The sequence below is a fragment of the Scyliorhinus canicula genome, chromosome 6, assembly GCF_902713615.1.
Source record: "Scyliorhinus canicula chromosome 6, sScyCan1.1, whole genome shotgun sequence".
NCBI classification, from domain to species: domain Eukaryota; kingdom Metazoa; phylum Chordata; class Chondrichthyes; order Carcharhiniformes; family Scyliorhinidae; genus Scyliorhinus; species Scyliorhinus canicula.
The window spans coordinates 75,783,860-75,928,038 of NC_052151.1; the positions used below are offsets into that span (position 1 = coordinate 75,783,860).

The 144,179-nt window shown below is 44.1% G+C and overlaps 1 protein-coding gene across 3 annotated transcripts; it reads left to right on the top strand.

The window, feature by feature from the left end:
* Positions 1-385: 385 nt before the first annotated feature.
* On the top strand, positions 386-118,725 carry fbxl4 (F-box and leucine-rich repeat protein 4). 3 transcript variants are annotated; one of them, XM_038799540.1, is made up of 8 exons: positions 386-523; positions 9,526-10,121; positions 13,572-13,899; positions 71,516-71,760; positions 73,882-74,095; positions 98,132-98,203; positions 101,593-101,905; positions 113,336-118,725. In XM_038799540.1, the coding sequence occupies exons 2-8, from the start codon at positions 9,619-9,621 to the stop codon at positions 113,497-113,499; spliced, it is 1,839 nt and encodes a 612-aa protein (XP_038655468.1). In that variant the 5' UTR covers positions 386-523; positions 9,526-9,618; the 3' UTR covers positions 113,500-118,725. The 3 variants fall into 3 exon arrangements, with proteins under 3 accessions (XP_038655468.1, XP_038655470.1, XP_038655469.1); XM_038799542.1 differs by lacking the exon at positions 113,336-118,725 and adding an exon at positions 106,685-107,066; XM_038799541.1 differs by lacking the exon at positions 386-523 and adding an exon at positions 636-1,088.
* Positions 118,726-144,179: the final 25,454 nt, after the last annotated feature.

Here is a 144,179-nt window from a genome sequence, read left to right on the forward strand (position 1 = left end):
TTCACAGGCCATTTTCTCAGGTTCGATTCCCGACTTGGTTCACTGTCTGTGCGGAGTCTGCACGTTCTCCCTGTGTCTGTGTGGGTTCCCTCCGGGTGCTCTGGTTTCGTCCCAGAAGTCCCGAAAGACGTGCTGTTAGGTAATTTAGACATTCTGAATTCTCTCTCTGTGTACCCGAACATGGGCCAGAATATGGCGACTAGAGGCATTTCACAATAACTTTATTGCAGTGTTAATGTGAGGCTATTTGTGACAACAATAAAGATTATTACTATTAAAAGGAGTGGGGCGAACAGAATCACTAACTTCTGGCTGCTGCTGCAGTTACAATTTGAGAATACTGCAATTCCCAGCAAGCATTGCGATTATACTAGCAGCTCCCGGATGTAGATGACATGTTTACATTGCGGAGGGAGCAGAGAGGCAAAAAAAAACAGCAAGTCCTGTGACTGAATAAAACATGCTTAATAAACACCATCTGCTCTGAACGCAGTTACAAGCGTCTGTAGATGCTGAACGACAGGTACAAGTAATGTGCATTTATTGTGGGCGGGGAAATATATGTTGTGTCTGTAGCGCACCCCAAAGGCCCCCAAGCCTGGCTGCTTAATTGAGAGGGTGTCTGTGAGCCGAAGTCCCGGTGTTGAGGGAGCAGACAGACACGGCGGTGTCTGCAGCTGGAGTTTGGAACTCCGCCTTCCAGTTCGAGAATGTTTGTAACAATAACCGAGGATCAGAGAGCAAGGCCGACATTCCACAGACGGAATATCCTCACTGTCTCCGCACTCCAAAGCGGAACCCCCCAGGTCCCAATGACTGGCCACCAGCTTCTGTCACCATGATCAATACAAGGGGCTTTATTTTTTTAAAAGGTCACCGCCACTGGCTTTTAAAAAGACCTACCGGTTTTCAAGGACACCCACTGATGTGTGCCAATTAAAGTAAACAAAAAGTGATCTGTTTTAAGGTCCTTTACAAACATCTTCAACAACCCCGTGTACATGAATACGCTTGCATCGGTGCGGAAGTGGCGTTAGGTTATCATCAATGCAAAAGTGGCAGGAAACTGGACAGAACCCTTATGGGAGGTAACTCCAGATTAGATTTCAACGAATGAGCGTTAACAAGTGTACGTTACTAGGGTTCTCTGGAAGAGCCATTGGGGCTCCAAATGGGGCTTTCCAGTATTTTTTATTATCTTACATTACATGTACTGAAGTTTATTGTTATTTCAACCATTCTGCATCGATCTTGTCTATTGTAATTACAAGGATGCTGTCAGACATTTAGATTATTAAGACTATATTATATTTAAAGTTTGGTCAATAATTACACTCGATCCACAAGATGTCTGTCAGTTGTGGCTCAGTTGGTAGCATTCTTACCTCCTTGAGTTATAAATTTGTTAATTGAAGTTCCACACCAGGACTTAAGCACAATATAAAGGCCACCACTCAGTTGAGGAAGTGCTGTACGGTTGGATAGACTGTCTTTCAGATGAGATGTTAAGCTGAGGCTCCACCTGCCTACTAAAAGTAAAAGATCCCATAACCGTATTTCGAAGAAAAGCAGGCTAGTTATCCCCACCGCCCTGGCAAATATTTGTCCTCGTGTTCACAGCTTAATTGGGTATGTTGCTTTTTTTGGGTGCCTGCTGTGTGTAATTTGGCTGCATTTCAACAGTGACTACACTTCAACAAAGTAAACCTTTGCTGTAAAGTACCTTGGGACATCCTGAGATTGTAAAAAGTGCTATATAGGCACCTGGGTTGGATTTTTTGCCGGCAGAATCCTCTGTTTCACTGGCAGCACGCTGACGCCTGCGGATTTCCTGATGGCGTGTGGGTGCCCACAATGGGAAAGCCCATTGGCCGGCTGGCTGCACGGAGAATCTTGCTGCCGGCACAACTGAGTGGCTTGCTAGGCCATCCCAGAGGGCAGTTAAGCGTCAACCACATTGCTGTGGGTCTGGAGTCTCATGTAGGCCAGACCAAGTAAAGATGTCAAGTTTCATAGAACATGCAGTGCAGAAGGTGGCCATTCGGCCCATCGAGTCTGCCCCAACCCACTTAAGCCCTCACTTCCACCCTATCTCTGTAACCCAATAACACCTCCTAACCTTTTTGGTCACTCAGGGCAATTTATCATGGCCAATCCACCTAGCCTGTCTTTGGACTGCGGGAGGAAACCGGAGCTGCTGGAGGAAACCCATGCAGACACGGGGAGAACATTCAGACTCCGCACAGACAGTGACCCAGTGGCGAATCGAACCTGGGACCCTGGCGCTGTGAAGCCACAGTGCTATCTACTTGTGCTACTGTGCTGCCCTAAAGGGACATTAGTGAACCAGGTGGATCTTTATGACGATCGGCAATGGTTTCACGACCATCATTAGACTTTTAATCCCAGATATTGTATTGAGTTTAAATTCCACTATCTGCCATGGTGTGATTTGAACCTGGGTCTCCAGATTATCATCCTGGGTCTCTGGATTACTAATCCAGCGACAATACCACTGCACCACCCTCTTACACTGAGCCTTGTAAGGAGACACTAATTCAGATGGTTAAAGAAGTAGGTTCTTAGGAGTGTCTTAAACAAGTGCCTTAATGGAAGAAAGTGAAGTTGAGGCAGAAAGGTTCGGGAAGGAATTCCCAGTGCCCAGGGACTGAAATGGGCTGGGGACTCTCACTATGCCATCTATCGCACACTATGCCAATCGCCTTCTTGGTCATCACATACAGTTTCATAGGAGCTCAAGGACACGCTGAAGACATGAGCTTAAAGACAAGTCTTGGTAAATTGACTTCCTTTTGACATGAATGTTCAAGAGAAACACGGAAGCACAGTGGGTAGCACTGTTGCTTCACAGCACCAGGGTCCCAGGTTCGATACCCAGCTTAGGTCACTGTCTGTGCGGAGTCTGCACGTTCTCCCTGTGTCTGCATGGGTTTCCTCCGGATGCTCCAGTTTCCTCCCACAAGTCTCGAAAGACGTGCAGGTTAGGTAATTTTGGACATTCTGAATTCTCCCTCTGTGTACCCGAACAGGGGCCGGAATATGGTGACTAGTAACTTCATTGCAGTGTTAATGTAAGCCTACTTGTGACAATAATAAAGATTACCACACCAGAAATCGGGACGAGGATCCCGCCCCCTGCCTTTTTCTAAATTTCAAGTTCGGGGTAGATAGGATTGCCAGTCTGTCAGTGCGTGTTTCAAGTTTTAGAACATGGGTGTTTGCTGATTTATTTGATGACTGGTATATGTTGTACTGTTTCCATTTGTATAATTTCGTAGTCTGTGTTGATTTGTTTTTTCTCCGTTTGCATCGACTAACCTTCTAATAATTAAATGGTCGTCTCTCTTCAGAGGACGTGGTTGAGATGTATTCCTGTCCAATAATTGGTCTGACCCAATGTAGCATCCATTTTTTGGACATTTGCGTGACCCGTGATTATTGATTATTGCTTACTTAACTTGTATAGTAACTTTAACATAGGATGTCTCAAGGTAGCTTCACAGGAGCATTATAAATAAACTGGGGCAGGTTTAGCTCAGTTGGCTGGACAGCTGGTTTGTGATGCATAGCAAGGCTAACAGCACGCGTTCAATTCCCTTACCAGCTGAGGGTTATTCAGGAAGGCCCTGCCTTCTCAAACCTGTCGCCTAAGGTGTGGTGATCCTCCAGTTAAATCACCGCCAGTCAGCCAGTTATTCAGGAAGGCCCTGCCTTCTCAACCTAGCTCGTCGTCTGAGGTGTGGTGATCCTCAAATTAAGTCACTGCCAGTCCCCAAAGAGGAAAAAGCCTATGGTGATTGGGGACTAGGACGACTTTACTTACTTATAAATTAAGTATGACACCAGAAGACAAAACAAGTTATTAGGACAGATGACCATAAGTTTGAGTTAAGATTTCAAGGGCCCTGGCAACTGAAGGCACAGCCGCCAGTAATTGAGTGATTAAAGTCAGGAATGCTCAAGAGTTGGGTGCGCACAGAAATTTCTGAGGATTGCAGAGCTGGAGGAGATTACAGAAATAGGGAGGAGTAAGGCCATGGGGGAATTTCAAAGCAAGGATAAGAATTTTTAAATCCACAATGGAGTACACACTGTTTGGGTACACAGAGGGAGAATTCAGAATATCCAATTCACCTGTAATGTAATGTCGTCACAGTTTCCTTTATTCTGGGTACTAATGCGCTGGTTTAACACAGTGGGTTAAACAGCTGGCTTTTAATGAAGAACAAGGCCAGCAGCGCAGGTTCAATTCCCATACCAGCCTCCCCGAACAGGCGCTGGAGTGTGGCGACTATGGGCTTTTAACAGTAACTTCATTGAAGCCTACTTGTGACAATAAGCGATTATTATTATTACTCTGTCTGGATCCCTCTGGATTCTAATCAAATTTCCTCTCAACCCCCTTTTCCCTTCGGAGAACGGATCCAACGTTTCCAAGCTAGCTGCATAACACCACCTCCTCATCTCTGGGGTCATTCTTTGAAATCTTTTCTGCACCCACTCTGAAGATTCAATATCCTTCCTTAAGCAAGATGCCCTGGATTGGACATAATAATAAAAATAAAGTTGCCGTAGTCCCAGATGACCGTAGGCTGCTTTGTCCTTTGAGGGGGTGAGCTGACTGGTGGCGAATTAACCTAAGGATCACCACATCTCGGGCGTGGGTAGGGTTGAGTAGTCATGCGGGCCTTCATGAATAACCTCAGCCGCTATGGGAATTGAACCTGCGCTGTTGGCCTCGCACTGCATTGTGAACCAGCTGTCCAGCCAACTGAGCTTCATAATACTGCAGTTAAGGCCAAAATTAGTTTTATAAAGGTTCGTCATAGCTTCTTTGAAATTAAACAGTTTGCTTGACTCTGCAAAATATACTTTGCCTTCTGTTTTATTTGTGTGTGTTATTTTAAGCTTTCTATTTTTATCTTGGCAACACTGTCCAGGCATTATTGGCCTTCGCGAATTGCCCGAGTGTTATTAGCGGGCAATAAACCCTCGGTAGGCTTACATTAACAAGTAAGCTTACATTAACACTGCAATGAAGTTACTGTGAAAATCCCCTAGTCGCCACACACTGTGCCTGTTCGGGCACACTGAGGGAGAATTCAGAATGTCTAATTCACCGAACAGGCACTTCTTTCGGGACTTGTGGGAGGAAACTGGAGCACCCGGAGGAAACCCACACAGATATGGGGAGAACATGCAGACTCCCCACAGACAGTGACATAAGCGGAATTGAACCTGGGTCCCTGGAGCTGTGAAGAAACAGTGCTAACGCCCATAAAGTCAACCACACTACTATTGAAGTTGCATGTCAGACAGACTAGGTGCAGATGGCACAGTGGTTTGCACAGGTGCTTCACAGCACCAGTGACCCTGGTTCGATTCAGACTTTGGGTGACTGTGGAGTTTGCACAATCTCCCTGCCTGCGTGGGTTTCCTCTGGGCGCTCTGGTTTCCTCCCACAGTCCAAAAGATGTGCAAGTTAAGTGGATTGGCCATGTAAAATTATTTTTTTTAAATAATTTTTTTATCACAAGTAGGCTTACCTTAACACTGCAATGAAGTTACTGTGAAAAGCCCCTCGTCGCCACACTCCGGCTCATGTTCAGGTACAGTGAGAATGAGAATTTAGAATGTACAATTCACCTAACAGCACATCTTTCGGGACTTGTAGGAGGAAACTGGAGCACCCGGAGGAAACCCATGCAGACACAGGGAGAATGCGCAGACTCCATACAGGCAGTGACCCAGCCGGGAATTGAACCCGGGACCCTGGAGCTGTGAAGCAACTGTGCTAACACTGGGCTACTGTGCTGCCCCTTGGTGTCCGTTGGTGTCCCTTGCCCCATGGTGTCCCTTGCCGCCTGGTGTACAAAGGTTAGGTGAGGTTACAGGGCTCGGACGTGGGAGTGGGCCTATGTAGGGTGCTCCTTCGGAGGGTCGGTGCACACCCGATGGGCCACATAGTCTTCTGCACTGTAGGGCTTCTATGATTTTATGACTCCTTATTTGAAGGGCATTGTTGAACCAATTGGGTTTGGACCACAATTTATCGTTATTTCCCTTATTTCCCTGGTGTGATCCTACACATTACCAGGTTTATTCAATGTACTTTCATGGAATGTTGTTGTGAGATTCAAACTCTCAACTTCTAGGTTGCTTGACTAATACCAGGTTACTATACCTTTGATAAGTATTGTCAAACTTATTTTGAAAAGAAAATACTGAAAATGCACTAATGCTAACCGATTAAAAAGCAAAAGTACCCTTGCAAACAGGTAGTTTGAGTTAGGTGTTCATGCAAGAAATCACTGAAGTAAGAAAAAAGAGAAGTAAGAGAAAACTGGAAGTTTTGGGTATTCTAAAAGACATTAAAGTGGACAAGTCCCCAGGACCGGATGGGATCTATCCCAGGTTACTGAGGGAAGCGAGGGTCGAAATAGCTGGGGCCTTAACAGATATCTTTGCAGCATCCTTGAGCACGGGTGAGGTCCCGGAGGACTGGAGAATAATTGCTAATGTTGTCCCTTTGTTTAAGAAGGGTAGCAGGGATAATCCAGGGAATTATAGACCTGTGAGCTTGACGTCAGTGGTAGGCAAACTGTTGGAGAAGATACTGAGGGATAGGATATTCACATCTGGAAGAAAATAGACTTATCAGTAATAGGCAGCATGGTTTTGTGCAGGGAAGGTCATGTCTTACAAACCTAATAGAATTCTTTGAGGAAGTGACAAAGTTAATTGATGAGGGAAGGGCTGTAGATGTCGTATACATGGACTTTAGTAAGGTGTTTGATAAGGTTTCCCATGGCAGGTTGATGGAAAAAGTGAAGTCGTATGGGGTTCAGGGTGTACTCGCTAGATGGATAAAGAACTGGCTGGGCAACAGGAGACAGAGAGTAGTGGTGGAAGGGAGTGTCTCAAAATGGAGAAGGGTGACCAGTGGTGTTCCACAGGGATCCGTGCTCGGACCACTGTTGTTTGTGATCTACATAAATGACCTGGAGGAAGGTATAGGTGGTCTGATTAGCAAGTTTGCAGATGATACTAAGATTGGTGGAGTTGCAGATAGCGAGGAGGACTGTCAGAGAATACAACAAAATATAGATAGATTGGAGAGTTGGGCAGAGAAATGGCAGATGGAGTTCAATCCAGGCAAATGTGAGGTGATGCATTTTGGAAGATCAAATTCAAGAGCGGACTATATGGTCAAGGGTCCTGGGGAAAATTGATGTGCAGAGAGATCTGGGAGTTCAGGTCCATTGTACCCTGAAGGTGGCAACGCAGGTTGATAGAGTGGTCAAGAAGGCATACAGCATGCTTGCCTTCATCGGACGGGGTATTGAGTACAAGAGTTGGCAGGTCATGTTACAGTTGTATAGGACTTTGGTTCGGCCACATTTGGAATACTGCGTGCAGTTCTGGTCGCCACATTACCAGAAGGATGTGGATGCCTTGGAGAGGGTGAAGAGGAGGTTCACCAGGATGTTGCCTGGTATGGAGGGTGCTAGCTATGAAGAAAGGTTGAGTAGATTAGGATTGTTTTCGTTGGAAAGACGGAGGTTGAGGGGGGACCTGATTGAGGTCTACAAAATTATGAGAGGTATCGACAGGGTGGATAGCAACAAGCTTTTCCCAAGAGTGGGGGTGTCAGTTACAAGGGGTCACGATTTCAAGGTGAGAGGGGGAAAGTTTAAGGGAGATGTGCGTGGAAAGTTTTTTACGCAGAGGGTGGTGGGTGCCTGGAATGCTTTACCAGCGGAGGTGGTAGAGGCGGGCACAATAGCATCATTTAAGAAGCATCTAGACAGGTATATGAATGGGCGGGAACAGAGGGAAGTAGACCTTGGAAAATAGGAGACAGGTTTAGATAAAGGATCTGGATCGGCGCAGGCTGGGAGGGCCGAAGGGCCTGTTCCTGTGCTGTAATTTTCTTTGTTCTTTGTTCTTGTTTTTAAATTTCTTCGCATTTAATTTTAAACATTTACTGTGCCAAAATCAAATCAAAGGTTATCCTTGTTTTAATTTTAGAACCTGATAAGATCATTGCTTAACTGATGTAGGCCTTTTTGAGATATTATTAACATTTTATGTGGGGTTAAAAGGGATATTGTTGAGACGAGGGCTTGTTGTGGTTGCTTAACATTGAGTTTCACATGGAAGGATAAGGAGACATAACAATCACTTTCTAATTTGCTGCACAAGAGGTGATATTAAGGATGTATATCAATTCAAGACATAATCCTTGAAAAGAGTATTGGAATACTGATTAATGCTCTTTCCCCAAATCATGACTGAAAGCAATATTCCCCCATTTTAAAAGCTCCCGTCTCTAGCAGTGATGAATTCTGATCTATGCAAAACATGACCATGTTGACCATTACATTTTGTACCCCATAATTAATCACAGCGACAGTAATTCCTAACTTCATGGCTTCCTTGTGCCCAGTTTGTATATTTTGTGTATCGGTAAACACAAATTAAGCTTAAAAATACCCGGTGCATTATTTTTACCTGCAATCTGAAAAATCATTGCAAAGCTATATGTTTTCTTAATCAATATAAATGGAATAGGAAGCAGGAAGTTAAATTGACTCTTTTGATTGGTTAAGAAATGTTCTGAGTATACTTTTCTCTCCATGTGATCCAAGAAATTTAACATTCTTCATAATTGTGCAAAGATTAGCAGGTTGTTCAGTATTTAACTGGCCAGTTTTGCACTCAGCACTTGCAGAACATTTTATTGGTTTGAATTTATTGCAATATTTTTGTGCAATTCAGTGGCTTCTGGAGTGTGCTGTAAATATAACATGTTTATTTATGTACCAACATGTGGCCAGAGATTTTAAATTTCACTTAGTTGTGGTTAATGTTGCTAATAGTCCATGTGACCCCCCGTGTCATGTTGCATTGCAAGAATTAAGTAATTACTAAAACAGATGTTCAGAAGACTTCGGGAGAAGTAAAACCAAGCATCGTCGCTACACTTTACCTTAAACCTGCTCCTTTGATTGTTGTTGATTTTATGATATTTTTGTGGAAATAATGCTCCTTGTTATCTCCTTGCTCTGAGCAGCAGTACTGCAGCTTTCAGACTGATATCAACTCTTATTGCTCTTGAAAATATCAAGAAGAAAACATTCGCTGGCTCGTGGAAGATTTTGCATTTGTGATTACAAAAGTGAATTTGAGTGAAAGTTTGAAGTTCACCACAAAACTAGAACAAGTTTGAGCACATTTTGCCGATTGCAAACAAAATGAAAACGCTATCCCTAGACTGTTACTAAACAGCATTGATGGATCAAGTTTCTGGGATATTATTTTTCTATCATGCTGTTTGCAAAATATGTAAGAGAAAATGCATGGTCAGCGGCTCGGGTGAAAAATGAGTTACCGCATTGTGATGTTCTGAGTGTTAAAGTTAATTGAAGATTTATTTTGTCAATTTTTCTTAATATTCTAATGAAACTATCATGACGCCCTTTTTCTGCTTCTTGCACACAGGGCTAAGTTGCATGAATGTGAATGAAGAATTAAAACACCGTGCCAAGGGGAAACAAGGTATTGGCCCTGCAGGGCGCATTCAAACTAACCTCAATGTATCCCATGTTAACATTTTTGAGCATGTTTTACTACATCTGCCTCCGGCGCAGAGCCAGATCTGGTACAAGAGGAGAAATAATGAACAGTCGACGAGCTATTGAGTCGAACAACCGCATCCTACCTCTCAGCGTTGAAGTGGTGCAGTATGCCAAAGAAGTGGTGGATTTCAGTTCTCAGTATGGCAGCGAGAACAGTTTGTCCTACACTATGTGGAACTTGTCTGGGCTGCCAAATGTTTACCCAAGTTCTGGCGATTTCACACAGACCGCTGTGTTTCGGACCTATGGGAGATGGTGGGAAAAGTGCCCAAGTTCTCCTCTGCGATTCAGAAGGACTCCTCGCAGTTTTCATAGCCAGGAATACGTTGAGCTGGTATTTGAGGAGGCTGTGTATCCAACAGCTATTGATGTACTGGAAACATATCACCCTGGGGCAATTGTTAGAATCTTGGCTTGCTCAGCAAATCCTTATTCCCAGACTCCTCCATCAGAAATTAGGTAAACGTGCTTTCAGAATTTGTGACAACTTGTTGATTTATTTAAACAATTGCATGGTTTGGTGGTGTGTAATATTTTCCCACAGCTCCTTTTTTAGGAAAGCCAGAACATTTAGGAGGACCCGACAAAAGTAGAGTCTGCTTTACTGAAACGATGGTCGGTGTTTACAGTGTCATGTGACAACTCTGGTAACAACGGTTATGTGTGAAGGTATCGTACTTTATATGTCGGTCTCAAAATCAAATCCTCACTTCCAGCTCTTTTCCAGTAGTTCTGTACAAACATATGCATTCTTTGAACTTTAAAATTTTTAAAAAATTTTGTTTGCCCATCCCATTCCATTTCAGTGAATTGAATAATGAGATTGTTCCCAATATCACATTATTGGAATGGATTTGGTAGACTGAACGTGATCACTGTGGAAATTAAATGTTCACAAAAATCCCATGGATAGGTACAAATATCGGAATGATATTCAGTCTTACTACTAAACTGTGCACAGATGCTTGTGGTCTGAGCATCATGGAAACCCAAAGTAATAAAAACAAAATGCTGGATAAACTCAGCATATAATCGTAGAATCCGTACAGTGAACAAGTAGGCCATTCAGTTCATTGGGTCTGCACCGACCCTCTGAAAGAGCACCCTACCTAGGTCCATGACCCCACCTAACCTCTGGACACTTAAGAGGTAATTTAGCATGGCCAATCCACCTGACCTGTACATCTTTGGATTGTGGGAGGAAACCCACTCAGACATGGGGAGAATGTGCAAACTCCACAAGGAGAGACACCCAAGGCTGGAATTGAGCCAGGGTCTTTGGTGCTGTGAGGCAGCAGCACTTGCCACCGCGCTCCTCTGGACTCAGCGTTAACTGTGTTTCTTTCTCCACAGAAGCTGCCAGATCTGCTGAGTTTATTCAGCATTTTCTGTTTTTATTTCAGAATTCTAGCATTCACGGTATTTTGCTTATATTATGAAAATTTGTAGCTTACCCACGTCGTTTAATTCTTGGCTGAGAAGTTTGACGTTGCTACTATCAAGTGCAAATTTTGACTGCAGTAATATGATAGCTATTGCTATCACAACAGTGAGTTCAAACATTTCAGCTAAGAATAAGATTGTTGAAAAGCAATCTGCTCTGTAATTTTATGATTATCTACACAATAATGGCCTAAATGGTCTGAGGAGTGGCAGACATTACCGGTTTGCCACTCCATTCCTATTTCCTATTTTTAAATTTTTCCATTATTGAGCAATTTGGCATGGCCAATCCACGTACCCTGTACATCTTTGGGTTGTGGGGGTGAGACCCAGGGTGAATGTGCAAACTCCATACGACAGTGATCTGGGAATGGGGTCGAATCCGGGTCCTCGGCGTCATGAGGCAGCAGTGCTAACCACTGCGCCACCGTGCCGCCCTCTCTATTCCTAATTTCTTACTTTGCACTGGAGCAATGCATTTCCCGGCCGGACCTCAATATGAAATGAAATGAAAATCGCTTATTGTCACGAGTAGGCTTCAATGAAGTTACTATGAAAAGCCCCTAGTCGCCACATTCCGGCGCCTGTCCGGGGAGGCTGGTACGGGAATCGAACCGTGCTGCTGGCCTGCTTGGTCTGCTTTAAAAGCCAGCGGTTTAGCCTGGTGAGCTAAACCAGCCCCTGAATATCAGGACTCTTCAGAAATGCAGAGCTTACTATTCCTGGAGCCATTCTTCTTGGTGCGTATTTATCAGGGGAAACAAAGCTTCACTCCCTTTTTACAGCAGCAGCTGCCATATTCCGGTTCCAAAGCCATTTTTAGATGCTTCGGGAAGAAGGTAAGTGTTAGGGTGGCGGTGAGAGGGTGATGGGTTGGCGGCAGGTGTGGTGAGGGGATAACAAAGGCACTTGAAGACACTGGGTCAGAATAAGATCGAGCTACACTATGATGCCATTGGACATTATGAAATCGCCTGTTACCAGTTAGATGTGCTTTGTGTTAGGTTTTGATCAGTTTCCTACCCACGTGTTATGATTTTTGTTTGGTATGTGCATTTTCTGTCATACTTATACTGGTCCGAACAGGACCAACCTTTTCTGGCACCTGCTTGAGCTGCAAGACATTGAAGTGCATTATTACTTTTCAATCTTGCTTAAACTTGGCTATGACCATCATGATGCCATGTAATAAAATAGCAGCAGCAAAGGAAACTCTGCAAATAAGACTGGCACAAAAGATTCAACATGTTCCTGATATATTATCATGATAATTGTCACTGTTGTCACAAATTGAGGTGATGATCAAGAGGTACCAAACAAGGCATAATATGGGGAAGTTGAAAATATTTTGGTTAAAGTATAGTTTTTCCCATAACATATTGTTAATTTACTAACCAAGCTCTGCATCAATCACTGACTCTTTCTCTCTGTATGCCAACAAAAGAAAAGCAATTTGCAATTATTGTTCCCCAGAACTACCAGATGTCTGACAGCACTTCACAGTGAAGCACTTTTGAAATGTAGCCACTGTTGTAATGTAAGACATGCACCAGCCAAATTGCGTGCAGCAGCTCCCACCAACAGCAATGTGATGACCAAGTTTTTTTAAAGTAGTTAATAGAGGGCAAAATATTGACCAGGTCAGCGGGGTTAACTCCCCTGCTGTTCAAAATATTGCTATGGGATCTTTTACAAGCAGGCAGGCTTGTTTCACATCTTATCTTGAAGGACAACATCCTCAAACGTCAAACTTCACTTTTTGTCATCAAGTGTGACTTGAACTCCGAAACATGTGACTCAGAGGCGAGAGGGCTACCAACCAAGCCATGGCTGAGAAAGAGAGGCCAAATAAACAGTTTCTGTTGCGGAAGCCAACACACTGGAGAGTTGCAACTCTTGTTGGTCCCGTTGAGAAAGAGGTCTTGAGCCATTCCTGTTGATCAATGCTAGTGAACAGCAGTATTGTCATATTCCCTCATCCTGAAGTGTGTTTGTGTGGCCTGTAAGAGAGGATGAATCCACAAGAAATTTCCTCATTGGTGGCCCAATAACTCATTTTTTGAGAAGTTTTCCTCCCTCTGCCAACCTTTGTGCCCTGAGTGCACGGTTTCATTGATAACAGAGGTGTCTGTCTGCAGTAACAAACAATTGTGTTCTTGGGAAGATTCAGAAAATAACTTTTTAATCGAGATGCATTGCTGACAAAGTAAATACATTTTTATTCAAAACAAGTTGTTAGTTTATAAAGATTTATTGTATTTAACAACAAAAGTTGCATAGATTGTTCATTTAGGAAGTAACGAAACAGTTTGCACGCTTTTTGTGAGATTCAGTTGAAGCACATTTTGGCATAATTTTAGTTGTGTCATTAAAGTCTGGAATTTGAAAATGTTGCACGAATAAATTCTTCAGCTAATGGATTGAGGCTGACTTAGTCCTGACCCTTAATGTTTTGTGTGCCTACAGATGGGAGACGTTATGGGCAGGTGACCCTGCGAAAGTGAATATCTCACAGGCCCGCCAGTTCACACCTTGCATTAAACAACTTAATTTCATGACAAATTTGATTCGCTTGGAACTGAACAGCTCTCTCCTAGATTACTATACTGAGTTGGATGCTGTCCTGTTGCATGGTGCTAGGGACAGGCTTCTTTCCCTGCATAAACCGTCGATGTTGGATCTGGATGACGACGACAAGGATGACCATAGTTTAGAGTTCTTCACTGGGCGATTCACTGGAATGACCTTGCCTGAATACACCAAGAATGGTTACTTTGAAACGCTGCCTTATGAGGTGAGAAGTTATCTGTGATTCAGATTTATTGCAGAACCTTACCATGAGAATGAATGAATAACCTACTCAGCCTGAATCACTTTTTCTGCAAATCCATGAGCTGTAGCATTTTACCAGTGATGTGGATAGTTGCTGGTTTTAACCATCTTGATGTATAAGGGGATCAGGGGTTATGGGGAGAAGGCAGGAGAATGGGGATGAGAAAAATATCAGCCATGATTGAATGGCGGAGCAGACTTGATGGGCCTAATGGCCTAATTCTGCTCCTATATCTTATTGTCTTATGGTCTTATCTGCCTATCGCTCTGCATCTATCTTGATGGTTTAATGTGCATCTTGGCTCATTTGTCGAAACACCAGGGTGGTTTCAATTCGCAGAACAGAATTTCTATCTACTCTTATGGTGTTTCACTTTTGTTTTATTGTGTAAAGTAGAAAGTTCATCCATGGTAGTTTTAATACTAGTATGATGTGAGTATAACATTTGCAATGCCATTTGAATTGTAAGTTAATGTTTTCCGCTAAACAGTTATCTATGCATTGGAGCCTGGTAAGGGATGGAAAATCTGCGAAACCTATATTGCGTAGGCTCCTTGAGCCGAGTCACTATCTTACGTTTAAAATTCTAAATGAGAATTTACAATTGGAAGCTTTATTGTACCCAAGTCCTAAAACTGCACGCTGCTCACACAACCCCATCTAACCCCAAGTAAAATTTGCCAAACATGATATATACAATACATATATCAATATGATTTTAAGTCTGTGACATACACAGTAATTCACTCTGCATGTTACTAATGCAAAAAGCTGACACAAAATTGTATGCAAATAGAAATGAAGATTTTGTAATGAGATCAGATTGGCTATTAATAATGAGGAAAAGTCAGATACTTTTATATTTTAATATGTTTCGGGCGGGATTCTCCCAACGGGCGTCTAAGTGCTGACGGCGGAGTAAAAACCGGAGTGTTTTACTCCGGCGTCGACGCCCGTTCCCAGACCCCTATTCTCCTCCTTCCGTGGGGCTAGCAGGGGTTGTCGCGTGATTAACGGGGGGGCGGAGCCTCGGCGCGGCGTCAGAGACCCGGCGCCACGTAAAAGATGTGGCGCCTTGGGTCCCGTGCATGCGCAGTTGGGCCGGCGCCAACTAGCGCATGCACGGTGGCTGTCCTCCCCCAGGCCAACCCGCACAAAAATGGCGCATGGATCCAGGCTCGCCGGCGGAATAAAGGAGGCCCGCCGACAGAGAGGCCGGCCCGGCGATCGGTGGGTCCCGCTTGTGTACCAGGCCACTCCGGAGGGCCTCCACAAGGTTGGAACCCCCCCCACAGGCCGCTACAGGTCCTTGAAGCGCCAGGTCCCGCTGGCCCGAGAGCAGGTTAGAATGGCGCCGGCAGGACTGTCATTTTTTTCGTCGGCTGCTTGGCCCATGCGGGCCGAAGAATCGCCGCTCGCCGTTTGCGGCCATTCTCCAAGCGGCCCGGCAGGATTCGCGCGGCACTGGTTTCTGGGGGGTGGGAGAATCGTGTGCGGGGGTCGGGGCAGCGTGGCGCGATTCTCGCGGCGCCCCGGCGATTCTCCCACCCACTATTTCTGTTCACTATCCAAGTTATTTCTTGACTGAAGCAGTAGGCAAGTATCTGTGACTGGCTGATTGACGTGATGTACCTGATCCACAATCGCTTGATACTAATACTTAGATAGGATGAGTTTCCATGATGACTCTTCCACTTATCTGCAATGCCAAGAAAATGGGGTACAGGCTTGTCGAAATTCGGAGTGTAACTGTTGATGTGCCTCAACTATTATTAGGAGGGGACATCATTCGGGCATCTGTTCTTGACACCAAGCACCTCCAGATCAGGTTCAATTCAATTCAGCTACAGAATAAAGTTCTGCAGTGTAACTTGATTTCATCACACAATTTTAATAATCTCAGAGGCAGTAACGGTAGCACAGTGGATAGCATTGTGGCTTCACAGCGCCAGGGTCCCAGGTTCGATTCCCCGCTGGGTCACTGTGCGGAGTCTGCACGTTCTCCCCGTGTCTGCGTGGGTTTCCTCCGGGTGCTCCGGTTTCCTCCCACAGTCCAAAGACGTGCAGGTTAGGTGGTTTGGCCATGCTAAATTGCCCTTAGTATCTAAAACGTTTAGGAGGGGTTATTGGGCTATGGGGATAGAGTGGAAATGAGGGCTTAAGTGGGTCGGTGCAGACTCGATGGGCCGAATGGCCTCCTTCTGCGCTGTATGTTCTATGTAAGTAACCTGGAGCTGCTTTTGTGTTTCTAGTTAAAGTTTGAGATTCACAGAATCCTGCCTTCAGTAGTTTCAGTACTTTGATGTACAAAATCAAAATACTGCGGATGCTTGAAATCTGCTATGTTTGGCAACATCTCTGGAGAGAGAAACAGAGTTAGGTTTCTAGTCTGAAAAATGAATGTGACCTTTCATCAGAACTTTGACCATCCACATATCAACAAGAGTACATCAATGTTATCATCTTAACAAGAGTATCAATATTATAAAATTTTCCATTAATAGTGAGTTAGTCCACTTACGGCAGTCACTTTCCGCTACAAAGTTCCGTCCTGTTCCTGGCTCATCTATTCGCCAGGAACTGTATGATGCCATTAATTTTGGACTTCCTATAAATAGCAAAGAGGAGCAACATTCCAGCCCATTGTGAGCCGAATTTGAATTCAGGAGAAAGGATACATGCTGTTTCTTTTTCAGCTGTGTGCCTTTAAAGTTAAAGTTGCTTTGTTTTGTTTTAGCTCCGTGACTACGCATTTTGAGAATCCCTGGAGATTAATTGAAGCTTCCTTCTTTTAGAGGAATTAAATTTTACTTATATTGAATGTGAAACTCGGTTTCACTGAAACAAATTTATTTGCTGATCATTGTAAATGTATTCTTCTAAGATTGGCTGCCAACCAGATGGCTCGAACCAGATTAGAATTTTTTTTTTCATTTCAGGGAATCACTGGGTTCCATGAAATCTAAGAGAAAGCCTTGGGTGTTTAGTCAGTCAGTCAATTGTTTGTAATGAAGTATGTAAAACATTTGACTGCCTCTCAGAAAGAGAAAGACGTTGCTGCTCAAAGTGGTAGTTTCAATTTACAGCGCTGGCTGAATTCCACGACCATAAACCTGTTGGAAACTGCTGAGTGGCTATAATTTAATCAGATTTCATAGAGGGATTCCTTTGAGATATTAGGAAGCTTTTGAAAATGAGCATGCTGGGAACTGTATGTGAACTTATAATTGTGCCTGTTAATGGTAATTACCAGCTCATTCATGTTAAAATGATCCACGATATTTTAATTGAACTTGTTACAAATGTGCAATCCCGAAATTTGGACTCCTAATTTATTGTTTACTCGCACACTGTGACTATACATTTTCTACCACACATTGTGTATGTCTGGCTCTTCTTAAGATGGCTGCAGGTGGGATTTCATGACTATTCTCCTAACTGCTACCCCAGACTGTATATGACCCCCCCCCCCCCTCCCCCAGAGTGAAAACTTTTTGGTGGGGCGGGGTTGGAAGGGTTTGATTGGAGGGGGGGGGGGGGGGGGGCAGGTGTTGGTCTTCAGCAGCTGAATGGGAGTGGAGGTAGCATGTGGAGCGTGAGGTTGAGCTTGGTAGGAAATACTTAATTTAGCAGCAATTTGGTCTCGGAGATTTATTTAGTCATTCTCACCATAAGAAAAAAAATGCTAGGATCTAAAGGGGCTTCGCATTTGTCAAAACGCAGTCCATGGCAGCCATTCCTGCCTCGAAGCTCAAGACCCCGAAGCCTCATCTTGCGATCCCACTAGGTCAAGACGCACAGTTTGGGAAGTGATGTGTTATAGCATCTCTCCTTTCATGTTCTCTGTAAGATGTTGTTGGCAATGGACTGCTCTATTCCATCTTTCTTGAAAATTAATAAATTGGTTATATTGTCAGTGGCAAAGAAGCCTAAGAGCATTAATGCAGTTGGGAAATTGTGAATCGGGACAAACTGATTGAATTAAATTGATACACACCACTCAGTTGGGAATGAAGATGGAGTTTGAGTTCAATGGAAGTGGTCATAAATGATTGAGACGTGAAACACATGAAATAGAAACTTGGGAGGACGATTCTGTCAGGTGGAAAGTATGGAGGGTTTATTTCTCAAGAAGGTTGTTATGGTAATTGGGTACAGTGCAGAGGAATATTAGAATATCAAAGCCCAGCTTCCTGGGAATGAGAGTCACCTGGGCCTTGTATTTAGGTAGAAATCCTGATTATCTTTTAATCCCCCAACTCAATGCTATCTTGGAAGTCATGATGTGGAGATGCCAGTGTTGGACTGGGGTGAGCACAGTAAGAAGTCTTACAACACTAGGTTAAAGTTCAACAGGTTTGTTTCGAATCACTAGCTTTCGGAGCACTGCTCCATTCACCTGAGGAAGGAGCAGTGCTCCGAAAGCTAGTGATTCGAAACAAACCAGTTGGACTTTATCTTGGAAGTAAATCGATCCTTTTAAAGTACAATTATTTACAACTTGACACTGTCAAAACTTTCCTGGGATTTTGGTGGCCAGCAATCACTGTAAACACAGATGCGGTTCCCATTGCTTCCCAAGTACGAATGCCTTGCACCTCCTTTCCAGCAAAACAATTCGGGCCTCCCTTTCATCTTTAACAGTGACGTCACCAGTCCTGTTATCAGACAGACTCCAAACAGGTCACATGACCCCATTCATTTTACACTAAGTTAAAGATTCAGTGCCAAACATTACATGGAGAGAAAGATTGTGATTGGTGGGGGGAAGGAAATAGATGTGGAAACTAACTGAATTTATTGGAGGCAATGGACAAAGCTGAGGGTAAGTAGAGAAAAAATTCTGGGCAACTGTACCAGGCTGATAAATAAAAATAAGGGAATGAGAAAATTGGGTGAAAGGTACCTTAACTTAAAAATGTTTAATGCTGAGTATGGAGTTGAATGCAAACTCTGTTCCTGGTTCTTGCATACCAATGGTTCTTCGGGTCATATCACCAGCACTGATGGTGAAGAGTTGTTAATTTTCTTTTCTCAGTGAGACTCCTTTCCGACATTGGATTCACCATCTGCACAATCTTCTTCATGCAGGTGCCTTTTGATGATGCTGTGATAATTAATCCAGTGCTTTTAGTACTTTTTATTTTATGATGCACTCTGATATTTGAGAAAAGGTTAACCAGTTCAACTTGAGGGGGATCTTGTTACTAGTTTACACAACCTTTTTGAACGTTTGCAACCCATTTGGTTGAATATGTGTTGTTACACTTCATACCTCCTTGTTCACCCTAACACTACAGAGATGAAGAAGAAATCTATACATGCTGTTAACTGCTTTTGGAAAAGCTTTTGAAGGATTAGAGACATTTTTCAGAAAGCCTTGCTTCTGAATCCATGATCATTTTAGCGTTGTCTTTGGAAGTGAGCAGCACGGTACCACAGTGGTTAGCATTGTTGCTTCACAGCACCAGGGTCCCAGGTTCGATTCCCAGCTTGGGTCACTGTCTGTGCAGAGTCTGCACGTTCTCCCTGTGTCTGTGTGGGTCTCCTCCAGGTGCTCCGGTTTCCTCCCACAAGTCCCGAAAGGTGTGCTTGTGAGGTAATTTGGACATTCTGAATTCTCCTGTGTACCCGAACAGGCGATGGAATGTGGCGACAAGGGGATTTTCACAGTAACTTCATTGCAGTGTTAATGTAAGCTTACTTGTGACAATAATAAAGATTATTATTAAGTAGAAATAATTTAGCTTGCTTTATCTAGTGAGCAAAAGGAACAAAATAATTTCATGTTATAGGCAGTAATAGAGTAACCATATTGTTCATGCTTCTGATCATAGAGATTATTGTAGTAATATCACGTAGTAATCTATTTTTCTTAGGGTTTTTTACATTTGTTTTCTGGACGTGGGTAATGCTGGCAAGGCTGCATTTATTGCCTATGCTGGGTATCCTTTGATTGCAAAGTTGGGCGTTCGTAAGTTGTACTGGTCCCAAGTAAGGATGGTATGTTACTTGGAGATGATGGTGTTCCATTGGTACTCTAGACTTCCATTGGTATTCTAGACTTTCTAAGTGGTAGATGTCATGAGGAAAGAGGATGCTGTCAAAGTAACCTTGGTCAGTTGCTGCGTTTTCCTTTGTGTTTGTGTACATACCATAGCCATAGTGTGCAGATTGTGGAGTGGGTGCATTTTGGAACAGATTTTCCTGCCTCCTGACCATGTCGGAACAGAGGTAGGGGGAATTTAAAAGTGACAGATGGGACGCAATTCAAGACTGCTCCCATTCCATCTTGTAGGCGGCAAGTCCCCACTCAGCAATCCTTATTTCTTGCAGGGGTGGATATTTCAGACCACCCAGTGACCTTGATGACATCAGACGGGATTTTGCAGGAGATTTGGTTCATAGCTCCTCAGAGAAGTTGTGAACGAATAGGGGGGGGGGGGTCTATTCTGGAGTCTGAACTTATGACTGGTACGTTTAAAACCTATCACCAATATCTCATGTCATATTTTGGTTTTGTATGATAATTGAAGTATGTTTCAATGCAGTGATTGATGATGGAGCTTTAATTTTCAAAGATATGTGACCATTAAATTGGTGAGCATTGTGAAACTGTTCAGATACATTAGAGTACTTTCTCCAGTAACAATAGCGCTCTTCTGCATTCTACAGTATGGATAATAGGACATTGTAGTTTAATGTCCACGTCAGGACATTAAATCAACCTCTGCTGAGCCTTTGAAGCACTCTTCGAACATCCACTAGGTACACACAACCAATGAACCCTTAGTTAAATAAATTGTCAATCAAACAACCTCTTACCCCCATTGATGAAAGCCTTAGAATTATAGAGTCCCTACAAAGCCTACAATCCTCTTAACTCCTTTTGATCTTGTCAACATAAACAAATGGATTGCAAAATCACTTCAATGGAAGATGAAGTTATTACAAACTCATAAAACTGTAAAATACAATCTCGTTCGCAGCTGCATAACCACCTCTGGTTGAGAACTTGTGTGTTTGGAACTCGGCAAGCAGTGTTTCAACAAAGACTCAAAGTACATTGAAAGCTTTGAAGCTGGTTGAACAGATTGTTAACCTGTCAATCAAAGAAGGCAGCCACCTGACGACACAGATTTATTAATCGATTTATTAACAAAGACTTAGCAATCATTATAGACTTTATTGATTTTGTATCTGGTGGACAAGTGGGGGGGTGGGGGAATGGGGTGAATGGGGAACCGATGGGGGCATGAAAGGGCATAGGGTGTGGATGGGTGGGTAAAAAGGGTGCTGACGGCTAGGGGGGGGGGGCCTAACAACAATATTGAGAATTGGGCAGATGTCTCACCAGCCAGGGGTGGTACCCACTAACCTGCCTATTTTGGCATTTTACCACTCCTGGCCTGCTTCAGCAGGCAGTAGGCCCAACTCTAGCTTGTATACATATTCTTGCGTCGAAAATATGGCTGGCGGGTCCTGCTAAGGCAGAAACTCGACTGCAGATTTGGGAAAATTCTCAGTTCCCGATTTCCACTTGGAAGACGCCAATCTGGCTCATTGAGTCCTGTGGCGAGGGTGTTGATCATCGACTTGCTACTCACTTTATGAAGTAAAGCAAATGGACCATAAAAGTCTTTAATAGCTCTCGCAATTAACAACCAAGGTAAGATCCTGAAAGAATTTTCACTCGTAATTTTGTGCTGATGTATAAATTGTCAGATTAGCTTAATTGGCAGCGCTCTTCTTTCTGAATGAGACAGTTTGAGTGAAAATTCCAGTTAACTTGAATGCACAATATAGGTTGAATCTCGATGCTGCACTATGCCAGTGCCTTATAGTTGGAGTTATAGTCTTTTGGGTTGCAGCGTTAAGCCGAAGTCTCCCTGTTCAGACAGATACAGAGATTTCCTGGCACGATTTGAACAGTTGTGGAATTTGCACCACTGTAATAGGCGAACTGCCCCCCCCCCCCCCCCCCCCCCCCCCCCCCCCCCCCCCGGCATCCGGAATGAGGCCGGCTGTCTTGGCAGAGTCTTCTCTGCCTATCTAGCTACGGCCCACCTGATGGAGGGACTGCCCCCTCCATGCCGTTGGCCCAGTGGCTATGGACACGCCACTTTATTTCTTCTTAAAGCTGCTGAGAGGGCATCTCAATTTGGTTGCCCCCCTCACTCTCACCTGAAATGGTAGCTGTAGCTTCTTCTGTGCTGGGGGCTTCCATCAATCCTCCAGAGTCGGGAACCTGCCTAGTGGTGACTAACCGGCATAGGATTATGTCAGATCAGCCATGATCTCATTGAATGGTGGAGCAGACCCGATGGGACGAATGGCCTGCTTCTCCTCCATCTTAAGGTCTTACAATTATTTGGGGAAAGTTGCTATTGGGTAATTGTTAGGGTTGTGATCCCATTTGACCTGGATGTCAGGAACCTGACCCAAAAACCTGCCCTTGGTCTAATTCTGTACATACCAATTTATCCAGAAAAAAATAATTGTGCATTGCTCAGATTTAAAAAAAAACTCTAGGCCATATTTCTGTTGGCATTTTTAGGATTTTTGCCCAGTACGTGAAATTAGCATCAAATTACGTGGTATGTATATTTCCTCTTCTTTGCAGAAAATCAGTATCACTGAAGAAGAGGCATTGCTACATGGCAACACCAGAACAAGGGTGGAAAGGATCTGGGGCGCGATTCTCCGCTGCCCACGACGGGTCGGAGAATAGCGGGAGGGCCTTTTAACGGCCTCCCGCTATTCTCCCCCCCCCCCCCTCCGGCCGCTCCCCGACACGAATCGCTGCTCACCGTTTTTTACGGGGAACAGCGATTCTCCGCAGGCCGATGGGCCCAATACTGCGGAGTTTACGGCCGTTTTCACGGCCGCAATCACACCTGCTTTCAGCGTTCGTGAAAACGGCTGCAAAGTGCCCGTCCCGGACAACCATGGCGCCAAGGGTGGCATGGGCCTGCGATCGGTGGGCACCAATCGCGGGCAGCGGGTCCGATACCCGCGCACTATTTGTTCTTCCGCCTCCCCGCAGGATCAGTCCGCGGGCGGCTGAGGGGCATGAAGGCCCGCGCATGCGCGGCTTTGACGGTCGCTAAGCCCGCGATGGCGTGCTTCACGGGGCCCCGCTGCTAGCCCCACCCGGGGGAAGAATCGGGTCCCGGGAGGGGGCGCGGAGGCTGCCGTGAAACACGGCCAGTTTCACTGCAGCCTTTACAACTCGCCGCATTTGCGGAGAATCGCGCCCCTGATCTTTATTACATAATTAGCAGGTTATATATGAAACCTGCAATCCAGATCTGCTCTCATGGTTGAAGGAAGATAAGATGGGTATAGAGAGAACTAAACTTTGCCACAGAGAGAGGGAACAGGAGCCTCTGTTAGAAACCTGCCTCAGATGGAAAACTGACTTAAAGTTCAACTTTTTATAGGAGTGAGTCCTTAATTGATATGGTGATGGGCTTTCTGTCCACTACGAGCCACTGAGGTGGGAGGCGAGTTCGATGAAGTGTGTGGCTCACTCAGCATTCCCACAGTAGCCACCACTGAAGCTGCTGGTTGTCCTGAGGGAGAGACCTGCCGTTTGTCCTGAAGCCTTCCACTTCATGACAGAGCAGTAGGATATCATAGGGGACTTGGCAACTGGAACAGAGCAGATCTCTTCTTCATCGAAGCTGGACCTTGTTCTGAAGCTGGGGGGCCTTTGGGCAGTGGACTGAAACCCTCTTCCCAGAGGGTTACAGGAGGGGTGGGTGGGGGGGGGGCACCCCGTTATGCGGCAGGGGTACCTCTGTATTCATCGTCATATTCCCTGCCTCCTCTTCCTTGTCCTCTCTTACCTTTTACTCTTTCCAAGCGAACTCTTTCATACCAGGGCCTCGCCTTCCTCCAGGTCCACAACTCTTCTGGAGGGCCAGATAATGGAGGGCACAGCATCCCACCAAAATGACCTCTCTTGCAGGAGGCCAACTTGTCTGGTCACCAGCCGACCGGTCCAGGATCCAGAGCTGCATCTGTAACTAGTGCTGCTGATTGTATCATCTCTGTGCCCCTGTCTGGGCTTGCAGAGAGGGGTCAGTCAACTGATCTCTTCAAGTGATTTACAGTGTGATCCCCCCCGGGATCCATGCACACTCTTTGGGGGTTGGAGTGAAGACGCGAGGCAGCTTAGACTAGTGAAGGATGTAAGAGTCATGGCAGCTGCCAGGAAAATGAGTGTACACATGGAGGGAATCTCTTGCTGAGGTCACAGACTAATTGGATGCTGAGGGAGTGGAAGCCTCACTGGCCAGTTGCTGGGTGGTTTGATGGTCACGTGGATGCAATCAATGATTCTCTGTTTCTGGGGTCTGGGGAAATCCAGTGATGGAGGCAAAACCCAATGCCCACTGTGCCTCTGATGCTGTGTATGTCACTAAATAAATCTTTTGTCCAGGTCTGCCAAGGAGGGATTCAATGACCAGTGAGATACAGTTTGTGCAGCTGTTTTTCAGATTTCGCGAAAGTTCACAGATCTTTGGAAGGAGCCAGAAGCAAAGAGGTTCAAAGCTGCAGTGACATTTGGGGGTTATTGGTGAACAGTGCTACGAAGTGGGAGGTCTATGGCAACTACAGCACAACTGTCTTGGAAAGTCTCCTGCCACACTGGTTCTCGGTTGTCTCGGCAAGTGCATCTTTGGCGGTCAATCCTGTTCTTAAGGATTTGGCCTCCGTTGCCTTCCTTCCTGCCTTTCTTTCCACTCCCTTATCCTTCTGCTCTTTCTCAGAAGGATGTTGCCTGTTATTGCCACAGAGTCCATGAGGGACAACATGTCCCCATTGCCAGCTGGAGCCTTCCAATTGTCGTTGGTCGCCTTTCCCTGGGTTGTCTGCCACTGCAGTATCAGAGGTGTGCCAATGATATTCCAAGCTGAGCGCTCACGCTCCCTTCCACCTCTGGTTCAATATGCAAAGACCCCTGGCAAGCGCCCAATTGGCATTTGTGGCAGCACGGTATCATAGTGATTAGCCCGTGTCTGCGTGAGTTTCCTCCGGGTGCTCCGGTTTCCTCCCACAAGTGCCAAAAGACGTGCTTGTTAGGTGAATTGGGCATTCTGAATTCTCCTTCCGTGTACCCAGACGCCGGAATGTGGCGACCAGGGGCTTTTCACAGTAACTTCATTGCAGTGTAACCAGTGTCAGTAAGCCTACTTGTGACAATAAAGATTATTATTGTTATTATTTACCCACCATCCCTCAAATGGGGCCGGCTCTTTAAAAATTAGAACTCCAAACACTTAACTCCCTCAATTAGCCTGAGTTAAGAGGGAGAGTGGGAAACCTATCCTGCCCTCTCCCTAAGTTGCTCACTATTGCTGGCACCGTGTCAGTTGCTTGATGCCATCTTTAGTGGGGGCCTCAAAAGTTCAACCCAAAAGCTGCAAACGTGATCAAAATTGAGGACAGTATTTTTTTCTGAAATAAGGATCAGATTCACTTTGTTTGACTACACGAGAGCTATAAAACAATTCTTTAATATCTTGTCACAGTGATGATATCTGGAGGTTCGATACCATTGATTTGACATTCCGTGCAGAACAAATGTCACTCGTGTTCTGCACCTTAAGTTTGAGGCTCTTTTGTGCCTTTTAACCCTGTGACTGGGGGGGGGGGGGGGGGGGGGGGGGGTAGGAATCATCATTTGGATCCATTCCTTTTTCCCGCATGACATGAACGTATAGGATGATTTATTATTGTTACATTATGCGTGTTGGCTGATTTTAAACGTCTAATGATCTTTTCCGATTTATGGTGTAGTTTAATTATTCCAGTGATACTGCAGTTGCAATGTATCTCTGAAGTGCATCATACTCCATGCTTTCTACTTGTCACCACACCTTCTGTCAAAATAGTCCAATTTAGGAACATACCATTGGAAATTTCTAGGTGTTGCATTGTTGCAGACTTTGAACTCCCAAGATCATTAAGGCTTCGGGCAAGAAGAATTAATTGTGTTTTTTTGTTCTCGCTCTTTGTATATATATATTTTTTTAACAAACAATTTTATTGAGGTAGGTTTTGGCATTGTAGACAGTTACAAAGGCAAAAATGTGCAAACATCCACGTACATTCAATACTTCAGTCGTAACCTACTGCACAAGCCCGCTCCTCTCCCACCGGTACTACCCGCCAATTTATCCCTCCTACTCTACTCTACTCTACCTCCCCCTGCTGACGCTCACTCTCCCGCAAAGAAGTCAATGAATGGTTGCCACCTTCGGGCGAACCCCTGTACAGATCCCCTCAAGGCGAACGCTCTTTGTATATTTAACCATCATTTTATACAAAATAATAGTTTCCAACAAGATTTAGCACGTTAATTGGCAGTGTAAATGCGAAATGATGCACTGGCTCTTGGTGACTTTGTGAGTTTGAAGGTTGTCATGCATTTTTCTACTGTGGGTACAGCTTCTACTTTTGTCAGTCGCAAGTTATGGAGCTGGGCAGAACATTGCCCAACCAAACCCCCCCCCCAATGTATTTTTGATTTTGCTTCTGGTCTTGCATATTTGACAGACTGTAAAGGTTGTTGTTATTTTGGATACAGGTCAGTTACACCCCCAACCCCTGCCTCTGTCTAAGGTGGACAAATTTAAAGATGTACCACTTGGTGGAAGATTCTTCCGATGCTACTTTGATTAGAATGTGAATTTTCTTCCATGCAGCCTCCACCCCTGATTTTGCACACTTTGGTTTACCTATCTCCCCACTCTTCAGATGTGCATTTGCAGTAATATTGATGCAAATTGTAACATGTTCTGACATCTGGAGATGCAACACGAAGACCTCTTGTTCAGCCAGGCTTTTATGTGTAAGCTTTTGTATCCTGACCTCAGATGTGTATTCTTAAGTGTGCAATAAGAGTACAAAATTACTATTTCTGCTTGTAGATAATGCAAGGTTGAAAATCCACAGTGGAAATCACCAAATTGCTTCTCAGGGAATGTTTCTGGATGGCTCAAGGGGGTAGTCTGGCTCACACCTGATGTTGATTACTTATGACTTAGAGTCGCAGGTTTTATGTGAACGTTTCTTGTCACCGCACGACAACATTTTATTCATGACCTCAGTAACATTTGAGATTTTCATTTGGGAGTTGCTCAGCCTTTTCAAATACAACAGCACGGTCAATTGCAAAGGCGAAGTACAATTACAGGATAAAAAACATTCTTTTTGTAAAGCTTTATAAAGCAGTCTCTCTAACCTGCACTTCTTTTGTCATTGAATATTTAAGTGGATATTCCATTGTGGTAGAATAGTAGTTGAAATTGGTGCACTTGTGTGAACATGTCGCTACTGTATATGCTTGAATAATAATTTATCTTTTCTAAGAGTCACCTCTTGACTTTTGGCAAAATAAATCCTTAACTTTTCATATGCTTTGTGTAAAAGGCAATTCCTCACTTTCCAAGGACAGTCCATTCCGTCTCAGCCCAATGCCCTGCTTTGTGTTCAGAGTAACACAGCAGAAACCAGGATTTAAAACAGTGGTTCTCTGAGCTTCTGCATCGGCGTTGGATCATATAGAGTGCAGTGGGGAACTTTAGCAAATGTTTACTTTCTCATTGAAATGACAGAGATAAGAATGAAATAAACTGCAGTCAGAGTTGAACGAAGCTCCGTAAACTGTCTCACTAAAGGAAAAGAGAAAGGATTATTAAAAACTTAGCTTTTAGGCTTCCTTCTTGCTCCAGCCCACTTACTTGAGCAGCTGAAACTGACGGGCTGGAAACGCAGCTTGGTTCTCTGCTGGCTGTGTGAGGCAAGAGCATCAGCAGTTTAAAGTAAGCCCCTGAAAAATTAACCCCAGTAAAGGTCGATCCCTTAAGTATTTGCCTGTAAAAAGGTCTCTGAAATTTAATTTCTAAATTAGTATACATGACACTGCGTTTAGTATTGACTCTTAATATCATTTTGTTCCGCTTGCTCTATACACCTTTTTAAATTTGTATATTTTCAGTGCACCTGCAATCTGGTTGTATTCTCGGTAAATACAGCCTGCCTTTATCAGGGCAAGAGGATGCCCTGCGGAGGAAATTTCTGAATGCTGAATACATTTTGCATGTTAAACCCTTTATTCAGAATTTAACTTGGGGGGCGGAGGTGTGGGGTGAGGGACGGGGGCGGTGGTTGAAACAAGTTTCAGATTCCTTTCTCCTCCCCCACAAACTTCAGGATTATAACTGGAAAGAAAGGCTTGTCAGATCTTGTGGACTTTTCCTTTCCACACTGTCACAATCACAGTTGATGTTACAATTGGACGAGAAGATTCCGGAATGGGACCTTGGCTGAAAAGACCATAACTTTTACTTAATAAAATGTGGAGGAACAGAGTCTCAGAACTGCAAATTACTTTCAACAACAAGAAAAAGAACATTTATTAAAGATTATAATACAATGCTCCTTTTTGCTTCCCCCTTAACTTGACTATTACACACTGATTTTAAGATTGACATGGATTGCAAAGTACATCTTAAGCTACAGCGGTCTCATGAACGCACACAAGATGACTATTCAAATACACCCACTCTGCTCTGAACCCAAGTTAGTCTCTGCGGATTTCCTCTCAGAATCCCCCAGATGATTGCCGCGTGAGAGTTCTAATCCTTCAACTCTTTGCACAAATTCTAAATTGTCTCAGTCCAGTTCTCAGAGTCTGAATGGTCTTTGGCAAACTATTCACTTGCCTTCTTCCAGCCACTATGTCTTGTGCAGAATCACCGGCGAGTATTTTTAAATCAGTGTCTCTGGTCATTGACTTTAAAAGATCATTATGTAATTTCAGTATTTCTGTTGACGATTCATAACTTTTCATTTTGCAGGTACTTCAGTTGTTTTCTTATTGTCCGTTGCTGACTTTGATGGACCGGTATTATTACTTGGATCAGTTATTTGCTCAACTGCATCAGTAGTCAACAATTAGTTTTTACTCACAGGAACAATGTTTGAATTGGTGCATTCCATTCCAGCCACCACCACTTTCCTTTCCCCAATCTTGCTTTGAAGTTCACAAATTTCATTGCTCTTCCCATGACTGAGTTCTAACAGTTTGTTAGTTACGCTTTTTAATTCTGAATTCAACCAATTATTCTGATTTATCAAAACCTCTTTTTTTCTTGTTCAAGGCATTTTCCACAATACTTCATAAACACGTCTGATGCTTGAAGTTCACCAAATTTAACTGAAGATCAACATTTGCTAAGTTTGCTTTTTCAAGTTTGCCCTTCAGATGGTTCAAATTCTCAGTCAAGTGTTCCACTTCTCCTTGACTGATTCTCTCTTGTTCTCATCAGTTCCCTTTTTCATTTGCAAACTCCTCCTATCATACGTGAAAGTTGATTTTCTGTGTCAATCAGGTTTTCCTTCAATTGTTTTTCTGCAAAAAGTGCCCCATCTTTCTCCACAGTAGTTTTCAAAAGTTTAAGATCATCATGATCAACTGCCTGTTGCACCAAAATTGTCATTACATTACTGTTTCCACATGCCAAATCATTACCGAGGATGAAATCTATTCATCCAGTTGATAATTTAGGAATAATTACCATTGTACCAGCTCTATTTACAAAATTACTTCTTAAATTAACTTTGCACATAGAAACAGATTCACCCCTTTTATTAATTACTTTTACTAGTACTTTTTCCTTTTATACAATTTGTATTCGAGGAAATATCATCAGCCATCATCAATGATTGACCTGCTTGTGTATCTCTATAAAGAATTTAATTTATTTACCAATTTGCTTGGACGAGTGGGGCAAGCTTCTCCCTCTGAAATAAAACATCAGAACCTACAATAGCCTGACTTCTTTGACCAACACTTAAATAATTCTCTGAACTATTTTGAAATAGATCCCCCTTTGTCATTGATTCTTAAGGAGCACGCTTCACTTGTACCACTTCTACAGTTTTAACACCCAATTCCTTTTCAAGTGCTTCCTTTCCTATTACTGCAACTGGTCTTCCATTTAATTTCCAACAATCTGCCCTAATGTGTTCCACTTTGTTACAAGTAAAACACTTAGGCCGCCGAATATCCCTTCCATTCTCAGCACCTTCCCTTTTTGATCTGAAGTTAAATTTCCTAACCAGTAATTTCCTGACCAATCCCAACTGTTTAATATTTCCTGACCATTTGTTTCCTTTCTCCTTCCCACCTTCTATCCTTCTCCATGGATGATGGAAAAAAGGTTTGGTTCTGTGGGGTGGCACAATGGCTAGCACTGTTGCCTCACAGTGCCAGGGACTTGGGTTCAATTCCAACCTTGGGTGACTATGTGGAGTTTTCGCTTTCTCCCAGTGTTTGTGTGTGTTTTCTCCAGGTGCTTTGGTTTCTTCCCAGAGTCCACAATTGTGCAGGTTGAGTGGATTGGCCATTCTAAATTGCCCCTTTAGTGTCCAAAGGTAAGGTGGGCTTATGGGGCTACAGGGATAGGGCGGGGGTGTGGGCCTAGATAGCGTGTTCTTTTGGAGGGTCAGTGCAGACTTAATCCTTCTGCACTGTAGGGATTCTCCGAATTCTATGACCAGTTCATAATCTCAGCTAGCTGTGTCTGCTATCTAGAAGTGTTAACCTTTTGTTCCTCAACATTAGTCCTAATAATCAAAGGAAGTAAATCTTTAAATTCCTCTAAAAGAATCACCTCTCTAAGGACTTCATATGTTTTCGCTATCTTTAAACCCCGTTTCCAACAGTCAAAATTATTTTACTTCACCCTCTCAAATTCAATACGAGTTTGTTCAGGCTGTTTCCTTCCATCAAAATTTCTGCCTGTTGGCCTCGGGAACTAACTCGTGTGCACTAAGGATACCTTTCTTTGCTACGTCATAACCTACAGATACCTTTTCCAACAAAGATTCATGCATCTTTTTTTTTAAGATGGCGCCGGAGCGAGGCGACTCTCTGCAAGCTCGCCCCAACAGGTCTTACATTGTATATCTTGTATTCCCTATTATGTATTTTCTTGTATTTTCTTGTATTTTGTTTAATTCCCTTTTCTTCCATGTACTGAATGATCTGTTGAGCTGCTTGCAGAAAAATACTTTTCACTGTACCTCGGTACACGTGACAATAAACAAATCCAATCTAACCTCCAGTCTACTTTGTAAAAGTAATGTCCAAATTTCTTTTGGCCATTTGATCTGTTAGCTATTTTTTCAAAAAGAAACAAAGGATGCTTCCGTATCCTTTTCCTCAAACCTTGGAAGAGCTTGTACAAATTTAAACATTTCCCCACTAGGTTCATACCTAGAACGGCATCCTTCCTTAATCTGCTCTAGTGGGCAGCATGGTAGCACAGTGGTTAGCACAGTTACTTCACAGCTCCAGGGTCCCAGGTTCGATTCCCGGCTTGGGACACTGTCTGTGTGGAGTCTGCATGTTCTACCCGTGTCTGCGTGAGTTTACTCTGGGTACTCCGGTTTCCTCCCACAGTCCAAAGATGTGCAGGTTAGGTGGATTGGCTATGCAAAATTGCCCTTCATGTCCAAAAATGGTTAGCTGGAGGTTATGGGGATATGGTGGAGGTGTGGGGATAGGGTGAAGGTATGGGCTTAGGTAGGGTGCTCTTTCCAAGGGTCGGTGCAGACTTGATGGGCCGAATGGCCTCCATCTGCACTGTAAATTCTATGATTCTCTCACGTCTCTGCTTTAATTTGCTGCATTTTAAGTTGAAACGCTCTCTCCCTTTCTTCCATTCATCCCTTTTCCAATTCCCTTTGTAAAGCTCTCTTTTTTTCCTCCATTTCAAATGTCTTCATTTGTATTTCTCTTTTTAATTTAATTTTAGCCAATACAATTTTTTTTAAAATTCATTTATGGGATGAAGGCTGGTTAGGCCAGCATTTATTGTCCATCCCTAATTGCCCTTCAGAAGGTCGTGGTGAGTTACCTTCTTGTCGCTGCAGTCCCTGAGGTGTAGGTACACCCATTGTGCTGTTAGGAAACAAGTTCTTGGATTTTGCCTCAGCGTCAGGGTGGTGAGTGACTTGGAGGGGAACGTCCAGTTGGTAGAATTCCCAGGCATCTCCTGCTCTTCTGGATGGTATATATTGAAGTATTGACTAATTCTGCTAAGTCACCATTTGTTAACTTTTAATTGCTGTGGCACGGTGGCACAGTGAGGTTAGCACTGCTTCCTCACAGCACCAGGGACCCAGGTTCAATTCCGGCCTCGGGTGACTGTGTGGAGTTTGCATAGGTTTCCTCCAGGTGCTTTGGTTTTCTCTCTCAGTACAAAAATGTACAGGTTAGATGAATTGACCATGCTAAATTGCCCCTTTGTATCTAAAAGGTTAGGTCGGGTTACGGGTACAGGGTGGAGGCGTGGGTTTAAGTAGGGTGCTATTTCCAAGGGTTGGTGCAAACTCGATGGGCCTTCTGCACTGTAAATTCTATACTTTTTGGTAGTGGTCCTAGGTTTGGAAGGTGCTGTCTAAGGAACCTTGGTGAGTTACTGCATTGTATCTTGATGGTACACAAGGCTGCCATTGTTCATCAGCGATGGAGAGTTTGAATGTTTGTGGAAGAGGAGCAATCAAGCAGGTTGCATTGTTCTGGATAATGTTGAGCTTCTTGAGTGTTGTTGGAGCCTCATTCATCCTGGCAAGTGGAGTGTATTCCATTACACTCCTGACTTGTGCCTTGGAGGTAGCGCACAGGCTTTGGGAGGTCAGGAGGTGAGTTACTCGCCATAGGATTCCAAGTGTTTGATCTTCCCAGGTAGCCACAGTATTAATGTGGCTAGTCCAGTTCAGTTTCTGATCAATGCTAACCCCGAGGTTGTTGATTGATGGGGTTTCAGCCTTGGTAATGACATTAAATATCAAGGGGCGGTGGGTAGATCCTCTCTTGTGGGAGATGGTCATTTCCTGGCACTTGTGTGGCATGAATGTAAGCTGTCACTTGCCAGCCCAAGCCTGGATATAGTTCAGGTCTTCCTGCATTTGGATATGAACTGCTACATTATCTGAGGAGTTGCGAATGGTGCTCAACATTGTGCAGTCATCCGCAAACATTTCCACCTGACCTTATGATGGAATGGAGGTCTGTGATGAAGCAGCTGAAGATGGTTGGGCCTAGGACACTACCCTGAGGAACCTCTGTAGTGATCTCCTGGAGCTGAGATGATTGACCTCTAACCACCAAAACCTTCTTCCTTTGTGCCAGGTATGATTCCAACCAGCAGAGAGTTTCCCCCTGATTCCCATTGACTCTGGTTTAGCTAGGGCACTTTGATGCTGTAGTGGGCCAAATGTCGCCTTGATGTCAGGGGCAGTCATTCTCACCTCACCTCTGACATTCCGCTTTTGTCCATGTTTGAACCAAAGCTCACTTTTTGCCACACTCTTTGGAGAACTTGGTCTTGCAATTTTAATGTTTTGCTGTGCTTTCAATAATGTCAGCTTTCCTTCTTCCTGCAGGTATCCCAACTCCAATTTATTTGCCAATTCAGCTAACAGACCCTTGGTATCATTCTGTAATCCAGTCAGAGTTGCATCTTCCATCATTAGGAAAGTCTTAGCAATTTCCAGTGCTGTTTTGGATTCTAACCTGTACAGCATACCCCCGCACTAACTCCAATTATTTTGTCCAGTACCTCAGTACCCCACTTAACTTTTTAAGAATTCACAGATCCCACCATTTAACAAATCCTAGACCGTGGTTCACTATTAAACATCCCATAACTTGCTTTCTACTTTTCAGTATATCCCATCGAATTTCTGCTAATCAGCATGTTTTGAAATCCTGCAATCACTTTTTATAACAATCCCAGTTGATGCTATACCTGGAAGGAAAATTTCAGACTAGAACCCTGGCTCGGCTCAAAACACCATGAGCAGGATTCTCTGAGCCTGCGCCGGGTTGGAGAATCGCCGGGGGCGTGGGAAATTGTCGCCACGCCGCTCTGACGCCAGGCTGCCGAATCTCCGCCGACTGGAGAATTGGTGCCAATCACACCCACGCGGTCGCCATGGCGCCGGTCGGAGGCCACTGAAATAGGCCCCCGTGGCAATTCTCCACAGGTGACTGGCCAAACTCCCGCCAAGTTCCGCCGGCATGGTTCTAACCTGGTACCACCCGGCGGTCGCTCGGACCCGCGGCCGCTGTAGACGTCCTGGTGGAGGGCCGGGGGGATCTGACCCCAGGGGTGGGGGCGGGGGATGCCTCCACGGGGTCTAGGCCCGCGATCAGGGGCATCCAATCGGCGGGTGGCCGCGATCTGGATTGGGCCTACCTCCTTCCGCATGGCCCGCTGTAAAGTTCTCGACATGTTGCTCCGTGCCGGCGTGAAGACGGCAACCACGCGGATGTGCCGACGCGGAGACAGCAGTCGCGTGCATGCACGGACCCCTGCTGACCATGCAAGACCACCTTTCGGCGCTGGGGCAGCGCGCAGCTCTCCGGCGCTGTGTTAGCCCCCTGAATAGCGGTGAATTGCTGGCCCAGGAGGCCCATTGACGCTGGCATACATCACTCCGGTATTTACGCCGGCGTCAACACTTGGCCGGGATTTAGGAGAATCCCGGCCCATAACTTTTATTTTTTGTTCTTAAAATGTGGAGAAACTGAGTCACAGGACCACTAATTAATTTTAATAACAAGAAAAAACATTTATTAAACATTGAAAAATTAGATTATAATTTTATACTTCTTTGCTTCTTCCTTAGCATAACAATTATATACCGGTTTTAAGATCATCACTGATTATGCAGTACATCTAGAGCTACAATAGTCTCATGAATACACAAGTCCCTTTTAAGCACGCAAGAAAACTGTGATCAAATACACTCCACTCTGAATCCAAGTTAATGTCTGTGAATTTATTCTTTCAGCCTCCCCCCCACCCCGAGATGATTGTCATGTGCATCCCAAAAAAGCATGCTTTAAAATCTTAGTTCACAATAATGCTTTCCATTAGTGGTTTGCATTCCGAAATCCAGTCCTGGCTTTACAAATGACTCTTTTAAACAAAGCTTTTGCGCCTCTTTTAAGAAACCTGATCAGGTTTTACACCAACTCCTTTCGGATTTCTTTATATTGACTGCCGTACAAACTGTTCACAATTGCTTTAACTTGATTCCCAGGCTCTCGTAGAATGGTAACAAACGTTTGATTTACCTCTTAAATCTGCTGTCCCACTTTTAAATCTGGTTACTTCAATTGTCTCTTTAACTCGGAACATTTTGTTTGCACTTAAATTCTTCTAAACAATGCCTTGGTCTCGGTTCTCTTAACTTCCGTTTGTCTGAATCATTCTGTGCCAATTCCCTGGATACCTGGTCTGTGACTTGTTCCTTATGAAGCCTGCATCTTTTCATATCCCTTGTCCTGTCCAGCCTTTCTTCTGGCAGAGTTGAGAGATGTTCACTCCCCAGTGTGCTGTCTCCAACTGCAATGTATCCAGCTAAAACTAAAACTTAAAAGCTTTTCTGCTCTTACACGGTCCTCCAGTTGCTCAGCAATGGCCACATATTATACCTTTTATTTGTCCTTCATACTGTCACCTTCTATAAACTTAATAGAATCACAGTTGAAATTCAAACCAATGCCCTCACATACAAACACCTTTGCCCATCATGAATTTAACTTTAGATTTTACCCTTCCAGTCATGGAAACATTAAATTAAACCCACTTAAACTATACTTTACTTGTAATGTTTACCGATACAAATATTAGTCCCTTAAAATTACCTTTGTTTTCCTAACAAGAACCCCCTCCCCAGTGCTAAATGTGAAAATAAGAATGTTTTGAAATTACATTATTAGTTAGTAAGACTAATAAGGTTGTTGTGAATTAATGTTTGTTTTTAAACTGGAGTTAATGTCATTATTTTTGTTATGTCCACTTTACCTCAGTACAATATCGCTGTGGGTAGAATGTATGCCATTTAAAAGTAAGTAGGGTTAAATATGTTTAAACGACCATATAATTCTATCCCTTTGTATGTAGTTTGCAGTACACTACTTTTGTGATTTGCCATAGTTACTGTATTGTTAAACTTTTATCCATCAGCATGGGGTAGGAAATGCTGCCATAAATTAGATGGAAGAACATAAGGAAAAGTATAGTAGACAAAATATACATAAAATATGAGATTAGAGAGAATAAAAGTGCTGCAATTTTGTCGTGAACGAGTGCTTGTTTATGAAGAGGAAGTACTGTAGTCTGCAAATGAGCTGGGACAGTATTTACCTCCATTGTGACACCCAAAAATTACTTGATGGATTTATTCCTTTTACAAAGATCTAATATGGTGTTTCTCAAACAAGAGAGGAAATGGCCAATGCTTTACTTTTTAAAATATAAAGACCATAAGGATGCCTGGTCTTTGTTTACACAGTGAATGGAAATATTTCAAGCTTAAAAACTTCCTTCCAAAGTGCAGTGAAAATATGTCACGTAACAGATCAAAGGCAGAGGGCACTGTGTTCCTTCAGAGATCCTGCCTATGAACTTGCAGCATATCATCGTTCCTGCAAAAGGTAATTATTCATTTCTCCCTTCATCTAGAGCAATTGAATGAGCCAATTTGTGGTTAAAGGCAACTGTCACCACACAATCTTCACATTTTGTTCTACGTAGCTAAGGTCAGGCAAATAAAATTTCTTATTTAAGTAATCCATTTCATACTTTAATAACTATAATTCGAAGAAACCCTAACCTTGACCTCTCCAGTTTGAATGGTGCTGTTTTTCCTGTTCAACAGTCTGTGTGCACAAACCTTTTGAGGTGGGTGCAGGGGAAGAGATGGAAGAATTGCTGGACAAACAAGACTGAACTTCTTTATTTCTTCGCCATGATAATTCAAGTGGTACAATTGAATCAGTGAGGTCTAGACAATGTAAATTTCCTTGCCACGGCTGTCTTATCACCTGTCTAGCATTCAGTATAGCTTTCTTCACTTTCTTCCCCTGATTATATTCTGTCTCGTGCTTTGGAATGTTTTGACGCCTTTTAGTTTTTGGTCTCTTTTCTTTGGTTACCGCTTCCTGTTTGCTCCGTTCGTACGAATATGAAATTTAGTATTGCGTTGTAAACTGAACGTAACGTGCACACGAAAGAAAAAATAATCAGAGTTTACGTAAAATTACCTTGAGGTAAGCGGATTGTGATTTGAAACCAATGCAGATAAATTGCAAATACAGCCCAAATTGTTTTGCACATGGTTGTATTTTATACACCCCAAGTATTCTTGCAGCAGCTGGTTAGTAGCATCAATTATTGTCTTGCTTTTTATATTCTGTACTTAATTAAACCCTGTTTCCAAGTGAATTTTCCACCTGCATTTCATAGCGGTTATTAGCAGTGCGGCGATAAACAGTTCATTAGTCTCGAGTGCCAAACTAAACTGAAAGTCGGGAGGACCAATATTGAATTATTTGAGTTATTTTACAAAATACCTGCTTCTGGTTGTTGCTTTTTGAATAAGGCTCATGGATGCAAGATTTAAATGTAAGAGATCTTAGAGCCGGGCATGTTTAATTATGCTTGATACGCTGGGTGAAAGCAAAGGAGTGTCGGGATATGGAAACGGGATGGATAAATGTGAAGTATGTGCCCATGAGAAGGATAAATGACAGCATGGACTGGCTGAGACAACTAGCCTGTTTCCTGGTTGTAACTTGTATTTTCTATTTCTATGTAGTAAATGCTGAACATCCATTCTGTTCTTATATTTGTTAAACCTCCATCTGTAGATAACAGTGCGCTGCATGCATAGCAATATCCACAGACACAGGGAGGTATAGATTTGATTTTGTTTTGATGGTTAAAGTACCTTTTGAGCAAGAGAAATGTGGTACAGTATTAATGGTGACCTTGATTCTTGATATTTTAGATGATTTAAAACGTCTGTCTATCCCAAATGTCATGGACAAAATGTATGTGTCTCTTACTGCTCATAATCAGTGTGTTTTGTATGGCAAGAAGTCTTCTCTTGCTGTTGGCATGTGTGTTCCAATTAATTTATTCATCAGCAAACTTCTGTGAGTTTAAAAATGTTTATTCTCACGCACCCCAAATTAATGCAAGTCACACACTCTGTCTCATGCACACGCGCGCGCGCGCATACACACAGTAGATGTAGACAATGAAAGTGCGCTTTTAGAGATTATGGTTAATTCAGTCCTTGATTTGTGCATTCTAAGGCGAACAATTCCCACGTGTCAGTGGGGATGTTGCATTTATTTAGGGAGGCTTTCAGAGTGACCTTGTAGCGTTTCCTCTTTTACCCTGTGCCTCTGCCGCTCTCCTCGCGCTCCTTTACCCTGTGCCTCTGCCGCTCTCCTCGCGCTCCTTTACCCTGTGCCTCTGCCGCTCTCCTCGCGCTCCTTTACCCTGTGTCTCTGCCGCTCTCCTCGCGCTCTTTTACCTTGTGCTTCTGCCACTCTCCTTGCGCTCCTTTACCCTGTGTCTCTGCCGCTCTCCTCGCGCTCTTTTACCTTGTGCTTCTGCCACTCTCCTTGCGCTCCTTTACCCTGTGTGTCTGCCACTCTCCTTGCGCTCCTTTACCCTGTGTCTCTGCCGCTCTCCTTGCGCTCCTTTACCCTGTGCCTCTGCCACTCTCCTCGCGCTCCTTTACCCTGTGTCTCTGCCACTCTCCTCGCGCTCCTTTACCCTGTGTCTCTGCCACTCTCCTCGCGCTCCTTTACCCTGTGTCTCTGCCACTCTCCTTGCGCTCCTTTACCCTGTGTCTCTGCCGCTCTCCTTGCGCTCCTTTACCCTGTGTCTCTGCCGCGCTCCTTGCGCTCCTTTACCCTGTGCCTCTGCCGCTCTCCTCGCGCTCCTTTACCCTGTGTCTCTGCCACTCTCCTCGTGCTCCTTTACCCTGTGCCTCTGCCACTCTCCTTGCGCTCTTTTACCCTGTGTCTCTGCCGCTCTCCTCGCGCTCCTTTACCCTGTGTCTCTGCCGCTCTCCTCGCGCTCCTTTACCCTGTGTCTCTGCCACTCTCCTTGTGCTCCTTTACCCTGTGTCTCTGCCGCTCTCCTCGCGCTCCTTTACCTTGTGTCTCTGCCGCTCTCCTCGCGCTCCTTTACCCTGTGTCTCTGCCGCTCTTTTACCTTGTGGAAATGTGTGCCACCCAGTAGAAACGGAAAATCCAAGGCGCAATATTTTTTTTTAAGTTAGTAGAGGTACGGAAGGAAAGAAGACTAAAAAATTCCATTGACACAATGACGTACTAGTCCACAAATAACCAGATTTAGCAAATTCAATTTTAAATTTAACATGGTGACATACATGAGAGGTATTCATTAGTTTTTAATATTCTGCAGTCTTTTAACAGAATTTGAATTGGTAACATTGATTTAACAAAGATCTTTTGTTTCAATTTGACAAGCTCAAAATAGAAAGAGCTAAGAAGGTTTGCGTATTGAATCGATGGAAAATGTGGAAACGGCAATTTTAATCTTTTAACATATTGAGTGTCCTCTTACATAAAGCTGCTATAAATAGTGAAGAAAGTAGCTAAATAATTTCTTCGCATAAACAAACATAATCAGGTAAAGGGTCTCTGAATTTGCAGAGAGTTAGCTCTTGTAAACTGGAGGGTGAAGGTCAGAGAGTCACAGCGCAGGACTTCCATGGAGCCTTCTTCCCGGACTCAGGCCCGGGTAGGACCTGACAGATCGAATTTCTGGTGACTGGGCGTGAACCATACAGGCGAGCAAACCAAACTCAGCAGGGCAAGTTGAACTGCTGAGCGGGAAAATGGCCAACATTGTGCGGTGAGGCATGATGGGAAAATATGCCAATGACTAACATTAAACAAGCAGCAGAGCAAACCGCAGCTCTTTGCAAAGTGGATTTCCATGAGAATCAGGGACAATAGCATCTCAGAAAGCACCCTGGTTTTGGAACACGGGAGGACAGGCTCGGATGACGTCTGGTATAACGTCCTTGTTTGTGGAACATGAAGGCTCAGTAACGTCTTGGTGTTGGCAGGATTGTTTAGCTTAAACCTACAAAATGTGTACCTCCGAGATGACCAACGACAGCATTGGATAACTGTCGTACGTGCAGACCTGACTTTCAAGGCCCATCAGCTCGTGGCCATCAGAGTGAACCTGGCCAAGCTCTCTCTAAATCCGGAAGTATATTTTGATTCAAGCCATGAGTCTCAAAGGTTATGTAACTGTTTAAATACACACAGCTGAAGTCTTAGAGAAATAATAAAAGCTGTATTTAAACATAAATTAACCTGACTGAGAGTATTCAAATCTTTCTGCATTCGCAGAGGCACAGTAGAACTCAGTGCTGAGTTCAAAAATAACCCATCTTGGCTGGTCCAAGGGCCTAAACCCACAGTTTGGAAGTCGTGAATTGATGGCATAAATGTAACCAGTCTTGAAGGCTGGTTAAGGCAGACACTGTGAGAACGTGCAGACTCCGCACAGACAGTGACCCAAGCGGGAATCGAGCCTGGGACCCTGGACAACAGTGTTACCAACTGTGCTACCATGCCACCCTAAAGTTTTTAAAATACACAGCTGAAGCTTATTTTTGTCATGTTTAATGAATAGTCAGTGAGTTCTGACTGATTTTATTGACAGGCCATCTGGTGTAGGTTAGGAAGAACTATTACTATCCGGTTGTGTAGCTTCAGTAGAGTTCTTTGTTGCTATTTCCCGAAGGGTTTTTATTAAGTAATTGTGAATGTTTGGCTCAGTTTCAAATTGATCTCTGCAGGATGTTCTGAGCACAAAGTGTTGCGCGTTTCTTTTACTCTATATTTTCTGAGGCTCTGTTCCAGTTATGGCAATCAATGAGTTTGCCCTTCTTTCTGTGTTATCTATGTCTTAATGCTTAGAGTTGCTAGGTATCAAATGATACCACCACAAGTTTCAACCGGCTATCGATCAAAGAGCCAAACAACAGTTAGTTAGTTCAAGGTCAGGGGTACTTTATTTACACACAATTAGTCATGCAACATAAACACTACTAGTTAACTACATCTATCGACTAAGACAGCCTGTACTTAACTTCGGGCACCCGGCTTAGATCAGAAAACAGTGGCCGCTGTTGGCTTCTGGATCTATCGGGTTCAAAGGAGTAACTGCTGCTCAGCTAGGCTCGTCCGTCTGGTAGCGAGCGTTGAACTTGGACTTGTTTCTGGTGTTGCTGCACTTGGCGATGGCCGTGACCAGGGTACCAAGACCAAGAGAGCAAACATACAGCGAACTCTTCTTCTCATACTTGGGGGGGGGGGGGGGGGGTATTCGTGCTCTTTTGGGCGGTCCTTTGATTTGGGCCTTACTAATTGGGTGGTCCCTGATCACTTTGTTCGATTCCTTAGCCAATAAGTGGGCGGGGATCTGGATGGCTGGGCGTGTACCAAGCGGTCACTGACCCCTTTGTTTGCGTTACCCTTGAACATGGAGTGGCGCCAAAATGTCTGTGACTGTCCCGGTTGCTTGAGTACCAGTCCTTTGCTTTGGTGAAGATGGGCCATCAAATGCTAATCGGCCCCATTAAAATGCAGATTGGACGGAGTTTCTATACCGTCTGGACTTCTTGCTGACAAATATGCATTTCAGGCTCTGAGCCCGCCTGAGTCTTGGCTTGTCCATTTTACCTGCTAGGCTTTGCGAGTTTCTCTGTACCTAGTTGGAAGTGCCCATCCCAGATGGCTACAAATGATAGGTTAATTGACAGTTTAAAGCAGCTATTAAAGGATTAACTGTGATGTGGGGTTGGAATAGAAGTTTGTTTTTGTAAGAGATTAAGCACTTGAGGGATAAAAGCTTTGATTGGGTGGCTTGAATGGAGGTTTTTACACCATCAAGTTTGTATGAGTGAGAGCTATATTAGATTGTTCTGAGTACACAGATAGATTGATTGCCAGTTTAAAGTCACTATTAAAATATTAGCTGTGATGTGGGGTCGGAATAGAAGTTTATTTTTATAAGATATTAACCACTGGAGGTTTAAAAGTTTCAAATGGGTTTCTTGAATGGAGGTTTTCACACTATCAAGATTATATGAGTGAGAGTTACATCAGGTTGTTAGATGTTTAGTTATTTTCATCTTCACGTAGCTCCTGAGGTCTGGATGAGTGGCTATGGCGGTGGTATGAGGGGCGTGGCGGGGGGGCGGTTGAGGTGGAATGGGAAACCTGGGTACGTGGGCGGGAGGCTGAGGGGTAAGGGCTAGAAGGCCTAAAAGCATCTAATGAACCGAACCAGGCCATTCTAAACAGCCTGCCTCAGCACCCGCCTCTCCCTCAGTGGCCACCTGGGATCTGCTTCTGGGGTTAGCATGCACAACTCATCCCAACCTGCCTCCCCAGAACAAAAAAGTAGCCTAATGGGACTGTTTAATCTGAAATGTGTCTTCTGAGTTGGGAAATTTCCTGACCCGTGCCAGCCGCCTCGGTCTCAGAAATTCAACCCTGAGTGTCCCTGTAAATTAAATGAATATTGAAGGGGGAAATCTAAATCTGGAAACTGGCATTGTGAAGAGGGAGTGGAATCCCAGGCAGGAGAATTAATGTTGAGGTAGTTTTTGGGGAAGTATTGGCATTTATTTCACCCACATTTGTTTCGATTAAAAATCTTTGAATTGTGATATAATAAACTGGTTCACAATTTTTAAAGGAAATTGTCTCTCACAATGCAAACAAAAACAAATTGGGAAGAGGCAATATTTGGAAGGATGCACTGTCTGAAATGTCCCATGAAGGTAACCTCACAAGAATCTTTATTATCTGAATTATTATTTGGGGATCTGAGCTAAGAATACAAAACTTTTCACAAACTCCAAAGAAATGGCCTTGTGTTTTTAACATGTTGAATGTCTGAGAATTATCAGCTGCAGCTGAATGACTGAATCAGTGGCATTAACTGGCCCCCAAATCCTCTCACTGGCTCTTAACATAACTCTGAATAACTTAGTATAATTCTGAATAACATACTAACTCTTTCAGCTTACTTGCTGTTGGAAAGACAAGAGGTGACACAGCTTTGGATTCCAGGGGTCTATGCAAATGAATTTCCGCTGTTAATTTCATTTGATGAATCAGGTCAGGCTTGGCCTATGTCTATTAATTTCCTACTGGGGGTGGGGAATAGGTTCTACCAGTTCATTGCTCATGGGCTGGGTGGTTCCTGGGCTAGAGTAAACTTAATTTACCCATCAGGATGTGTGTGGCTGTCGCAATTAGGAGGGCTTGATAGGCCGAAGCCACAGCTTGGAGAGAACAAAGGGGCCCGGTTAGCTCAGTTGGTTCACTAGCATGTAGTTCAGATTAACGCCATTAGTGCTGGTTTTGTTCCTGTTTGAGCTGGAGTTAGCTTGGGACCTGCCTCTTCTCCACCTTGCCCCTGACAGAGGAAGGCAATGGAAAACCACCAGAGACAAAAACTGCCAACAGCATGAGCAGATAGTGAGCCAAGGACCTGCCTTTGGGCAGATCACAAATGAATGAATGAACAAGCTCTGATCTTCTATAGACCTATATCAGATCTTGCTACTGACAATAGAACGGTAAGATTTTAGCACCAAGTTCAGTCAAAAACCACAGCAGTGTTTCCACAGGCACCGATGGAAATTGTCAATTAGCCATTCCAGGCCATTTGCAGTAACGAGTACGATTACCATAATACACATCAAGACACCAGTAAAATGAGCAGTGACAATTCACAATGTCTCAAAACCAGTTTTGGGCTCAAGTAATTCTGTCTTATCAAACATTCTGCACAGAATGAAATGCTTTGGAATGTAAAGAACTGGTTATAAAAGCAAATACACAGCAACCACTTGTGTACAAACAACAGTACCATGGCTAACTCTTCAATCTGTTTTTGGTGATGGTGGAGCACTGTTGGTTTGAAGAGCTCCATCATTTCCAAACAGGGACATGGTTTTAAAGTGGCAACAAAAATGCCATTAAAACAGGTACATTTGGGCTTCATTTCTCTTTTTACTGCTGATTTGAAGATGGCACCTCGAGCACTGCAGTGCTCAGCACTGACCTCCCAAGTGTCAGATTGGATTGTGTGCTGCGGTCTGAGTGGGATTTGAACCAATGACTTCTGACTTCAGAACAATTGTGCCAAAACTGCAGCTCCCCACCCTGACTTGGTTGCTACTGTGGGATTAAGCACCAAGTCTTCAAAACAAGTTCTTAAAATAATTTACTGCATTGTTGCAATACAATCACAACACTTAAGCCATGCCAGTGCAGAAAATTCTGGCTTGGCAGGATATTTCCTTTTAATTTTGAACTTGTTTAGGCTTTTCTGATATTAATCAACCTAAATATTTTAATTTCCTAAAATATACAGTGGTGTCACTGTGATAACCTTAGTTTGCCAAGAGTATCCATGGTAATAAGTGGCTCCCTCATTTTAATTAAATTCTTTGGCCTGTGGCCTCAGCTGCTAATGAGCTCGGGAGCTGTGTACACCTGACACATGGACATTATGGTCGAGTAAGTTCCATTATTTTAAAAGCACTCATTGATTTTGCAATCATTGTAGAATTCTGCTATGTTTCTAAAAAGAAAAGCAGTTGGATTTTTATTGTGCTTAATAGTTGAACTAATTGGTAGAACAATATTTTTCACCTTAAACTGTGATTTTGAAAAAAAAGAAGAAACAAAAAAGGGGGGAACCCCCGTGTCAAGCAAGGGCGTTGGAAGGGGAGGGACGGGAGGGGTTAGGGAAAGGGGGATGGGATGGGGAAAGGGGGAGGGGTTAAGGAAAGGGGAGGGGTTAGGGAAAGGGGTGGAGAGGTTAAGGAAAGGGGTGGAGGGGTTAGGGGTAGGGGTTAGGGAAAGGGGGGAGGGTTAGGAAAAGGGGGATAGGTTAGGGAAAGGGGGATAGGTTAGGGAAAGGGGGATAGGTTAGGGAAAGGGGGGAGGGGTTAGGGAAAGGGTGGGGGGGTTAGGGAAAGGGGGGTTAGGGATATAAGTGGGAGGGGTTAGGGAAAGGGGGAGGGATTAGGGAAAGGGGAGGGGTTGGGGAAAGAGGGGAGGGGTTAGGGAAAGGGAATGGGGTTGGGGGAGGGGTTAGGGAAAGGGGGAGGGGTTAGGGAAAGGGGTGGAGGGGTTAACGAAAGGGGTGGAGGGGTTAACGAAAGGGGTGGAAGGGTTAGGGGAAGGGTTAGGGGTTAGGGAAAGGGGGGGAGGGGAAGGGATAGGGGTTAGGGAAAGGGGGGAGGGTTAGGGAAAGGAGGATAGGTTAGGGAAAGGGGAGGGGTTAGGGAAAGGGGAGGGGTTAGGGAAAGGGGGAGGGGTTAGGGAAAGGGTGGGGGGGTTAGAGAAAGGGGGGTTAGGGATATAAGTGGGAGGGGTTAGGGGAAGGAGAGGGATTAGGGAAAGGGGAGGGGTTGGGGAAAGGGGGGAGGGGTTAGGGAAAGGGGGATGGGGTTAGGGAAAGGGGGATGGGGTTAGGGAAAGGGAATGGGGTTAGGGAAAGGGGCATGGGGTTAGGGAAAGGGAATGGGGTTAGGGAAAGGGGAGAGGGGGTTAGGGAAGGGGGAGGGGTATGAGAAAGGGGGAGGGGTTAGGGACAGGGGATAGGGAAAGGGGGGAGGGGTATGGGAAAGGGGGGAGGGGTTAGGGAAAGGGGGAGGGGTTAGGGAAAGGGGGGGCGGGAAGGACAAGCCAAACTAGACGGCAGCGATGTGTAAATACAGTAAAGTAGGACCAAAGCCTTTTTGCGTTACACTGTACAATAAATAAACACAAACGTCAATGTACATAATGTTGCACAACCCTCTTTGCTAAAGCCCCATTACAATGAACCTGCATGTAGTTGCCGGTCATAATAAATTTGTACTTCGTATATTTTAACTCTAAAATTTTGGTTTCAGGCAAAAAGGAAGCTTGCCTGTGGGGGTCTTTTTACTATTCTGGAAGCAGTAGCTTGTCAAAGTACCAATAGAGAAATTCTGAGACTGTAGAAAACAATTTTGAGAAGATGTTTTCTGAAGTCGGGAATGAGAACGCATTTTCATAGCTTGGGGTTGTTGCCTCCTCATCGCCACCTCTCTCGATCCGTCCATCGCCTCTGCGATGTCCAACTACTTGTCCAACATCCAGTTTTGGATGAGCTGCAGTTTCCTACTTTGGCCAGACTGAAGCCATCGTCTCCACCCCGAACCTACGCAAACCCCTTACCCCGGCCACTAATTTCATCCCCTTAACCCCATCACCATCTCGGTTTTGTTTCGTTTGGCTGAAACTGACTTCAAATTCTTTTCAACCTAAAGCCGAGTTTGCAATTGACTCCCACTTCTTAGTAGATCTTGCCTCAACCCATCCTCTTCAGACAGTTCTGCCAGTGCTCTGCTGGTCAGCCTCCTACGCTTTGTAACTTTCAGCTAATTCCAAACTATTTTGTCCTTCTATCCTGCACCAAGTCCTCCTCCCCAATCGCTTCTGTCCTTGCTGAAAGATATTGGCCCTACTTCTCTTCCTCCAGCAACCCCCACACCCAGGGGAAAGTTATCCTAAACTTCCCTATCTCTGTTGCTGAGGAGGAATTTCATCTCTGTGGGTGGTTGGTGTTTGAGATTCGCTTTCTTCCCCCACCCCTCACAAGGTGCTTCTGGCACCTTGGAACCCGCTGTTGCCTCCACCTTTCTCGGGTCCCATCCCTGCTGTCACTTTTTTCTCGCAGTCCTGCCAGCCATACTGTGGGCTGCATAGATCCTGTGCTGTAGAATTCTCTCCCTTAAACCCTTGCATACTCTCTAACCTTCCTTTTTTTAAAGACCCTCCTTAAAACACATTTCACTGACCAACCTTTCAGTCACCAACATTACTTTCTTTGGTACTGCATAGATTTTGTTACATTTGGCTGTGAAAAACATAAAGATACTGTGGCCTGAATTTTCATAAAGGTGGAGAGGGATCGGTGGCTTGTCCAAAATGGCACCTGAGCACTAATTCAGGGTGGGATGTAGTTTGCGCATCCATGGCTGACAACGGCACCTCCACACATTAAAAGTGCAGCTGCATTCAAAGAGTGTTCACTGCTGGGATAGCCAAAGCACAACTCGTGTGTGGCCTTTGATTTATGGGATTAACTCAGATTGCAGTTTTTAAAAATGCAAATGCTCCACTGGAGTTTCGAAGCAGCGGTCAGTATCTTCAGCACTGATGGTAGAAGTACAGAAGTCTACGGATTGCTATTTCTGTGATACCCCAGCAGACAAACCTGTTGCACAACATGTGCACTGAATCTGACATTGCTTGCTTGTGGATTTCACCTATTTCATAGGTAAGAAATTAACCACCTTTTTAAAAATCCCCCTATTTCTGCTTTTGGTGAGTGTTGATTGACATGATGCACACCTTGTTTTATTGTGACTTCCATCCTGCTCTAATAGTGCACAAAGATTTGAGCCTGGGGGAAACATTGGGGGCGATTCTCCGAGCCCCGTGCCGGTCCGGAGAATCAGAGCAACCACGCCATGGCGCCGAGGTGCGGAGAATCGGCACTATTTGCGCTGGCACGTTTGGCGTGGCGCTAGTCGCGGGCCGCTGGAATCGGTGGGGCCGTCGATTCTCCGGCCCGGATGGGCCGAGCGGCGGCTCCGACACAACAGAGTCCCGCCGGCGCCATTCACCCCTGGTTGCTGCCGGCGCGAACTCTGCAGGAACGCTCGGGGGGCGGCCTGGCCGGGGGGGGGGGGGGGGGGGTGGGTGGAGGGGGCTCCTTTACCGGGGAGGGGGTGGGGGGGGGGAGCGGGGGGGGTCTCCGATGAGGTCGGGGTCCACCAATCGGCGTGAACTGTGGGGGCCAGAATAGGTCGTGCCCGGGCACTGTTCGCGCCATCGTGAAACGCGACGGCATTCACAGCGACACTTGGCCTCCATATCGGAGAATCGCTCCCATTGTCTAAACACCTATGTGGAAGGGCTGTTCAGGCAGAGCGGGAACGCTTGTTTTTTATATTTACTGATGTTAAGATATGTGGGACAAGTTATATATTCTGCTTAGTCAGTATTGTACTTTTTTGTCATTTTATGGAATATTGATGGTGCTGGATATTTTACATCATCACAATATTATAGCCCAGTATATACAGCTTGCCGCGCCACCCGGAAGTTTGGATCTCAAATTTATCTGCCTCTTCAATAACAAATTCTGTAATTAATTTAATATAATCCACTATATAAATCACTAACCAGTTTATAAAATATGTGAAGTAAATGCATAACCAATGACCCAAGTGTATAAGTCTGGAGCACACAGTATTGCATAAATACAAGGGTATGTCAGAGGCCAGCAGTGAAATCTGATAAATATCTCTACAAATGAGGCTGACCAGATAACTCATGAGTGACAAATTTGCAAGTGAGTTATGATCATTCTCCTGAGTGAAGATATTTATCAGATGGCACTGTTAATTGGGGCTGTATTTGGTCGATACTGAATGTCTTTAAAATAGCATTTTTTTAAACTATTTTATGGCAAATGTGATGATGTGAAAAATACCCCTATCTTTCTTTCAATGTCTAGTGCAGACATCTATATTACATTGTCAATTCTGCTTAACATGTAGTGAAGATTAATCAGAATCAGTGATAGATCCGAATCCCACTTACATTTTGGTGCAAGTATTTATAAATGCAGTTTTGAAATTCTGGGCAAAGGAGATTGGGTTCTGTGGAGAGATGGGGCTGTAGTGGTGGGTGGGGTGAGTGTGTGGTACAGTGGGGCAGGTCATGTGTGTGGCTGAATATGTAGTATCCGGTGACACTGATCTCAATGCTTAAAAGATTCAAAGGTGTATTGTATGTGGCATGTACTCTGGTTTGATCCATTGTGCATCTCCTTGCTATGTATATTTTTATTACTGTGCCATGGATTTCCCCTGCCGACTTGCATCTACTGAAGTTACTGAGCTCAAATGCTAAAATCCTGTTTGCTTGCAGTGAAACAAAACTGGCACCATATTACTGAAACCATACTTCATTTATACTCTTTTAAATGCTATAATGAGAAGCAGTTGTTATGCATGTTAAAGCTGTGAGATGAGCGGCACAGTGGCTCAGTGGTTAGCAATGCTGCTTCACTGTGCCGAGCACCCGGGTTCGATCCCGGCCCTGGATCACTGCACGTGTGGAGTTTGCACATATTTCCAATCTGTGTGGGTCTCACCCCTACAGCTCAAATAATATGTACAGGTAGGTGGATTGACCACGCTCAATTCCTCCTTAATTGGGTAAAAAAGAATTGGGCACTTTAACTTTTTTAAAAAAGTTAAATCTGTGATTTGTTTTTCAAATAGCGTTTACATTTCAGAACTTATCTGCAAAGTGCACAGCACTTGTTTAGAATTTGGATTTATGAATAAGAAACAGGGTTCACAATAAAAGCTGGGTTGATTTTGCTGTAGTTTATTCATTAATTACGTTAGCGACAATTCAACAAAGAAAAAATACTGGGAAAAGCACTTTTGAATAATTTTGCAACATTGAATTTTAAGACTCCACTGAAATGGTATTGCAAGTTTAAATAGCAGAGACATAATTCAGCTTAATTCTTCTGTTCTATAAGAAGCCATGTTTGAAAATGTTACCATGATGATTATTAAACCGTATTTGCAAAGGTTTTAAAAATCCATATTGGTGTGATTACCCTTCTGCATAATTTGTGGCACTCCAGCATAGTATTTATTTTTCAGTGGGATGAGGAAAAGAGCTTGACAAGTCGAACTGTCAGGTTGTGTTATAGGCTTCTGCATATTTTTAGTGCCCCCTTGAGGTTTGCCCTTTGCCTAGGTCTAATACAAGCTGTTAGCGCTAACAGATCACCCCAGTGTGAAAAGGCTTAGCCTCTGGGAGCTCAGTTTGACACTTTAGTGACTCGCAGAACGTCACTTCTCAGTGTCACTGATGTGTGAAACTGCAACACTGTTAAAGTGATGAAATGTAGCTAAATTCAGAATGCATTATAGGAAAGGGAGTTACTGAAATGGAAAGAGAATCTGTCAGTGAGACTGGAGTGGCTTTATCCATATGAGAGTGGACTTCGTGCTCATGTAATGGGTTTTGGTCCACTACTTTAATTGAACAGGGTCACTATTTATACAATCTTCGTATCTTGCTGCTTCATTTTAAAGTAAGTGGATTATTTGAAACACCAGTGAATAGATTAAGCGATTCTATCCTCTATAAACCTCGACTTATACCTGTTACCAGGAATGAGGCTCAGGGTACTTTTGGATATCGAGCAACATATACAATAAAGCAATTGCGTGTAAAGCTTGTGATGTTATTAGGCTGTTTTCCTTCCTGTTCTTACCTTTAATTACAGGTGTGAGAGAAGTGGGAAAATGCCATCTATGGCAAGCAATGGGAATTTTCACATTTTAAATAAATTTCATCGTCTCTGCCCCACTGTGAAAACTGATGCTCTCGACCCCACAGATGTTTTGATTCCTGTAAATGACTGCCAGTGGCTCATAATGCAGATATTCAGATTTTCTGCCTAGCAAAGTTAATATGGAGATACACAAGTTTAAAGAGCTGAAGAAACAGGAGCAGGAGTAGACCACATGGCCCATTGAGCCTGTTCCACCATTCAGTACAATCATGGGGGATCTTGGGCTTCAAGTCCATTTTCCTACCTGCTCCCCAAATCCCTTGGTTCCCCGAGAGGCCACACATTTGTCCATCCCAGCCTTAGATACGTTCAACGATTAAGTATCCGCATTCCTCTGAGGTAGATCATTTCAAGGATTCACAACCCTTTGAATGAGGAAATTTCCCCTTCAACTAACTCCTAAATGATTGGCCCCTTATTCTGAGACTGTGCCCCGTCCACCCACTCCATAAATACCTATCAAAGTGGGAACTGCTGTTTTACAGGATAGTGCCAATGCAAGGTGATGTTATTGGGGCTTCAAAGGCCTATGGAGTTTAGACTGTTAGGAAGCTGGATTTTCGCTGAGTCAGGAGACTTTACAAACCTTTACAAATGGCAGCTGGAACTCTAATCTAGGATTTCTTACCCCACTCCAGGGGCGCATTTCTCCTTCTCTCCCCCCCCCCCCCACGCCGGGTGGGAGAATCACGGGGGCGCCAGGCGAGTCCCCCCACGCCGCCCCGGCACCCACACGCGATTCACCCCCCCCCCCAAAACGGCGTGCCGGGATTTACGGCAGGCCGCTCGGAGAATCGCCGCTCACCGTTTGTAACGGGCGAGCGCCGATTCTCCGGCCCGGATGGGCTGAGCGGCCAGCCCAATCCGACGTGTTCATGCCGGCACCAACCACACCTGGTCACTGCCGGCGTGAACAGTGCGCGAATGCTGCGGGGGGCGGCCTGTGGGGGGGGGGGTCTGGCCCACAATCGGTGCCCACCAATCGGGGGGCCGGCGTTTCTGAAGGACACACTCCTTTCCTCCGCCGCCCCGCAAGATCACTCCTCCATTTCTTGCGGGGCGCCCGCGGGGAGGACGGCAACCGCGCATATGCGGGTGACGTCAGTTACGTGGCATTGGCCGCGTAATTTACGTGGCGCCACTTTTACCCGGCGCCAAGGCCTGGCGTGCGTAAATGACGCGGCGCCACTCCTAGCCCCCCTGGGGGTGGGAGAATAGGGGGCGAGGAGCGGCCTCCGACGCCGGAATGAAACACTCCGGTTTTCACTTCGGCGTCGGCACTTAGTCTCCCGTTGGGAGAATCCTGCCCCAGATGGTTCTGATTTCTTTACCAGCACTTTTATTAAGAGTGCATGCTGGTTCAGGTTGCGAATCTGCACTCTGCATTTCTTACCTGGCCTGTTCAAATGAGCGGGTAAGCATTTTCCGAGTTCTCCGCAATTCTCATGGAATCTGGCCAGCTTTTTTCAGAATGATGATTCATGGCAGTTCAGAGGTTCCATGAGCCATAATTTGCATGAGGGAACCCTTTTGATAGGGCGACACAATGGTTAGCACTTCTGCCTCAGTACCAATCACCTGGGTTCAATTCTGACCTCGGGTGACTGTCTGGGTGGAGGTTGCCCTCGGTGGAGGTTGCACTTCCTCCCTGTGTCTGCATGGGTTTCCTCCGGGTGCTTCGGTTTCCTGCCACAGTCCAAAGATGTGCAGGTTACTTTTATTGGCCATGCTAAATTGCCCCTTAGTGTCCAAAGGTTAGGTTGGGTTACGAGGTAATGGGGATGGGCAGGGGATTGGGCCTAGGGAGGGTGCTCTTTTGGAGGGTTGGTGCAGACTCGATGGGCCAAATGGCCTCTTTCTGCATTGTAGAGATTCTGTGATTGTGTAACTTCAAGAGGTCCTCTTCGTGGCCCCCATCCACCCACCCCTGATGGCCCCTCATGCCTCCATGCCAATGTATGCCCCCACCCCTTGTAATCTCTCATACCCCTTACCAGGCAGTGGCACTTCCATGTCCATTCCACCACTATACACTGCATAGAACCACATTAATAGCAGAAACTTCAAGCACTTGAAGCCTTTTGATCTTATGTAAATAAACATTGTACACTTGACAGCACAGATCACAGAGCCAGAGCATTGAATCAAGAAATGGTTTCCCTGGGATCAGGGGCGGGATTCTCCAATCCTGCGGCAGAGTGTCCATGCCGTCGTAAACGCCGTCGCGTTTTACGACGGTGTGAACGGGCCGCTCCCACGTCTAATTCTGTCCCCTACAGTGGGCCAGCACGGCGCTGGAGCGGTTTGTGCCGCTCCAGCTGCAGATCCCGGTACGAACTGTGCGCTGCCGGATCCACACATGCACAGTTGCCCCAGCGCCAACGAGGACATGCGCAGTGGTCTCCTTCAACGCGCCGGCCCCGATGCAACATGGAGCAGGGCTACAGGGGCCGGCGCGTAGAAAAGAAGGCCCCCAGCCACAGAGGCCGATCGGTGGGTCACGATCGTGGGATAGGCCGCATTGGAGGGCCCCCCCCCCATAGGTTGCCACCCGACCCTTACATACTGAGGTCCAGCTATTTTTTTCTGAAATGCGAAGTTATCAATCAGTGAATTTTGTAAGCTTTTCTTTACACCTCCTGTTGTCACTATAGGTTCCATTGGTTCTAACAGTGTACAGTGGGTGAATAGACATGGTTATGCCATAGCTTTGGCATGGGGGCGTGAAGGAGCATACTTGGCATGGGGGCATGATTCGCCCTGGACGTGTTGAAACTTACAGGATACTGCAAGGCCTGGATAGAGTGGACGTGGAGAGGATGTTTCCACTTGTCGTAGAAACTGGAAACAAGAGGACCCAATCTCAGAATAAAGGGACGATCCTTTAAAACAGAGAAAAGGAGGAATTTCTTCAGCCAGAGGGTGGTGAATCTGTGGAACTCATTGCCGCAGGAAGGCTATGGAGGCCAAATCACTGAGTGCCTTTAAGTCAGAGATAGATAGGTTCATGATTAATAGGGGGATCAGGGATTATGCGGAGAAGGCAGGAGAATGGGGATGAGGAAGAATATCGGCCATGATTGAATGGCGGAGCAGACGTGATGCCACCGCCCCCCCCCCCCCCCCCAACCCAACCCCAGGGGAGGAAAATCCCACCTTTGAGAATTTTTTCCGGAGGCAGGTGGGCCGAGCTTGGAATTTCCCAACTGCCGCTACCCGACTTGAGAGTGAAAATCCAGCCCAAAGTGAGGGAAAGAGGATGGAACGTCCGCTGTCACGAGCTGGAGACATGTCATAAATGAAATAAAAGCAAAATACTGCAGACTTTGGAGATCTGAAATTAAAACGGTGCCGGTAAAACCCAGCTGGTCTGGCAGCAGCCGTGGAGAGAGAAACAGAATTAATGTTACCATCCAATATAACTTCTTCGGAACATCCTTACAGAGACCCTTGATTTCAATAAAGTGAGTGTGAAGAGGGCCCGGGATGATGGTATGTTTGCAGTTGAGGAGCAGTGCACACACAGCCACTGTTCTGCCATCAGGTTCGTAATTCCTTGAGACTTTTTTTTTAACCATAAATCTGTAATCCGAATGTGAGAAGAACACAGACAGGAGTGTCTTTGTTGAACATTTAAAAACAATCAGCAACTTTTCATAAATGGCCAGGTGAGCACGGTGGTGGAGTGGTTCGATCCTGGCCCTGGGACACTGTCCGTGAGGGGTTTGCACATTCTCCCTGTGTTTGCGTGGGTTCCGCCCCCACAACACAAAGATTTGCAGGGTAGGTGGATTGGCCATGCTAAATTACCCCTTTATGGGAAAAAATGAATTGGGTGCCCTAAATTTAAAAAAAAAAATTAATGGCCAGGGTACTCTGAACACTTTTTAAACTTGCTTCACACCGCACTGGAGCTGCGTTCCACTCAGTGCCAAGCCCATTCAATATTAAATACCCTCCCAAAGCAGAGGATGGGGTCAGGTTGGGAGCGGTGGTTCAAAACCTTTGGGTTGAGTGGATTGAACAGACAGTGGTGGAAGTATATACTGCCCATTGTATCAATATGTAGATTGGGATTGATAGAAGTGACTACCATTGTACTTTAAATCTTTCAGCTTGTTTTTTATTTATTTGAAAGCAAAAATGCCTGTCGTTGAGATACTTTAGAACACCGCATGTAATGATGCAATCGGATCACCTTCACCCAAGGGAAGGATAAAATCCTGATGGGAAGAGTTGTGGGGCAGCTCTTTGTCTCTGTTGGTGTTTATTCTCAAATCAAGTTTTAGACTTGGATTTTACGTTAATGTTGCGGTTGTATTATTTTGGACTACTTTGCTAATTATTTCCAAGCCTTTCCTGCTTTTTGGCCCCCTGGATCTGCACGATGAATGATCAAGTTAAATTTTGCAATCTTCGTTATTTAAAGGAAATCGAATCGGGGGTTTCACCTTTTTCTACTCGACACCAATTTGCTTTTATCTTTGTAAGTGTGAACGAAAAGTCATTACTGTAGCGCAGTAACAAAGCTTCACAGCTTTAGATCTTATTCAGCAGCAGCTGGGCTCTGATTCCAGAAGGTCTAGTTCACAGAAATCCATATGTGTTCACCTCTCTGCTGTTGACAGTATTGTTTGTCATTGGAATCCCTGACCCCTGTGGTGATATTCCTTCCACTCGCAAGATGGCACTCAGTATTCCATGCACCTGAAAGTCCCAAAATTAAACAAAAGAGAGTTGATTTTGTAAGAGTTCCAGTTACTGTGGGCTGTTATTGTACTTTCGATATTGCTGGGTAAACCTCACTGCACATCAGATTCACACTAGCCCGGAGAGCTCTGCACACACGGTTAGCTTATCATGTTCTGATACAGTTTGACAAGGACACTCGCTTCTCTCTCAATATTAAGAAGATTTTTTGACTAAGAGTAATATATTCTCCCCAGAGGTCCAGTCGATTTTCCCTGGCCAGTTTTTCAACTTGGCTTTGCATCAGACTAAAGTTAAGGGACTAACTTAGTACCCGAGGGCAAACCCATGTGATGTCTGGCTGCTCACTGAAGGATATCTCTCACCCCCTGCTTTTGTGTGCTCTGTGGAGTTGTCGGGTCACTGCCCAAGTTCCATGTTTTATGACCACTTTTATGTTGATACTCATCCACTGCCGCTCAACATCTTAGTGCAAATGGTAGTGTAACGACAATCTGAGACAGGCAGCATAACAAGCAGTCCACTGTTCTGAGGCAATTGCACATCAGACTCTTGAAGTGGTCACAAACCAGGAGAGCAGAGCTGAATCAACTTTTATTAAAATTAGTTCAACTGCAGATGCATCACTGTCTGCAACTATGTTCCCAGAATCTTCTCTACTTCACTGCTTTGGGGCTCTCTTGAGCTGGTGAAAAGTGGAATATAAATGCAAATCTTTCTATTTTTCTGTCTGATAATTTAAAATATTATTAATAAATTGACAAATTATATGAAGTCATTGGTTGACTGATTTTTGCCTGTGTGTGTGTGTTTAGTTTTGCTGATGGGATTATCCTGTTGGAGAGTGCAGACAACAATGGCTGTGTGACAAATCGGGTGGCCTGGGTCTTTAACACAATGATAGGATCGTTTTCAGGTTGCAAGCCAAACCACCCAATTAGCAGACATTCCGGTTGCTCTTTACCAGAACAAACCAGTTAAGAGCCCAGCTCCAGACTTCCCTCTGGATTTTTTATCCTCACCGCCCACAGGAATGGAGAGGAGAGCTGGTAAGGCTGTTTCTTGGGTGTCATACTCTTACCTGGCGATCCTGCGACAGGATCAGAGGGGCTGCGGTGAGCTGAACTCTCCCAATGAAGGTACGAAGAGGACAACTTCTCCAACCTAGCAAGTAGCCTCGGATGGCAGCATCAGGAGCGTTTGTCCATGCAGCCTGGAAATCGAGCAACATGAGAATCCAGGACCTCGAGGGTAGAAATGATGAGTGATTGAACAATTTTAAGGTGCCAAGACCTACACTCTGACTCAGCCAGCATTTTCCTGCGCAGTTTTCCTCCGAACAACACACCTTCCAGCTGCACTACCTTGCCCTTTGAGGGCGCCTTCCATCCAGCAAACACTCCCATTCACCCTTGGCCTGTTGTCCTCTCACGCCAATGCCTCATGGTCACCATCCTCTTCACACAAACCATTATAAACACACATCTCTCTGCCTTCTATCCTTATAGGAGAAGACAGCTCACAGTACCATAACGTGAGGTGGAGACTTGGACGGGCAGAGGCAGACCCGGTGGTCCAGTGACGCTCACCTTGTTGGCTGTTGGCAATATGTGCCCACCTGCTCCATTGGGAAGGAGGCCTTTTTCCAGGACATTGTAGATGTCAACAGTAATCTTCTGTGCGAGCCTGAGTCTCCTGAGGCACTCGGTGCCCATCGCCGAAGGAGAGCATCTCCTAGCAGCCCTGCGGAGGGTGGGGGGGAGGGCATGATGCTGAGGAAAAGGAAGCTGGTACTGCTGCTGTTGCTCCCACAGTTGGCTGTGGCTAGCACCCTGTCTTTGACTTTCATCAGAGATGAATGGTGGCACTGCATCAGCTATTCCCATGCACTCTGAACTCTGGCAGCATGGAAATGTGGCTGAAGGTGAGTGAAGTGCTTTTCACAAATTTCAAGCAATGAAAGCACTCCATGAGAGAACGAGTGCTTTGAACAGCATGTGACTGATTAAAGCCTTCCCAGCTTGTCAGTTTCACAGAGGATGTTATTCCTGCTGTGCACTCCCATTCTCCAACCAGCCAGGTTATAGATACAATATGGAACTACAATGTGTTGGAAAGAAGGAAATAATTCCAGCCTTCAGTACTTCAATTGGCTTCCTCCTTCCCAGCGCTGTAATGTTCTATGTTCTATAATAGTGTAGGTCAGATAGGCTTCAAATGGTTTCACAGGTCGGCGCAACATCGAGGGCCGAAGGGCCCGTACTGCGCTGTAATGTTCTATGTTCTGTGTTCTATGTCCTTGGGAAAGTTGGAAAAGACCTGATCCAATGTCATCTGCTAAAATGTTCCTACCTCGAGCCTGTCTCCACCAGCCTGGGTAAATTCCACCCATAAGTCACTGCCCAAAGATTGATTTTGATGTTGGGCGGGATTGTTTAGCACATAGAATAACTAGAACTGTTTTGAACCCAAAAACAAACTGCTCCAGATTTCACTTAATGACATTATCTTTACAATTTTATAAAAATGTTATTGTTGTCACAAGTAAGCTTACATTAACTCTGCAATGAAGTTACTGTGAAAATCCCCTCGGTGCCCCACTCTGAAGTCTGTTTCGGTACACTGAGGGAGAATTCAGAATGCCCAATTCACCTAACAGCACGTCTTTCGAGACTTTTGGGAGGCAACTAGAGCACCCAGAGGAAACATAGAATCATCATAGAATTTACAGTGCAGAAGGAGGCCATTCAGCCCATCGGGTCTGCACTGGCTCTTGGAAAGAGCACCCTACTCGAGGTCCACACCTCCACCCTATCCCCATAACCCAGTAACCCCACCCAACACTAAGGGCAATTTTGGACACAATGGGCTATTTAGCATGGCCAATCCACCTAACCCGCACATCTTTGGACTGTGGGAGGAAACCGGAGCACCCGGAGGAAACCCACGCACACACAGGGAGAATGTGCAGACTCCGCACAGACAGTGATCCAAGCCGGGAATCAAACCTGGGACCCTGGAGCTGTGAAGCAATTGTGCTATCCACAATGCTACCGTGCTGCCACGCAGACTCCTCACAGACAGTGACCCAAGCCGGAAATGGAACTTGGGACCCAGCTAACAATGCATTATTCTGGACAGTGCTGTGGTTTTCTGGCCGAAGATTATTGTGAGTTCTTCAACCTTATCTTTTGCACAGTTGTTCTGGGCTGCCCCATCATTGTGGATTCGCAAACGTCTTGTAAATAAAGTTCAATGTGAGTGATTTGTTCAACTATGTCAACCTTCAACCTTGTTTGCAACATACACTTACATTTAGAAGTGCATTCTGCAAAATCATTGTTTAAAGAATGATTGCATTGAACATTGATCGTTTGAAAATATTAATTATCTCGATTCACCCTGTGAATTAAAAGCAGAAACCACCATTTCAAAACTGGACTGTATTTAAGTTTGAGTCTACTGATATTGAAATGCTTACCTTTTTATGCATTAATTCTTTGGCTCAATGGGCGGACCATTTGTTTCTGACTTAGGCACTGTGTATTCATGCCCTCCTGTGGGGTTTTATCACATAATCTTACTCCGTGCAATACTGAAGGTATGCTGCATTCTTAAAGGTACATTATTTGAAACTCTAAACCCAAGGCCAATCTGCCTGTTCGAGTATTTTAGGTGGATATTAATGATCCCATGAGTCCATTTGAAGAAATGCATGAAGTTCTCATAGTATCCCAGTTCACATTTCTCCCTCATCCAATAGCACTAAAAATTGGTTACTGGATCTGATATTTGTGTGACCTTGCTATGTACAAAATGGTTGCCGTATTCCTCCACTGTGGCTATACTTGCAAGTAATTTGTTGTACATTGGACACTTTTGAGAGATTTCTGACGGATGTGATATGGTGCAACATAAAGGAAAGTTTGTTTTATTTTGGGACCATGTATTTTCAGCATTTTTATGTGAAAAGCTTAGAAAAGCATTTCTAAGCTTTGCAGTCAAAAAATATAATTCTCACTTCTGGATCACAGGATTGGGAGTCACTGATTAATGCCGCTCCAGTTTATAATACTGTTTTCTTTATCAGCACATTGAAACTCCAGGTGCTGTTATTGACGAGCTGATATGCGTAAAACCCAACTTCTAGTTCTATCCACCATGCCAACACCCTTGCGTAATGGGAATTGACTTAAGAAAGGAAGACTTCAGTTTATATTCATTCTTTAATGGGATGTGGGTGCCAGCGACAAGGCCAGCATTTATTACTCATCTCTAATTGCCCTTGGGCTGAGTTACATGCTAGGCTATTTCGGGATGCAGTTAAAAGTCAAACCAAGGTCAGAATTCTCCAATCCCGCGGCAGAGTGTCCACGCCGTCGTAAACGCTCTCGCGTTTTACGACGGCGTGAACGGGCCGCAGCCAGGACTAATTCTGGCCCCTATAGGGGGCCAACACAGCGCTGGAGCGGTTCACGCCGCTCCAGCTGCCGATCCCGATGCGAACTGGGCGACGCGGGATCCGCGCATGCGCAGTGGCGCCGGCGCCCATGCGCAGTGCCCTCCTTCAACACACCCGCCCCGATGCAACATCGCGCTGGACTACAGGGGCCGGCGCGTAGGAAAGGAGACCCCCAGCCACAGAGGCCAACCCGCAGATTGGTGGGCCCCGATCGCGGGCCAGGACACATCGGATCCCCCCCCCCACCCCGACAGGCCATCACCCAACCCTTCAACCCCAGAGCCATTCTAACCTGCTCTGGGCTGGCGGGACTCGGTTCTTTTCCTAAGGCCATTTGGCCCATCCGGGACGGAGAATTGGCGGGCTGGCCGCCTAGAGTGGCCCGAGACCGGTGCAGCACCAACCACGGCAGCATCAATGGCGCCGATTCTCCGCTCTGTGGAGAATCGCGTGCCTGCGTCGGGGCAGCATGGCCTGTTCGTGGGGATTCTCTGGCCCGGCCCTGGACTGGGAGGATCCCGCTCCCTAAGTTCCGTACATTTGCAATTACAAGGTTAGTTTGGAAATCTCTCCGGCATGAACATAGAACATTACAGCGCAGTACAGGCCCTTTGGCCCTCGATGTTGCGCCAACCTGTGAAACCCCTCTAAAGCCCATCTACACTATTCCCTTATCATCCATATGTTTATCCAATTACCATTTGAATGCGTTTAGTGTTGACGAGTCCACTACTGTTGCAGGCAGGGCATTCCACGCCCTTACTACTCTGAGTAAAGAACCTACCTCTGATATCTGTCCAATATCTATCTTCCCTCAATTTAAAGCTATGTCCCCTCATGCTAGACATCACCATCCGAGGAAAAAGGCTCTCACTGTCCACCCTATCTAATCCTCTGATCATCTTGTATGCCTCAATTAAGTCTCCTCTTAACCTTCTTCTCTCTAACGAAAACAGCCTTGTCCCTCAGCCTTTCCTCATAAAAAATCCCTCCATACCAGGCAACATCCTGGTAAATCTCCTCTGCACCCTTTCCAATGCTTCCACATCCGTCCTATAATGCGGCGACCAGAACTGCACGCAATACTCCAAATGCGGCCGCACCAGAGTTTTGTACAACTGCAAAATGACCTCATGGCTCCGAAACTCAATTCCTCTACCAATAAAAGCTAACACACCGTACTCCTTCTTAACAACCCTCTCAACCTGGGTGGCAACTTTCAGGGATCTATGTACAGGGACACCGAGATCTCTCTGCTCATCCACACTACCAAGAATCTTCCCATTAGCCCAGTACTCTGTCTTCCTGTTATTCCTTCCAAAATGAATTAACTCACACTTTTCTGCATTACACTCCATTTGCCACCTGTCAGCCCAGCTCTGCAGCTTATCTATGTCCCTTTGTAACTTGTAACATCCTTTGCACTGTCCACAACTCCACCGACTTTAGTGTCATCTGCAAATTTACTCACCCATCCTTCTACTCCCTCCGCCAGGTCATTTATAAAAATGACAAACAGCAGTGGCCCCAAAACAGATCCTTGTGGTACACCACTAGTAACTGGACTCCAGTCTGAACATTTCCCATCAACCACCACCCTTTGTCTTCTGAAGGTTAAGAAAGAAAGGAACATTTCTGTCGTCAAAAATAATGAATATTGGGATCTAATTTAAATGTCAAGTCCAGTTTTTGTGCCTCTATATTTCACAAAACATTAACTTAATTGATAATCAAAAAAATTCCAGGGATTACCTTAATGAAAATTCCCTGGATTTAGAAGGTATTTGTACCATAATGACTGCAGCATTTTGGAAAAGCCCTAATTCACTTTTCTGTTTTGTTCCATGTTATAGTTTTAACAAATGGGATTTTTAAGAACACCTAACTTCTTCTTAAATTGAAGACTAATTGGAGGTTGTCCCTGAAATTCTGATTCATGTATTTTTTTAAACAATGTTTTGATGCCTTTTGTTCGGTTTGCTTTCTAGTCAGTGAATGACAGCTTGTTTTCAGATGATGACCAGAAGTTATTGTAGATCTGAGACAGGCAGATAATGTAGTATTCCTGGATTTGCGGTCCACATTCGATAACTTGCAGCATGACTTGTTGAGCAAATTGAGATGTTGATGCAAAGACATGACAGTTGCTGGAGGATAAGGATATATGAGGTATTGCCCCTGTCAGAATAGGTATTTAATACCGACTATACAAGATCTGAAGGATTGACTGTGGGGGGGGAAAAAATAACTTTGCTCATGCAAACAAAAATTGGAGTGAAGTAACGTTTGTTGGGGATTTAAACAAAGTAAAAGAAATTCATTGGGATGAAATTCATTTGCTGATACGCGATGTGCCTCAGGATATGCTTTTTGAATATAAACACTCAGTAAGAATCAACTCATGGCACTCCAGTAGCTCTGTGCGGAGATGCACCGAGTTATACAGGCAAGTATGGTCTCGGCTTCATGTCTGCTTTGTTCAGTCTGATTTGTCACCTAAGGCAAGAAGGGCTGCTGCATATGTCTTTAGTCTCCCTAAGCTAGGTAGGGTAAGAGTGAAACCAACTTCCCACTCCTGATTATTATTCTGCAACTTGGAAAGCACTTCACTGCAGTTATGTTACTCAGCACCCTCAAGCAGTATCAGCACTTGCTGTCTTGGTTCATTTGCAATGAACTGCATCCATTTTTTTTATGGATTCTTTTCAACACTTATTGAAAATATTTCATATTTTTGCAAAATAGGCCCGCAGATTCTATCCAGCAATTCTGCCGATTTATTTTGCCCTCCTGGTGGCAAGTCAGCATTTGCTAATCGTCTGAGATTAGGAATAATGGAATCGTTGTCAGAACTAATTATTTTGTAATCTATATTATGCATTATGTTTGATGAAACTTGCATTGATTTCATCTTGGTGTTTTCCACTTTGTCATTGTGTGGAGTTAATGACTTAATTTAGAACACTTTAAAATACTTCCAAACCGTCAGCCTTCGGAAATCACTAACGTCAGCAATTACTGTGTTAATTATATGTGCATTTTCTGCTCAGCGGAGTAGAGGTTAACTGCTTTTAACAGGAGAGGGAGTGGGGATGAAAAGGAATAAGGAATCTTTGATATTGGCTATAATGTGTTAGTCCCGTGAATTTGACAAGCTTGCGTGGTGCTACTACTGTTTAAGGCCAATGTAAAAGCAACTTGTATATTACCGCAGGACAATAGCACCAATAACTATCTCTCATTCTCGTCCTACTTTTGGAAAATCAAGAAAAACTTTTTAACTTGTATGTTAGATTTTCAGCTCTTTGCAGTTAAATTTATTCCTCAATTGCTTAAATGTTGGTAACCAAGAAAGTTCTAATTTATCTGTTTGTGAATCGCCGCACCCTCGCATCACCTCACTAGTGCCCAGCTGGATGAGACTCCTCTCACCTGGTTCCATTCTTGTCTAATTGCAACCAGAGAATCACTTGCAATGGTTTCTTTCCCCCTCCTGCACCATTACCTCTGCCTGTTCGCCAAAGAATCTGACCTTACCCCTTCTACTTCTCATTGACATACTGTCTCTCAGTGACATCATCCCAGTGTAGTGTTCATTTTGAATATTGACACGCAACTCCACCTCATCACCACTTCTCTTGACACCTCCACTGTTGCTAAGTTATCAGATTTATTATCTAACATTCAGTACTGGATAAACAAAATTGCTTCCAATTTAACATCGTCAAGATTGAAGCCATTGTTTCCATTCTCAGTTACAAATTCTGATCCCTAGCATCCTGGCAACAGTCTGAAATCAAGCCAGTCTGTTTGCCATCTTAATGTGACACAAGACCCGAATAAGCTTCCAACCTTATTTTCTTGCCATCACTAAGACCGCCTTGTTGCACCTTCATAACATTACCTGACTTTGCCCATATCTCAGCTCATGTGCTGCTGAAACCTTCATTCTTGCCTTCATTATCTCTAGACCCGACCATTCCAAAGCACTGATAACTGGTCTCCCGCATTCGACCCTCGGTAAACTTGAGGTTATCCAAAACTCTGCTACCTTCATCTTAATTCTCAGCAAGTCCTGTCTCTTCCCCCCCCCCCCCCCCCCTCGCACCCTATCCTCACTCATCTATGTTGGCTGATGGTCAAGCAACGTCTTGATTTTAAAATTCTCATCCTTGTTTTCAAATGTCTCCATGGCCTTGCTGTTCCTTATCTCTGATCTTCTCTAGCCCACAACCCTCCTAACTACACTCTTCTAATTCTGGCCTCTTGTGCATCCTCAACTTTTATTGCTGATTGGTTGGCAAGTGGACTCGAGACATTTCCATGGGAACTGTAGCAGGGAACATGAGAATAACTGTTTGCTAGTGCATTCTCCATGGCAATGTGTCAACCAATCAGACTCTGCTTGCCAACCAACCAATGCGCATCCTCTTCTCCTGCAGTATAAGTTGTAGTTTTCCTTTGAAATTTGGTAGTCTTCCATTTGTCCTAATGAGTGCAAGACAAAAAGCTTCAACATTGTGCCTTTCTTTCAGCAATATAAATATAAGTTGTTATTATTCATTTATTAATAAATGTTCTGTGGACAGTCATTTTTGAGGGTGTGAATATTCCTCAATAATAAAACATTATTTGACAAAAAACTGTTTAATTGCAATTAAAGTGGCATGGCAGTTATTGCGCATTTACTGCAGAGGAAGTCAGTGGGCTTAAAAGGTGCCCGATCCGTTGACCTCTGTTTTCTCTGGGCTCTCTTTTCTGCCAGCTGAACTTTTCGTTACTACCCACCTCTCCCAATCTTCTTCCAAACCGTCAGCCTTCAGAAATCACGATCGTCAGCAACTGTTTCCCTGTGTTCATTGTCAATATCCGCCATCTTCATAACTGGCTTGTATTTGTCAACAGCTGGCTACTACTTACAGTGAATTGAGGATGTGCATTTTCACATGCAGTGGAAATCTGTAATTTTCACCCTAAAGAGCTGTGGATAAATCAATCTTTTTGTTTGCTGGGGAAGGCTATGAAGCAGTATGTAGCAAAGATGGATAAATTGCTTGTGTGGTATAGATCAGCCATGATATAGGTGATTGGCAGACCGGATCTTGGGGGCTGATTGGCCTGCATATATTCCTACGCCCCATGTTGCTAAATGTTTGCATTAGCTTCCTGGGCTTTGACTATTGCAGATTGAATATGCTATGAAAGTTTGAGAGTTTCCTCTTGACTCTGGCAGAAAGTTAACAATAAAAGATTGAGGAAAGGTTTGTTCCAATTAACTTACAGCAGCTAATGATCAAACCGTGTTGCTTCAGTCTTTCAACAGAATGTTGTATGACTGATTATGATCATTCATTGATGGGCTAGTGTCTGTGCAAAACAAAGGAAACTGAGTGTAATTTCTCGACCTGTTCTGTGAATTAGTTGATTGAACAGTATGGGTTTTACAGTGAGAGTGCTCAGCCTATCCAAATACAGAACCACTACTTAGTGGTTAACCCCCCCCCCCCAATGTTTAATGTGTATTTTACCTGCATTGCTTGGATGTGGATTGTTTGAGTCAGTCTGTACAGGGTGCCAAACGTGTTGTGTTGCACAGTTAAGGAGTGAAAATACTCATTGTGCAAGTGTTTTGACTATTTGGTAGCTATAAATCCCAATTCGATTTGGAATTAGTCTCTGTACGTCACAATGGTTACCTCGATAGGGCTGCACTAAAGTCATTCTGTCCAATTTATTTTTCAATGTGAAAACAAGAAGTTTTGTTTTCATTTATATTTTTTGATTTTATTTGAATAAAGCTGCTTTTACTTCAGAATGAAGAGGAGTTGCTTATAAGTGCAAGTTGGGTCATTGAATTTATTCAAGGCAGAGCAAGACAGATTTTTAATAGACAAGAGAGTCAGGGGTAATGGGGGGAAGACTAGGCAGGGGTAATGCAGGGAGGGGAAAGACGACCAAGTGTCGTTGAGGCCACAACCAGATCAAACGTGATCTCACTGAATGATGGGGCAGTTTCAAAGGGCTTAATGGCCTATTCCTCCTAAATCCTCTGTTCTTATGCTTGTTTCTTAATGGCCGTCACTGGTCACAGAAGCTGATCTACAAAAAGTGCTGTGCTAAATTAATAACCAATTTAAAACAAAATCTGATTTAAAACATAGTCTGAAAACAGTATTTCCTGATCCGTGTCCTAATGGATTCTCAATGCTGGCCCCTTTAGTAAGGTTGTGTGTCAAACCCCCCCCCAAAGCTGTCACAGTGATTGGCTGATGGGGGGGTGGGGTGGGGTCCTGCAGCTGAGCGGAGTGGAGCGGGTCCTGTCAGTTTTTGCATATAGCATACATTCCATGGCCTAGTGACACAAAGCCTGTCCAAATTACATCAGAAGCTGAGATAGAGACCAGCAGGTTTGTGTTTGGAGCCCGACCATTGAAGCTGCTGGGAAAAGAAACAATCTGTTTAAATGTCTGACTAAGTTGACAGGTTGTCGTTCCAGGCATGAGTTCTGCCTGAGGGTAATGGTGAAGCATTGACCATTTACCTGACCCTGCTCTCCACAGATGCTTTTCCTGACTTGCTGAGTGCTCCCAGCAGTCTGTGTTTGTGTTCCATTCCTGCATGAGTTTTCTTCTCAGCTTAACTGTATATTTTCACAGATCTTTATATTGGAGTTCACAGTGACCTACAAACCAATAGTGAGGCTGGGTTTAGGTGTAAATTGAGGCTGTTTCAGCCCCAGTGATTTGAATGCCTAATTAGAAATCAGGCATGATTTTAATACTGCAGATAGCCTGTACTGTAGTCCGATATTAGGTTGAAGATCAAACCAGGTGGGACACATGGGGCTGGAAGAGGGTCGGCGGTGTGCTCGCGAGAGCAAATGGGTCATGGATTGTTGGAGAGCCTTGCCTTGGGGGTTGATCAGGGCATAGGCCACTGGAGGGAAAGGGGACAGCTGTGAACAGGAAGAGCAAATCCATCAGCCAATTTATTTTTAAAATCTCTTGGTGGTTTTTTTCACACAAATAGTTTCTGCTTGGCTATAGACGTAATTAATTTGGGTAGTCTTCGAAAGCCAATGAAGTCAGCTTTGGTGTGATAGAGCGCCCACTTTTAGGAGGAATCTGAAAAATGCTGTTGACTGCTACAGGTGAAAACAAATGGTTTTTTTTTTAAAAGATGATAAAAGATAGTCCTTGGATAAATCAAATTGCGGAACAGATGCTGGATTCTTGCTGCATTTGCATGTGTGATAACAGGCTTGCACCGGCGTGGTGTGCACGCCTTCAGTAACTAAGCAGCTGTTCCACATTTTCAGCACCAGGGCAAGCACAACCACGGTGCACTTTGCAAATGCTCCTGTCGGGCCGGCACCACCCTGTCAGCACTGCACTTTCATGCACAAATGGGTTTTCAGTTTCTACTCTTCAAAAGAAGAGTGTTCTCTGAAATTATGTATGATCAAATGCGACAAAGTAGGGTGTGAATCTGATTTTCTTCCACTGGCTTCAGCTCGATGGCCTCTTCCTCTGCCTTCCCCTCACTAAAAGGACATGAAGGCTGAATTGGAGAGCCCCAAATGAGGATTGTGCTGTTTCTTGGCTGTGGAACCTAGAACTGTAATTCCCCAACATTTCTCAAAACACCTCTCAAAGGGAAGGTTCATTGTGGCTGGAACAGGTGCTGACAGCCATGCAGGAAGTGAATCTGACCTGGGACACAGTGATAAGTGGTTGCTGGTTTGCTGGTAGGGGCTGGTTTAGCTCACTGGGCTAAATCGCTGGCTTTTAAAGCAGACCAAGCAGGCCAGCAGGACTGTTCGATTCCCGTACCAGCCTCTCCGGACAGGCGCCGGAATGTGGCGACTAGGGGCTTTTCACAGTAACTTCATTGAAGCCTACTCGTGACAATAAGCGATTTTCATTTTCAAGTGGCATACGATGGGTGGGTGCCTACTCCAAGGCACATTTTGGTGGAGGAGGCACAAAGTAAGAAAAATGCCATCTGTCCACGGATGACCAGGAGGATGCCAGATTTGTGCTCCAAAATCAGTGAGAGCAGGGTAGTGCCAGGAATCAAGCTTTTGAGGGTCTAGATGCAGTGTCACAAGAAATTCAATGACCTTGCGTGAATGGTCAACGTCAATGTATGCATTTTTAAATTCCGCATCATACCATCTGCATCAGTAGCCTCGGATATCCCTCAATTCACCACACACACACACACATCCCCCACCCCATTCCCATCACTCACCTACCCACATCTCTATCAATCAGGACTCAAACTAACATTCATATGTTTCACCTCACATACTTAGCACTGATACAAACCTCACCCACATCTCACACAATGCGCACACTGCCAGCTGTTAAACCACGTCAGCCAGCTCATCGAAACACATTGCATCACACTCACTGACGCATTTCCCTTCAATTGTCGGACAAGGTAGTGGGAGCTGATCAGAGAGGAATAAGCATCCCCCTCTTCCCCCAAGAAAAGATTATGCTGGCTATTATTGAAGCAGCAATTGCTGAACCTGTGGCCGGCAGTAGGCTGAATCAATTGAAGATCATGATGTTGATATCCTCATACCTGGTCCTGCTCCTCACATCTCTTCTTTTTGCCTCTTGTGCCTTTCTCCCTTTACACACCCTAGAAGTGCAAGGAAATGAAGGAACTGCAAGAAGGCAATGAAAATGAAGACACATCGTCACTCGCAATCACAACCAGCAGCTCAGATACTTCACATATTTAGAGCTTTTTGCTTAGAGGCAAGATCTACAATGGGTGCGAGTAGGCCACAGCAGTGCAATGAGAGGGGGATAGTCGGGTCGCGTTGTACACTAGTTCGGGTACAGAGGATTCAGATGAGCATTTGAATGGATCAGCACACAGAGCACATCAGATGGCTATGCACAAGGCATGATGCATTGCCTGCCAGAAAACTTCAATGCTAAAGAACATGAAGGAGTCTGGCACCAACAGGCAAAAGTGATTAGCCAAAAGTTTGTAGCCTATCCTTTTTTTATTATCAGAGTACCCAAGACTCTTTTTCCAAATATGAGACAATTTAGCTTGGCCAATCCACCTACCCTGCACATCTTTTTGTGTTGTGGGGGTGAGCCCCACGCAGACATGGGGAGAATGTGCAAATTCCGCACGGACAGTGACCCGAGGCCGGGATCGAATGCGGGTCCTCGGCCCCGTGAGGCAGCAGTGCTAACCACTGCACCAGGAGCCTATCCTTCTCAGCATTTAAGTAGTCACCAACTCCATTAGCACACTTGTGAATCTATCCAGGATGCAGTGGGTGATAACTGATGTCTCAACTCCCTTTGCAGCATCAGTAATTGCGTCTTGAGCACTGCAATGGAGACTCGGACCAAAATCAGGTAAGTTTTCCTTGCTCTCTTGCAAGGTCAGATAGCTGCCACTGTGGCTGCAGACATCAGCAGAGTCTTGCAGATTGCTGAGATGCTGCCCGCGGAGAGTGGCAGTGGTTCCGTGGAATAGGAATGTGCTGTCCTGTCGCAAAATAACACCATGTATTCTTAAGCCAAGCCTTCTAGGCTCAGGGTTATAGAATTTACAGTGCAGAAGGAGGCCATTCGGCCCATCGAGTCTGCATGGGCTCTTTGAAAGAGCACCACGCTTCCACCCTATCCCCATAACCCAGCAACCCGACCCAACACGAAGGGCAATTTTGGACACTAAGGGCAATTTAGCATGACCAATCCACCTAACCTGCACATCTTTGGACTGTGGGAGGAAACCGGAGCACCCGGAGGAAACCCACGAACACACGGGGAGGACGTGCAGACTCCGCACAGACAGTGAACCAAGCCAGGAATCGAACTTGGGAGCTGTGAAGCAATTGTGCAAACCACCATGCTACCGTGCTGCCCTTTCATCAAAATCATCCTCTGGGACCATCAGAAGTTTCCTTTCTTTGAAATTCAGCACGAGGCCAGACAAAGGCACATGGAAGACAGACACTTCAGAAGTGCTCAGTATAATTTGTTGATGTTTGCATGCATTATGGCATTATTTCATTTCTAAATTTGGTCTAGAATCTTTATTTTGGCTTTTATTTTGCATTGTCGTCAGCACTGGGACAGTTAGTGAAAGGCGGTCGCTAAGGTGTGTACGGCTGTTGGTAAATGGGGCATTAGGATTTTAGTTACCAGTATTTCACTTTAAATAATTCTTCACAGACATCCCATGCTTTAGAAGCCTATCTAGATTACCCCCACCACCTTCCTGTCCTCTCTCCCTCCATCCCTTTCTATCAGCATGGCCTGCTCTGCGTGACCTCTGCTCATTCTCAGTCATACTGTATTCCAAGGGAAATGCCTACTCGAGCACCGTCTCTGTGAGCAGCTGTTTTGTGCAGAGGTATTGACATTTCCAAACATCTCTCCACCTGCCACACCACTCCCTTCATGACCTTTGCAACCTGAAGCAACCCTGGAGACCCTCACCCAAAAACTTTGTAGAATTGTACCAGCAGCCAAAATAAATCAACCAGCAAATAACCTGTAAGTAGTTGATGACCCATTTCAATAGGGCTGGTGGTGGGGTGATCCTGCTGCTGAACACATGCTCGGCTATGTGAGGCTAAGAGATGGCATGAGCTGGAGCATTAAACTCCAAATTGGCAGCGTTGGTGTCAGATTAGCATGATTTACTGATTAATGCCGTGAACTGCTTACTCCCAACAGATGTTAGCTGAGCACGCACTCACCAACGCCTGTGCCTATGTGGACTAATGGGTGTATCGGATGCCATGTTGGTCCCCGAATGGCACACTTGGTGACTAAATAGTGGGCACTACTGAGCATAATTTTGTATCCCAGGCACCTTCTCAGAAAATGCTCAATTATGTCTCTCTCTCTCTGTATTTCTATTCCCGCATGTTTTGAATTGTACTCTGTAAGAAAGAGTAAAAGCTGTTGGCCATGAATAATAGTAGCATTGGCTGGTGTTCCTGTGATCGCTCAATGCATGTATGCAGTGAGTTGATGAGATGTCGGGTTTGATCCCGGCCGTTTGCTAATTCACAGGTCTCTACTGAAACGTTGGTAGAAGGGACAATATAATTCACTCACACGTGTTACATTTGAGGACTGAAAAATCTCTGTTCTGATTGCTACATAGTGATCTGGCTGCGTGGAGGCATGCTTACAGTAGTCAGTGATGCTCCTGCAGTGGAATTGTTTGTGGACACTGCCAACTTGTCATGACAATAATAACCACTTGGGTGATTTATTGAGCAATGTCCCAAAAGGAATCGACGTCTTCCGAAGGGCAGTAAGTTGGTAGAGAAAATGAGATGGGACAAATGTGTTCATGTAGCATGTTTCAAAGCTACACAAATTATGTCTATGTCGATTGCCCCAGGGACAGACAGCACCACTGGCCGTGAGCTGCACATATTTTCGCCATAATATCAATCGTGAATGCCATATGGGCTTTGCATGTAGTGGCTGGCAGTGCTGTCTGTCCTGTGCAATCGGTGTAGTCTATGAACAAACCTCCCCCTCCAGATGTTCAGATTTTCCCAAAAGGCTGACATTCTAATGTAATAATAATAATCTTTATTGTCACAAGTAGGCTTACATTAACACTGCAATGAAGTTACTGTGAAAAGCCCCTAGTCGCCACATTCCGGTGCCTGTTCGGGTACACGGAAGGAGATTTCAGAATGTCCAAATTACCTAACAGCACATCTTTCAGGACTTGTGGGAGGAAACCGGAGGAAACCCACGCAGATACAGGGAGAACTTGCAGACTCCAAACAGACAGTGACCCAAGCTGGGAATCGAACCTGGGACCCTAGAACTGTGAGGCAACCGTCCTACCCACGGTGCTACTGTAATGTAGTCCTATTTGATGAAAGCTGCTATATTCTCATGTGTAAGTATGTATGAGGAGCAGAACGTAGGAAGATGTACCTGGTTTTCATTCTGGTTTATTTTCTTCCCCCACCCCCCCCCCCCCCCCCCCCCCACAGTTAATCCAGCTGATACTCAGTCATCTGACAGTGCCAGATCTTTGTCAGTTGGCACAGACCTGCAAATTGCTGCACCAACATTGCTATGATCCTCTTCAGTATGTCCAGCTCAGTTTGCAACCTTACTGGACAGGCCTGGATGATACGTCTCTGGAGCACCTACAGTCACGATGTGCTCATGTGCAGTGTTTGAATCTGTCTTGGACTGGGAACAGGGGATCTATCTCCATGCAAGGATTCAGCAGGTCAGTGTTAATGTAATTCCCGAATGAAGTTAATTTACTGCAGGCACCAAAGGTTGTTAAAGATCCAAGTGCGTCATTAGTGATCAGCAACCATAGAGATAATGCTCTGGACCTGGTGAAGCGGCCTGTGGTTGTCGAGGTAACCTCAATTCAGTGATGCAAGGCAGCTCGTTTAAGTATGTTTGTGATGTTCCTAGTGCCTATCGATAACACACTTGTGAATGGCAAGTACCATTGGCTGTTGAAGGGCTGCTGGCAGCTTTTACCCCATGTTTCTTTGACAGAATCCCAGTATAGGGGACAATGACCCATTGAGACTTTAGAAATCAAATAAGTAAAGTAGGGGAAGGAGATTTGACCCTATTGACAAGGATACCCAGGAGGAAATTTTGATTTTCTTTTCTGTAAACTGGCCTTCCGCTGAAGCACCTATTCCAAATGGGCACCTGGCTTCTGGACCATCACTACCACAGTGAAGCTTTATTATTGGGGACTACCGTGATTAATTTGCTTTGATATGTCTGGTGCAGTTTGCATGCTGGTTCCCAATGCGCTTCACACTGCTTCAGCACTGATCAGAGGGCGATGAGCCTCATTTCCCTCTGTGCCTGATGACCCTATTGCCTCAAGATCTGAAACATTTCAGGTCAGGCATTCCATGAGTTGATGAAGTACATGAAGTATATCCACTAGTTAAAGTCCTGCTTCTTGTGGTTGTAGTGTTAGGAACTCTTTCCCAGACTGATATAAATTTTTTGCCATTTGTCTTGCAGTTCTGAAAATTCTTTACTTCTTGAAAGGGGTTATGAATACTGAATCCATTTGAGTACTAAATATATTTGAAATTTGATTTAATTCAGAGCTTCTCCATTGTTAAATGTTCCCTTTATTTTCAATTTAGGGTATCAAAACCCTTTCATCCCCCTCCATTTCGGTCACTAAACAGTCCGTGCCCAGTCTCACATTCCTTGTGAGATAGTGATCAGGTTGGAAGACCTACCTGCAGACGTTCACTAAAGTTGCCATCATGCTAGCATTTTGAAAAGTACAGAACAAGCAGTCTACCTGAATTTTGATGTGCTGCTGAAAAAGGAAACGTCTGCACACACCCTTTATTAACTCTGTTCTACACGACACTATTGCAAGACGTTGTGCTCCCAGACACATCAAAATTGTCTTTACATTTTTTAATCGGCAGCTCTTCTCTTCCTCAATTCAAAGTGCACAAACCATAATTACAGAGCGTCAAAGCAATATATCTACAAACTCACCATTTTCTAACATTGCAGGATGTATTCTAACAAGGATTAGTCCATTGCAATTGAGGAATTGGGGACAAACATTTAACCAAAGACAATTTCTGACTTCCTGCATAGTGCACCTTTTCTCAGTATTTCGCTGTTATTTTCAGTTTGTTTGTATTGGATGTGGCATATTTAGGAGGCCTTGTTAAAATAGAAACTAATTTTGGTGAGTAATTTATTGTTATCTTACATAATTGCATCTTTTTTTGTGGTTCTGTAGTTCTTTTATACTTTGCACATCATTTTAACTGTCTCTGCTTATGCTGTTGCTGTCTGATGGTGACAGAAGCAGTCTTTCTTCGTAGCCACTTGTTTATTTTTCATTTAAATAAAGTGGTGATAAAGTGATTTTTTCTTCCCAATAATATCTGAAATAAAAACAGGAAATGCCAAAAATGCACAATAGGTCAGTCAGCGTCTGAAAGAGAAGGATGACATATCATTGCTGCGAAGACTGTTCATCGTATTGCAACATTTATTTTTGCACACTTGTTTTATTTCATGGATGAACTGAATTTCCTAATTGACAGGTTGGATTATTTTTTTAAATAATAAGCAGCAGTATTTGACTGCTTTAATTAAGGTGTTGGTTTACCTACCGAATTAATATATCTGCAAGCAGTAACCCATTTTCAGATCTGTTCCATATATTAATTCAGAACTTTGCACCTTTTCACTTCCAGTGAAACATCTGCTGTTTTTCTATAGCTTACTCCTGACGTTGTCTCTTTATGTGATGTCTGGCGCATACGCTCACAGCTTGACGCCTACTACTTTGACAGGATTTAACCCTATGATTGCTGTGCTTCCTGTGCAGATTCATGCAAGTGTGTGGATTTGAGCTGGTGCGTCTGGAGTTGGCCTGTTGCCACTTCCTGAATGAAACTTGCCTCGAGGTTATTGCTCAGATGTGCCCAAACCTCCAGGAGCTGAACCTTTCATCCTGTGATAAACTAAACACTCGGGCTTTCTGCCATATTGCCAAGATCTCAGGTCTCCGACGTCTGGTCGTTTACCGCACAAAAATTGAGGTAGGAACTCCTGTGGTGATTGGCACCGACAGAGAATTGCTTAACGATTCTTGTGTATGTTTTTAAATGAAGGAAGTACTTGTCTTATAATTAACACAGTTTCAAATAATTTTACAAACAGTCTTGTTTGAGTGGTGGTCCCATTGTTTTTGATTTTGTTTTCTGTTTGATATAAGACTGTGAACAGTCCTATTTGTTTGCCCTGTGGACTTGCCCCTATCGTTGCAATCCCCTGGAATCTGGATGGACCCTGACAACTTTACCTGACTTTTTGGGATTTAGTGCATCATAGGTAACAGTTAAAGATAAATAATGCTCATTGCTTGTTCTATTTTTATCAAGAGAGTGTAGAAAGCTAATTAAGGTGGTGTTTATGCTTTTGGTCTGACCTGCAGTGAGTGATTTGGAATGTGGGAGCTAAATTGATACCTGGCTGCAAATTTGCATTCTCACTGTAGTGGTGAAGCTGTATGAATGCAGGTCAATTCTAAAAGTTTTCAAGAGTGTGGGTAGTGGAGTCCCAAACTAAAAACATTTTATGGAAAAAAAACTGCTGTAGATTATAAAGTACACTGAAGCTGCAAAACATTCTCTCAGTTTTTTTTAATGCAGCTTGACGTTGCATTGCAGTTTTCATCCAAGTTGGTAGCAGACCCAATTACCTGTCCGATTCCACAACTTTACAAAGTGTTTGACTACCCTGTGTAAAAAAGCATACAAACTTTTACCCACCTGAACTGCCAAAGTACCTTACCCATTCAAAGTATATTGACATGCTTTTCTCCTCTTGCAACTTTATTTTTTACTCAAAATTATTTACCATGCTTCCTAATTTGGTATTACCTGCAAATTTGGAAACCTCTCCAAATCATTGATGTGCTGAGAAACAGAAGCTTTGCATGAGCAAAACCCTGTGAGGTATGTCTACCCACTTCAAACATTTTGAAAATGGTCCTTTCCTCCGATTCTGTTTCCTCCACGTAGCCAGTTTTTAATCCAATTTGCAACTCTTCACTGAATTCATACTCTTTCATTCTCTCCAGCAGTCTCCTGTGTGGTACCTTCTCGAAGCTTTCTGGCAGCCCATGTATCCAGAAATATAAAAACATATTGTAACATTTTTTCCTAGTATGTTAAAAGGAGAGTAGCTAAAGTAAACATTGGTCTCTAAGGAGCAGAGACATGGGGAATGAAGAAATGCCAGAGACATTAAACAAGTGTTTGTGTCTGTCTTCACAACAGAAGACGCAAATTACAAGCCAAAAATAGAAGGTAACCAAGGAGCTAAAAGAGTGAGAAACATAAGGTAATTGCTATCAACTGAGAATAAGTATGAGAGAAACTTAAGGGACCAAAATCCAACAAATCCCCAGGAACCTTTCTTTCATTCTTGGAATGTGAGTGTGGCAAGGCAGAGTTTATTGCCCTCATTGCCCTTGAGAAGCTGCCACCTTGGAATTGCTGCGGTTCATACGGGGTAGATGCACCAGAGTTTGTGAGGGACTGCATCCTACTGTTTGTGGGGAGTTACGATGGATTAATCTCGTTGGACTAGTAATCTAGAGGCGCGGGCTAAGGCTCTGGGGACATGGGTTCAAATCCCACCACGGCAGCTGGTGAAATTTGAATTCAGTTAATAAACCCAAATATAAAGCTGGTCTCCAGGATGGCGATCATGAAACTATCATTGATTGACCTATAATCCCATCTGGCTCACTAATGTTCCTTCAGGGAAGGACTGTGACTCCCAACCCACAGCAAAGTGGCTGACTCTACCCTCCAAAGTGGCGAGCAAGCCAATTAGGGATGGGTAACAAATGCTGCCATTGTCAGTGTGGCTCACATCCCGTGAAAGAATAAGGAAAATTCCTCGTGTCCGAAAAGAAGCAGCTACAAAGATAGAGGATGCACTGGTTGTGATTTTCCAAAATTCCTAGATTTTTCCAATAGCAGATTGGAAGTTAGAAAATGTAACGCTACTAATCAAGAAAAGCGAGAGAGAGAACGCAAGAAACTTAAATCGGTTAGCCTGGTGTCAGTCATACGGATAATGCTAGAATATACTACAAAGGAAGTTTTAACAATGCACTTATAAAATCAAAAGAGTATGATCAGACAAAGTCAACATGGTTTAACGAAAATAAAATCTTATTTGACAAATTAATTCAATTTTTTTGAGGTTATGACTCATAGGATAGCTGAAGGAGAATCAGTAGATGTAGTATATTTAGATTTCCAGAAGACATTCAATAACTTACCACACAAGATGAGAGTTCATGGAGTTGGAGTAACATATTAGCATGGAGCAGGGATTAGTTAATGGATAAGAAGCAATGAGGAGCAATAAACAAGAGTATTTTCAAGTTGGCAGGTTGTGACTAGTTGCCACAAGGATCAGTGTTGGGGCTTCAATTATTTACATTCTTTATTATTGAGTGAGACAAAGAAACGGACTAATGAGTCTAGGTTTGCTGATGCAAAGCTGAGTAAATTTAAACTGTGAGGAGGGCATGGAGAGGCGACAAAGGAATTATGGAGAGGTTAAGTGTGTGGGCAAGGTGACAGATGGAGTATGATGTGTGATTGCCAGTATTACTTTGGTAGCAAGAGCAGTAAAGCATGTTCAAAAAGCTTTTACTGTTGATGTTCTGAGAGATTAAAACACATGAAAGTTTACATTCAAATACAGCAAATAATTGGAAGGAAAATGATATTTCAGTCTTTATTGCAAGGAGACTGGAATGCATGGATAAAGAAGTCTTGTTCTAGTTGAAAAGGGTTAGAGTTAGGGTTTTTCAATTCATCTTTAAAGAAGGATATGCTTCGTGGAGGCAATGCAGCAAAAGTTTGCAAGATTAGTTCCTGAGATGACAGTGGACCCCTAGGGTGAAGTGTTAAATACATTTAACGAGTTTAGAAGAATTGGGGATTCTCTCAGTGGAACAGACAAGATTATGAAGGGACTTGACAGGTTGTTTACCCTGCCTAGGGAGTCTAGAATACTGGGGCACAGTGTCAGAACAAGGAGTCAATCTATAGGATTGAGATGAGGAGAAATTACTTCACTCAAAGGGTTGTGAATCTTTGGAATACTCCATCTTGGTGGGTTACAGAAGCTCTGTTTAGTCGTGTTAAATATATCTCAGACTAAGTATGATTTTTGGAACCTTAGGTAATCTGGGCATATGGGCCGCTAGCAAGAAAGTGTAGTTGAGACCAAGGATCAACCATAATCATATAGAATAGCAGAGTAGCTCAAGGGGTTGTATGGTCTGCTCCTGCTCCTTATTTCTTATGTCCATTGCATTTCCCCCTTACCCCCATCAGCAAATTTTATGGTTTGTCAAGCACAATCTTCCTTTCTGCAATTTGTGTTGGCTGCTTCTAATTATTTTCTTATGCTGTACATGTTATAACCCAGGTAAACTCTGTTTTCCCCTATTCAAATCAGGGTTATATTGGCCAATCACCAATCCTCTGGCACATATCAATTCTAAAAAGAATCTTGAAATATTGGGCTGGATTTTTGCGTTGTCGTGGAAACTTCTTTCTTGATTAGCAGTGTTAAAAATGATGGGTGGCGCCCAATCCAGAAGCCCCCCCCCTCCCCCCACCAGAACCCAGCAGACCCTATTTTCACCAAAGTCGGGAGATGCTGGGAGTGCGAGGAATGTGATTCCCACATGAGGGAAACCCAAACTCAGCAGGGCCATTTGAACTTGGTGCTAAGTTCAAACAAACCCCACTTTTGCTGCAGCAAGGGCCTTATTCCACAACTTGGCAGTTTTGAATCTTTAAATAGTTGCAAATGCTTTTAAAAGGTGGAGAAATATATAGAACTATTAAACTTTCAAGTTATTTAATTGGACAGCCTTTGAAAAATTGAACAAGAAAGTCCTGCCTCTCTCTGTAAGGGGCCAAGGAGGTGGGTCGAGGGTGATGGTGTGGTGTGGGGGGGGGTGACTGATGGTCATAGATTGACATGAACGCTATGGAAAACTATTGGGGGTGGGGTGGCAAGGCATGAGCCTGAGTTGGGGGTGTAAGGAATGAGGGCTTGGGGGCCTGTATGAGAAAACAACTGGGACGATATCTCAAGACACCGAGGCAAGATTTTGACACAACTTGCCTTAGTACTCGGCAGCTCCTCTATCTGCGTGTAGGGAAGAGCATGACAGAATGAAAATTGTGCTACTTGGGACATTGAACCAGGAGATTTCCTGATTGCAGCTACCTGCCCAGGAGTGAAAATCTGTCTCACTAATTTCTATGCCTCCTATTTATTTCCCTCAGGACCTTTAAATGTGCCCCGTCAGATCCCCAGGGCTATGTCGTCATTTGGATTAATTCATTCATAATATTTTCATTTTACTTATTATAATTATTTTTACAAGTGCCTGCCAAAGACCATGTCCAACATGAAAGAATTTAGCCATTTCCCCTTGACATTCAATGGCATTACTATTGCTGCATCCCCCACCATGGATACCCTGGAGGGTTACCATTGACCAGAAATTCACCTGGATCAGGCATGCAAGTTCTGTGGCTACAAGAGAAGGTCAGAGGTTGGACATTCTTCAGAGAATAACTCACTTCCTGGCTCGCCAAAAGCTGAAGTCAGAAGGAGTGTGATGGAACATTCCACTTACCATGAATGATTGAAGCTTGAGCAACACTCAAGAAAACTGACACCATCCAAGAAAAAAACCACCTATCTCGACAGCACCCATTTACCCCCTTAAACATTCACTCCCTTTGCCAACAGCACATGGGCGGCACGATAGCACAGTGGTTAGCACTGTTGCTTCACAGTGCCAGGGACCCAGGTTTGATTCCTGGCTTGAGTCACTGTCTGTGCGGAGTTATCCCCGTGTCTGCGTGGGTTTCTTCCGGGTGCTCTGGCTTCCTCCCACAAGTCCCGAAAGACGTGCTTGTTAGGTGAATTGGAAATTCTGAATTCTCCCGAACAGGCGCCGGTGTGGCAACTAGCGGATTTTTAGTGCAACTTTATTGCAGTATAATGTAAGGGTACTTGTAATACGAATAGAAATTATTACAAGGTGTGTACAACAATTTGCCAAGACCTCTTTGACAGCAGTTTTTAAACCTCCAACCTGTGTCCCCTAGAAGATCAAGGGGAGCAGATACATTGGAACACCACCACTGACGAATTCCCCTCTTGTCATGCACCATCCTGACTTGGATCTATATCGCAAATCCTTCACTATCACTTGAGTCAGAATCTGGAATTCCCTCCCTACATCACGTGGACTAAGGGGTTCATGAAGGCGGTTCACCACCTGCTCAAGAATAATTAAAGAAGGCAGTGAATGCTGGACATGCCAGCAACACTCGCATCCCAAGAACAAATAGCACAAATCCGTACATACATTGGGCTGGAAGGGTACCCCCTGCCAAATTGAATAATTGGGCTGTGCTCACGTGAGAAACCAGAGTTAGCTAGTGAAAATAGCAAAATGTGTAGTGGTCTGTCACACTTCAGACACCACGTGTGGGATTCTCCCACAATTGGCGGGGTGGCCCTTACTGGTGCCAAGAGCGGCGCGAACCGCTCCGGCATTGGGCCGCCCGGAAGTTGCGGAATCCTCCACACTTCCAGGGCTAGTCCAGCGCTGGAGGGGTTGGCGCCGCGTCAACTGGTGCCGAAGGGCCGCCGCTGGCTGGCGCGAGTTGGCGCATGCACAGGACTGCCAGCGTGTTCTTGCACATGCACAAAACCGCTGGCGTGTTTCTTGTGCAAGCGCAGGGAGTTTCTTCTCCACGCTGGCCATGGCGGAGCCTTACAGAGGCCGGTGCGGAGGGAAAGAGTGCCCCCACGGCAAAGGCCTCCCACAGATCGGTGGGTCCCAATCGCGGGCCAGGCCACCTTCGCCCCCCCCACCCCACCCCACCTCCCCCGAGGACCCCACGAGACGGCCGACAAGCCAGGTCCCGTCGGGATGGAACATGTCCATTTCATGCCAGCTCGGCCCATCGGGGCCCAGAGAATTGCTGGAGGGGGGCGCTGCCAACGGTCCCCGACTGGCGCGGCACGATCCCCGCCCCCGTCTGAAAACCAGCGCCGGAGAATTCGGTAGCCGGCATCGGAGCGGCGGGGCGGGATTCACGCCGCACCCCGGCAATTCTCCGACCTGGCAGGGGGTCGGAGAATCCCGCCCCAGATCTTGGAGAAACTAGTCATTTCCGAGTAATTTCTTCTGACCTCGGCGAGGAACTTTATAAAGCAATATGTCATAGGAGAAATATATTTGGTTTTAAGGATCATTTTAGAGACATTATTAGGGACAGACTTTGTCTGGTTCTTTGCAGTCCAGAATCAGGATGTTTCTATGAAAGGTGTGTCTATTTCCTTACCGTGAGAATTATAGAACATAGAACATAGAACAGTACAGCACAGAACAGGCCCTTCGGCCCTCGATGTTGTGCCGAGCAATGATCACCCTACTTTAAACCCACGTAACCCGTATACCCGTAACCCAACAATCCCCCCATTAACCTTACACTATGGGCAATTTAGCATGGCCAATCCACCTAACCACCTAAATTATATTTTCTCATTTAAAGATAAACTCCAGCAGCAGGCTTTTTGGTAATATTAAAAATAACCGTTATTTACTATCACCCATTGCTACAGTTTTTTGAAGTGCAATGTCTCGATCACTCATCTCGCTCACTATCACGCGTGCAAAGATCAGATACAGATGAAGTTAAAGCCGCAAGGATAACATTTATAACTCCGTCTCTATGTCGATGCAGGCCTGATGTCATCTGAGTTGAGTTGATCATTTAGCTGGATCAAGGAAGAGCTTTTCGACAAATAGCCAGGAGATTTGGTTCTTGGATGGATGTGGAAGCTGGAGCAAGTACAGCACTTTGGCTAAATTTGAAGACTTTCAGCTGTTCCATATATTTCATTTGTTTCTTGGTGTTTCAGATGTTTCCTCTCCTGAATTTGCTTTGTTCAGGACATTTTAAAGTGCAGTCCCTGAAGTTTCTAAAGAAAGTTAGTTTCAGTCACATGACTGCAGGGTTAACACAACTGGGGTTCAGACCACCATGACACAAAAACAGTTGACCATGGCCATTCACTTTTATCTCTGCCCCAACCTGAGCTCAAATAAGCTCCTTTGTTCAATATTGGCCTCCGGATTCTATGGTCCAGAGCTTAAATATTCCTAAAATGCTGGTTCACCCTGGCGCAATAAGGTTGCTGCGAGGTACCCATATTTAGGTCCACATATAACTAAATATTGGCCACAGAATTAAATACTGACTGTAGTCATATGATACAATGTAGCCACCTTAACAGGTTTTATGGCCATTTGCAAAACGTACAACCTTACAGTTCATAATATCAAATATTATACTATTATCAAGCTTATACTGAGCATAACAACATGTTTTGCATAAAATACACACTTGCTTTAATTTCAATTTAGCTTCTTGTGACATTTACTTTTGTAGCATATAATTATACTTAATAATTGGCTGTTATTACGGACAGAAATGAGCATGAACTGAAGCCTCAATTCCTTTCCCTCTCTGCTCTTAATCTGTGTGTTGTTGAAATGGAGGGTGTGTGTTTCTTAACCTCTGGATATGTGGTCAATTTGCATAACAAGCAGCAAGCGTTTGTGTGTTTGAATAAGGAGGATTATTTGTTCAGACATTCAACCCAACAAACTAATGCTATGTCACTCACTCAGAAACACACTCAAGGAAAAATCAGTTAAAGAGAAACAAAGTTAGACATAAAGGAATAGGCCATAGGTCACCTGGTTAGCTTGTGTCAGTTTGGGCTTGGCGAAGAATAGGGGGCTGGATTCTAACTCGGCGGGATCTGCAGAATATAATGTTACAGTCATAGCTAGGGTGTAGAGAAAAGATCGACTTGATACGAGGTAGGTCCATTCAAAAGTCTGATGGCAGCAGCGAAAAACTGTTCTCGAGTCGGTTGGTACATGACCTCAAACTTTGGTATCTTTTTCCTGACAGAAGAAGGTGGAAGAGAGTATGTCCAGGGTGCATGGGGTCCTTAATTATGCTGGCTGCCTTTCCGAGGCAGCGGGAATTGTAGACAGTCAGTGGATGGGAGGCTCCTTTGCGTGATGTATTGGGCTACATTCACGACCTTTTGTAGTTTCTTGCGGTCTTGAGCAGAGCAGGATCCATGCCAAGCTGTGATACAGCACCACGGTAGCACAGTGGTTAGCAGAGTTGCTTCACAGCTCCAGGGTCTCAGGTTCAATTCCCAGCTTGGGTCACTGTCTGCACGGAGTCTGCACGTTCTCCCCTTGTCTGCGTGGGTTTCCTCCAGGTGCTCCGGTTTCCTCCCACAGTCCAAAGATGTGCAGGTTAGGTGGATTGGCCACGCTAAATTGCCCTTAGTGTCCAAAAAAGGTTAGATGGGGTTACAGGGATATGTAGGAGGTGTGGGGTGTTCTTTTCAAGGGTCGGTGTAGTCTCGATGGGGCGAATGGCCTCCTTCTGCACTGTAAATTCTATGTCTATGAAAGAATGCTTTCTATGGTGCGTCTGTAAACATTGGTCAAAGTCGTAGCTGATATGCCAAATTTCCTTAGTCTTCTGAGAAAGTAGAGTCATTGGTGGGCTTTTGAATGGACCAACCTCGTGTTAAGTTGATCTTTTCTCTACACCCTAGCTATGTCTGTAACATTGCATTCAATAGTCTCTCCTTCCTTCCCTATGGTATGCGTTGTCTGTATAGCATGCACGGAACAATACTTTTGACTGTATACTAATACATGTGACAATAATAAATCAAATCAAAAAGGTCCGGCAGATCCATGGGGAGGGAGGGAAACCGTTAAAGTTTAGTTTGCATGACCTGTCTTCAGAGAGGGAAAAATGTGATTCTATATAAACGGGGTGGAACAAGGTTTTGCCACATCTGTTACAACCTCTCCCACTTCCGGCTAATCATTGTTCCAGTTGTTTCATCCCCTTTTAAGTATAAGCACATGATATAAGCACATAGGGGCTGGTTTAGCTCACTCGTCTAAATCGCTGGCTTTTAAAGCAGGCCAGCAGCACGGTTCGATCCCTGTACCAGCCTCCCTGGACAGGCGCCTGAATGTGGCGACTAGGGGCTTTTCACAGTAACTTCATTGAAGCCTACTCGTGACAATAAGCGATTTTCATTTCATTTCATTTTCATATTCATAACCTCATACGTGTACAGTAAGGAGAATAGAAAAGAGTTTGTTTCACAACCATGGATAAAAAAAGGTTAAAAAACACAAACGATTATTAGTTTGTGATTTCCAGAGTCCGGAAACTCAAAGTCCTGAGGGTGTATTCTTCATTGTGGAATTCAGATCAAATGAGTTCCTCATTGGAGACAGTAGCAGGAAAGTCCTTGAAAGCGAATGAAGATGCAGCATGATGAGGTTTCTGTATGGAGGCTGGCTGGAAATGGTCACTTGTCTTTAAAATAAAACATACTTCGAGATTTGAGAGATTGGGACTGGCTCCATGGACGGTCGGAAGACCTACTGTTGTTCTTTTCAGGTTGGAGGTTATCAGCACACTGATCTGGGAGGCTGGAAATTTAATATTACAACTGTCCCAAAGGCTTAAATACATGGGGTCATATGATGTGGCTCATTTGCTACGACCTCCTGGGCTAGAAGTGTGGTCAATTCCAGCCCCACTGGAACCGGAATTGCAACGCGATTGAAATTAATAAAATATTCTCAGGAAACACCCAAGGTTTTTGACCCTTGGATACCCAATAACTACAAACACCAGGGGCGCGGTTCTCCGCCCCCAACGCCGGGTGGGAGAATCGGGGGAGGGTCGGGCGAATCACGACATGCCGCCCTGGCACCCCCCGTGACTCTCCCACCCCCTCCAAAATGGCGTGTCTTGTTTTGCGACACGCTGCTCGGAGAATCGCCGCTCGCTGTTTCTCACGGCAGCTGGCGATTCTCTGACCCGGAAGGGCCGAGCGGCCTGATGAACCCGACTGGTTCACGCCGGCGTCAGCCACACCTGGTCGCTGCCGGCGTGAACATCGCACGACTGGTAAGTGTGGGGCCTGTGGGGGGCGGAGGGAGGATCGAGCACCACGGGCATGCTCATCAGATGTCTGGCCCGCGATCGGTGCCCACCGTTCGTCGGGCCGGCGTTTGTAAAAGGGGAGGGCACTCTTTTCCCTCCTCCGCCCCGCAAGATCAAGCCGCCATGTCTTGCGGGGCAGCGGAGGGGAAGACGGCAACTGCACATCCACGAGTTGGAGCCGGCCAACCTGCGCATGCGCGGCTGATGTCACTTCGGCGGCGCCGGCCACGTCATTCCCGGCGCGCCGCTTTGACGCAAGCGTCAAGGCCGGGCGCTCGGGATTCACGCGCTGCCGCTCCTAGCCCCACGGTGGGGGGAGAATAGGGAGCGAGGAGCGGCCTCCGACGCCGGAGTGAAACACTCCGGGTTTCACTCAGGCGTCGGCTGTTTCTCTCCATTTCGGAGAATCCCGCGCCAGGTTTGTAAAGTTAAACAATTAATTTTATTAATAACAAAACTATAAATGTGCAGCAAATACAACTTTTATCGGTCAACTATTATCTAATTCCTGACTTTCCCCCCACCCTTTATATATTTTTATATACACATTTATTTATTTATTCATTTAAACACGGGGAATAGGGGAGGGATGTAAAAATAAATAAATAGGAGTCTGCAGACTGTTGTCTTCTAGTGCAGTTTCCTTCAATCTAGGCTTTCAGTTCTAAGTTTCTGGCTTCAGTCTGGAATGATTTTCACTGTAGATTCATTCAGGTCTCCACAGTTTCAGAAATAGAGTAGCTGTACAGCTTTTCTGGAGAAAATGGGAGAAAGAGCGAGAGAGAGAGAGCAGCTCCTTTCCTTTGAGCATCCAGGACCTGACTGTTCTTTCCTTGGCTCTCTGAAAAAGCTTCATACTCGGGTAGGATCCAATCACTGCCTGTTACCTGGCAGAATACAGCCTATTAGCCAATTCATTGGCCTAATATAGGGGAAGATATAGGGGGGATGTCTGAGGTAGGTTCTTTACCCAGAGAATAGTAATTGGTCAGATTGGATTTGTCCTGCTTTTTATGTACAGGACCATACCTGGGCCATTTTCCACATTGCCGGATAGATGACAGTGTACATAGAACATAGAAAAATACAGCACTAAAACAGGCCCTTCGGCCCACGAAGTTGTGCCAAACCTTTGTCCTACATTAAGAACAAATTAATCTACATCCCCATCATTCTACCGTAATCCATGTACCTATCCAATAGACGATTGAAGGTCCCTAATGTTTCCGACTCAACTACTTCCACAGGCAGTGCATTCCATGCCCCCACTATTCTCTGGGTAAAGAACCTACCTCTGACATCCCCCCCTATATCTTCCACCATTCACCTTAAATTTATGCCCCCTTGTAATGGTTTGTTCCACCTGGGGAAAAAGTCTCTGACTGTCTACTCTATCTATTCCCCTGATGACCTTATAAACCTCTATCAAGTCGCCCCTCACACTTCTTCGTTCTAATGCGAAAAGGCCTAGCACCCTCAACCTTTCCTCGTAAGATCTACTTTCCATTCCAGGCAACATCCTGGTAAATCTCCTTTGCACCTTTTCCACAGCTTCCACATCCTTACTAAAATGAGGCGACCAGAACTGCACACAGTCCTCCAAATGTGGCTGTACCAAGGTTTTGTACAGCTACATCATCACCTCACGGCTCTTAAATTCAATCCCTCTGCTAATGAACGCTAGCACACCATAGGCCTTCTTCACAGCTTTATCCACTTGAGTGGCAACTTTCAAAGATCGAACATAGACCCCAAGATCTCTCTGCTCCTCCACATTGCCAAGAACCCTACCATTAACCCTGTATTCCACATTCATATTTGTCCTTCCAAAATGGACAACCTCTCACTTTTCAGGGTTAAACTGCATCTGCCACTTCTCAGCCCAGCTCTGCATTCTATCTATGTCTCTTTGCAGCCGACAATAGCCCTCCTCACTATCCACAACTCCACCAATCTTCGTATCGTCAGCAAATTTACTGACCCACCCTTCAACTCCCTCATCCAAGTCATTAATGAAAATCACGAACAGCAGAGGACCCAGAACTGATCCCTGTACGCCAGTGGTAACTGGGCTCCAGGCTGAATATTTGCCATCCACCACCACTCTGACTTCTATCGGTTAGCCAGTTCGTTATCCAACTGGCCAAATTTCCCACTATCCCATGCCTCCTTACTTTCTGCATAAGCCTACCATGGGGAACCTTATCAAATGCCTCACTAAAATCCATGTACACTTGATCCACTGCTTTACCTTCATCCACGTGCTTGGTCGCCTCCTCAAAGAATTCAGTAAGACTTGTGAGGCAAGACCTACCCCTCACAAATCCGTGCTGACTATCCCTAATCAAGCAGTGTCTTTCCGGATGCTCAGAAATCCTATTCCTCAGTACCCTTTCCATTACTTTGCCTACCACCGAAGTAAGACTAACTGCCCTGTAATTCCCAGGGTTATCCCTATTCCTCTTTTTTGAACAGGGTGTAACTGTACTAGAACAGCTTGGCTGGGATCGTGGCAAGTTCTGGAGCACAAGACTTCAAGACATTTGCTGGAATATTGTCAGGACCCCTTTGCAGTATCCAGTGGCTTCAGCGGTTTCTTGCTATCACGCGGGGTGTATCGAATTGGCTGAAGACTGACATCTGTGATGCTGGTGACTTCTGGAGGAGACCAAGATGGATCATCCACTCGGCACTTCTGGCTGAAGATTATTGCAAATGGTTCAGCCTTGTCTTTTGCACTGATGTGCTGGGCTCCTCCATCATTGAGGATGTGAATATTTGTTGAGTCTCCATCTCCAGTGGGTTGTTTAATTGTCCACCATCATTGATGACTGGATGTGGTAGGACTGCAGAGCTGAATCTGATCCGCTAGTTGTGGGATCGCATAGCTCTGTCTATCATTTGCTGCTTGTGCTGTTTGGCATGCAAGTAGTCCTGTGTTGTAGCTTCACCAGGTTGACACCTCATTTTTCACTCAGCTTGGTGCTGCTCCTTCACTGGATCAGGGTAGATCTCCTGACTTGGTAGCAAAGGTGGAGTGGGATATATGCCAGACATAAAGTAGTAAAGGTGGAGTGGGGTATATGCCAGACCATAAGGTTACAGATTTTGGCTGAGTACAATGTTGCAGCTGCTGATGGCCCACAGCACCTCATAGTTTGAGTTGCTAGATCTATTCTGAATCTTTTCCCATTTAGCATGATGGTTGTGCCACACAGTGCGAAGATGGGATTTTGTCTTCACAAGGACTGTGCAGTGGCCACTGCAAACTATATACTCATGGACAGATCCACCTATGGCAGGGTGGTTGGTGAGGGCGCGGTCAAGCATGTTTTCCCCATTGATTCCCTCACCTCACCCAGACCCTGTCTAGCAGCTATGTCATTTAGGGCTCAGTCAGTAGTGGTGCTGCCGAGCCACTTTTGGTGAAGGACGTAAAAGTCCCCCATCCAGAGTACATTCTTGCCACTCTTGGTGCTTCCTCCAAGTGGTGTTAAAAATGGCGGATTCCTTATTGATCAACTGACAGTGGATGGCACGTGGTAATCAGAGAAGGTTTCCTTGCCCATGTTTTACCAGAAGCCATGAAACTTCATGGGGTCCAGAGTTGATGTTGAGGACTCCCAGGGCAGCTCCTTCCCGATTGTGCAGATGGGACATGATATACCTAGGGATGGTGATAGTGGTTTCAGGGGTGCTAACTGTATAATTCTGGGGGGTGGGAGGCTTTACAGGGTCAACAGGGCTGGGTGTGCTGTTGTCGTCTAAAGTGCCGAGTGGTCCATCTGGTTCCTCTTGGAAGTTTCTAGAACATATGACCAATCTTGAGTCATGTGATCTGTATAAACCATCTTTTGGTTCTGCAAAAGTCCACTTTAAAATAACAAAACATTTTGTATACACTTGACATTCAATGGCATTACCTGCATCAACACCTTGAGGGTTAGCACTACCAGCAGCTGAACTGGACCAACCATATAACTTCTATACCTACAAGAACAGGTCAGAGGCTGGGAATCCTGCGGCAAGTAACTCACCTACATCCCCAAAGCCTCATTAACATCTCATCTATATGCCTTGACATCATTCTTCCGGCTCTGAAGAATGTTCACTCCCATGTGAACATCTTCCCCCAATAATGTTTCTATAGCAAAAGCCCAATCGTTAGAATCTTCGAACAGTTGACTTCAGTATTCTTTCAAGGGGGGTTGGCATTGTTGGCTTGGCCTGCTTTTGTTGCCTGTCCCTAATCCTAATCCCGCCATCTACTAGACTCAATAATGCATGTGATGGAATATTCTCCACTTACCTTGATGAGTGAAGCTCCAACAACACAAGGAAGTTCACACCATCCAGGATGAACCATCCACTTGATCGTCAATCTTTGTGTCATCTGCAAATTTCCTAATCATGCTCCCCACGTTCACGTCCAAATCGTTGATATATAGCACAAACAGTAAGGGCCCTAACACCAAGCCCTGTGGAACACCACTTGAAAGAACTTTCCAATTGCAGGTGCAACCGTCGACCATTACCCTTTGTTTCCTGTTACTAAGCCACCTTTTCACCCACTTTGCCACATTGCCCTGTATCCCATGCACTTTCTTGACCAATCTGCCATGTGGGACTTTGTCAAACTCCTTGCTAAAATCCACGTATAGCACATCCACTGCACTACCTTCATCAACCCTTCTTGTCACTTCCTCAAAGAATTTGATTACATTTGTGAGGCAAGAATTTTCATTAACAAATCCATGCTGACTATCCCTGACTAGTCCATGCCTTTCTATGTGACAGTTAATCCTATCTCTCAGAAAGATTTTTGCAGGATCACCTAAGTTGCATGCTGCTTCTGTTTGGCCGTTATAATCGGTGCATTTGGTGTTTCTGTTGTATATGTGTTCTATCGTTGCTTGCTATCTCACTTCAGATAACAGTAAGGCCCAGTTGCACATTGTGAACTTTAGGTCGATTGCTTCCTCCAAATCAAAAGCAAAATATTGCAGAGGTTGCAATGGCTGGCAACAGATGTGGAGAGAGAAACAGGGTTAATGTTTAGGTGAAGGTCCTTTCTTCCCAATTCTCTCTGCTGCCAGACATACTGTGTATTTACTGAATTTTCTGCTATTCCTTCCTCCAAATTACCATTTTCCTCTGCTGATCTAGACTATTGCATCCATTTTCACACCTTTCCATCATGGTGATTTGAACTTGTGACCCTCGAGTTGTTACCGTAACCATTACGTGACAACACTCCAGAAAAGAGACCTTTCTCCAATGAGAGTTCAAATACTTCACCCGAATCCAGTCCACTTCGTGACCAAGTTCCATCCTTCGTATTGGAGGATACTTCCGAATATTTTTTTCTTGCATTGTCAGAAGGCCAAGATGACAAATTAGAGGCCATTTCACTCATTCCATGGTTGCCTTCTGGACACTTCCAATCACGGTCATTAACGCTGCTCATTAGATTTGGTCCTGCCAGCTGATATTCAAATTCATATTAATTTTCCCTTCTCTTTAGTTATACTACTTTACCATCTGAAGAAGAACATAGATTATTCAAAGTGGTATGTTCAAATTCATTCTGTGAATAGAGAGATACTTACCGCACAAGCATCTCATCCACTTAACACCACAGGCCTTGATAAAAGATGAGCCATTTAGTTTTCGGAGAATATCTGCAAGTTAGTTGCAGCGGCCTGGGTCAAATCAAAATTGTGTGCAGGCATGGTGTCTGCCTTTAAAAAGAAAACTAGACCACATTTCAAAATGGTAGCGATAACCATTTCTTTTGTGTTTCAAATATGTACCGTCTAAAAAACAATTTGAAAAGCACGGATTTGAAAAGCAAAATGTGCGGAGATTGTCTCTATTCAAAGTATGAAAGAGAAAAATACTTGCGTTCCTGGGCACTTTGCAGAAATGCTAGAAAAAATGAACACTTAGTCAGAGAAAGAAAGTTAAGAAAAATTAATTAAATGCTTCATCAGAAAGGTGAGTTTTTGCATTGGATTTAAAGCCAGATAAAGAGGAGGTTAGGTGGATGGTCAGCGAGTGAACTTGAGAGTGTTGGACCCAGGTTGCTGAAAACATAAATGATGGGTCAAAGCAAAAGAGTGGGTATACACAAAGAGACCTGAGCCACAAGAGCTAAAAACTTGAAAGGGCAGTTGGCTCGGATGAAATAACACACCCTATCACATTAAATAATTTTTCTTAGGTCCCCTTCACAATGGATACGTTCTGCCTGTTTAAATCTTCTACATGCAGTAATTGATGCTCATGTTATGTGACTAATGCAGCATGAGTTTTCCAATGACAACAGAAAACGCAAGAGTAAAGGTTACGTGATTTATGAGTGCCAAATGATCCTTGCGCAGCATCTATTTAATATATTTAAGTACTTTTAACAATTTAAATGTGTATATGTTTTACTGTTGCATGTGCAGTGTGAAGAGAATGATTTTGTTTTCACATTTTCATTGTTCATCAGCTGTTCAGATTGCACTAATTGTATTTGTGACATTTGAGTCCGGTGTCTTCTAACCGGTGTTCAAAGTTATTATGGTACTTATGTGATTGGCAATAGAAACTGATTATTTGGGTGGTCTGCAATAGGTCACTGAAGAATTTAATGTTCAGTGTTTATTACATGGAAGTTGTGGATACTTGGGAGTCCCTATAAGAAAGAGTACTGGTATTCAGATGATGTGCTAAGTTATGATGGTTATAACGGCCTCCAGTCTCCACTTTATGATGCCGGAAACACGAATCGCGATCAGACCGAGAATCATGGGTAATCAAAATGTCACTTTGCACCCAGCGCCGATTCTGACGCCATGCCCCTGTCCCTCGCTGGTGGCAGTATCGATGTTCGCACCCCACACCAGCGGATCCATGCAAAACCGTCATTTGCATGGATTTCAATATCATTCACGGCTTGGAAAATTCTTCCTCCACCGCTCTTAAGCGGACGTCTCACGGGAGCAACTTAATGCAAGTATTGACCAGCAGAGCCATGGCTGCGGAGGGAGCCTGGGAGGCTAGAAAAAACCCTCAAATATTGGGCTTGCTGGGGGGGGAGGTGGCTGCCTGGGTCGGGGGCAGTAGTGGGGCGCGACTCGATACCAAGTCTGTCTATTGCTGCAGTCTGTCTTTTAAATGTACCACTTTGGTGCTACTTACAAGCCCCTGGCTGCTCGATCTGCTGAGTACTGCCTGTGATCTTTAAATTCTCTGAAAGCCTCTGGTCATCTGGGAACCCACACAGGCTGCCCCTCTGGACACCCTAATAGCACAGTTGTTTCATCAAAGGGAGGGGCACGACTAAACTCAATCAGGAGCCCACAAGGTGTTGGTACTCTTCCGAAGCAATGCCCCACTTCAGAGGAAGCCGGGGATCAGCAACGATCACTCTAACCAGAGGACACCTGCACCTTGGTATGTGGAGCCCTCCCTGGATCCAGGGCAGAGGCCTCACCAGTGTGTCCCCGTCCCCCCGTGTCCCCCCCTCCGGATCACCAGCTGTCTCCTCCTGGTGAGGCTGGCAGCGCTGACTGCCTCAGCCACCACTTCTCAGGCGGTGTTTAGGAGGGCGGGCTTGAGTCTGCAGCCCACCCTGGGGAAGAGGATGTCTCTCCACTCCTTACTGGACTCCCACCTTGGTGGCTGCAGTGGGTGTGTGGTAAGTGGAGCGCTTAAAACAGCTCCAGCTGCCAGGATCTTTAGTGCTACCTCCGGCCCCAGCAGTTACAATGTCCGCTGGGCCTGGAATTGCTCTGACATTGTGCCGGCAGACGGCTGGCTTTTTCACATGGCCTGACTCGCTTTCCAAATAGCTCCTCCATCCAGAACACGAACCGCACGCATTTCAGTCCCAGCAGTGGCAAAGGTAGCTGCCCAGATGGACAATTCAGATCAACAGCTTTCAGAACTCTTGCATATCATTAAGGCTTTCACGTGGCTCTTGGCATAAATGCACAACTCATGGATGTGATTTTCCTACAAATTTATATTCTTAAGGCTTTTTGTGCCTATCTGTTAAAATGGCAACTGTCGGTGTGCTTTTCGTTTTTGTTACTTGGAAAAATGATCACAGATGATTTGCTGACATGAACTTTCCCAGGCTTTTCTTCAGAAGCTCAAACTTGATGTGCCTTTAGTGGGCTTGCAAAATCCCACACCACCAGACAAAAATGGTGTGTGGGACGAAATCCAATTTTGTGGATTCTCAATCCACAAAAAAAGTCAGTGAAAGATGATGTGGTGTCAGGACTGTAGACGAAAATCAGACCTCCTCCCAAAAAAGCTAGGTATGGCGATTCGTGCATGAAAGCACGCCTCTGCCCCCAGACAGAAGTAATGTCACCCCGAGTAATGTTAGATGTTAGGACAGGTAACCAAAGAGGATTGAGAGGCAGAGGGGTTTAGGGAGAAAAGTTTAGAATTCAGGGCCTCAGCAGCTGATGGTGCAAAACCGAAGGTGTGACGAAGGAAAGCATAAGAGGCCTAAATTGGAGGAACAAAGTGCTTGGAGATCTGTACAAACATATGAATCAGGAGTAGGCCATTAGGCCCCTTGAGTCTGCTCCTCCAGGAAAGCACAGTAGCACAAGTGGATAGCACTGTGGCTTCGCAGCGCCAGGGTTCCATGTTCGATTCCCCGCTGGGTCACTGTCTGTGCAGAGTCTGCACGTTCTCCCCGTGTGTGCGTGGGTTTCCTCCGGGTGCTCCGGTTTCCTCCCACAGTCCAGAGACGTGCAGGTTAGGTGGATTGGCCATGATAAATTGCCCTTAGTGACCAAAAAGGTTAGGAGGGGTTATTGGGTTATGGGGATAGGGTGGAAGTGAGGGCTTAAGTGGGTCGGTGCAGACTCAATGGGCCGAGTGGCCTCCTTCTGCACTGTATGTTCTATGTTCCATTCAATACGATCATGGCTGATCTGATGGTAACCTCAACTCTCCATTCCCACCTATCTCCAATAACCTTGCTTATAAATGATGTCTACCTTAAAAATATTCAAGACTGTGCTTCTATCACCTTCTGAGGAAGACAGTTCCAAAGACTCACAACCCTCAAAGAAAAAGATTCTCCTCACCTCCATCTTAAATGGGTGACCCCTTATTTTTAATCAGTAAACCCCTAGTTCTAGATTCTGCTGCAGGAAACATCCTTCCCACATCCAACCTATCAAGACCCCTAGGATCTTAAAGGTTTCAATCATGTCACCTCTAACACTTGTAAACTCCAGCCTGCCAGCCTTTCCTCCATAAGACAACCTGCCCAATCCAGGTATTAGTCCAGTAAACCTTCTCTGAGCTGCTTCCAATGCATTTACGTCCTTCCTTAAATAAGGAGACCATTACTGATCACAAGTCTCCAGTTGTGATCACCAATGCCCTGTATAACTGAAGCATAACCCTCCTACTTTTGAATTCAATAAATTATGACATTCTATTCGCTTTCCTAATTACTTGATGTACCTGCATACTAACCTTTTGCCCTTCATGCACCCAGAATCCCTCCGAATCTTCAATCTCTCACCATTTAGATAATATGCTTTTTTATTCTTCCTGCCAAACTGGACATTTTAATGTTTTCCCACTTTATATACCATTTTCCAGATCTATGTCCACATATTTAACCTGTCTACATCCCTTTGCAGCCTCCTTGTGCCCTCTACACGACTTACATTCCGACCTATATTTGTCAAGTCAAATAAATTTAGCAACCGTACCTGCGATCCCTTCATCCAAGTCATATGTTGCGAAGAGTTGAGATCCCAGCACTGATCTCTGTGGCACACCACTCGTTACACCTTTCCAACCAGAAAATGACCCATTTATGTCTCCCCTCTGTTTCCTGTTCGGTAGCTTCAATCCATGCCGGTATGTTACCCCCATATCATGTGCTTTCATTTTTGACAATAACCTTCGATGGGGCACCTTATCAAATGCCTTCTGGAAATCTAAGTACGGTACATCCACCAGTTCCCTTTATCCACAGCAATTTTACTTACTCAAAGAACTCCAATAAATTGGTTAAACATGATTTCCCTTTCACAAAATCATGTTCTTGCTTTTATCAATTTATCACCTTCTAACCAGCCCATTTTGGCACTCACCTGCCCCCATGGCTACACGCTCTGATTCTGCACTCTGTAGGCCCTATTCTTTCCCACACCTGCCCCTGCTAAACCCACCCCCACCCCCGGAGCAGAAACCGCACGTTCCTGGTACTTTTTAACCACGGCGGGTCCAGCGGGTCAGTAAATCTCCTGACTCCAGCTACACAGCTCTGTAGCTGGCCCTAGATCTTTACCTTTTTAATGGAATGGCCATCACCATTGCAAGGCTAGAAATGACAACAGCATTTTTCTCTGCTAAAATAGTAAACATCTGGTTTTAAAAGATTTTGCGGGTTGCTTAAGTGAATGATTAGTTTAAATATAACCGTCTGTTTTGCTTCAGTTAAATGTAGATTATTTTTTGGAGGATAGGAAGTGTAGCATTTTCAGTGTATTAATTTTGAAGGTCTTGAGATTAATTGAGTAGGTGATAATATCGGTGTGAAACTCTGTTGCTGTTAATTTTTTTTTTAACTCTGTGTGGGTTAGATAAGTGTCAGTAATATGTCATGTGTAGGTTTTTCTTGCGAGCGAGGATGAGAAGAGTGAAGCTGTAATGGGAGATGAAAGGCGACCATGGTGATGAAATGGTGTGACAATATATGTGTATAAGACCGTTATCCTTTCAGTTTTGTCATGGTGATATACATTTTATTATTTCAAAAACAGGCTAGTGAGATAAGATGCTAAACTTGAGAGTGCAGCTACTCATGCTGCATTATCTCTTGGAATTGCTTACTCCAGAATAAAACATTGTCCTTTTTTTTTCCACGGCAGCTGGGTTTGATTTATGTACTCATTTGTTTTATTTTTCCCAGTAATTTTACACTGTGGCATATCTTCCCCAAGTTCCGTTGGCTTGATTTTTCATCCGAGAATACCTTATAAAGCGGCAGGATTTCTACATCAGATTAACACCGAGTAGAGCAGGAAAGGGAACCTGAATTGTATCCAGTGTTCGGAGAGTTGTTGTTTATCTATTCAGTGATGTGCTTATCCAAGTCAGCCTCTGACACAAAATGAAAGAGATGAACAACCAAATTAAATCCTAATGATTTTGGTTTATTCTGCTGCCAGCAAATGAAAATTATCAAAAGATCCTCTTCCTCACCACCACCCCCCCCCTCTCCCCCCCCCCCCCACCTTCTCCCACCCAGTATTAAATAGATACAAGAAGATAAATGAATTCCGTGTGAATGGCAAATGAAATTTTAAATGAATACAGAAAAGTACTGTGTACCATCTGACCTGAACCTCAACACCATTTTTGAATATAAAATACTGTGGACCTCTTTTGTTTTGGATACATCAACTCAAAAGTTAAGATCGAATGCAGTAAAACTGAGGCTTGAGACCACCATCCCCCTGAAGAATCTTTCTGGTTGTATCACAGCTTGGTATGGATCCTGCTCTGCCCACGACCACAGGAAACTACAAAGGTTGTGAATGTAGCCCAATCCATCACGCAAACCAGCCTCCCGTCTATTGACTCTGTCTACAATTCACGCTGCTTCGGAAAGGCAACCAGCATAATTAAGGACCCCACGCACCCCGGGCATACTCTTTTTCACCACCTTCTGTCAGGAAAAAGATACAAACGTTTGAGGTCACGTACTAACCGACTCAATGATGTGGAGATGCCGGCGTTGGACTGGGGTAGGCACAGTAAGAAGTCTTACAACACCAGGTGAAAGTCCAACATGTTTGTTTCAAACACTAGCTTTCGGAGCACTGCTCCTTCCTCAGGTGAATTCACCTCATTCACCTGAGGAAGGAGCAGTGCTCCGAAAGCTAGTGTTTGAAACAAACATGTTGGACTTTCACCTGGTGTTGTAAGACTTCTTACTGTGCTCAACCGACTCAAGAACAGCTTCTTCCCTGTTGCCATCAGACATTGGAATGATCCTACCTCGTATTAAGTCGATCTTTTCTCTACACTCTAGCTATGACTGTAACATTATATTCTGCAGTCACTCCTTCCTTCCCTATGTACGGTATGCATTGTCTATATAGCATGCAAGAAACAATACTTTTCACTGTATACTAATACATGTGACAATAATAAATCAAATCAAAAAAGAGAGTATCTCATTCCAGCATTATTCCTCTTACTGGCTATTTGTTAATCATTGTGGTGACAGCTTCCTTATATTTGACTGCCCCTAGCTGTAACCTATAGGTAGTAGGTTTGTTACGATATGCCTCTTACCGGGGAACCTGACAATTTTATTCTGTAATGATCATGGGCTTGGTCTATCAGTGAGTGATCAGATGAAGATGCATGGCTGCACTCCTCTTCACCTGGTCAGTTTCTTTACTCAACCAAACCAATGGAGAGAATTGGTGAACATGACCTTTATGGGGGCAAAGGTCACCTCGGACTGCTCTTGTACATTTCTCAGTTAGTGGCAATGGAGCAGATTACTTGGGGTGTGGCGGGTGGGGAGGTGCTACATTACTTAAAAGGAGAGAAAGTCACAGCAATTAAGTCAGTGTTTACACACCATAATTTACATTGAATGTTTTGCAGGACTTCTTACTGTATTTTTCCCTGAATTGCACGAAGGAAAATGTGACAACAAACATAGAACTACGGTCATTTCTATTACATTTTTCTAAATACTGAAGTAGTATATCTGTTTACTTTTATGACTTAACGTTTCTTCAGCCTGCAGCTCATTTTGGGTGAAGCGGTAAGTTCCAAACTCGGGTTTAGAATTTTGTAGTGAATGGGGTCCAGTGGCTCATTTATACTGCAGTTTTCAATTCTCTTTTCCATCTCCAGCTCAGATTCCCTCTGGATCTGGGAATATTATAGAAACAAAGAATAGCTGTCGTGAATAGCAGAAATGCATTTCACGGCAAGCGAGATATGTACATGAGGATATGTTGATGGGGTTCGTTGAAGAAGAGTGGCAGTAAACTTGGGTGAAGCATAAACACTGGCATAGATGTACTTGGCTGAATAGCCAGTTTCTGTGCTGTAAATACTTTATAAACCTAATAATAATTTCAAATGCATGTTAATATGTCATGAATGAATGTAACTATGTTAACAGCTGCTCTAGACAGCTACTAATCTCAATTATTTTCATCTTAAAGATTTTCTACACAAACAGTAAGGTTTTGAAATTGTTGTGTGATCTATTTTATTCTGTTCTGTATAAACCCAGTGGTGCACAGATGATGAAATTATGTGACTAACTCTGTGTTCTATTGCCGTAATCAGCACTAGTTAATTGAATTGCAGCCTTGTAATTGCTTCCATGGTATACATTACTCTGTATGTTACGCATGCAGACACTCCAGATAACTGTGGCCAGAATCCTTTGGCAGGCTGTGGTCAGTACTGTTCAATCTTCCCACTCTTATGTGGCTTGCTATTGACAGTTTCTCTACGTTGTCTGATCTGTGAATGTCACCATTGCCACTTTTTTTTCTGGGACACCACTGATCTATTCTGGTGCCACACAGCAGCCTTGCATGTTAGTGAAAGGTCTCCGCATTTTCAAGATTTGTCCCTTGGGGAGAGGTGTTCAGAGGCAGAGAGCCCCTGGTAACTACGATCTGTGCAGATTCACATCTAGAGGGAACTGCATTTTGAGACTGTAATGATTTGTTTGGCCATGAGCTAATCGATGGTCTGAATACCTTGGGACTCATTAAGCTGCATTTGTGGTAGATGTAACCTCAGTTAAGAGTAGTATTTTGAGAAAGGCAGTGACAGGCTTTAATGCCTAATTGACCTCTTTTCCCTTTGTTTCTCTACACACGTTGCCTCTGATGTGTCCCATAACGGTAGCAAACAGCACTGCTCAGCATTCTGAACTTCTGCTTGGAACTTCAGCACCTCAGCCTTGGCAGCTGTGTCATGGTAAGAACTTGAGTTGCATGAACTAATCATTTACTTTTCAGGTCAAGAATGGCCTTATTTGAGAGTACTGACACCATAAAAATCTCCAAAACTCTACTTCATTTCATAACGAGAACGCAGATCAAAAATCATAATCTGACAAATGCTTATTGAGAAATATAATTATGTATAAAGTATGGAACAAAAAAAAAAGCTATTACAATGCCAGCATAGACCTGGTGTCAGGGATTACCTTAAATAATTCTTAACTGATTACTTTGTTCCAATTATGAATGAGAGAACAGACTGAGTCAGTTGTCTACCTTGTTAGCCATGTCCTGTCCCATACTTAGATTTTTTAATTTGCCATTTGAGAAAAGTTGATCTGCAATATTCTGTCAGAACTAAATAATTCTAAAATCTACAGGTACAAAAGAATCCTATTGTATGTAATAGGCGAGGGAGATTTTTTAAAAATGTAATACTTTCAATTATGACCTTGCATGTAAGAGGTGAGGGGCCCGCTTGGCTCACTTGGCTGGATGGCTAGCATGTGGCTCAGAATAACATGAACAAAACGTTCCGGTTGAGGTAGATTGCAACCTCGCTCTGTCTCTGAGAGCGGAAGGCAGTGGCAAATCACCACTGACTAAAACTGCCAAGAAAACAGCTTGGGATCAGACAATGAGCCGAGGATCTGCTTTCAGGCAGATTGCACATGACATGACCTATAAGAGGTGAACATATAAAAACAAACAGGAGCTTGTTAAAGATTTACAGTTGTTAAGAATTAGACTTTTTCTTAACATGCATATGAATAGATTTGATATTTCCTTATGCATTATTGCTCGTTTGAATTTTTAAAGCTGGGCTTGAATGCCACAAGAAATGGATACAGAAAAGATTCTTAAAACTTGAGCGTAAATTTTGATTTTATTTTTCAGAAAATTATAACACGTAGATGCATTTATATTATTCTCTTACCAATATTGTCCCGTGACTGCTTCAAACAAACACATTTATTTATACTTTAATAAACGTCTGAGATCATGTTCCGATGTTTTCCTGGATTTATCCTGGATCCCATAAGTTATTCTGTGGCGATGATTATTTCAAAATCAGCTTTTAAACACTATGCCAAAGTTCACAAACTTTAGCTGTACGTGAGAAAAAAGTAATAAAAACGGCCTGCAGTCCTAACAAGCGTATTTACAATTATAGTCAATGACAGAGTCATGGTGTGCTGTAATAAGGTTTGACTCCATACTGCATTTGGCGTGTTCCCACTGATTGTTCAGGAATATGTAAGACTCATAACTCAGGCAGGGTTTTGGTGAATTATCATAATTCATCTCATGAGGCAAAAATAGCACACAACATTCTGTACTTGCAGCCGAATTTTGTGAATATTGTTGACCTTGAGATTAAAATCCTCCCAGGATGAAATCAGAAGTGTACACTATTTGGATGATGAGTTCACACTTAATTATTTTACTTTTCACTAGGGTAAAATATTATTTTCAGACATTTTGAAAATAGCAGCAAGTCCCTGGGCTAAAATATCTGATTTGCATTTGTCCATCTAACTCTCCATAATGTAATTTTCGACAAAATATTTTAAACAAACTAAAATTGATTGAGGTTTTATAAAACATTTTTTTAACCACATCCCTGTAACAGGAATTAAACTATCCTCTACCATCAGCAAATAAATCAATTGATGCACTTCTAATAAAAGTAAAGGACACTGACCTTGAAATTGCTCTGTTGGGAGAACTTCATTTGACTTAAGTTTCTCTTTCTGCTGTTCGGTGGAGATGTGAACCTAAAGTAAATGTCTAAAATGTCTGTTAAATAACATTAGAGAAGAATTTCAGACAAATGCATTAAATACTTTTAAGATAACCTTCCACAATGTGGTTTCAAATATATTGAATAGTAAACTATTAGCCCAATAATTGTGAAAACTGTAGCAACCTATGAAACTAATGTGTATATAATCCACTTTTTAAGAATATTCAAACATTCCGAGGTTTTTCTGATGTGACAAGGGTGTCAAGTCACGTTAAATTGGTTAATAAGATCTTTTTGACCAGTATTATGCAACAACATTTTTCAATTATACATTTAATTTGGTTGTGGGAAGATGAGCTAAATATTTGCAAATAATTTATATAGTTCTGCAGTTTTCTTTTAAACAATTGCATTACTTCTGTATTTCGTAACCCTCCTTTGGGTTTACCCTGAAATATTTAATATCACATTTGCTAAAATGGTATTCTTTTGTACCAAAATAACCTGATGAAAAACTTATTTGGGGTCTTTTAAAGGGGAAAGAAAGACCAATGAAGGGGGATTCATTTCTGCTTAAAATGCTCCATGTGTTTCTCTTTGGGGAAAAGAAAAATGTCTGTTGCTGCTTTGTTGCTAGACGTTTGCTGACATTTTGGGGTCTCCTACCCTCAGAACTGCCCTGTTCTTGTCACTGGTATTTCTTTCTGGAGCAGTTTCATTCATTTTAATGGGGCGACAACTTTGGATTTGCCTGGAAACCGATGCAGAGCTGCCCAACCCCCGAGAAAACACCCTACTGGCTAAGTATGTCGCAAATTTGAAATAGCAACTCTCGCTCTGCTTCCCTAAATGGAAGTATTTTAATTATTGTGAGTAGAGATTTGTTCCTGGATTTCCCCCCCCCCCCCCCCCCCCCCCCCCCCACCACCACCACCAGAGTCTGATATGACGTGGGTAAGGAGGGGTCGTTGAGAATTGCCAGTAATTTTTAAAACTTTGGTTTACACATTTGAAGGGATGATCTGCTGTTATCGTCTCTCTGGTTGCTTCTTTATTGCTATGTTGGAAGTTGGTTTGTGTGTATGGTGCTGAATGGTGAAACTGTAATCAAAGTACATGTTTTGTGGAATGTGATTTAAATGAAGTAACTTGATATATTTCTTGAAGAGTTGAGATTTTCTTGTTTCCGTTTGAAAGTCTGCTCGGCTGTCCATACTGCCATCATGCATGGAAAGAATAATTGCCGACAGATCTTTTGAATGTCGCAGTTGACCATTTTGATACCTACCTGCTATGATGTATATTGCCATCTGAATAACAGATTGGTAGAATAAGCTGAGGGCCACTTGTTCTTCAAATCGTGTTTGTGAAAATAAGTTCTCACTGAGAGGAAATATTCTCAGTAGGTCAAAAGCACATTTGATTGGTCCGGTATTGACATAGCACGTACTGGCTGTATTATATTATTTATACAAGGCATACCATACATAAATCCACAAACATGTTTTTCATGAAAATGCAATTTTTTTGTCAGAACGCAATTCCTAAAGAGCATGAAAAGTGGTTACCCATGTGTGATTTGGAGCACTATTGATTGTTGACGTTCTGCTGTCTAGGTTGATGACTATGACCTTGTGGCTAGTGTGATTGGTGCCAAGTGTAAAAAGCTGCGATCACTAGATCTGTGGAGATGCAAAAATATCACCGAAAATGGCATAGCTGCTATAGTATCAGGCTGTCGGCTCTTGGAAGAACTAGACCTTGGATGGTGCCCGACGTTACAGAGCAGTACAGGATGCTTTATAAAGCTTGCTCGCAAACTACCCAACTTACGCAAGATCTTTCTGACAGCCAATAGATCTGTTTGTGACACGGATATCGAGGAGCTGGCTACAAATTGCCCTCATCTGTTCCACGTGGATATATTAGGTAAGGAAATCATTTAGCAGACTGACTTGTGAATGTGCATTGGAATTTTACAGTCCTTCTTTAGCAAAGAAAAAAATGGTTTGATTTCAAAACTTTTCCCCAGCGATTCAGTTTCCAATTTCTTGGTCACATCTGTTGAACCATTTCAGAAAGCATTCTTCTTTCCTTTTATGAAGCTCAGTGTCAACCAGGTGTACTCCCACCATGGAAATTGGGCAAATGGTAAATATTTAAGGTGAGGTAAAGTTTTCAGAACAAAGAGATTCCAACTTTTAAAATAAAGTTCTATTTTAGTTTCTGATCCAACTTCCAGTCTATTTTTGTATATTCTGAATTAGAAAACCAGGAATTCATTATGTCTGATCTTATGCCTAATCTCTGTACAATAAAATTAAGCTGGTTTGTATTCTTTGCAGTTTGTGACATTTTGAATCGTGCTTGGAGACTACAATGTTATTTTAAAGTAATGCTGCTCTTGGTTATAATCCTCCCACTCCCCCATCCCTAATATACTGAGGGAAATACTCTTATTAATTAAATGAATGTTATCAGTAAAAATGATAATCCCCTGCCTCCAAGCACCCTAAGCAGCAGCTGTGTGCCAGTAGGGCAGGGTAGATACTAATGATAGTCTTACGAACCTTTGTTTCTTGTTAACTTAGTGCTATGTGACCTGCACACAGCAAAACTGAGGAAACTTCTGCTAATGAAAGAAATGAGCCATGCCCAATGTGTTCAAGAAAGATACCTCCTTCAAAGAAAAAGTCAGAAAAGACATGCATGTTAGATTTGCTTTGATTTGCTTGCCAACTTCTTGAGCTGTATTGTTCTGCAGTACAAAGCTTTATTGAACTTCATTGAGGTCTGTCCAGTGGCAAGTAATGCTGCCACTTTGCTCTACTTCAGTCATTTAATGCAGCAGTTCAAAAATAAGTACCCCTTTTCCCCTCTAGGGTGATTTGTTTTGGCTCAATATGCTGCATTAAAAAAATTAAAGCTGACCAAATGAAACATCTGATTCCTGCCCAGTGCTACATTCTGAAGCTCGCTATACTGTAGCCCATAGAAACAAATAATTAATCACTTCAAGATCAAAAAATCTAGAGTGAGGAGAAAGTAAACTTGAGCACATACATAATTTAGCCTAATACTAGTCACATGAGGCTAATTGGAAGTCCAGATGTCATTAATTGCATTTCTGATTAGTAAATTAAAACGATTAGTAGATGCCAATCTTGAGCATACGATCCTAACACCTAAATTTGCACAGCATACCCATGTGTGTCTTTAATGGTTTATTGAAAATTTGTTGGTAAAATGGGAATTCAAAAAGCAGAGCATACAAGTGTTTTATTTTTGATTGGGAACTGCTTATTGGTCACCTTCTGGTGTGTAACGTGGATAGAAACACCAGACTTCAGCACAATGGCAGCAGTGGCCACATTATATGGACAAGAGATTTGTCATCATGGTCAACCCAATCAGTTGGAATAACCAGTCCAGGCCACCAGAAAAAAACAAGTTCATCCAATAATGATCCACTCCAATGGAGCACATCATAGCAAAGGGCAAGCAGCAACAAAATGTATTCTGGATGGCATGCAGGGGTGGGTCTTGCAGGTATCGTGTGAATCAACACTCAGCAGTCACTCTGCATTGAGACTTAAAACACCATTTGTAGAACCCGGACAAAAACTGAGGAGCTGCACTAAGATGTTGTATCAGCCATGTATTTAAACACTTCCCATTGCTTGTCTGTCAGTTTATTCATTAACAGTTAAGCCCAGTTTACTGTGCATAATTTACAAACCTGGGTTTGTAACTCTCCCTCTTAGTGCTGAAATGAAACTCAATCATTTATGATCACTTTTTGCAAGATTCTCTAACCATCAGATTGTTAACTATTACAGGTTTTTCAGATCGTTAACTAATGCAGGTTTTTCAAATCATTAACTACTACAGGTTTTTCAGATCGTTAACGAATTCCGGTTTGCTAGTCATCATTAAGTCTAATATTAGTTCCTTTATTGTTAGTTCCTTACCAAAACATATTGTTCCAGAAAGCTGACTTGAATGCCGTCTAAAAATCCATTGCCTTTGTTTCTTGGGCTGTTTTGATTCTCGAATCAATTAAAATATAATCTCCAATCATAGCTATTGTTTTTGCGACACGCATCCCTACTTTCGATACATCTACATCTAGAAAATCAAAGGCTGAGGTCTTTATATTACGAAGAGGATAAATAGGATAGACATAGAGAAGATAGTTCCACTTGTGGGGCGAGCAAGTGCATGAGCCATAAATTTAAAGTAGTTACCAATAAATCCAATAGGGAATGTGGGAGATGTGTTGACCTTAAAGTGGTAAGAATGAAGAACTTACTACTGCCAGGAGCGGTTGAGGCAAATGTGTAAGCATAAGTAAAATATGCAGATGAAGAGGAAAGAGAAGGAATTGCTATTGGGGTTAAATGAAGCCGAGTGAGAAAAGGCTCATGGAGCATATAATCCAGAATGGAATTGGGCTGAATATACACAGGAACAGGAGGAGTAGGCCCTAAAGCTCCTTAAGCATGTTCCACTATTCAGTTTGATCATGGCTGAACTGCGACATAACTCTGTATGCTTGTAAGTCCCTTAATATCTTTGGTTAGCAAAAATCCATGCTGGGGAAAAAAGGAAATTTTTTAATAGAAATAAAAGGGAAAAGTACAGCACAGGAACAGGCCCTTCGCCCCTCCGAGCCTGCGCCGACCATGCTGCCCGTCTAAACTAAAATCTTCTACACTTCCGGGGCCCGTATCCCTCTATTCCCACCCCATTCATGTATTTGTCAAGATGCCCCCATCTATAGTCCCTGCTTCCACCACCTCCTCCGGCAGCGAGTTCCAGGCATCCACTACCCTCTGTGTAAAAAAAAACTTACCTCGCAAAAACTCCTCTAAACCTTGCCCTCGCACCTTAAACCTATGCCCCCTAGTAAGTGACCCCTCTACCCTGGGAAAAAATCTCTGACTATCCACTCTGTCTATGCCCCATATAATTTTGTAGACCTCTATCAGGTCACCCCTCAACCTCCTTTGTTGCAGTGAGAACAAACCAAGTTTATTCAACCTCTCCTCATAGCTAATGCCCTCCATACCAGGCAACATCCCGGTAAATCTCTTCTGCACCCTCTCTAAAGCCTCCCCATCCTTTTGGTAGTGTGGCGACCAGAATTGAACACTATACTCCAAGTGTGGCCTAACTAAGGTTCTATACAGCTGCAACATGACTTGTCAATTATTACACTCTATACCCTGGCCAATGAAGGCAAGCATGCCGTATGCCTTCTTGACTACCTTCTCCACCTGTGTTGTCCCTGTCAGTGACCTGTGGATCAGTATACCAAGATTTCTCTGACTGTCACTACTCTTGAGGGTTCTACCATTCACGGGAGAATTGTATGTTGTTTAATTTATTTTATTTTATTATTAATTGTTTGTAGTTGTTAAGCATACTCCTTATTTGAATAAAAAAATAGATTTTCTAAATCCATCCATTTCAAAATTAAGAATTGACCTAGCACCATTTGTGAAGAGTTCCAACTTCACATCTTTGCATGTAGCTTATAAAAGACCTGGTGCTGACGTTTGGGCTACATTTCCAAGACTCTCCCATCAGTTCTCCCTACTGTCTTGAAAAAATTGATAGTCAGCCCATAACATTGCAAATTACAGGGAATACAGTTCTCCTTGTAATTTAACCTTTGTGTCCAGGTTTCATCCTGATGGACCATTGCTACAACCCCTCCCAAGGGCCAGCATTCCATTCACCATTTTGATTATTTTCTGTACTTGTCCATCATATTTTAATGATTTATGTACATGAAGATCTCTTTGGAACCCTCCTACCTTTCTCATTTATAAAGTACAATGATCTATCCTTTAATGCCCAATACTTCCTGTATGTCCTACTCCTATCCCAGCTCCAATTTATCTATGTAACTTAATCCCTCATCCCTGGATCTTGCTCTTAATTATTTTTTGTAGAACCACCTATCTGCCTAGTTGATTTCTCTCCATTAATAGAACTTATTTTGAGATGCATATCCAAAACCTACCATTTAGTGGCATGGTATATCAAAACAGTACTGTTTAGTTCTTCCAGTTGTTAAGTCGTTAGTTGACCCAGTTCAGATTCTTCACAATGAGAGCCTGATTTTTCTCACCTTGCTACAAGCCATTCATTGTCAACAATTACCTCTAATAAATACTGAACCATTTGCAGTTGCAACGGTGTACTTCATTTTATTTCAGTTCAGATTTGCTTGAAAGAGTCAGTGCATTATTTCTGGAAATGTATACCAAGTACACACTTAATAGCAGGGTTTGTTTAGTTTGTGTGTGCCTGTGCGCATCAATACCAATATGAGGTCAGTGTATGTGTCTGTCTGCAGGTATTAATGCAAGTTTGAGGTTTTGATGAGTCTGAATGTGCGCTAGTAGCATTTTGAGTGCGTGTGTGTGTAAAAGAAAGGGATGTTATCTATATTTCATCTATTTTCTCACTCCCTTTCACTGAGAATTTAATGCAGCAAATATTTGAATTGGTAAAATAAAGACAAATTATATTCTACTTTAAAACAATGTAAACGCTGAGCTAAACTGATTCAAAATCATTTGAATTATTTGTATGCATATCTTACAAAATTATTAATTTGTTTATAATTGAATAGTACTTATTATATTCAACAAATATTTTTCATCAATAACAAAGCCTGTGGGTTTTAACTTTTAGCTACTCGCAGAATAAACAGTTACCGGAAAGAGAGAAACCCTTTCAAACCCCCTGTGGCAGGCAAGGGATTCCTGGAGAAGATTCTTAGAAATCAATCAGAGGTGATGGATGAATGGCAATAAAGAAAATGGGTTAACAATGTGTTTGTGCAGTGCCATTTAAGGTGACTTTCTTCAATGTTAATGAGGAATGCCTCACAGGTCGCGCAAGTCGGGGTCACAGTGCCGTTTGCCTCTGAGGAATCAAGGTAGTCTATATAGCACCGCTTTGAAGTGGCAATACGTGAACATTTCTCAACATTGCTGCAAGTCAAATTATATTTTTAATCAAACATATTCAAAGATTCATTCGTTACAATTTTTCCCCTTGTTTTGTTCTGTGGCGTGAAGAAATAAAGGAAATGTGTGTACTTGGTATATAAAGGTATGAATGCAATGCAGTGATTATATTTTTATTGTTGGTAGTTTGTAAAAAAAAATATTTAAACAAAGGTGCATGAGAAATTATTTTAATATTTCAGACTTTGCAATGATTATATTGAACTGCCAACTTAATTATTCTGCATTAGAGAAAAGTTGCAAAGCAAATCATTTGGGCAACATTGCAATTTATATGTGCTTGCCAGCATCTTCATCTTATGGACTATCTTGTCAGTAATCTAAATGCAAGGTTCTATTCAACAGGTACTGCTGCTCTATCCAAAGACAGGTGCATATTTCATAGCAGGGCAACTGCAAGATTATTTGTGATGTGATGATGTGCATTGTTCGTTCCTTAGTTGTTATTCCAGGGTATTTACGTGGGTCATTGTGTTCATCTTGTAAAGACCATTTTTGCAATTGTGGGAAAACATTGTGCTTTTTAACTTTTCGTATTGAAATCGTCCACTTGTAAATTTTTGAAGGCATTAATCAAAAGTCATTATTTTAAGAAAGATTTCATGATTGAAATGTCTACATTTGTGGTGCTCCCCCCCCCCCCCCCCCCCCCCCACCCCCCATCCCCCAGCAAAACATATTTTCTCTTTATTTTCTGTCTTCTTCCTTTCCTTCCTGTGTCCTCGCTTTCTGAAAAAATACCTGTTACACTGTTGAAGGTCAATTCATTCTTTCTCGTGATCTACAAGATCTAGTCATAATCTAATATTTTCCTCTACAACTTCTGGACTTTTAAAGCTGAATAGGCATCACCTATACACTATTTCCTCGTTTAATTCATCTTACCTTCTATTTTTTCCCAAATTTCTGATTTAAAGCACTATTAATTAACCAAACTGCACCACGTATTTTAGGAACAATGTGAAGGTATTAGAGGGGTTTCAGACAAGATTCAGGAAAATGGTTCCAGAGGTGAGAAACTTCAACTGTGTAGATAGATCGGAGAGGTTGGGACTATTCCCCTTGCAGAAGAGAGGTTGAGTGAAGATTGAGGTTGAGTGAGGTATTCAAAATCAAAATTGAGGGGTCTGAACAGAGTTGATGGAGAGAAACTGTTTCTGAAAGAATCGCAAACCAGAGGGCACAGATTTACAATGATAGAATCCCTACAGTGCGGAAGGAGGCCATTTGGTCCTCTGCACCGACCCTTCGAAAGAGCACCCTACCTAGACCCAATCCAGGTAACCACATCCAACTGTGGGACACTTGGAAGGGCAATTTTTCATGGCCAATCCACCTAACCTGCACATCTTTGGACTGTGGGAGGAAACTGGAGCACCTAGAGGAAACCCACACAGACACGGGGAGAATGTCCAAACTCCATGCATACAGTCACCTGAGGTTGGAATCGAACCCAGGTCCCTGGCACTGTGAGGCGGCAGTGATAGCCACCGTGTCGCCCCATTGGAATTCCTACAGTGCAGAAGGAAGCCATTTGGCTCATCGAATCTACACCGACCCTCTGAAAGGCTCTTTAGGGTAATTTGCAAAATAAATAATGGCAACAAGAGGAAAAATGTTTTCACGGTGGCTGATCTGAAATGCACTGTCTGAGAGTGTGGTGGAGACAGGTTCAATCAAAGCCTTCAAGAGGAAATCAACTTATCTGAACGGGAAGAATGTGCAAGGCTACGGGGAGAAAGTGGGGAAGTATCACTCGGTGAATTATGAGTCAGCACAGACACACCAAGTCAAATGGCCTCCTGTATTGTCACCATTCTATGGTTCTAAACCAATAGTCTTGAGAGAATGCACTTCCAGCATTCCACTTTACTAAAGAATCTTGGCAGCTGATAGATGAGATAATTTGTTAATTTTTTACACTGGAAAGAAATGTCATTGGTTGGAACTTCGGTGTAGTTTTTATTCCTGCTTGTTGAGCAGGAGTTGTTCTCTTAAAGCACTATTGGGCTTTGGTTCTTTTGATGTCAACCAACAATAAAACCTGGTCGTTACTCATGTAAACTGAGCTCAACTATTGGGGTGAAATGTCAGTTGTGACTGGTTCCCTCAATGGCCTGTGCCACACTAAGCCAGTCAGACAATTCCAGGCCCATTCTTGGTCTCGCTTAAATCCTTTGATCTTTGTGTGATTGCACTAGAGAGAGTGCAGAGGAGATTCAGTAGGATGTTGCCTGCGCTGGAGTGTTTAACTATGAAGGGAGGCTGGTTAGGCTGGGGTTGTTTTCCTTAAGAGTATAGAACGTTGAGGGGACCTGATTGAGGTGGACAAAACTATGGGGGACATAAAGTAGACATAGAAAAGGGGCTGGTTTAGCACAGTGGGCTAAATAGCTGGCTTGCAATGCAGAGCAATGCCAGCAACGCGGGTTCAATTCCCATACCGGCCTCCCCGAACAGGCGTCAGAATGTGGCGACTAGGGGCCTTTCACATTAACTTCATTGAAGTCTACTTGTGACAATAAGCAATTATTATTATTAAAGAGGAAGAAATCTTTCCCCTTAGTAGAGGGGATAATAACCAGGGGGCATAGATTTAAGGTAAAAGTGGCAGGAGATTTAGAGGGTGGTGGAAATCTACGACTCGCTGACTGAAAGGGTGGTGAAGGCGGGAACCCTCGCAACATTTAAGGCGCATTTAGATGAGCACTTGAAATGTTAGCATACAAGGCCACAGACCATGTGCTGGGAAATGGGATTAGAATAGGGGCTTGATGGCCGGCACAGACATGATGGGCCGAGAGCCTCTTTCTGAGTTGTAAAACTCTACTTGGGACTGTATGGATATCCTCTGTGCAAGAGAAAATTAGCTGGGTCCTTATCACTATCTAGTGACCCCTACTGGCAAACATGCATGTTGACATCTGTTTAAAACATGGTCCAGCTTGACTGTGATATACTCATGAAAATAGGCCACTTGGGCAGAGGACCATAGAACATACAGTGCAGAAGAAGGCCATTCGGCCCATCGAGTCTGCACCGACCCACTTAAGCCCTCACTTCTGCCCTATCCACCCAAACCCAATAATCCCTCCTAACCTTTTTTGGACACTAAGGGAAATTTAGCATGGTCAATCCACCTAACCTGCACGTCTTTGGACTGTGGGAGGAAACCGGAGCACCAGGAGGAAACCCACACAGACATGGAGAGAACGTGCAGACTCCGCACAGACAATGACCCAGCGGGGAATCGAACCTGGGACCCTGGCGCTGTGAAGCCACAGTGCTAACCACTATGCTACTGTGCTGCTCCTGTGGAACCAGATACCAGCAAGAGAGGGGAGAACAAAATGATAGATGGGTGGGAAATATACTAAGGAAACGGCCATTCAATTGGAAAACTTAAAATAAATACTGATCATGTTAAATTTAGAACATAGAACAGTACAGCACAGAACAGGCCCTTCGGCCCTCGATGTTGTGCCGAGCCATGATCACCCTACTCAAACCCACGTATCCACCCTATACCCGTAACCCAACAAACCCCCCCCCCCCCCCCCTTAACCTTACTTTTTAGGACACTACGGGCAATTTAGCATGGCCAATCCACCTAACCCGCACATCTTTGGACTGTGGGAGGAAACCGGAGCACCCGGAGGAAACCCACGCACACACGGGGCGGACGTGCAGACTCCGCACAGACAGTGACCCAGCCGGGAATTGAACGTGGGACCCTGGAGCTGTGAAGCATTTATGCTAACCACCATGCTACCGTGCTGCCCAAATGACCTATTTTACTTTTGAAGCTTCAAAAAATGTCGTAGACCAAGATGAGCAGCAATCTATCAGCAGGCTTTGTTAGGATGTCACCAAACTAAAGCCTACCATCAAGGACATTTTTTTCAAATAATTATGGCAGGCGCACGCATTTTGATTTTTTTGGTTGAAGCCACAGAAGGTTCTTAGTGTCTATATTTCCCACAGATTTGTTATTGTTCCCCTGCTTTCTGTCTGCTGAGCTGCTGTTCCAAAGATGGAAGCAGCCCGCCAGGGTGGTGCTGCACCCAAGTGACTTACGCGCCTGTGAGTTCAGCTCAAGAATATTGCTGATTGATTTCCTATTTTCGGAACTGAGCCTGATTCTGTACCTATCTTCAGCACCTGCATTCTCCAGCAGGGGTCACTAAACAAGCATCAGGAGCAGGGGGGATTTTCTTTTTACTCTCCCCACCAAGGAACAATGTGGCCAATTATCTGTCTGTCTGTGTCTCTCTCTGTGTCTGTCTGTTTCTCTCTCTGTCTCTCTCTCGCTCTCTCTCTCGCTCTCTCTCTGTCTATCTCTATCTCTTTCTCTCTCTTGCTCTTTCTCTCTCCCTTTTACTCTCTCTTCCTCTCTCTTTCTTTCTCTCTCTCTCTCTCTCTCTCTCTCTCTCTCTCGTTTCTTTATTTCTCCACCCCTCTAGCTAAACTGAGTTCACTGATAACTAAACTTTTGGATGTGCACGTACTGCTTGCTGACAATTCTTTTCTATTATGAGCTCCTGTGATCATATTTATAATGGAAACTGTCTATGCCGTGGTGGAATTGTACCGCCCAAGTGAAGATGCTGCGGTGCTATCACTGGTAGGTGCTGTCAGCACTTTAGACAGAGTATTCACAGTATAAATATGCTCATAGGAATCCGCAATTGACATGGAAAAATGAGAACCAAATGTATGACTTTAAAATGGGGACTGAAGTATGTCTGCATGCCCTGGTCCAGTGAGCATACCCTGCCTCTAACTCCTCTTTTACCCGAGGACTGCACTTTCCCCTCTGCAGCGTCACAGGAAATCATTTAATAATATTTGAAGTAATCTCAGGAAACTGGTTAGTGCTTTCAGACAGAGCCGAGTGGAAGAAGCTGGTTTATCAAGTTTGGGGAAAATTGAATGAAGCATGTACTCACATTTTTTAATTCTTCTGTGACACACGGAGGTACAGGTCGTGCTGCAACGGTTTGTCATTTCCAGACATGTAATCTGATTTAAATAATGCATTTTAATGTTCTGAATCCTTGATGTATAAAATGAAAACGTAAGGCTGTACACCGTTTTATACCTGCATCCTGCTGCTTTAACTTAGGTTTGGAAAATAGGATCAGGAAACAGACTCTTGAATTGGTTAGGACGATTAGGGGGTGGTTTAGCTCACTGGGCTAAATCGCTGACGTTTGAAGCAGACGAAGCAGGCCAGCAGCACGGTTCGATTCCCGTACCATCCTCCCTGGACAGGCGCCGGAATGTGGCGACTAGGGGCTTTTCACAGTAACTTCATTGAAGCCTACTCGTGGCAATAGGCGATTTTCATTTCATTTCATTTATCATGCCATTGGAATTTAAACAAAATTAATTTGCAAACTAAAAGTATTGCACAGATTAAGCTTATATTCCCTTAAATGAAGAAGATTTGGGGATGATCTAATAATCTTTATTATTGTCACAAGTAGGCTTAGATTAACACCGCAATGAAGATACTGTGAAAAGCCCCTAGTCCCCACATTCCGGCTCCTGTTCGGGTACACAAGAGGGAGAATTCAGAATGTCCAGTTTACCTAAAAGCACTTCTTTCAGAGCTTATGGGAGGAAACTGAAGCATCCAGAGGAAACCCACACAGACATGGGGAGAACGTGCAGACTCCGCACAGGCAGTGACCCAAGCCGAGAAGCGAACCCGGGTCCATGGCGCTGTGAAGCAACAGTGCTAACCACTGTGCTACCATATCTAATGGATGATTAAAGGACATGAGAGGGTATAAATAAGAGAAACAACCTCTTCTGGTGGGGGAGTCCCGAAGAAGGGAACCTAACCTCAAAATTACAGCTAGACCATTCATGGGTATTGTTGGGAAGCACTTCTTCACACACAAGATGGTGGCAATCTGCAACCCTCACCACTAAAAGTCTATTAAAAGTTCTAGTTAGTCAACGGTGTTAAGACTTAAGGAACCAAGGCAGCTAATTGGAGTTAGGATACAGATCTGCCATGATCTAATTGATTGGCGGTACAGGCTCAAGGGGCTGAATGGCCTATTCCTCTTCCTATTTGCCTATTACCTCTCATTGAGAGTTAATTGTTACATTATTGTTTTTAACATGACACTTGATAGCTAATTTGCTCACCAATAAATTGGTAATTTCAAGGTTACAATTAAAGGGAAAATGTTGCAGGTTCTACTTCCAGATATTACATGAGGCATATGTTTTGCACATCAAGTAACCCCTTGAGATTATTTAACCTGTAACTTCTGTTCCTTTTTCAATTTTCCTATAGGAACACGAATGGTGAGCCCTGGGGCCTTACGAAAGCTGCTACAGTTCTGTAAGGAGCTCTGTCTGCTAGACATTTCCTTCTGTTCCCAGATTGATAGTCGAGTAGTGCAAGAACTGAGTGCCAACTTCCCAAACGTCTCAATTAAGAAGAGTTACACCCAGTGACCAAGCTTACTGTTTCTCATTGCCCAAAGTGATTAATCAACTCTTTTGTCCTGTTTTGGTTCCTGGGGTTTAACAAAATGAATCTTGACTCAGAACTTTAATTCCTTTGCCATTTGGCTCCATTCCCACTGCAGTCCTTCATCCTGGGAAGGTGCCAAAAGGTGTAATTATTGCAATCGATGCAGAGTTGATCTGGGCTCTCACAACTAAATTAATGATGACATTGTGAAATGCATGAGTTAAAAGTGGAGGTTTGCAAAGAATCAGCTATGTGGTTTTCTCATAATTCAGTAAGTGCAGTGGGAGAGGTCTTCCAGCTGCTAACGTTGGCGAGTTCTTCCAGTCACCCCGCCCACAGGTTTCCCAGTTTGGGGTAGATTAGTAGGAAATCCCATTGATCATGATGGGCCGCTTCCCTCCACTGAGAACGATGCCATGGGCAGGCCAGAGAATCTTGCCCACTGCAAGGTAAATAGATCTGCCCTTAAATGTATTTCTGCTATACATTGCTTCAGTAAAAATTGGAAATTGGTGAGGAACGTTTTCCTTCCCCAAACATATATTTTTAAATGCCACAAGATTTTATACTTCCCAGTTATAGAGTCGTTTAGTGGAATGGGTGTAATTCAGCCTTAACGTGAAGGAAGTTCAGACGGAAGGTGGGGGTGCATTGTTTGAAAGCTTGCATTGAGAATCTGTTTTACATTCTGATAATTAGATTGTCCACTGAGCAAATTTTCTCAAGAATGGTGTTCCTACTGCAAGTTAAAACTTGCAGTGCCCATTACAGTGCAGAAGGTCAGATATTTTGATGCACTATCAGCTGACCCGCAAGTTGAGGAGGATGTCTACTCCGGGTCGCAGGTTTCAGTAGTGGGTTTCCATGTGATTGAACAGGCCAATTTCAACTTTGGGCAATGGGGCCGGAGGTTCCATGAGGTGGTCGGACCCAGAGAGCCGAATAGGCCTCCTTTTCTTTCTTTCTCTGCCACCGCTCTGCGTCATCATTGAGACGTTGGGACTGGAGCATAATGCAGCTTGACAAACAAGTTATCTCCATTCTAAACAATTGGTGGCAATCTCCTCCTAGTCATTAAATGCAATGCTTCAAGGAGAGTTTAGCACTTTCATTATCCTCCCCTGGAACGTGGCCATTTAGTTGATATGGTCACACTTTCAAAACAGCTTTTGAGGGAAATATTGAAATGTGACTACACTGACATTATCCATGAACAAAAATCTTTTACCCATGTTGTGGGATAGAACATTCAAAAATAAATGTATGCATGCTACATTGTTCCTTGTTAGTGCTTCAAAATAAATTAGTTTGATTTTCTTTATTTCAATGCAAGTAAAAACCCTCATGCAGGATTAGAATACAAGGAATTTGAGTTAAGGATATACATTCTTAAAAGAAGCTGAAATGTTTGTTGAATAAGCATTCAGCTAATATTTAAAAATAAGATGCAGGTGCAGTGTCTCAAATCTGGCTCTCTGAGAATCTGAGGTCTGAAAATCGGACTTTTTTTTAAGCTGACTTCACCTGCCTTTTTCTCCTCTCTGACATCTTCTTTGGTCTAATTGTGTGGCTGGGAATTCCTAGGAGCTGCTCCCATTCCTCCATGAAGACTTAATTGAAGTGCAGTAGGAACCCCCAGCTTCTGCCAGGCTTCCAGCAACATAAGACTGATGGATCTGAAGCAAATCCACAGAATTTCCTTGGCTCATCTTGCAGCATAGTCTCTGTTTCCTTCAAAACCTGCCCTTTGTAATTCTTACTTGAAAAACAGACTGTCAACCCGCTACAGTATATAGCTGGCCCGGCCCGAACTGCCTGATCTGAAAACCAGCAGGATCCAACATCATGGACCCTGTACCCAGGTTGCCAGTTTTAGAGTCATGAGATTTTACAGCACAGCAAGAGTCTGCATGGGCCATCAGGTACCTATCTATTCTAGTCCAACATTTAGTCCGTAGCCTGGTACTCCACAGTGTTTCAAGTACTGAATAAATGCCTCTTAAATGTTGTGAGAGTTCCTGCCTCTTTCAGGCAGTGAGTTCCAGATTCCCACCACCCTCTTCATGCCTCTTACCGTAAAGCTATGCCACCTGGTTATTGACCCTTTTACTAAGGGGAAAGGTTTATTCCTGTCTACCCTATCTATGCTTCTCATCATTTTGTACACATCAATCGAGTCCCCCACTGGGCTCCAAGGGAAACAATCCCAGCCTAACCAGGCTCACTTCATAGCTGCAACACTCCAGCCCAGGCAACAACCTAGTGAACCTCCTCTGCATCCTCTCTACTGCAGTGAGACACTGTACCTGTAATTTCTATATTGAGTCATCCTTCCCATTTTGATTATGCGTGGAAAATATATTTTGCAATGGGTAAGAATTGCTTAGGACCGGAATGCTATATAAAATGATAGTTATATTAGCAATTGGCAAAGTTTTCACTGAATATGGACTTATTTGCACAATAAATTAGAGAAATGTGAAATATTATTTTAATATACGTTTTGGCCAACCTCGGATTGCTTGTATAATGCTCAGGTGTAAATTGTCCAATTTTCCATGAAGTCCTCAAATTGTTGACAATTATTTAAATTGTCAAGGATAAGGTCAAGGATACCTCCTAAATGAACACAAAATGGTAATCCAATTTTGGATCACTTCCTGATGTCTGTTTTGTTTACAATTCATATTGTTTTAGTTCAGGGTTTTTCCTTGTCTGACAGCTGTTGTCAACGTGAATGGTGATATTTGTTCTCTGTGTATTTAATGTCTGATACTGCTCTCACAAGAGAATTAAGACTGATCGTGCAACTGCAGGTTTATGAAGAACTAAACTGGAATTGATTTCTGGGAAATTCAAAATAATGACCACAGATATTTAGATGACCCACTAAAGTCATGTTATAATGACTTTGAAATGTAGTGATAGAGTATATGTTGACATTTACATGGTATTTTTAAATTGCCAGTAACCTTAAATTCTCAAACCAAGTTTAAAGGTGTATATAAAGTTAAGGCATATATATATATTGACTCTTTAAAAAAAACTTCCTTTCCTAAAATGAGTAAATATTTGCACAGAATGTGAATAGGATATTGCCACCAAAATTATTTATAACGTACCATTAAAAACAATAGGAATGAAAAAAGGCAGCAAAACTGTTATGTCTGCAAAATGTTAACTTTTTTGTGCATCCGTTTGTCCTAATTGTACATTCAATGTGAGTAACCAATACAGATTTTAAAAAGAACAGTCTTCTGCATTTATTATGCATAAAATAGTTTCCAGGTTTCAAAATACACTCAAAACAATGTCTTGTTTAAATGTCGCTGTAATGTACAATATTTTGGAAATCTATTTAGTTTGTATAAAGTATTAGATTACAATCTGTTTTCTAAACCAAGGAAGTACATATTGTCTGCAGCTACAATCATCTGAGATCTTATATTTGCATTAAGAAAGAAAAAAAGCCGGTCTATATTGCTGGATTTGTACAAATAATCAGCATTAATTTAATTACTTTGCTAACTTAAGGTGTTTTCTCCCCCTTTTGGAAGATGTGTGCAAGTAAAATCTTAAAGTGTGTGGCCTGACAAAATAAAGAATTTACAATATAACAGGATGTTGATTTAAATCCTACAAATGCTTTTGCAATCTGTGGTGTGGAAATGAGCAAGCTATATGTTTTTTATTAGAAGAAAGGGAGGTGTTATGAAAATATTATTCTTTTGTCCAACCTTGTGAAATCGCTGATGCATTAAAGAAGGCTTTTTGGAGCGAGCTCTTTTTGAAGTAAATCCCCAAGGCAAACGTCTGTAAGAGTAAACGTTTTTAATTCTGGCACCTAATTGGCTCCCATAAGAAACCTATCAGGCACAAAACTTGAAAATTGATCTTAAATTTATATTGGTCCCCATCCTCTCGAACAGTAAACTAATCCAGTTATCGCTTCGACTATTGTTTATTCGGCCTTTTTTATGAACCAGTGAATTGATTCATTTGAAAAGGAGGGAGATGGTAGTTTTGTTGGGCATTTTCCGCGTGCCCCCATGGCATGTTTCTCGGTGACGGGAGGCGGAATCTTCTGGTCCGGCCACTGTCAATGGTGTTTCCCATTGAATCCACTCCCCGTCACCGGGAAAACAGCAGCAGGGGTTCACCTTCCGGTGCTGCAGGCAAGAACGGCCAGAAACACACACGGCCCCATCCCCCGTCAATCACATGTATGGTGTTTGTATTGTGTAATGCTTGATCATCTCTGACAACATTGAACAATGATCTTTTGGAGATTGGAATTTAGCAAATTTAATATTCTCAAATAGATGAAAGGAAGGAAATCTGATGGGGAGGGTTGCTGCTGGGGAGGGTGTATTATCAGAAGTGTCTCTATAAAGCTGGTTGAGCATGGGGGTTCTTGTTCTTATAGCAAGGAAGTAGAAACTGAAATAAGATTTAAAAGATTAACAGGAGATTTAAGTTGTTTTGCAGAGTACGACATTATAGCCTTTTATTTTTTGCCAGAATCCCAAAACACTTGTATTTTAGGCAGTTTCTTTTTAAAGTTCTGACACATCTGAGCAACCTTGGTTCAATGTGACTGCATTAAGATATTTCAATCAGAGGATTGTGATCTAAACCTTCCCAAGGTGAGTGACACATTGCAGGAGAATCAGTGTAACACATGCTGACAGGGGCATAAGATGCATTTCAGCAGAAAATATGCCTTCTGCCCACCTCATCCTGCTGACCATCTGCTTTTAGTTGGCCGAGCCACAAATTTACATAATTGTTGGAGATCATGCAAAGGGTTTACTTGCACTCCAGCTGAAGAAACAATGCATAGAGGAGAAAAACAATGAAGCAAGGAATTCTCTCTGCTATGAATTACATAAGTTACCACATCAGGTGTATCTAACCATTTTTAAACTTAAAATGCAACTTCCTGTTGAATTTTAGTTTACATTAGGTTGCACTATATTGGCAAATGCATTTTTAGGAAACAGTTTAATCAACTTTTGGCAGAGACTTGTGCAGTATGTTAACAAATAGTCACTTTGTACTGAATTGTATTTTTGAAGGCTTGTTATAATGCAAAACCATCCCTATAATTATTTACTTAAAAGAAAGTTTGCGTTTGATGCTGAAGAAAGTCGTTATTTTTATAAATATTTCTTCTGTCAATAAAATCTTTCAATGCTATCATCTAATTATACGGGTGCTATTTATTATTCCAAGGGTGCAGTTTCACAATTCTCCACTCACTGGTTTGCAGTTGCAATTACTAATTGTGACCTTGATTGTAAAGACTCATGCTGCCTGATATCAAATGCAATAAGTGTACTTAATTAAAAAGAGGGATTTTGACTAAATAAAGGCCAAGTGGATATTGGGGAAAAGGTCTCTGGCTCGTTCACTTTTGAATGAATGTTCCGAAAGGTCTCATTCAAAGCTTGACAGCAATCTTGATCAGGTTGAAAGTGGGTTTAAAGCCTGTTTTAGCTCAAAGCATACAATGGTGCAATTGATACTTTGCAATTCAGAATCTTTCAGCCACACCTTGATTCCAAATGCCTTGACCAAGGCAGCCCTCGAACCTGCGCAGGTAGACATGGAGACGATGGTGGCAATTTTACTGGTGTTAGTCTATTAAGAGACTGCCACCCTCCAATTTCCTTGACATTCAATGGCATTACCATCGTTGAATCCTCCAAAATCAACATTCAGAAGTTTTCATTGATCAGAAACTGAACTGGAATCGCCATATTAATACTGTGGCTACCAGAGCAGGTCAAAGGCTAGGAATCGTACTGTGATTAACTCACCTCCTGACACCCCTGCCCCCCCCCCCCCCCCCCCCCCCCCCCCCCCAATGACTGTCCATCATCCATAAGGCGCAAGTCAGAAGTGTAATGAAATACTCTCCACTTGTCTGGATGTGTGCAGCTCCAATAACACTCCCAAGTTCGACACCACACAGGACAAACCAGCCGCTTGATTGCTGCCCAGACAAAGATTCAGTATCTCTACCACCGACAGTGTAAGATGGTGTGTACCATCTACAAGATGCACTGCAGGAATTCACAAAGGTCCCTTAGGCAGAACCTTCCAAACCCACAACCACCTGGAAGGACGAGCAGCAGATACCTGGCAACCCCACCACCTGGAGGTTCCCCTCCAAGGCGCACCACCCCGACTTGGAGATATATCGCCATTCTTTCACTGTTGCTAGGTCAAAATCCTGGAACTTCCTCACTAACAGCGCTGTGGTATACCTACACCTCTGGCAGCAGCGGTTCAAGAAGGCAGCTCACCACCATCTTCTGAAGAGCATCTAGGGATGGGCATAAAATGCTGGCCTAACCAATGTGCCCGAATCCCATGAATAATTTTTTTTTTTTAAATTAAGGATGGTGACCAGCCTCTCTTAGTTCAATCAGTGGGCCAGTAAATTTGCTGTCTTGGCAGTTTCACCAAAGGAGAGAGTGTTGGTAAGTGAAAGCCGGTGGACTCGCCATGTGGCGGGGAGCTATTCTCAAGCTCCTAAAATGGCCATCAACAGGCCAATTAATTGGCTACATCTCTCTGGTTGGATACAATTTGTGCCTTTCGTAATGTAGGAACACATTGGGCTTACCCCTGACGCCTAATGCCACCATTTTACCACATTTCTCACACCTCAGCCTATCTCCAAAGGCAGGTAGAATTTGGACCTGAGTGTCATAAATATAGGGCGGAATTCTCCGCAAGGCCCGACGCCGTCGTGAAACCCGGAGAGGTTCACGACGGCGTCGGAAGCCTCTCCCGGCCCCCTATTCTCCCCTCCCGGGGGGGATAGGAGGGCCGTACCGGGAAACTCGGCCGCCGGGCCTTGTCACTGGCTTCAAGGCCCGGCGCGCCAAGAATGACGCCGCCGCGGCACCTAATGACGTCAGCCGCGCATGCGCGGGTTGGACAGCTCAAACCCGCGCATGTGCGGTTGCCGTCTTTCCCCTCAGCCGCCCCGCAAGACGTGGCGGCTTGATCTTGCGGGACGGCGGAGGGGAAAGAGTGCATCCACATGAGATGCCGGCCCGACGATCGGTGGGCACCGATAGCGGGCCCGTCCCCTCCCGAGCACGGTCGTGGTGCTCGATCCCTGATCCGCCCCCCACAGGCCCCACACTTACCTGGTGTGCCATGTTCACGACGGCAGCGACCAGGTGTGGTTGCCGCCGTCGGGAACGGCAGTCCGCCCGGCCCATCCGGGCCGGAGAATCGCGGGCCGCCGTGAAAAATGGCGGCCCGCGTTTCTCCGAGCGGCGTGTCGCAAAACCGGACACGCCATTTTGGGGGGGGTGGGAGAATAGCGGGAGGTGCGGGAGCAGCCCTCCCGCTATTCTCCCACCTATCGTGGTTGCGGAGAATCACGCCCATGGCATCACAACTCTATCCATAGTACTAGTCATATAAAGTGTGGTGCTGTTAAAATTGGGCAGGCAGCCTATTGAGTCTTCAGCGCGCTTTCAAACCGATTGTTATGAAAGTGTGGATATTTCTGTTCACGGTCCAAAAACATTAAGTTTCAATTTTCCTGTTTTAGCATTGGGAAAGGCCAATGCACCTAATATATATACTGTGCCGGGTCTGTGCTCAGAATTATCCATAGTTCCTGTCCCAAGCCAAATCCCAGAGTTTTCACTGAACAGGTTCCCTCTCTGGCTGGTGTTGCCAATAGAAACCAGAGCAGGCACTTCAGAGTCGTCTCACTAAGCTACAAGATCTGCAGATCCACTGCAATTTGTTGCTTAAATGTAAAAACTCAAAACCTTCATTAGTTTCTCCACAATCAAAGTTTCAGGCAAAACAAGACAGAAATGCATCTTTGTAAGTAACCCGCAAACCTGGTTCTGCCTCTCACCCCCCCCCCCCCCCCCCCCCCCCCACACACAACCCTTTGGAGGAACAATGCGGCAAAGACCCAAAGCAATGGGATTTCTAGCCCCCATTTCCTGGCCTTTGCTCCCAGCGTATGCGGGTTCCCCACTTTATGTTGAACTGCAGCTTTGTGTCAGCGTACACGTGCATTTGTGTACTTACAAGAGTAAAATACTGTGAATGCTGTAACACTGAAGCAAAAGCAGGAAATGCTCAGGCGATCAGGTCACATCCGCAAAGAGAGAAAGTTAATGTTTTAGGTTGATTATCTTCTTTCAGGAATGTTCTGATGAAAAATCGTTGACCTGAAAGTTTAATTCTATTTCTCTCCACAGACTGTTTCCAACACTTTGCCTTTATTTCAGCAAACATTCTTGTTGAGAAAAATGAATTTGCAACCCAATGTACAGCACAGATGTGCTGGCTGCATTTTGTATTCTAAAACTACTTGTCTTAAGTCGATGGTGCTTTACACCTTTAGTCCGAGGATATCTGAATGTCCTAAAATGAACTGGGACAATAAGATGTAAAAGGAAAAGGGGTAAGATTTTTTGAAGTATGTTTGGAAAATTTTCTTGATCAATATGTTTATGGCCCAGTGAGGAAGAAGGCATTGCTGGATCTGACTCTGGAAATTAAGTGGATCAAGTGTCAGTAGAGGAGCATTTATGTAACAGTGATCATAGAATCATAAGGTTTAGCTTAGCTAATGGAAAGGACAAGGAGCAATATAAAACTATTTAATTGGAGGTGGGGCAACTTCAGTGCAGTGAGCACTGATCTGGTCCAGGTAAATTGGAATCAAAGATTTACAAGCAAAACTGCAATGGGTCAAACAGGTCCCTGGATGATGAAAGAGGTAATGAGATGAAACATTAAAAGGGTGGCTGTAATAGATGTCAGCATGAAAATACAAGTCAAAACCATACTGAAAAGAGCACGAGAAGAGACCAGCAGCTGATATAAAAGGGAAACTCTTCCAAAGGCACAGGAGGGATTAGGGATCAAAAACATGTACACATGGAAACAGGGCATGACTGAGGTGTGAAATGAGTGGGTCTATTTACCAAGGAAGAAGATGCTACCAAAGTCACCATGAAAGAGGAAGTGATTGAGACACTGGATGGACAAAAAGGTTGATAAAGAGGAGATGTTAGAAAGGCTGGCTGTACTTAAAAGGTGATAAACTGTCAGGACCAGATGGAATATATCCAGGATTTGCATGGGAAATAAGGCAAGAGATTGCAGAGGCATATGCATTAGAGCCCCAGCCCCACTGAGATACAGAGATGGTGCCACAGGCCTGGAGAATTGTAAATGTTACATCCCTTTGTAAGGAGAAAATTCACAGTGCTTGGACAAGTGAGGATTAGTTATAGACGGCTGATTTATTAAATGCAAATCTTGTTCAACTAACTTGATTGAGATTTTTGATGAAGTAACAGATTTGATAAGGATAATTAGGCTGTTGATATTGTGTACATGGGCTTTTAAAGGGCATTGGGTAAAGTGCCTTATAATAGATGTGCAAGCAAAATTGAAGCTCATGGACTAATAATAATCTTTATTGTCACAAGTAGGCTTACATTAACACTGCACAGAAGTTACTGTGAAAAGTCCTGAGTCACCACATTCTGGAGCGTGTTCGGGTACACAGAGGGAGAATTCAGAATGTCCAATTCACCTAACTGCAAGTCTTTCGGGACTTAGCAGCATTGATACAAATTTGGCTGCGGAACAAGAACCAGATAATTGATTTGAATTTTGGACTGGAAGAAGGTATACAATGCGGTTCCCTGGGGATCTGTGTTAAGGATCATTGCTTTTCTTAATATATATTAATGACCCAGACTTGTGTATATATGACACAATTTCAAAATTTGCAACCAACACATGTGAAATTATTGTTAGCTATTAAGAGGATTGAGGTAGACTTCAAAAGGGCAAAGGTTGATTAATGGGTGGACATCTGGTTGATCAAAATTAATGCCAAGAAATAAAAGGATGCATTTCAGAAAGGGATTCAGGAATAGAGTCTTGGGGTACATGTTCCATATGTGTACAAATTGTTGAAGGTGGCAGGGCAGTTAGGAAAGCCATAAAGGCATATGGAAAACGGCTTTATAATGGTATAAAGTAGAGGGGCTAGAAAGCCATGATTAAGGTTTCTAAAACGCTGCTTTATACTCAACTAAAATATTGTGTCCAATTTGCAGCTCTACACTTTAGCAAAAATGTGAAGACATTAGAGAGGATGCAGAAAAGATTAGCAAGAATCATTCCAGGGATGTGGGACTTCATCTATGTGGGTAAATTTGAGAAGCTGGATTTGTTCTGAGAGAATAGACGTTTGAGAGGAGATTTGATAGAGGTATTCAAAAACATGAGGGATGTGGATAGGGGAAAAAAAAGTGTTCCCATTAGTGGAAAGGTCGAGAACCAGAGGACACCGAGAGAGAATAACAAAAGAGCCAAAGGTAACATGAGTCTAACCCTCTTCACGCAGCGAGTGTTTAGAATCTGGAATATACTATTTGGAGAGTGTGGCAGATTCAATTGGGGCTTTTGAAAGGAAATTAGATAAACCGTGAAAATAAATAAGTTGCAAGCCCGCAGGACAAGGACTGGGGCCTGGCTGATTTGCTCCTGCATGAACCAAAATTTCTGGATTGACTCATTTTAGCAAATGACAGAGCTCAGTAAAACGTTATGGAATCCCAGTTTCGAGACGCTCCAGGTCACTATACTGCTAAATATTTTGTAAGTTGAGTCTGCCTTCTCGGTATGATGTTTAACTTATCTGTTCTGAGTTATTTTGATTTTCTTTGATGCCCTTTTGAAACGGTTCTTCATTCAAATGCAGCAACATACTTTACACAATACAAGCATAGCAAAATGAATTCTCTAACATGTAGTCATGAGGTGCTCCTAGAAATAAAATTCAACAGAGAATAAATATTTGATATTTCCAAGAAAGTAACTTTGCTCACAAATATTATTCCCAAGAAGTCTTTTCACCTCTACAGAAGGAAAAAAAAACTGCAGATGCTGAAAATCTGAAATAAATCAGAAAATGCTGGAAATACACAGCAAGTCCAGCAGCATCAGGGGAATGAGAAACAGAATTAATATTTCAGAGCAGAAATGTTCATCAGAATTGCGTGGCGTTGAGGGGGAACTCGGTTAAATCCTGCCCCATCTAGTGCCACTCAGGCACTTAATAGGCCTTTCCCTTGAGATGCTGACAGCTCTTCTGCACTTAAGAACACCATCTGGGAGGTGGTGGTGACTGCTCCCAGGACTGCAACCACCTGAGGTTTTGAATCTAAGAGGGACCCAAGCATAATGCATGATAGCAGGAAGGTGGTCACAGGAGAAGGGGGAAGAGGAATTGGCAATAATAGGGTTTGTTTTCAGTGGGCCACTCCTTTCCTGTTGCTAGGTCCTTGATCAGGCGATGAGAGCCTTTGAACAAGGAATGTTCCCTGGGAACCTGCTATTAAAAATGCTAGGGTTTGCTTGCCGTGGTTTCCATTTGATATCAGCGGTGCCTCAACTGGCGACAGGGCAGGAAATCTATCCACAGACCTTCCCGTCCTTGACTTAATTGGGATGTTCCCTGAGGAAATATTCAGCAGATCTGGCAGCATAGGAGGAGCGAGAGAATGGCCACCTTCATGCCCAATCATATGCGCTCCCACCACCAAACTCGCCATGGGGAGGGAAATAAATTTTGCCCATTAACTCTGCTCTCAGAGGTGCTGCCAGACCTGCTCAATATTTCCAATATTTTCCCTTTTTAATTTAGTCCTTTTCCTTCTCTCCCTTCCACTCTCAAATTAAGCAATATGATAAAGGTTTTTAGACTGATGAATATCCTGGATTCATTGACATACTTTCCCAACCGCCCCCTAAAGTATTTCCAAATGCTACCTTGACAGTTAATTCTCATGTTTTCAGTCCATCTGTTAAACTCCAATGTGTAACCTCATGAAATGACATATTCCACAGGACACTGAAAGGCCATGGTGACTCTGACCATTAACAAAAACCTCTTGATGCTTCGAATTCATGTACAAATTAACTGATTGATTCCTTGCAGTGGATTTCTCCAGCTGTTTCCAATGCATATGCCAACCAATGAGATTACAACTCTGAACACTAAAGTAAACTAGTCCGTGGATTCCCAATGCCACCAAAACTCAGGCAGATCTACCTGCTGAATTTAGAGGTTTGATTTTAATAACCATATGATTGGAAAACAGAGCAGCAAAGCCAGAAATGTATCTATTTAGCCAATAAAATGGAGTGGAGAGGAGGGATTCTAAACCACAATAAAAAGGAAGGTCCCTGAGCATAAGCTTGCTGAGAACAAGTGAAGGCTTGGAAGCTTTGAAGTTTTTGAGTAAATAAGGTCACTTTACATTGTGACATTAAAAAGCACTTCCCATGACCAAGATTGCGGAGAGGTAAGAGTTAAACCCAAATCCGTAGATGAGATGGAAAATATGATGGAGTATGTTAATATTCCTGTACATGCAAATTAATCTAAGCTGTCACATGGGAAGTGGCATTTTGCTGTTTCCTACAGTATGCATATTTCCCAAAGGTTTTGTTTTTTTTAAGCTTTTAAATGGAACAGTATTTTCCCCCTGAAATAAATAGACATAATTACCTCGATTTGTATTTCTAGAACACCCAGTCAAATTTAACAACTGTTGTCTTATTCAGAGTTCCACGTGTGTGTTTGAGTGGGAAAAGGGATGAGGCTTCCTGTATAATCAAGACTAAAATTGAGGTGATCAATTCCTGTCCCAATTGCAAAGAAACAACATTGTAATACAAACCCAGTTTGAGGATAAATTAACAAAGTATTGTGTGATGAATGGAGGATTTTAAGTATATTGGCACAATTCAAGGGTGAAAAGCCTGGGATTATTGTGTGTTTGACTGAAGTGATCATGTTTTAGAAAGGATTTAGGGCTGCACGGTAGCACAGTGGTTAGCACAGATGCTTCACAGCTCCAGGATCCCAGGTTCGATTCCTGGCTTGGGTCACTGTCTGTGCCGAGTCTGCACTTTCTCCCCGTGTTTGCGTGGGTTTCCTCCGAGTGCTCCGGTTTCCTCCCACAGTCCAAAGACGAGCAGGTTAGGTGTATTGGCCATGCTAAATTGCCCTTAGTGTCCCAAAGGTTATGTCGGGTTACTGGATTCCGGGGATAGGGTGGAGGTGTGGGCTTAAGTGGGGTGCTCTTTCCAGGGGCTGGTGCAGACTCGATGGGCCGGATGGCCTCCTTCTGCACTGTAAATTCTGTGATTCTATGATTTTGTTTTGTAAAGGCCTGGGAGCGTCCAGGAGCCAGAAGGTGAAATTTATCAAAAGAATGTGTTTTTTTAGTCTGCGTTAATGGACTGTGGTTTGACTGGGGAAAGTCCCTGGGGAGTTGATGTACTTTTCAGTCTGCAGAGTTAATTTGATTTACCGCTTGGGGAGATGATGTCATTGCTGGGTTGAGTCCAGGAATGCAGAGGGTCAGTTTTGCAGAAGGCTTTGGAGAGGATGCAAAGTCTGATCTTTCTCCAATTCTTTCACAGTGAGATAGTTATAATAGTTATAATAGAGCAATAATATTTAAAGTAGAGCAGTCTGGTCTGGGGACGAGGAAGAAAACTGAAATACACCAGGTGAATCAGTTTTTTGAAGATATTCGGCCAATAACATTATGGAGTGGAGAGGAGGAATTCTAAACCACAGTAAAATGAAAGGTCCCTGAGCATAAGCTTGCTGAGAACTTGAAGGTTTCAGCCAGAGTCTGAAGGAGTTCTAACAGGAGCCACATCAGTTTTATTAAGTTTTATAAAGCAAGTAATACTCTATGTCGTGCTTATTTTAAAATAGGTTGACAGCTGTATGTTTATTTTCTTGTTTTTTTTAATGGGAAATTAAGTAGTAGTATTTCATGAGTAATTGAAGCTGTTCTTTCAGTTGTGAAGTTAAAAGGTTTAATATTGTATTCATAATAACATTTTGTTTCAAAAATACCAAAGCCCTATTTCTTCATGCCATCACTCCAGGAGTGAATCATTCTTTCTACACAGTCTTGCAAATAAGCTAAAATATTGAGGATTTTGGTCCAGTATCCTAGCCTCTGTTGGAGGTCTGGTTCTGGGATCATAATAATTGTGAATATTATAAATGAAATAAAATCACTGAGCCATTAAGAATTTGGTCATTTCTATCATATTTTAAAGGTGATTGAAGATTTGCAGATGTGAATTTGACAAAATAATGGTATCAGAGTTCTCTTGGTGACCACATAGATTTGGGTTGTTTGGAAAGTAACACTTCTTTCGAAGCATCTTATAGTATTGCAAATTTTAAAGTTATAAATTTTGTACAGCTAAAATACATCAACCATGCATTCTTTGCCCAACAAGACTCTGCACACATGTTTTACATCGGATACACATATGGGATCTTTAACATCCATCACACCTGTTGGAGCATACAGGCAGGGCTTGGTTTAAATGTTTTTTTTAATCTAAGCAACAGGACTTCAAGCAATGTAATTCTCTAGGCTGTACTACAGAGAATTGTCATTGCTTGATGTCATTTATCCTCCCAAGTTCAGCAGTAATGCAAATCAATTCCTGCTTCATGCCAATGCTAAACTGAACAGTGCGTGACCAGATTGAGATTGCAACCCAACCAAGGAGAAAGGAGGAAAGACTTCCAGAGAAAGGTATTTGATACTGCAGAGTGTGTAAATTCAGCACCGCATCAAACCTGCCTTAAAAAGGGCTTTGAGATCCATTAGATCCCGAACACATTTTAATACATTCTGACATTAATTTAACTTTTAGAGGCCACTCCTTTATGGAGACTCACGTGCTTGGTTAGGGAATCAGACTGAGCCCTGACACTGGATCTATAATCCATTTACACTCTTAACTTAAGCATTCCTGCAAGGCTAAACCGCTTGGCGGTGATATTATAGATGGAGCACTGGATGAGCAGCCTTAGTCACTTCAAAATCTTGGCAGATGGAAGAAAGCATCTGTTCTAACAAGACGGACAGAAATTAACCTCAATCCAGCATCAACAAATTATATTTACATTGCACCTTTAGCTGAAAGAAATGTCCCAGGAGTTACATGAATGTGGTAAAGCAGAAATTAATGCTGAGCCACGTAAGGAGATATTGGAAAAGATGGCCAAAAGCAATAGTCAGAAAAGTGAAGGGAGCACCTTCAAAGAGATAGAAGCATCAGAGAGGTTAAGAAAGGAACTTCCAGAGCTCAGGGCCCAGGTAGTTGAAGGCACAGCACCAATGGTGGAGCAATTAAACTTAGGATTCTCGAGTAGCCCAGAATTAGATGAAGCAGGTATCTCCGAGGAGGGGCTAGCAGAGCTAACAGCAATAGGGAGGGGAGAGTCTAAGGAGAGATTTGAATACAAGGATGGGAATTTTAAAGTCATGGCATTGCTTAACAGAAACTAATGTAGGTCAGTGTGCAGAGGGGTGATGTATGAACATGCATATGGTGCAAATTTAGACACAGGCAACAGAGTTTTGGATGACCCCAAGTTTACAGGTTGGTGGGGAGGAGTTTTTTCAGGATTTCACGATCCCACTGGCTGTCCCACAACCATTTAGTGCTGTGTTGTAAAGCAAGATTTCCATCCACATTGGGAGGCAGAGGTGCCTTGGAGAGCTGCTGGACAATTGGACAGCCAGCAGCTCTGTAACTGCAGCAATGCCAGCCAGGACTGCTAGCAACAGGCCACCCCACCATGGCAACAATCTCAGGTCTGTAAGTGAGGGTGTTGGTGACTGGAATCCAGGAGGGAAGATTAAATGGGGAAGACTTCCGGTGGTGGCAATGAGGTGAGCGGGAGCCACTGGACTTGGTGTTTGGCCCTTTTTGCCAGGTTAACAGGCACAGTTTTGGGAAGAAAGGTGGGGTAATTGAAGCTTGTTGGTTCCTCCTCCAGTGGGGGATATTTGGAGGATATAATATAAGACTGAAGTTGAATTATGGCCCCAAATCAGACTCAGAAGGTTCTTGTGGCGCAGTAGAGGAAAAATGGTGGCATCCGCTATGTCGTCGTTGCCCTCCAATTGGCAACGGAGAAGTTAGTGAAATTCCTCATGAGGGAATTCAAGAAGAAAAGACTGGCGGTGTTGGAGGGCCTGTGCAGGGCACATGACGTGGCGGTGGCCATTCAAGTGACTCTGGATAGAATGGAACACTGGTTGGAAACGCAGGGCTCAATGCTCCATGAGGTGGAGGAGGCGGTCACAGACCACACTGACTGGATTGTCTCTTTGGAAGGAGAGGTGGTGTTACTGGCAGAAGTGTAGAAGTGGATTTCATTTGGAACTTCGCTGATAGGGTTAATATAACAGTTCTGAAAAGCTCTGTGAAAGAGATGTCAACAGGTCAAGGGATGAAATAAAGGGAGCGTGTTCTGACCGGCATCTGTGAAAGCAGAGATATCAGAAGGTCATGGGATGGAAAAAGGGGAGTGTGGCTTTAGTACTATTTAATGTTCTGACCCGCATCTGTGAAAGCAGAGAGGTCAAAAAGTCAAAGAATGGAATGAATGGGAAGCGTTACTTTATTGCGGAGATAGCGCAATTAAGCTCGTTTGACCAGTTGGAACAAAGAAACATTGAAATGTAAAAGGAATGGGCTTTGGAATGAGTTAAGCCAGATGGCCATGGGATACAAAAACCTTTGTAATAATATTAATAGTGACTTGTGCTAATGATTATGTCACAAATAACCTCCCGACCTCGAAGAATAATTCCATATATGTACATGTTCTGGATCCTTGCCAAATCATAGGTGTATCTAGGAATTTAAGGGGACCACCCCTAAGCTGTAAAATGTATAAAAATACAGTCCTTATTCTGGGATTTTGGCACTTCTCGAAGGTAGTTACCCGACTGCTTAGAGATTTGTCCCGGCCGTGAATAAACGAATATTCGTTACTGACGTGTTCGAGTGTTTTACTTCTGGACTGACGATCAGATACGTGAAAACGCAATTCACATTTGGTGGCCCGTACGGGGATCTCCAGAGGGGTCTGCGCAACTAACCGGCGTAATCGACTGAGCTCGTTCAAAGTAGAGGACGAATGTGGCCCCCAACGTGAGTAAAAATTTCTTTTCCACCTTGGTATTCGCCTACTACTAGTTTGATCGTTGCTCAGCCTTGCCGTTGGTTTGTCGAGAAGCCTCTGCGAGATCCAGGTCAGTCCAGCGAACCCGTTTTAAAGAGGGTAAGTGAGTGAACCCTGCGGTTATCGTCTCTAGGGGCAGCCTGAGACTGCCGCCGTGATTCCAGGCAGTGTTCGCTGGAGTTACGGGCGGGGTTGTCAGGACTGCTAGGGGCAGCCTGGGACTGCCGCCGTGATTCCAGGCAGCGTTCGCTGGAGTTACGGGCGGGGTTGCCAGTACTGCTAGGGGCAGCCTGAGACTGCCGCCGTGATTCCAGGCAGTGTTCGCTGGAGTTACGGGCGGGGTTGTCAGGACTGCTAGGGGCAGCCTGGGACTGCCGCCGTGATTCCAGGCAGCGTTCGCTGGAGTTACGGGCGGGGTTGCCAGGACTGCTAGGGGCAGCCTGAGACTGCCGCCGTGATTCCAGGCAGCGTTTGCTGGAGTTACGGGCGGGGTTGTCAGGACTGCTAGGGGCAGCCTGAGACTGTCGCCGTGATTCCAGGCAGCGATCGCTGGAGTTACGGGCAGGGTTGTCAGGACTGCTAGGGGCAGCCTGGGACTGCCGCCGTGATTCCAGTCAGCGTTCGCTGGAGTTACGGGCGGGGTTCTCAGGACTGCTAGGGGACGATTCCGGGCTGTGGGCTCCGGACGGGACTGCCGCCGTGATTCCAGGCAGCGTTCTCTGGAAGTTACGGGCGGGGTTCTCGGAGCCTATCCCCCGGTATAACCCATACCTTCACCGAAGAATTTTACCTACTTACCCCTTAATAGCATTGGTGTCCTGGGTCCTGCGTTATTAAGGAAGTGAAGTAAGCTAATAACCACTTAAAATCTGGTCTTCTTGAGTTGTATTAGCTGTTTAAACTCGGCTGCTTTCCTTGTCTTTCTCCAGCCGGCTGCGTCTCTCTCTCTCTCTCTCTCTCTCTCTCCTGTTGCTGTTGCAGAGTGCTGCTGCTTCTGCTCCCTGGGTTTATATTCTCTTTCGAAGAGTTATTAAGTTTTAACGACTGTATTGTATATGGGCTTGTTTCACTTTGATAGTTTAAAAGTATCTTTGATGTAAACATCTTACTACAACTCGTTATTCATTTTGGGCATATCGTCTCCTCTCAGATCTGATTTTAAAAAATGCTTTTGTTTCAATAGTTAACTTTTATTTCTGTGATTTCAAATCGTTTAATTTTCCAATTGTCCCCAGTTCATAACTTTGCCTTTGATTTTGACTTAAATGATGTTTCTTGTAGCCAGGTCATCTCCAATTTTCTTTTAATTAACTTGATGTTCGTAGAATTTTACCCCTTAAATTGACACTAAATTCGACTGAGCATCTTCCATTCTTTCCAGCTGTTTACTCAGAGAGTTTATTTCAATTAAGGTGTGAAACTTTGCTTTTAGCTGTATGCTAAAATTTAACTTGGTTGTGACTTGAAAGACTTGCCTGTTTTAAACATTCGTCACTTAATGCAATTGAAACTCTCATCCATGCTTTTTCAGATGCTTTCTGAGATAGTTACATTCCATGAAGGTGTGAGCCATTGTTTTAGCTTACCACATGAAGCCTTTGTGTCTGCTGAAACCTGCTTGTGAGCAAGAATCTGCATTTTATAACCCTGCTCTTTGTAGCTGCTATTAACCTTTTGTGGGATCTTTCCCTGTACCCTCTCAAACCATATATTGCCAGACATTCATGTTTCAAATGACACATTTTTCTGTATTATCAAGAACCCACCGCAAAGAAATTAATTGCCTTGTGGAGGGAATACTGTCAGTTAGTGAAAGATGCATCTATACTGGCTAGCTGGCAGGAAAATGCCTCAAAATTGGGTATTGGTCTCACCAAAGGGGGAATTGTTAAAACAGTAGAGGTCTTACAAAGGGAATGTAAAGAATATAAGAAACGTAAGAATGCTACTCCTACCCCGGCGCCGGTCAGCAATACGAAGCAAGGTTGGGAGGAGGGGGACGATGGGGATGAGGAACCTCTGTTCAATTGCGGGGGACGTCAGAAGCCCCCACAGCCTCCACAGCCCCCACAGCCCCCACAGCCTCCACGGCCACCTCCGCCACCGCCCCTGGAATGTGATCAGTATTATGAGTAACTCAGTATGTTCAGAACTACATTGGTCTCAGAATAAACAGATAAAGAATTTGTGCTGGGCAGCAGTTAGCTGCTGCAGACTTCGAAACTGCTGCGTTGAAATTGACACTGCATGGCTCCGCAGGGTCCTAGTGCCCGCTGATCACAAACAGTCACTAGCAGAACCGCCTCAAGGAGGCACTCCTCCAGGCCCCTGCCCTTGGTCGACCCTTATATGATCGCCCTTTTCAGCTCTATTGCACAGTCCTTGCCGACTGCGCCACAGCTGTCCTGACCCAACGCCACGGCGACCGCTGTCGCCCGGTTGCATACTACTCCTCTAAACTCGATCCGGTAGCCCTTGGCTATCCTATCTGTACCCAAATTCTTGCAGCTATCTACAACAGCCTGCAATCGGCTGCTAATATTACCCTCCAACAAGATATTACTGTCTATAGTTCCCATTCTGTTACGGCCTTTTTGGGACAGCTACAGACTCAGCATCTCACGATGGCTCGTCAGAACAAATATGAGATTGCTCTCCTTAATAACCCGAAAGTCCAGTTTGCCCACTGCACCACTATCAACCCTGCTGACTTTTTGACACATCCTCCCACAGACATGCTCGACCCAACTCATGACTGTCTGCAACTGTTGCAAGAAGTCTCCTCGGTTCGAGACGACCTCTCCGATATACCCCTCCCAAGTGCAGATTGTTCCTTTTTCACCGATGGAAGTTCTTCCGTCGGCGAAAGGGGGGATAGACAATCTGGCTATGCAATCATTGATCAAGACGGTGATGGAAAAACAGAGGATTTCTAACCTCCGCTGGTACACCCATCTCACACCAGCAGTTAGTAACACAGTTATTGCAGGCCCTTATGCTCCCAGACAAGATAGCGGTGATAAAATGCGCAGTGCATACAAAAGGCACGGGACTGGTGGAAACGGGCAACAGGAGAGCGGACGAGAAGGCAAAAGAAATTTCTAAATCTGGCAAACTAATGGTGCCTAGAATGATGAGGCAGACTAAAACTCCCCCCGGAAAAGTCTCCCTCTGAAAAACCTATGCCAACCATTGCTGACATAATCCAAATGCAGGAGGACGCTCCTGCAACTGCTGTAAATATGTGGAAAAACTTAGGATGTATATATGATATCGAAAATAAGCTGTGGGTCACCCCGGTAGGACAAACATGTATGACCGATGCATTAGCAGCCTGGGTGACCGAATGTGTACACTTTGCAACTCACTGTGGAGCTCGTGCCACAGGGGACATATTGTTAAAAAGCTGGTGGCACCCACGACTGCAAGAAATGGCCCAACAAATTAGCAGTCGGTGCCTAATCTGTCAACAGCACAACCCCGGTAAGGCCGTCCCCTGTGATCCTGGCACAACCCCCTTACCTGAGGGTCCATTTGAGATCCTACAAATGGATTACATTGAGTTGGAAAGATGTCAATGCTATAAATATGTGTTAGTCATTGTGGATACTTTTAGCAAATGGATCGAGGCCTACCCGACTACGGATAACAAGGCCTCGACAGTAGTTAAGGTGTTAATGCGAGAAATTGTTCCGCGATTTGGAATTCCAGCCCGGCTGAGCTCTGACAATGGTCCCCACTTCATAGGTCAAATCAATAAGGAATTCTGTGCTCTGCTTGGAATAAAGCAACAGTTTCATTGTGCCTACAGACCACAAGCCGCTGGAGTGGTGGAAAGGGCTAATCAGACTCTAAAGACTAAACTCGCTAAACTACAAGCAGACACTGGGGCCACTTGGCTCAAACTCCTGCCTTTAGCACTCTTCCAGCTACGTGCCACCCCCGCAGGAAAAACTCGCCTAAGCCCAGCGGAAATACTATATGGCAGACCCTTTCGAACGCCTTGGGACAGCAGTGTTCCACGGAATGTTCAATTCCATGACTACCGAGATGGCTAATTATATATTAACACTAACTAGAATTTTGAAAGGATTACACTCCCGAGTTCGTGCCACCCAGGAAGAAGTCCCCTCCATTACTCATGACGTCTCCATCAACCCTGGGGATTATGTCCTAATTCGAAATTGGACACGTAAAGGTTTGGAACCTCGATGGGAGGGTCCCCTACAGGTTCTACTCACTACCCCCACTGCAGTAAAAGTGGAGGGCCGGAACGCATGGGTACATATGCACCATTGTAAATTAATTAAGTATCCATGATGTTCTAAACTTTTCCTTTAAGTCCTAGGAACACGAGTACCAGGATGAAGTCCCTCTTCACCGTCACAATACTCGCCACCCTGCTCTCTCTCGCTGCATCCGAAAGCAGGAGATGCCTGTACGGAAGCCGACACCCACCCATGTGCCGGGAAGGAACCCCACGATGTGGAACAACGACAGATCTCCGATGGATCACCACCGCTATCAGAAACTGCCCGACCACCGTTCCTCCCGACGACCAGAAGCGCCGATTCCTGATTACGTACATGGTTCTAATGTACGATCGCCACACATGCAGGTGGAACCACCGGTGCATTGATAAGGACAGGGTACAAATTTTACCATCAAGGACTACTCACCCCTACTCGCCTTCCAGAAGGAAGCGGGCAACGCACCATGTAACGGCAAATTCATTTCTGTTTATGTCCTATGTCTATGCTAAGAAAGTGGGTGTCTCCTCTTGCTGGGTATGTACACTGGTCCCGACCCATGCCCATGGAGGCGTTCCCTTGATATCTGTTCCTTTCTCGATCGAACAGACGGCTGAATGGGTTATATTCCAGAACAGGACAGTAACTAGTCACTCTGCCTTACCAACCAGGGCCTCCAGGTCCTCCTCTGTAAACCACAGGGAAGCAGCCCAAGAATGGCTGAGTGCCGGCTACCCTTTGCGGGATTTTTTTGGTTGGCGACAGCCATCTTACTCAGCAGATCGCACACCCCCATTCTTCAATATCCAGAACCCCCAGACCGGAACGGTCTGCTTACTCCGGGAAGTACGAACTCCTGGAACATATGTGTTAGGAACCAGTTCATGTAAGTACACTTTTGGTCTTACTGACTGGAAAGGCCACGCCATCATCAATAACATTATTAACCACACAGGGGGCCCTGATTGGACCCAAATATGGACCTCCTTGATGGTAACTAGCCTCACCTCCTATAATGGCACCTACTTCATTTGTGGCCATAAGGCTTACCCCTGGCTCCCCACTGACTGGGCAGGGTCGTGCTACTTGGGTTTCGTTGTTCCGGGTACTACACACTATGCCCAGCTCGAACATCATCCCCACTTTCGAGCCCAGAGGTCAGTACCACCGTGGGAGGTGGTGACTTCCCTCTTATGGCCCCAAATAGGCGCCATCTGGTCCCTCAAGAAGTGCGCGCTCCTCCGCGACCTATTGGAACAGGTTGCAAATGACACCGCGGAGGGATTTAGTGAACTCAGTGCAGAGTTGGTAGCCGTACGAACGGTAGCCCTACAGAATCGCATGGCCCTGGATTATTTACTAGCCAAAGAAGGGGGGACCTGTGCTATCATAGGGACCGAATGTTGCACTTACATTCCAAACAGTTCAGAGAATATCACGCGTCTGGTAACCCATATCAGAGATGGAGTACAGCGCTTGCGACTCGCCGGTCAGGCTGACTGGTGGAGCTGGATGTGGTCCAATTCTTGGGCCACTTACCTGTTCCATGGGCTCATTATCTTCGTTACCATCTGTTTGTTGCTCTGTATCATAGCTACTGGTGTGAAATGCCTATGCAACCGTTTGGGTGCCACTGCATTACCACAGATGCTTCAGAGATCCGCCCTAGACGAAAAAGAAAAACTGGTTCCACCTACCCCTGACCTATATGAGGAAGTGGCATCCTGCCGGAGCCTAGTAGAGGAGGAGTACCTCCGCCTCGCTCTCATTTCCATCTAAAGTATCCTGAGTGTTATGTGATCATGGAATGATCAAAGGGGGGAATGTAGACGTGGATTTCATTTGGAACTTCGCTGATAGGGTTAATATAACAGTTCTGAAAAGCTCTGTGAAAGAGATGTCAACAGGTCAAGGGATGAAATAAAGGGAGCGTGTTCTGACCGGCATCTGTGAAAGCAGAGATATCAGAAGGTCATGGGATGGAAAAAGGGGAGTGTGGCTTTAGTACTATTTAATGTTCTGACCCGCATCTGTGAAAGCAGAGAGGTCAAAAAGTCAAAGAATGGAATGAATGGGAAGCGTTACTTTATTGCGGAGATAGCGCAATTAAGCTCGTTTGACCAGTTGGAACAAAGAAACATTGAAATGTAAAAGGAATGGGCTTTGGAATGAGTTAAGCCAGATGGCCATGGGATACAAAAACCTTTGTAATAGTGACTTGTGCTAATGATTATGTCAAAAATAACCTCCCGACCTCGAAGAATAATTCCATATATGTACATGTTCTGGATCCTTGCCAAATCATAGGTGTATCTAGGAATTTAAGGGGACCACCCCTAAGCTGTAAAATGTATAAAAATACAGTCCTTATTCTGGGATTTTGGCACTTCTCGAAGGTAGTTACCCGACTGCTTAGAGATTTGTCCCGGCCGTGAATAAACGAATATTCGTTACTGACGTGTTCGAGTGTTTTACTTCTGGACTGACGATCAGATACGTGAAAGCGCAATTCACAGAAGCCCAAAAGGTATGGAAGGCCAAGGTGGATGATCAGGAGAATCGGTCCAGGTGCCAGAACCTGAGGATTGTTGGGCTACCATTGGGAGAAATGGACTGGGATAGATCTGATTGTAGTTGTTGGACGTCATGGAGTCTGGATCTTTACATGTTCATGTATCTTATCTTTTTTTGTGTTTCTGCTTTTTGTTTTTTCTTTTCCAGGGTAGTATGGGGTTTCTTGTTTTCTCGAAAGTGGGTGGGTTCTTTTTCCCCAGAAAGTATGATATTAAAAGTGGAATTGGGAAAGGGAGGTGTTTTTTTTCCTTGTTTCCCAAGTGGGGGTCACCTTGCCAGCAGGTATGCTAATTAATGAAAGCGGAGTGGTGGAGAGACTGCAGCTGGTTGTCTGGGGGTTAGGGGTGCGGTGGTTTTTGTTCTGTTTGTTGGTTAAGGTAATGAGCCGAGGTTGGATGACCTTTCTTTGTTTGGGGTGGGGACGGAAGGAGAGCGCGTTTTGGATTTGGATGGATTTATTTGGAGTTTGAGGGGTCTGGGGAAGCGGGGGGGGTTGTTGGATAAGTGCTTGAGGGGGGATGGGGAGGAGCTGGGAGGGCAAAGGTTGAGTGCTGGTGATGAAGGTTTCTTTATTCATGGGTCGGTGTGGGAGTGATGATGGTGGCCATTTTGCGTGGGTCTGGAATTGGGGTACGTTTGGGCCCTGAAGGACTTCTTCACTGGGGGTATGGCAGCTTCTAGTAGAGGGGAGTCCAGAGGCATCTAGTTAGGTTGGTTACGTGGAACGTGAGGGGGCTAAACAGACCGGTTAAAAGTTCCCAGATGTTTGCCCATTTGAAGAGTTTGAAGACGGATATAACCTTCTTGCAGGAGATGCATCTGAAGGTTAGGGATCAGACGAGGTTAAGGAAGGGATGGATGGGGCCAGTGTTCCACTCATATTTTGCTGCGAGGACGAGGGGGGGAGATGGTGGTGTTGATTAACAGGAGGGTGGCCTTTACACAGCAGTCAGTATTTTGACGGATCCTGGGGGGGGAGATACGTGATAGTGAGTGGGGGGGGGGGGGGGGTTGCTTCGTGGTTTTAACTAATGTATATGCACCAAACTGGGACGACGCGGGCTTTTTCAAAAAGGTGTTGGCGGCCAACCCCGAGCCAGATTCGCATCAATTGATCATGGGTGGAGATTTTAATTGTGTATTGGACCCAAGGTTGGATAGATCGAGCCCCAAGTCCTTTATAACTTTGGGGATGGCAGAAGAGCTAGCAGTATTCATGGAGCAGATAGGAGGTGGATCCGTGGAGGTTTAGGTACCAAAGGGAGAGGGAATTTTCCTTCTTCTCGCATGTGCACCGGGTCTACTCGCGAATAGATTACATTGTTACTCCCGGGGATGGTTGGAGCTGGGTATTTGGCAATTGTAATCTTGGACTGCACCCCACACTATGTGCATATGCAGTTGGAGACAGGCCAAGCCAGCACCCCCGTGGAGGATAGGCACGGTGCTCCTTACCGATAAGGGATTTTAGGAAAGGGAGGCTTCAGCCATCTATGTGGTATTCAACAAGAATCGGGAAATTTCACCGTCCCAAGTTCTGGGAAGCATTGAAGGTGGTTGTTGAAGGGGGGAGATAATTTTGTATAAAGCCCAAAGGGATAAGGAAGGAAGGGTGGAAAGGCAGAGGTTGGTTGATTCCATTCTAGAGGTGAATCGCCAATACTCCACAGCTCCAACAGTGGGAGTCGTTAGTGGAGAAGAAGAAGCTACAAATGGAATTCAAGCTTGTTTCGACAAGGATAGCAGTGAGGTAACTTTGTCGTACACGAGGGGTATTTTATGAGTATGGTGAGAAGCCAGCCAGTTATTGGCTCATTAGTCGAGGCGGCAGACAGCCGCGTAGGAGATAGCCCAGGTTAAGGTGGAGGGGGAAGCTCATTTACTACTCAAGATAGGATTAATGTGGTATTTGTGAGACTTTCTACCTGGGACTGTACAAATCTGAGACTCCGGAGAATGACTTTGGGATGGAGCAGATTTTGGATTGTTTTGCTTTCCCAGTAGTGGATAGCGAGAGGATGCAGGGGCTTGAGGCACCACTGGAGGTGAAGGAAATTATGGACTAGGTTTGTTCCATGCAGTCAGGGAAGGCACTGTGGGCTGATAGTTTCCTGGTGGAATTCTATAAGCTGTTTGCAACCTTGTTGGTGCCACACTTATAGGGATGTTTAATAACTTGGTCTGGGATGTTGCTGGTCACATTGATGTAGGCATCACTTGCTTTGATCATGAAGAAGGACAAATATCCCTTGGAATGTGGGTCTTATAGGCCTATCTCACTGTTGAATAGCAACGCGAAGGTGCTGGCCATGCGTCTGGAGCGGTGTTTGCCGGAGGTCATCTCCACGGAGCAGACAGGTTTGTCAAGGACCAACAGTTGTTGGCCAATATCAGGAGACTTTTAAATGTGGTCCTGTCACCCTCATTGGGAACTGTTTCAGAGCTAATCATAGAAGACATTTGATCGGGTGGAGTAGAGGTTTTTGGAGTGATTAAGGTTTGGGCCGACATTTATCTCGATGAGTTTGCTCTACAGTGCCCCTACGGCTAGTGTCCGAATCAATTCGGTGAGTTCAGCGTACTTCCGGTTGCACATGGGCATGAGACAAGGATGCCCACTGTCCCCATTACTGTTACATGGCAATTTAGCCATTGGCCATTTTGCTTCGATCGTGGGGGGATATGGAGGGGTTGGGTAAGACACATAGGATGTCTCTTCAGAGGATAACTTCTTGCTATACCTTTCAGACCCTCTCGCTAGTGTGGGGAGGATAATGGAACTATTGAGGTAGTTTGGGTCCTTCTCGGGATACACATTGAATGTGAGTAAAAATGAGGTCTCTGAGGTGAATCCCCTGGGGAAGGAAGCAGATCTGGGGAGGCTGTCACTTAGGCTGGCCAAAACGAGGTTCCGGTATTTAGGGATACAGGTGTTGCATGACTGGACTAAATTGAACTGGCCAGTCTGATGGAAGGGGTGAAGGGGAACTTGAAGAGATGGGATGCCCTCCCATTGTCCTTGGTGGAGAGAGTGCAGGCTGTCAAAATGAATATTCTGCTGAGGTTCTTACTTGTGTTCCAGTGTCTCCCGATCTTCCTCCCTAAGTCCTTTTTTGTTTGCATTGCTAAGTTCATTCTGGCCTTTATCTGTGCAGGTAAGACCCCCAGGATTCGAAAAGCCTTCCTGCAGAGGGAGAGGCAATCAGGAGGGCTGGCACTACCGAATCTGATGTTCTGTTACCGGGAGGTGAACATTGAGAAAGTGTGAGGGTGGATGAAGGAGGTGGGGGTCGGGTTGGGGGACGGATGAAGAAAGTTTCCTGTGTAGCTTCATGTCTAAGGGCATTGATTATGGCCCCTCTTCCATTTTCCCCGGCAAGGTCCTGCACTAGCCCAATGGTGGAGGTATCCTATACTTCCTCAGGAAACTAAGGAAATTCGGCATGTCCACACTGACTCTTAAAAACTTTTACAGATGCACGACAGAAAGCATCCTATCTCTCTGCATCACAGCCTGGTATGGCAACTGCTCGGCCCAAGACCACAAGAAACTTCAGAGAGTCGTGAACACAGCCCAATCCATCACACGGACCTGCCTCCCATCCGTTGACTCTATCTACACCTCCCGCTGCCTGGGGAAAGTGGGCAGCATAATCAAGGACCCCTCCCACCCAGCTTACTCACTCTTCCAACTTCTTCCATCGGGCAGGAGAACCAAAAGTCTGAGAAAACGCGCGAACAGGTTCAAAATCAGCTTCTTTCCCATTGTTACCAGACTCCAAAATGACCGTCTCATGGACTGACCTGATTAATACTACACTCTCGTATGCTTCAGCTGGTGTCTATGTATTTACATTGTGTACCTTGTGTTGCCCTATTATGTATTTTCTTTTTATTTTATTTTCGTGTACTAAATGATCTGATGGTGCTGCACACAGAAAAATACTTTTCACTGTACCTTGGTACATGTGACAATAAATAAATCCATCCATCCCTAAGAATTTGGGGCCAATTCAGGTAGCACTTTAATATGGGAGTGATGTCACTACTGTCACCAATTTGTGTGAACCATAGCTTTGTGTCACCTGGGATGGATGCAATAAATGTATAAGATTTGGAAAAGGGAGGGTGTTGAGAGGTTTAGGGATTTGTTTGTGGAAGGTAGGTTTGAGGTACTGGAGGAGATAGTGGAGAAATTTCAACTTGCGAGGGGGAGTTTAGCTATATGCAGGTGCGAAAATGTATTTGTAAGGAACTGTCTTTGTTCCCTTGGCTACCAAGACTGATACTTATGGACAAGATGCTTTCTCTGGATGAGATAGGGTAAGGGAAGATATCTGATACATATGGGTGGTTGTTGGAAAGGGGGAGAGCACTGTTAGAGGAAGTAAAGGGAGGAGGAGCTGGGCCTGAGGCTGGAGAGAGGGGGTGTGGAGTGAGATATTGCACAGGGTGAATTCCCCTTCCTCTGAGCCTGATACAGTTCAAAGTAGTTCATTTAACTAGAGTGCGCATGAGTGGGACAGGTGTAAGCAATGTCCTATGGGGCCGACGGACCATTCACACATGTTTTGGGCCTGCCCGATCATGAATTTTGGGTCTCTTTTTCTGAGACTATGTCGGAGATTGTGGGGGTCAGGCTGGAGCCGTGTCCATTGGTGGCCATCTTTGGGGTGTTGGATTTACGGCGCTCCAGGAGAGGAAGAACGCTGATGTCCTGGCCTTCTCAGGTCTGATTGCCCAGAGACGAGTCTTGCTTGGATGGAGGTTGCTAGCTCCACCAAAGGCCTTGGCGTGGTCGGGAGACTTGTTTCCCGAGGGTTGGAGGAAAGGTTCTATTCCAGGTGGAAGCCGTTCATCTTTTTTAAGGACTTGGCCATGGCCAGCAACTGGGGAAGGTGGGCAGGGATGGGGGAGAGGGGAATAGGTTAGGAGGAGGGGGGGGGGGGGGGGGGGTGCGGGGTATTGTAGGGGTTGGGTCTTTGGTGGGAAGGAGCGATAAGGGGTATTATTATTTTTTAAAATAAGAATTTGTATACATTCTGTTGGACTGTTTCGTATGTGATAAACTGATACTTATTTGAATGAAAATATTTATTTTTTAAAAAATAAACAGGGATTATTCCAGTGTGCCCATGATGGACCCAGGGCATATGCAATGGAGTTCCCCACCATTTCCTGACATCAGCCCATGCAGCTAAAGCAATCTGGTTTCTTGGATGGCATGTGCCCTCCTGGTGCTGATCAGATACCAGCAGCAGGGTCCTTATTGGTGGCCGATAAGGTCTTTAAGTGGCGTTAGTTGGCCACTTAAAGAGTCTCAAGTAGCCCAGGGGCAAGCAGGTTGCCTGGTGCATCCCTGACCCCCTGTAAAATGTCAGGCAGGCTGGGGGGCAGGTGGGTAGCCAGTGGGGAGACCACCTTCTGGATATTACGTGTTCCCCACCTTCTAAACCCATCAGTGAGGGAGCATAAAATCCAACCCATAAAATCGTTAAAAAATACTTGATAGTAAACAGATTCTATCATCAGCTACAGTGGGACAATGAAGCATTCTCTTTATTGTGCTTATATGCAACAGTGAATCATCTTATGATATTATCAAGTTAACACAAGAGTATTATTTTCCCTTCTTTGGAGTGATACATATGGAGAAATCTGAAGGCACACTACAGCAGACAGAGGGTCCGGTGCTGGCAAGACCAGGAGTTATTGCTCATCCCTAATTGCCCCTGAGGAAGTGGTGCTGTGCTGCCTTCTCAAACTGCTGCAGTCCATGTGTTGTAGGAACACCCACATATCGGTTGCAAAAATTCCAAATACCCCAGTTTCGTGATCAACTAGTTTCAAACTTGGATTTTCAGATGGAAGTTGTGTAGCTGACAAATTACCTATTTTTCTGGTTGTTCTATCTTGGAACTACTTAACTTATTTTTGGCCCAGAAATTCCAGTTTCAGCTAAATTTAAAGTTGCTTGCTCAAATTTTGCAAATAGGCAAAAATGGCTCTGTGTTTTCAGTGTTTCATATTTGAAAATTGTCAAGAAAACATCTCTCTAAAACATATTTAAAGTTTTTCTTATCAAACTTGCATGTGCATATATTTTTAAAATACAAATAACACAATCTCACTTCCATTTGTGCTATTTCAATGTTTAACAAGAGGCCCTTACATATTCACAATTATATCAAAATCGTTTTTATAGAATCCCGACAGTGCAGAAGGAGGCCATTCAGCTCATTGAGTCTGCACCGACCCTAAAGCTCCCTACCTAGGTCCATGCCCCTGCCCCATAATCCTGTGACCCCCACCTAACCTTTTGGACATGAAGGGGAAATTTAGCATAGCCAATCCACCTAAACTACACATATTTGAACTGTGGGAGGAAATCGGAGCACCCGGAAGAAACCCACACAGACACAGGGAGAATATACACATTCCACACAGATAGTCACCCAAGGACAGAATCCAACCCGGGTCTGAGGTGCTCTGAGGCAGCAGTGCTAACCACGGTGCCACCTTTGACTAGCCAGATGGTTCAAGGTTTTGGAGTTTGGGTTTGGCTGGCATGAGAAAATATTGTATCCTGCCAATTAAAAATATCAATATTTGTAAGATCAAGAGAGAGAAAATAACTTGAATAATTATACACTTTCCTCCATGTGAGTATTTTGTGTATTTATTGGACTACATTAGGCAATTGTATTTGTGAGCGTAGATCTGAGGCTGGTAC

Coding starts and splice junctions, on each gene's coding strand:
- fbxl4 (XM_038799540.1), top strand. CDS start 9,619: ATGTATCCCATGTTAACATTTTTGAGCATGTTTTACTACATCTGCCTC. Junction 13,900..71,515: donor TTGAAACGCTGCCTTATGAG/GTGAGAAGTTAT, acceptor CCCCCCCCACAG/TTAATCCAGCTGATACTCAG. Junction 98,204..101,592: donor GCCTTGGCAGCTGTGTCATG/GTAAGAACTTGA, acceptor TCTGCTGTCTAG/GTTGATGACTATGACCTTGT.